We start from the raw sequence: 137,036 nt of genomic DNA, 5'->3' as shown, positions 1-137,036 counted from the left end.
AGTTAATCATGTTAGTACTATAGGTACAGAATTAAAAATATTTATATAATTTTATTTAATCATTACACAAAATTAAAAAAAAAAAACTAATTAGTATTGCACGTATCTCAAAGAATCACAATACAATAACTTAAGTTTACTATTTTTTCATTTTATATTTATATACGAAAAAAATTACAAATAAAAATATACTACTACTAGTATTTTAGTACTATAAGCATGAAACTAAAATATTTATATAATTTTATTTTACGTTACATAAAATAAAAAAATACTTATATAAATTAGTCTTACAATAATGTGAATAGATAATGAAAAAATGAAATATATTATTATATATATATATATGTATATTAATAGTTTATATTATAATTTGATAAGATTTTAAGAACTAGATATTTATAAGAATTTCTAAAAATTTTATATTTATAAGAACTAGATACCTTATATAGCTTAATTTCTATATTTCTACTACTCCTATTTGTCAATTTTTAATTAAAAGGATATACCATGTTATCATGCCATGTGGTATATCTAGACCACTGAATATTTTCTGGGCTTATGAAGGTGTGGTTTGTCTAATTCTGGTGTAAAAGCCGCCATGCAATTTGTACAATGATCTGTCAATCTGATCGATTAATAATAATATTACAAGTTGTAATATCAGCTTTTGCCCAAATATTGATGTTTATCTCAACTTGTTTCTGCTCTCTTTATTATATATATACTTGATCCTTTTTCTTGAATAACTTGAGCATCCTCTTTTGAATATAGTACTATCCTTAAGAAATTGGAAATTAGGCAGAATCTTCGTTTAATAGGCCTAGAGTAGTTTGCTGCGTTTGCAAGTGTGTGCAAATATGCATATAATATATAGAAGAGATCAAATGGGCACCATTTGTAACTATTTAAACATATATAAAGACTTAAATGGTCTTTCTTTAACATTTCCTAGTTCTTTCTTACAAGAGCTTTTACACTATATATATGTGTATATATATGTGTGTGTGTGTAAGTGTGAGATGATTCACCCATCACTAGCTAGCTAACTTGTATATGTTAAAAAAAAGGCAAAGAATGGCAGAAAAGAAACTATACGAAGCTGCAACAATTGGAGATGTAGCAACACTGAAACAACTCCTCCAAACAAATCAACACCTTCTTGATGTAGTCTCATTCACCTCATGTCTGAAAAACGTGTTACACATTGCAATAAAGAAGGGACACGAGAGCGTCGTGGCAGAGGTGCTGTAGATCATCCCGGAGCTCGCTCTCGAGCTCGACTCCAACAACTCGTCGTCTCTCCACCTCGCGGCCGCAAGAGGGAACGCGGGAATTGCGAAAAGATTAATGGAGATAGCCCCTGAGATGTGCTGGTGGCGAGACAGCCATGATATGAACCCGCTTCATGTTGCGGCCGCCAAAGGGAATGAGGCGGTGCTGGAGGAGATGCTAAGGCAGGATTCCTTTGCGGCCCTGGCGAGGCTGGATCGCGGACAGACTGTGCTGCACTTGTGCGTGAAACATCGTCAGCTTGGGACGTTGAAGGTTTTGCTGGAGGAACTGGGAGACGGAGGAGACCTAGTGAATGCCAAGGATGATGATGGAGAGACATTGTTGCATTTTGCTGTCAGGACTAATCAACTTGAGGTAATTTTATTAATTAATTAGAAAATTTACGAGGTTCAACTAAATTTTAGTATGTTCGGCAACTATAACCTGCACACCTGCATACACACACACCTATGACCTGCACACACACTTTTACACACACACATATATACACACCTGCACACACACAACACACATTGCATAATTTCTTTGAATTCAACTTCAGTCAATTATATCAGTTTACCGAACAAAGGATTTGGAATTGAATTATATTCGTTTAAATTCAATTCCTTATAAGTCTAATTCCAATTCAATTCCAATTTCGTATACTGAACGGACCCTAAGAATCATTTGTTTGCGATTATATCTTTCGGACAATTTTTGAAGTGAACTTGTATCTGATATAACAGCAGAGAAATCACTATCGATGAGTTAAATGATTTATAATAGTCTATTTATACAGAAAACAACGTTCGTTTGATTTGAAAACATTTTGCACGGACCATATATGACTAATGAAATGATCCTATTTCAGGTTTTAGATTACTTGAATGGAAGTGTGAGAGGACTGAGGCTGACAAAGAATTCCGGTGGCAAAACAGCACTGGATGTCTTGAACGACAGCTTTCGAAACGCAAGTACATACACCGAAATGAAAACAATCCTGAAAAGATTTAATAGTCGGCCAATAGCCGTAAGCCTGCCTCAGTTCGCGGAGATGACGATGGTGGCAGCGGTCCTGATAGCGACCATGGCGTTCCAGGCGGCCGTCAGCCCCCCTGGCGGCGTGTGGCAAGAAACCAAGACCAATTCAACGACGGGCGAAATAATACAGAAAGCCGGGCAGGCAGTAATGGCTACTGAAGAGCCCCGTAAATACATACAGTTCATTCAAGTTAACATCGTGTCATTCATGTCGTCTCTCGTCGCAATCTTGTTCCTTGCCACCACCGGCTCCTCGGACCAGTGGATTTTCCCCGTGCTCGCGACCTTTTCTATGTTGGTGTCGATGGCATCGATCGGAGTAACGTATGGATTGTCGTTGATCTTGACGAATCCTAACATGAAAGAATTTGGATGGAGAAACTCTGTCGTCATATCAGTGTGTGTGTTCGCAGGAGCCATGTTTTTTATCTTTGTTGTAAGCTCTTTCAGAAGTGGGACGGGAAGAGTGAAAAGATTTGTTAAGAAGGCTGCTGGCCCGGCCTCCTGCAACTTTGTGTAGCAATTCGCCTACAATAGTTTGGATTGGATTGTGTGTTGGTGTGTTTTCTTTCCCACATGTTTGTTTTGTAGAATGAAAACCATATTGTTAGGTATGTGATTTTTTTTATCAATTGTAATAAGAAAGTAGTATTTCTTTTTGTTGCTTAGTTCAAATAGTCCAAGTATTCTGCATTGTTAGTTTATGCACTTGTTTTATAAAAAAATTCATCCATTATTTTATCACTTACTTTACAATTTCTCCACTTTAACTATTTATTAGTATATTTTTATAAAATGAGTGCAGAAACGTAAGTGTAACTCTTAATGGAGTATATCGTACAGGTGTACCGTGTTTGCATGTTTACAAAATTGAAAACCACTAATCATATGCATTTATTGTTTGGTTTGCAGATTTGAGGTTCTCCCATTTTTGTTGGGTTTTTCAATTTTCGGATTCTTCGATTTTGTTGGATTCTTGATTATGTTAGGTATTTTGAAGATGAATTTCGATTTTAGAATTCTTGAATGAATGGAGAATTTGAAGTTCTGTAGATTAGAATTTTGATATGAATAAAAATAGATGAAAAAGATGAAAGATGAGAGGAAGGAAGAAGATAGAAATTGAAGCGAAACCCTCCAAATAAGAACCATAAACATATTATTTAATTGAAGTGAAACACTCCCTAAGCATATTATTTAATTCTAATTTTAAAAGAATATTTATAAAAATAATTAGGGATTAAACCCGTTGACCGTTAGTTTTTAACGGAAATATTGACGGAGAACCAAAATGATCAAATTTTCATATGTGCAGGACCAAAAAAAATCTAAAAGATAATGTTTATGACCAAAAACATCAAATGATCATATGTTCAGGACCAATTTTGGCCTTTACTCAAGAATAAAATAGAGGGAGAATAATTTAGAAGGAGTATTCCCTCCATTCCTTCATAGTTGAGTCATTTTTCCATTTCGGGAAATTTCCTCATAGTTGAGTCATTTCCATATATAGTACTCCCTCCGTTCCTTCATAGTTGAGTCATTTTTCCATTTTGGGAAGTTCCCTCATAGTTGAGTCATTTCCATTTATAGTACTCCCTCCGTCCCATAAAAGTTGAGTCGTATTCCTTTTTAGTCCGTCCCAAAAAGTTGAGTCATTTCCTTTTTTTAACTAAAGACAAAACATCTAATCACTCTTACTTTATTCCATCATTTACTTTACTCTCTCTTATTTTTCCTACTTTTTTCATCTCTCCTATTTATTTAATATAAATTTTTAATCTCCGTGTCCAAAAATTTTGTCTCAACTTTTATGGGACGGAGGGAATAACTTTTTCCTCTTTCTTACTTTACTCTCTCTTACTTTATTCTCTCTACTTTATTCACTTTTTACTTTATTCTCTCTACCTTTTTCTCTTTCTTACCTTTTTATCTATTTATTTAACACACTCAACATTCATTTCTTAAACTCCATGCCGAAAAGTTCCGCCTCAACTATGAGGGAACGGAGGGAGTAACTTTTTTCTCTTTCTTACTTTACTCTCTCTTACTTTATTCTCTCTACTTTATTCACTTTTTTACTTTATTCTCTCTACCTTTTTCTCTTTCTTACTTTTTTATCTATTTATTTAACAGACTCAACATTCATTTCTTAAACTCCGTGTCGAAAAGTTTCGCCTCAACTATGAGGGAACGGAAGGAGTATAATATATAGGTCCTGTTTGCAAGCATGTGCAAATATGCTTATATATATAGAAGAGATCAAATAGAATCTCTCTTCCTTATAACTATATAGATGTGTGATCAAATACTATTTAAGTTACATAGATGTGTGATCAAATACTATTTAAGTTACAGTAACAACTAATAACTAATATCAATTTTGTATGTTAAAAATATTAACACAAAGACATAAATTTATCAATCTTCTTGTGTTGATAAATTTATGTCTTTGTGTTGATATTTAAAATTTACATGTTGTATTGATATAATTATGTCTTTGTGTTGATAATTTTAATACACTAAATTGAAAGTTATTAGTTATTACTGTAAATTAGTTAGCACACTAGTGGAACCCATATATTTGAGAATTCCTATTCGATATAATTAGTGTATATTTCTGCTATACACATATGTGTTTGCATACTATTTGTAATGTTATGTTACACCTTAATTAAGAGCTAGGCGGGTCAGCTCATCGAGTTCTAAGTCCGTTCTATAATTGAATGTGGACAAACCGAGTTTGAATTTGATTCGGTAGAAATGTTTAACCCCTAATTCTAGAAAAAGGTTTCGAGCTTTTCCAACAAACTAGTTGAACTAAAAGGTAAGTATAAAAATTAGTATTATGGAAACGTAAATGTTGTAAATGGTTATCCAATCTCTCTACAAACAATTCTAGAGTGAATATTTTATTGTTTTCGTACTCCTGTGGTTTCCACCATTTGTAACTATTTATAAAATTTATAGATTCCATGGATCCTTGTTATGTTTGAGACTTAAAAACTTTTCTTCAATCAGTCTTAACATATAGACTTGAGTGGTCTTTCTTTAACATTTTCTAGTTCTTTATTAGATTCCATGGATCCTTGTTATGTTTGAGACTTAAAAACTTTTCTTCATTCAGTCTTAACATATTGACTTGAGTGGTCTTTCTTTAACATTTTCTAGTTCTTTATTAGAATTGAGTGGTCTTTCTTTAACATTTTCTAGTTCTTTATTAGAATTGAGTGGTCTTTCTTTAACATTTTCTAGTTCTTTATTAGACTTGAGTGGTCTTTCTTAAACATTTTCTAGTTCCTTATTACAAGAGAGAGAGAGCTTGTACACTGTATATATGTGTGTGTAAGTGTAAGATGAATTCACACATCACTAGCTAGCTAACTTGTATGCAAAAAAAAAAAAAGAATGGCAGAAAAGAAACTGTATGATGCTGCAAGAATTGGAGATGTAACAGCAATCCAACAACTCCTCCAAACAAATCAACATCTTCTTGATGTAGTCTCATTCCCATGTCTCAAAAATGTGTTGCACATTGCCATAAAGCATGGAAAAGAGAGCATTGTGGAAGAGGTGCTGAAGATCAACCCGGACCTCGCTCTCGAGCTCGACTCCAAGAACTCGTCTTCCCTCCACCTCGCAGCTGCAAGAGGAAACGTGGTGATCGCGAAGAGATTGCTCGTGATAGCCCCGGAGATGTGCTGGTGGCGAGACGGCCAAGATATGAACCCGCTTCATGTCGCGGCCGTGAAGGGGAATGAGGCGGTGTTGGAGGAGATGCTTCAGCTGGACACCCTTCCGGCCACGGTGAGGCTGCATCGCGGACAGACAGTGTTGCACCTGTGCGTGAAACATCATCAGCTTGGGACGTTGACGGTTTTGGTGGATAAGTTGAGAGACCTAGTGTGTGCAAAGGATGATGATGGAGAGACGTTGTTGCATTTTGCTGCGAGGGCTAATCAACTTGAGGTACTTAGTCGGAATAAATCATAAAATTTGGTCAAATTATGGCGCGTCCTATAATTTTGTTGAAATTGATACAAAAAATATGGAATACTATAATATAGTTGTCCCATGGGCTTTATTTTTAGTGATATCGCATCTGATGACACTCAAAACTTTGGTCAGATTTTTGCATATCCTGCAAATTTAAAACCGGTCAGAAAACATTGAAATTTAATTACTCCATATTGTTCGTATTAGACGTATCTGAAGTGAGTCAACACTTTAGCGGCGGATATAGCCTTGTCAATTTTTATTTTTTAATTTTGTTAAAAATCTATTTTAAATAGTACTTCCCCCGTCCCATTCAAGATGACCACCTTTCCTTTTTTATTTGTCCCAATCAAAATGACCACTTTCCAATTTTAGAAACAACCTCCTCTCTCATCTTCCCTCATTAAAATATTCAACTACTTTTTTTTCTCTCTACTTTATTCCACTTAACAACACTTCCTAAAATCTCGTGTCACTTAAGAATGTGGCCATCTTGAGTGGGACGAAGGGAGTATAAATCAGTAAGAAAAATTCTTCTTGTAATATTTTGAATACGAAATATAGATTATAGTACTTCTTTCACGCAAAACAAATTTTGCATTACAAAATAATAGTAGTACTAATGAAATTGACCAAATTTTGTGACTTTATTACCAATTTGTCTAACTAATGAAATTAGTCAAATTACCCTATTAAACTATTTCAGATTGTAGAATACTTGAAGAGAAGTTTCAGACTAGAAAAGCTGACAAAGAATTCCAATGGCAAAACAGCACTGGATATTGTTGAGGAGAACTATTGGGACCCAAGTGCATACAAAAAAATGAAAAATATCCTTGAAAATTTTTCCAATCTTTCCATATTCCAAAACTTTCAGAGGTACAGCGAGATGACGATGGTCGCGGCCGTCCTGATAGCAACCATGGCGTTCCAAGCGGCCGTCAGCCCCCCGGCGGCGTGTGGCAAGCTGACACAGTCGATGTAGAGACGGGAAGGCATGTCAAAGCTGGCTTTGCCGTCATGGCTACTAAACATCCCAAGACATACAAAAACTTCGTCATTGCCAACATTGTGTCGTTCATTGCGTCTACCATCGCCATCTTGTTGCTCTCCACAGCTGGCGGGTCGGACCATGCAAAATTCGTGAAGCTCGCGTTGCTTGCAGAGTGGGTGTCGATGGGGGCCATCGCGATTACTTATGGAGCTTCCTTTGTCATGACCAATCCTAATATGGTGGGATTTGGATTTAACAACGTTGTTTATATAACAATGGGCATATTCGTTCCGGCCATAGTGGCAATCTGTGTTTTCGGCTCTAAGGGAATGAAGAAAAGACTTGTCAAGAGGACCAAGGAGACCTTAGAATCACTCTAGATATTCGAGTTTATATATGCAGGGTCGAGTACTTGAATATTGGATTGTGTACGTGTTATTGCTGAGTAGTGGGTTTTCTTTTTTATTCTTCCCCGTAATGCTTTTGTCGTACTGATATGTTTGTAATGTGGTATGGTAAGAAAATGTGTTGTTACCAAAGATGCTAAAAGCAAGCATGCTTGTAATTTGTATTTCTAAAGTTTAATAAGAAATATTTTCGTCATGTTTTTTAAATTTATTTGAATATTGAGTCCAGGCATTCTACTAATGCCTATCGCGTCATTCATCAAACGACACGATCTAAATCTTTTGTTGATTGATATACCAGTGTGATATATATAGCACGACAACTATCAGTGTACTCCCTCCCTCCCATAATAGATGTCACACTTTTCTTTTAGTTTGTTCCACAAAAATATAACATTTCCTTTTTTAGAAAAAGTTCTCTATCACATTAGTTAATATAAATATACTATTTTTTCTCTATAACATCATTTAAAATCTCGTGTCAATCCCCAAGTATGTCATCTATTATGGAACAGAGGTAGTACTAAACTTCAAAATCTTAAGGCAATTAACCAAATAAATAAGGCCATGGAAAAGCATACATACTAGGTTCATATAAAATATGTAGCATAATATTTCTTTATATGTTTATGTAACGTATCCAAGAGATGGAACTTGTGGGGTCGGAGCACATACGTGAGGTAACATCAGCTCAAAAGATAAATTTAATGAATTTTATGGTACTTGCAGGCTGACGGTGGCGCCGCCCTAGCCCGCGCGACCCCACCTCGTCCGTCCCATAATATATATCTATTTTCCTTTAATATAAATTTAAGGGAAATTTCCAATTGGTTGTCTCTAAATATTATCTCATTCATTTTCACATTAATGTGCATTCGTAGAGAGTGAGTTAAGGGTTAAACATGGCGGCTCTGGTTTGTCTAATTCTGATGTGGAAAGACGCCATACAACTTGCACAATGATTTGATCGATCATTAATAATATTACAAGTTGTAATATCATCTTGCCCACATATACAGATAACAGATTATAATTTTGTTTATTTGGTTGTTTTGTTTTTTGTCCGTTTCTTGAATAAATTGAACATCCTCTTTTGAATAGTCTCCTAGGGTCCTATGGTCCTGTCGATCCTTGAGAAATTGGAAATTAGGCAGAATCTTCTTCTATATCTGCCATTAATAGAGTAGGTTTATGCATTTAAGTGTGTGCAAATATGCTTGTCATGAACTCCATCCGTTCCATTTTATTAGAGGTGTTTCTTTTCGGCAAAAATTTTAAAAAGTTGTATTTCGTGAGTTAAATAAAGTAAAATAAAATATTGTAAGACAAAGATGAGAAAATAAAGTAGATGCAATTAGTTGTTTTAATTTTTTGCCAAAAACAGAAATTAAATTATTCAAGTAATTTGAGACAATTCAAATTGGAATACAATTCAAATAACTTGGACTTGGACGTATAGAAGGTATCAAATAGAATCTTTCATCCTAATAACTTTTGTTTGATATTCCTTTTCAATATATAATACTCCGATTTGTGATGTAATAATTCTGCGGTATTATTACATCAGCTAGGCCTTGGAGCTAGTGATATTTGTGCGGTAATATTTCTTTACATATTTATTTGTGATTTAATATTAGGTATACTTGGAGCTAGGGATGTCGATTCCTTTTATATGGGGGCTGACTAATTGAATGTGGGCTTGATTGGGTTGAAATGTTGTAACACTTATTCTGAAAATTTATGTTTTGCCCAACGGGCTAATCAGACTAAAAGATAAATATTAAAATTAGTAGTATATGTATACTTTTTTAATATAACAATGAAAGATTTTAATCATATGATAAAACAAAAATTCAAATATGATTGAGTACTGCTATTATGAAACATAAAAAATGACAAATAATATAACATATAAGAGAGTAAGTTACGATGAATAATATCGTGTTAAAAACCTAATTTAAGATTTGAAAATTTAAATAAAATATAAGCATATTTCACTAAATTCTAAAGTAGTATATTTTAGAATTTTCAATTCATTTATCTATTATCTGTGTTATAACTTATATTAATAACAACTAACTGTAAGGAATTGATGGCTCAGCTGCATGATTAGAAGAAGCAGCTGATCACAGCTGATCTCTCAATCAGCTCTTTCAGCAACCGTCAGATTAGATTTTAAGTTTGGAGCTTTCAATCTGAACCGTTGGATGCACATATCAATTAGTTTTGTGATAGGTTTAAATACAAGTTTGTTTGGAGTTTATTGTAATCGTTTTTCTTCCGTTCTCAACAATCAGTAAATAGAATTACATTTTCAATCTTGCAATTCCAATCCCAGTCAATTCTCGTCGGTTTCAAGTTTGTTCTACAATCACTTCTACACTAACCAACACACAAAACCTTCTGGCCTGATTTCGAATCCATCATTTTTCTTGTGTTACATGGTTTGGAACCCTCATTGTACAATTTCTGCGTCCACCAGTCCAACTAATGAAATTATCCTATTTCAGGTTCTAGAATACTTGAAGGGAAGTGTCATAGTAGAGAGGCTGACAAAGAATTCTAGTGGCAAAACAGCACTCGATATCTTGAACGAAAGCCTTCGAAACGCTAGCACGTATCCAAGAATGAAAACAATCCTGAAAAGATTTTCTAGTCGGCCAATAGCCCTAGACTTGCCCATCTTCGCAGAGATGACGATGGTGGCGGCCGTCCTGATAGCGACCATGGCCTTCCAGGCGGCTGTCAGCCCCCCTGGCGGCGTATGGCAAGACGACAAGAAAGACGAAGCAACCGACCGAACAATATACAGAGCCGGCCAAGCAGTGATGGCATATAAAGATCCCGGTAGATACAAACAGTTTATTCAGTCTAACATTGTGTCATTCATTTCGTCTCTCGTGGCAATCTTGTTCCTCGCCACCACCGGCTCGTCGGACCAGTGGCTGTTCGCGCTGCTCGCCCTCATTTCGATGCTGGTGTCGATGGCGTCTATCGGAGTGACTTATGGATTTTCGTTGATCATGACCAACCCTAACATGGCAAACTTTGGATGGAGATACTCTGTTGCCATATCAGTCGGTGTGTTCGCTGGAGTCATGTGTTTTATCATTGTTGTTAGCTCTTGCAGAAGTGGGACCGGAAGAGTCAAACGATTTGTTAAGAAGGCTGCGGGGCCCAACTGCAACTTTGTGTAGTTATGGAGTCGCTGGGTTTTCTTTTCGGTTCTTTCCCCTGCCGTTGAAGAAATATAGAAATATTACAACTACGATAAAAAAAAATGTAGTACTACTGAATTACTTATCGTGAACAGTTGGAGAGTTTAAGCCTAAAATGTCTCCCAACTTTAGTGCGATAAACTAGTGTGATATGGTACTGAAAGAATATCGAGATAATTATTTTAATGCATATAACATGGAGCATATGTCATTATTAATTGTTACTTCCTCCGTCCAACTATTACATTACATTTTACTAATATTTTATTATAGTATACTATCATACAGTGTTAATTACGAGAAATTTCAGAAAAAAAAGATTAATTTCACCGACCTTTCGAAATATGAGACCGTGACTTGCTAATTTTTCAGAATAAGGGATTTATTTTTTAAAAAAATTATACTCTTTTCTTATTATTTTATTCACAATATTTTTAAACTGACCAAACTACCCTATAATATTTTCATCCCAATTTTGATACCTCAAATTAATCTGAAATTTCTCTAATTCTGAAAAAGGTCATTTTATTTAAAACAGTCAATTTCCATGATGGCTGTCTGTTTAACTCTCAAATTGCGAAGAAAAATCAGTCATATTTGACTAAACACATACCTCTATTTGATCATCTCCCATTCCCAAAATCACCATTTTAGTTTTACCTTCGAATTAATTCTAGTTTGTCACAATCTTAGTCCAATGCCCTCACCATTATATACAAGCAATCTCAATTAGGCTTCATTTCAACACGAAAAAATTAATAAAACAGAGCTTTATATTAACAAACATGGGATTATTCCTTGAGAAATTTCCGCCAAAGAGGAGCAGATGCCGACGGCTACCGTATTTCACGAAAGATCAGAGAACTGAGCACTACTGTTCCATATGCCAAAACCACATACGCGGCAGCAACGGCTACTGGAAGCTGCGTGAGTGCGGTGCATTGATTTATGGCTGCGATCGCACTCGGCATGCCCTCTTTCAGTGCTCAACTTTCCATTTCACTCGTCAAAACAATACGAGAGGAATGAAACCGAAGGTATTGGAGTTGGGGAGTAAAATATTATTGGGTAGTTTGGTCCATTTATAAATATTAAGAAGGAAATAATAAGAAAAAGGAATAAAAGAAGTGAAAAAACCAAAAATCCTTTGTTATGAAAAATTCGCATGCCTCGATCTCATATATCGAAAGGTCAGCGAATTGAATCTTAGATTTTGAAAGGTCAGTGAAATTAACCCATTTTTCGAAATCTCTCGTTAATTACAAGGCATGTTGAATACAAAATTGAAAACCATTAATCACATGCATTTATTGTTCAAATTACTCATTTTACTTGAGAAAGAGAGTGTCGGAGTTGATTCTTATATCTCGAATTGTTTATTCATCTTTCTTTTTTTGTGTTTGGGCTCTATTGCAATCTAGTAACACTGCCTTAAATAATGGGCCTTATGGGCCTTATGGGCCTAGGCCCCGTCGAGAAAAAGAATGGATCAATAACATATCCAGTAAAGTGATAGTGGGAAGATATTATTTTTTTTAACAATTCAATTTAATGGCTATAGCCTATATATGTGTGTAAACTAAATCTATATTTATTTCTATTTTATTTTATATATACTAGAATTAAATAAGTCTACACAAAAGGGAAAGGAAAGTGGGTTATATAAAGAATCAACCTTTGGAAAATGGTTTTGCATTGAGTAATACCATTAATTGAACATAATATCCGGAATGTATTTAAAAATGCCATATATATAATTTGAAATTATAATTTTTAACATAAATAAATCTCAGGCATTTTTCCTCAAACATTATCAACTCTATTATTGGGCCACACATAAGTTATTAGATTCCTTAGTTCCTCAGATATTCCAATTCTTTAACAATAAAAAATGTCCTTAACTTTTTCATTTTTTTTAATGTCAACATAATAGGGATGTATTCATATCCTTTTTATATTGTTCTTTTTCCTTCTCAATCTCAGCCCCACAATTTGAAGATCTAATGGCTAAAAATAGTGCCACTTGTGTTTAATTAAAATATTTTAAAAAATCGAAAAGGGTTTTGTTGGTATACACAAATCAATTAGTTATGGTAAGTTCCTTGATTATCTCCCTAGCAAATATCACGATTCTTTTTCTACAGATTACACGCTCTTCTTATGTTTTCTTCTCTCCCTCATCGTTTTTTCTTCTTTTTTATTCTCATCGTTTTTTCTTCTTTTTTCTTCTCCCCCTCATCGTTTTTTCTCCATTGAAGACTTCATCAAGAAATTGTTGTCGTCTTTTTTCAATTGAAGACGTCAGGTGTTTAGGGTTTTCGTCATAAAACAAAATTGTTGGAGTATTCATTCACGACGCCTGAAGAGAGGAGGATTGAGAGAGCGAGTAGAGTGGTGGAGAGATTCAATCACAACACCGATTTTCAATTCATCCAAAATTGCATTCCGATCTCTTCGCCCAACGGTTGAGATCTATGGTTTTTTGTATCAGTTTATGATTAGTTCGTTCTTGTATTAAGTTTTATTTTGCATCAATTGTCGTTTTATTTTCATGAAATCATCCATTGCTTATAGATTTTTCGTGTTTTCTTTTCATCAGTTACACCTTGTAAATTTTCGATAAGTAATGTATTATATTAAGTGTATAATGTAGAAAGTATTAATGTACGATTATAGTTGTATAATGTATATGCCAGCTTTGAATAATGTACATTGTAATGGGTTTAATATGTGACAGAAGTTAAATCCATTCTCCATTGGGTTTAGCAATCCATGGGGCTAGGTTGTAGCACCCACTCACAAACGGAACCATCACAAAGGGCAGAGAGTTTGAATCATCCCCCTTGGGTTTAGCAACCCATAGGGCGCTATAGCACCACCACATGAATTAAATTTTATTTTTTAATGCGTTTAAGATTTGGTACAGTAAATAATGTACCAATAGTCTCTAATAATGTGCACGGATCAGTGTATAATGTACAGATGGAATAGAATAATGTTGAAAGGATATTGAATTTATGCCCTTTGGGTTTAGCATTCCTCGGGCTAGGTTGTAGTACCCAATCACAAACGGAACCATCACAAATGGCAGAGAGTTTGAATCATTCCCCTTGGGTTTAGCAACCCATGGAGCTAGGTTATAGCACCACAACATGAATTAAATTTTATTTTAATGCGTTTAAGATCTGATACAATAAATAATGTACACATAGTATCTAATAATATGCACAGATCAGTGGATAATGTACAGATCGTCCATTACTACAGGACACAAATCGTCCATTATTGGGTAAATAAAATCCATTACACTGAAATATTTGTATATTATGTTTATCAATTAAAACTACTCATAAAATCACAATAAAAACGTCTCATAAACATATACACTACAAGACACAAATCATCCATTACTAAGTAAATAAAATCCATTAAATTGAAATATTTTCATATTATGTCTATAAGTTAAAACTACTCATAAAATCAGAGGAAAAACATCTCAGAAACATATACATTACAGGACACAAATCGTCCATTACTGAGTAAATAAAATCCATTACTCGGCTTCCTCTTCTCTGCATCTTCATGAGAGGTACTAGCCTCGTCCCTTTGATGTACAACCAATATCTCCCTGATTTTTTGCGCAATTGCAAGTGGAAGAACATCATCCACTGCTTCGTCAATATCTAACCTTGGCTTCTTCGCTGCTGTCCAAAAATCAGTAATATATCGCATTAATGCACAACACTAACTGTATAATGTGCAAAGTTGTTCAAATAATGCATTGATGAATATTACATTCTCTCAACCATTGACCTTTTTAAAATCAGAAGTATCTGTATTAAATCTAAAATCATAACGTACACCGCTCCCTACAATAATGTACATATAGCAGCAAATAATTCACAAATGAAAATTAAACTCCCAAAAAACTTTTGTACACCACTCCCTACTATAATGTACAAATGGCAACAAATAATGCACAAATGAATACAAAATTCACTCATTTATAGGCAAGATATCAAACAGATGAATGTAGCTTCCATCAAGAACATAATGCACAAAACATTTTAAAATAATGTATACATTCCGTCAAATGATGCACGAAATAATATAATAGTCACCCAACCAGAAACCAGAATGTATACGAATCCATAAATGTACAGATCAAATAATGCACAAATTTGTTAAAACATCCCCCTACAATACTGAACAAATAAATGCAAATAATGCACAAATGATAACAACGTTCACTCATTTACAGGCTTTTTATCCAACTGATTTATGTAGCTTCAAACAAAATAAAATGCACAACAATTCCTAAAATAATGTAAACATTGCATCAAACAATGCACGAATAGATACAACATTCACTCAATTACAGGCATATTAGGCTGTCAAAATTGCTCATCGGCAGTCTGGGTTGGCCGGTTGGCTTTTGAAAGGCCTGCCTCGTTTCGTCATCCTAGATCTGTGAGACAAACAAAAAATCAAATCGGATATAATTTTCTCTCCCAAATCGCCCAATACACAATTGTAAACCGGTCATTAACTACATACTTCAATAATGGACAGAACCCTAACAACAATGAATACGATTTTACGATTTACGAAAATCTCGACCGAAACAAGTACGAAAAACTTGATCTTGTTTGGGAGAAAACATTGAATCGACGATTAGGTTGTTAATCGGTGGTGATAATCACCGATTAAGAGTGGGTATTACGAAAAATTGAAGCATTTAAACCCTACCTTATTGTCGACTTGATGGTCGCGCGCGAAGGGAGTGAGGTTTCGACTGTGAAACACCGTGTGCGGTTGATTTATCGACGGAGAGAAACGAGTTTTCCGGCTGCTAGGGTTTTGAATGGGGTTGAAATTTGGGGAGAAGATTTTGATGGGAGACGTCTGGAGTGTGTGTGTGTGTGTGTGTGTGTGAGAGAGGGAGAGAGAGAGAGAGAGTGGGAATGGTATGTGAATCAGTTTCTCCAAAAATACCGCTTAATTAGCGGACCAGCAGTTCTGAAACGTGTGAAATTAGATGTGTGTTTACAGGTATACCCCTATAATGCACAACGGATATCAAATAATGCAACGCGGAACCAATCATCTCCTTTTAATCTTGTCCGTCCATTCCATCAATCTAATGGTTGATATTAAGAAGGAAATAGACACTAAGGGGGCAATAGGACCTTAATGCTCCCCCAACATAATATCCGTAATGTATTTGAGAATAAAATTATTTATTATATTTAACATAATAATAATAATAATAATAATTATTATTATTATTATTATTATTATTATTATTATTATTATTATTATTATTACATTAGGTGTATTTTATTGATGAGTACTTGGCCCATAACATTACCTTAGGGCCATGTTTGGTTGTCAAGATTCTGTCTGGGAAAGTAATCTGATTCCTTAAATTTTAAATTTCAGTGTTTGTTTCAGTTTTTAATCAAACTAGGAAAGTAATCAGAATTCGAGAACAAGAAAAGTTAGTACAATTTTCCAGGATTCTGAATCCTAGCTTTTCTTAGTTATTCTTTTTCCCAATTTTAGGATTCTTATATATATAATGCAATATAGTATAGTTTTTTTATTATTATTATTATTATTATTATTATTATTATTATTTAGAATATTTTAAAAATAATTTAAAAATAGAAATCATACTACTTAATTTTAGAAAATAAATAACTATGATTAAAATTATCATAATTATAACTTATTTTATAATAATTCATAATAATAATTAATAATTTATTAAATAATTTAAATATAATTATATAATATAAATCGTATGATAAATAATTTTTTTTTTTTATAAATTAATAATTAATCAATAAAGTTATAGTGTAATTTTCAGTTATTAAATTTATTCACTTATAACATCCTTAAATATTATAATTATAATACTAATAATAATAATTATTATTATTATTATTATTATTATTATTATTATTATTATTATTATTATAAATGAGTATAATATTTCAAACTATAATTATATGTATTATTTTATATTATGATAAATAATTCATATTTAAACTATCCATTGTAATACTCCCTCCGTCCCACTTTAGGAGTCTCGGTTGAGTTCGGCACGAGTTTTAAGAAATGTAAAGGAAAGTTGGTGAAAAAAGATAGTGGAATGTGAGTCCTACCTATTTATATTAGTTTTATAATAAAATGTGAGTGGGAAAAGGTTAGTGGAATGTGGGGCCTAATACCATTTATGGAATATTTCAACCGGGACTCCTAAAGTGGGACACCCCAAAATGGTAAACCGGGACTCCTAAAGTGGGACGGAGGGAGTAATAAATATAATAATATAATTATTATTATTTGTAATTAATAGTTTATTAAGAATTTTATATTATTATTCTTTTTTATAAATAAAAAATAATAATTATATTTTTAGTTTGGTGTTTAAATTAAATATAAATTTAAAATCTTGATATTTTCCAAACACAGGAAAGTAAAGTTACTAGGAATCATATTCCCGGGATTCATTTTCCCAGGAATCATTTTCCTTGCCAACTTTACATTCCCGTCAACCAAACATGGCCTAGGTGTATTTTATTTCTTTCAATGTGATATACATATTTCATATAATTTCTATACTTTGTTATTTTGAATTTCTTGGAAATTCTTTGTGTGTATTCATAGTGAGTTAAGCATGGCGGCTTGTGCAGATCTGGTTTGTCTAATTCTGGTGTGGAAAGCAGCCATGCAATTTGTACAATGATTTGATCGATTAATAATAATATTACAAGTTGTAATATCAGCTTTTACCCAAATATTGTAAGTTTATCTCAACTTGTTTCTGCAATCTTTATTGTATGTATATTTTGTTTATTTAGATTGGTTTTTTTGTCCTTTTCTTGAATAACTTGAGCATCCTCTTTTGAATATAGTCATATCCTTGCGAAATTGGAAATCAGGCAGAATCTTCTTTTGTATCTACGGTAATAGGTCCTGTTATAAACTTTGCCTAGAGTAGTTTGATGCACTTGCAAGTGTGTGCAAATATGCATATTATATATAGAAGAAATCAAATAGAATCTCTTCTCCTAATAACTTTATATTTTTGAGAATTCATTTTCAATATAATAATGTTTCTGCGATAATTAGTCTTTGCATACTATTTGTGATGTCATGTGATGCAGTTCCAACTTCCAACATTAGACGTCGGCGACAATGAAAAGTGTCAATAATGATCTGTATCAAAATGACTTGAAATTTGCATGGTGCTTGCAAATTGAGCATAGAAATTGACATCATTGCATCATTGTCGCAACGATGTACGATGGATTTTGGCCATCTGATATCATTTAGGGAGCGAAAAAGACAATTTACTGTTTTGGAATTTATTTTTAATTTCTTAGTTTTTTTTTTTAATTTCCTTTTTTAGCTTCTAGGGTTTTCGAAACGTTTATAACTAGCGGATATCTTTGTTTTGACTCCGATTTTGATTTTATAATAAGTATTGATTTTGTTTCAAGGAATTACGGTGTCTCTCATAGTTCAGTCATTCTTATCGCATCATTATGTTACTCTCTTTGTTCCATGTTATTAAAGTCATTTTTCTATTTTGGGAAGTTCCAAGATAATTGAGTCATTTCTATTTTTGGTAAAAAAGTAAAAAACTCTCTCTACTTTATTTTGTCTTACTTTATTCACTATCCATTTAATACACTATTCTTAAACTTCTTGCCGAAAAGAAATGTCTATATTAACAAGGAACGGAGGGAGTACATCTTAATACCTAGTCGTGTCAGCTCATAGAGTTCTGAGTATGATCTATTTAGGGCCCGGCTAATTGAATGTGGACTCACCAAGTTGAATTTGGTTCGGTAGAAATGTTTTAACCCTACTCGAGCTTATCCAACGGACTAATTGAATTAAAAGCAGTTTTTCCTTTGGGTATAGAGCAGCTTTAAATCCTTGTGTCGGCTGTTCCATCCATTTGGATGCCTACAAATCAACGCGAGTAATAGTCACTGGGCCCACCGATGGATATCGTCGGTAATTACCCAAAAAAAGGTAATTAAGTAATAAAATTAGTATTATTGTCACATAAAATGTTGTAATTAACTTAAATGGTTATCTAATATCTCTACGAACAATTCTATAGTGCATATCGCCTGCGGTTTCCCCCGTTGCTTCATGAACGTTGTCCTTGTGTGCACCATTTGTAACTATTTATAACATGTATAGATTCAATGGATCCTTGTCATGTTTTAGACTTAAAAAACTTTTCTTCAGTCAATCTTAACATATAGACTTTAATGGTCTTTCTTTAACATTTCCTAGTTCTATCTTACAAGAGTTTGTGCACTATATATATGTGTGTGTCAGTGTAATTAGATGAATTCACACCTCACTTAAACAACTCCTCAAGCTAACTTGTGTGGGAAAAAAAAGAGTGAATTGAAAAAAAAATGGCAGAAAAGGAAATGTACGATGCTGCAACAATTGGAGATGTAACAACACTGAAACAACTCCTCCAAACAAATCAACACCTTCTTGATGTAGTTTCATTAACCTCATGTCTGAAAAACGTGTTGCACATTGCAATAAATCAGGGGCAAGAAGGCATCGTGGAAGAGGTGCTGAAGATCAAGCCGGAGCTCGCTCTCGAGCTCGACTCCAAGGGCTCGTCGTCTCTCCACCTCGCGGCCGCAATAGGGATCGTGGGGATCGCAAAGAGGCTGCTAGCCATAGCCCCGGAGATGTGCTGGTGGCGAGACGGCCAAGATATGAACCCGCTTCATGTCGCGGCCGTGAAAGGGAATGTGGCGGTGTTGGAGGAGATGCTAAGGCAGGACTCCTTTGCGGCCGCGGAAAGGCTGCATCGCGGACAGACTGTGCTGCACTTGTGCGTGAAACATCGTCAGCTTGGGACGTTGATGGTTTTGGTGGATAAACTGGGAGACAAAGACCTAGTGAGTGCAGAGGATGATAATGGAGAGACATTGTTGCATTTTGCTGTCAGGACTAATCAACTTGAGGTAATTTAATTTATTAATTGTGCAACTTTAAGAATCCTTTGTTTGCAATTATCTTTTGGCATTTTTTTAGTGAAATTGTATCCAATATGAGGGCCGAGAAACCATACCTGACATCACTATCGATGAGTTAAACGATGTTGTCTGCTCATACAGAAAACATCTTTTAATTGAAAAATATCAACTGCTACATATTACACGTAAACTGCTAGTTTTTCATCGTGGGATATTTGTGATCAAATCCAAAATTTATTCTTTTCTAACTGATTTTTAAAGTTGCATAACGTACCAAAATTTTACCAAAACATACCTATTTTTCTGACAATTTTCCCTTAAAGTGATAAGGTCCAACTTATTAAGTAGGACAATTTATTGAAAAAATGATCCTATTAAACTATTTCAGGTTGTAGTATACTTGGATGAAAGTGGCAAACTAGGGAGGTTGACAAAGAATTCCGGTGGCAAAACCGCCCTCAATATCTTGAACGAGAGCTTTGAAGACACAAGTACATATTCCGAAATGAAATCAATCCTGAAAAAGTATTCTAATCGGTTAATAGCCCTAAACCTGCCTCGGTTCGCTGAGATGACGATGGTGGCAGCGGTCCTGATCGCGACCATGGCGTTCCAGGCGGCCGTCAGCCCCCCAGGCGGCGTATGGCAAGCAAACAAGCCCGAAGAAGAAGCCGGGGAAATGTACTTCGCCGGGCATGCAGTCATGGCTCTCAAAGAGAAAGATTTATACAAACAGTTCATTCAAGTCAACATCGTGGCATTCATTTCGTCTCTCGTGGCAATCTTGTTCCTTGCCACCACCGGCTCCTCGGACCAGTGGATCTTCGTGCTCTGTGCCACGATATCGATGCTGGTGTCGATGGCGTCTATTGGAGTGACTTATGGGATTTCCTTGATCATGACAAATCCCAACATGGATGGGTTTGGGTTGAGGTATGTTGTTGCCATATCAGGCTCTGTGTTCTTGGTATCCATTATATTTATCATAATCATTAGCTCCATGAGAGATGGGAAGAGAGTGAAAAGACTTGTCAAGAAGGTCGGGCCGCCCTGCAGCTTTGCGTAGCTGCCGGAGGTGATACGGACCAAACAGGAGAACTCATCTCAAAAGACTAGTCTGTTAGGAGAGAAAGCTCATTTAATCTATATACCCAACATCAGTTGTTCTCACAACCGATGTGGGAATTGAGTTCGTAAAATTAGGCTTGAATTATATGTTAAGGATTGTGTGTTAATTAGTGGGTTTTCTTTTCGGTTCTTTCCCATGATGTTTTTTGTTGAACCGACATGTTTGTTTTATTGTTTTCTTATTTCTTGAATAAAAGAGTCCAAGTATTTGTGTTATAGGTAAATGTACTAATCAGTGGCGGAATCAGATAATTAAATAAGCCGGCCTGATTTTTTCAAAAAATAATAATATTAAATATTTAATTTTACACGTAATGTGTCTACAATTTTTATTATACATCAGATGATAACTATTTTCGACGAATCACCATATCTGAAGATTATTCTCATTCAACTTTTTTTGTGAATCATTCGTTAGATTTTTTGAGTAAATATCGATGCATAGCTGATACTAAAAACAAGGTTCATTAGGCATCTTCAATCATTTACACCAAACTCAAACTCATTTTTTAGTATGTCACATCAAAAAATAATTTTACTCCAACCATTTATACCATTTTTGGAATTTTATTTCACAAAACTTTTGGAGTAACACTAAATATGGTGTTGTTTCGAAAAAAAAAAAAAAACCAAAAATGAGTTTGACTTTTGAGTTTAGTGTATGGCTGGAGAAGATTTCTACACCAAAACTCATATTTGGTTTATGGTTGGAGATGATTAGTATATACTCCTACACTAATACATTTATTAACTGCACAATACAAATAATTTTATAAGTAGTACTATAATATATGATCCAAATTGCAAGTTTGCTAAGAAAATAGTAATAAAATAATTTTATAATTAATTTCATTATTATCTTTTGTTTAATCTAAGACGAGAAAAGACTAAATTTCTAATTGTCAACCCTTAGGGCTCGTTTGATATCTTAGTAATGCTTAGAAATAGATATGTATTTCCATATTTCCATGTGTTTGAGGCCATCCGCAACGCTATCTCTTATCCGTCTCTTAACCGTCTCATCTCTTCACTATTCATAGGCCCCACTGTACTTTTCAGCTCATCTCTTAACTAAGAGACAGCACCTGCAACCCTCCATCTCTTAACCATCTCTTAACCATCTCTTAACTATTCATTCAATTTCATTTTTTATTTTTAATTCCAACAAATTCAATTAATAAAAAACACACTTCATTATAAATAAAATAAAATTACAATTTAAAATACATAAAAAAATAAAAAAGACATAATTAAAAAACTAGAAATTACAAATTGCACACTTAAACTCAAATAAAAAAAAAATGGAGGCAAAGAAGCAGAAGAAGGAGTTCTCTAGTGACGATCATCTAATGGTTGCCAAATTTTGCCCAAATGTGCTCCATTAGATCCTCCTGGAGTTGGGCGTGGGCAGTAGAATCACGTGTCCTTGCCCGAATAGACAACCGCTCTTGCAAAGACGGATGCACTCCCGTTCGAGGCGGACTACTTGCGGTTGAGCTTCCCGGGGTTTCAGGGTCGAACCAATTTCCCGCCTCAGGTCCTTCGTCGACGACAATCATGTTGTGCAAGATTATGCACGTATACATGATGTCGATCATATTCTCTATAAACCACTGTCGAGCCGGGGCTTTGATAATGTTCCATCGAGTTTGGAGAACCCCGAACGCTCTCTCCACATCCTTGCGAGCAGACTCTTGCTTCTGCGCAAAAAGAGACTGCTTTTCGTCCGTAGGCCTGTTGAACGTCTTCACGAAGGTTGGCCACTTCGGATAGATGCCGTCGGCAAGATAGTACCCCATTTTATACTGGCGATTGTTAGCGACGAAGATGATGGCCGGCGCTTTACCATTCAGAACTTCAGCGAAGAGGTCGGAGTTGTTGAGCACGTTGATGTCGTTGTTCGAGCCGGGGACCCCGAAATACGCATGCCAAATCCATAGTCGGTAGTCGGCGACGGCCTCGAGTATAACGGTGGGGTGGGTGCCTTTGTGGCCGCTCGTGTATGACCCCTTCAACGCCACAGGGCAATTCTTCCATTGCCAATGCATGCAATCGACACTCCCGAGCATCCCGGGGAATCCGTGCACTTGTTCGTGAAGACGGAGCAGAAACTGACAATCTGCGGTGGTTGGCTTCTTCAGAAATTCGGCGGTGAAGGCTGCCCGGACGCCTTTGCAGAAGTTCAACAAACAAAGTCGCCCAGTGGATTCTCCGACGTGCAGGTATTCGTCGAACGCATCCGCCGTTTGTCCAGTAGCAAGCTGACGGATCGCCGCAGTACATTTCTGGAGCGTCGTGTGGCTAGGACGGCCAACAGCGTCGAACCCTTCTCTGAAGAACTCTTCCCGTGCCGCCAATGTATTCGCGATATGCAAAAATAGCGGGCGTGACATACGGAAACGGCGACGGAAGTAGATATCTCCCCACACCGGGTTCGGACTGAAGTAATCACGTTCCAACCTTGCGGCGGCTTCCTCCCGGTTACGGTGGATGTATGTCCGGCGTTGCCTAGGAGGCGCGGCGGCTTCCTCCTCCCTACGTCGATCTGTTTCTAGCGATTCTTCCATTATTCGACGCATTTGCTCAAATGGATCCATAATTGATTAAATTTGGGAGAAGAAAAATATAAAGGAATGATTTTATAGAAGTGATTGGAGAGGAAAGAAAGAGAGATGAGAGGATAAATGTGTGTTTGTGTGTAAAATGGAGAATGGAGAAGAGTATATATAGAATATATAAAAAAAAATTAAAAAATTAAAAATATTACCGTTCAACGGTAATATTACCTTTTTTTTATTTTAATTTTTTTTTTTTTTGAAAAATCTGATTTAAAAAAAAAATTGAATTATGACGTCATAAATCCGACGCCCACTCACGGGTCGGCGAGTGGGCGTCACGCCACCAGCCCGCGCGCGCCACATGGCGTCGGGCGCGTGTCTCGCGACCTCGAGACTTGCCTCGCCGGGACGCGTTGGGCGTCGAGACATCTCGTCTCGTCGAGACGAGACGGGAACCGCAACGCTGTCTCGATGGCGTCTCGTCTCGTCGAGACGAGATCGAGTCCGCAACGAGGCAGCGTTGCGGATACTCTGATAACCTAGTTAGCCCATCACACCAACCCTTGTTTTTTGATATGGCCTATCTAGGCCCGCTGAAATAGGTTGGAAATATATGGTTTTGTATCTCACAATTTTTTGAGATAGTAATCCGGACCTGTATTGTGTTCCCAGAAATAGAAAATTATACCATTCGTACCCTTTGTCAATCCTTCTACCCATATGCGTCAACCTTCCTTCATCCCCCAACTCTTCTTCCATCCCCCAACTCTTCTCCAAGGGAATCAAACCAACAACTATGAAATTTCTTTAGTTGGTGCGGTCAATCAAGTGAAGGAGCTCGAGAGGCAGCTCGAAGAGATGAAGTGTTTCCTCCAAAATGCTGACAAAAGTCGACATAAAAGCAGAACAATCTCCAGTTGGATCTCAGAGATCAGAGATCTCATCTACAGATCCGAATCTGCCATTGAAAGACACGCAGCTAATCAGTCTCTTCAAGGAGAAGAGGCCTCACACAGTTCGTTCGCAAGTATTCCTGCATTTTGACAGATTGCAGCTCACTCCACCAATTAGGCTTCGAGATTTCACAAATTACATCCAATCTGGAGAGGAAACAGCATACAAAAAAGCATAATCATCAATCCAAATGGAGAGGGGGAAAGCTCGGCTGGAAAGAGGTTTCATACGAAGACTTTCCCCAATTTGGAGATGGGAGATTGGTTCCTTGGCAGGGAGGATGAGGTGAGCAGCTTGTTCATTACCTAAGGAAAGACACGGAGGATTGAATTATGGGGTACCAGTTGGGGGAATGGGAGGGTCAGACAAGACCACCATTGCCAAGAAGCTCTACAACGAGACGGCCGACTTTAATCTGTGGGCGTCCACAATGTGAAAGTCAGTTGGGGATGAATTAGAAGGATAAATATGAAAATATATATTATTATCTTGATATAAAAATTTTCTATCAAGTGGCTGACATAGAATTATTTAACTTATTTATCAAACACATGGAAGAAAAATCATTTTGTTACATAAGCAGGACATGAATCTACATCGGGCCCTATCTTGATAATATCCCACACTACTTATCAAACGAGTCATTAATGTATTCTAATTCTATCATACTATCCAGCGGTCCAATTTAAATTAAAAGGCATTTAGGGAACAAAATGTTGATAAAAAAAAACATTTATGCTAATTGCTTCAAGTACTTCACTAATTTATTATATCAAATAAAAGTAATCAAATAATTGGCCCAAAACTTGAAAGCCCTAAAGTCTTCTCCTCCCTTTTCCAATTTCCAATTCAGAGACTAGGCGGCGCTGGATAGGAGTGTACTAGTAATTGTCTTCAAAAAAAAAATATTTACAACCTAGATATAAAATGGACTTACTACACATACTCGTTTCTTCTATTTGGGCCTTATGGGCCTAGGCCCCTTCAAGAATTAGTAATGGGGCCATTACATTTCCAGTAGTAAGTCATGGTGTGAAGATATTATTTTAACAATTTAATTTAAGGATATAGCAGTAAACTAAATCACTATTTATTTCTATTTTTATTTTATACTACTACTAAATAAGGTCTGCACAGAGGGAAATAGAAAATGGGTTGCTTAAATAATCAACCTTTGGGAAAATGGTTTTGCATTGAGTAATTCTACCATTAAGCATAACATCCGTAGTGTATTTAAAAATGACATAATTTGAAATAATAGTCTTTTCTGTAATATTCACTCTCTTATTTTATTCTCCTACTCCACTTTAACTATTTATAAAAACTTCATCCATCCCACTCAAGATACCCACATTTTTGAGTAGCACAAAATTTTAGAAGAAGTTGTTAGGCAGAATAAGTTAAGAGCAAAAAAGACAATTGAATATTTTAATAAGAGCATCTCCAAGAAGGAAAGGTAAATGAAAGAAGTATATCATCTATTTATCTTCCCAAAAACTGAAATGTAAAGTAATACTACATTCCAAAGGGAAAAGATATATAGAAAGATAAATTCTTTTTGAAACATAATAATACTCCAAAATGCATTCAAAAAATATAAAGTGTAATACCTTCTTAAATACTCCCTCTTGGAGAATGGTTTTTTCATGAGAAGAAGGCAAAACGGTAGTTATAAGATTTTACCTCTCTACTAATAGAGAAGTAAAGATACATCTTCAAAATGAGAAAATGTATGATACCTTCTCAAATACCTCTCTCCTTTGAGAATAATTTTTCATGGAAAAAAGGTAAATATGGTAGTTATAGGAATTTACCTCTCTATTTACCTCATCCATTATAGATGCTCTGAGAAGAGAAAAGATAGGGATTTGTTTCCAAATATCAAAAGTGGATATCTTGAGTGAGACAAACTAAAAAGAAAAGGTGAGCATCTTGAATGTGACTGGGAGAGTATCCTAAAACGAGCGCATAAAATGAAATACTCTACTATTATGGAACGGTGAGTTACATTTAGCATACTTTGACTTTCAGATAAATAAAAATTTTATTAGGTAACTTTAACTATTGTTAACTAAATTTAGGAGTTCTTACATTTAAAATGTTGTTTTATTAAATTAAAATTTTAAAAGTTAAAAAAAAAAAAACTTGTGTTTTAATTGCTCTAATAATAATAGTTGACCATAAATGTGGTCCTCCTTTGAACAACTTAAGATGAAGGACTTAATTTCATTTATTTTTCAACTTGACCTATTTATTTACAGGAGGAGGGCACCAATTTGCATTGTTTGTCACCTTTTAGAGAATCCCACGTCACACATTTGCAAATGAGTGGGCGGAGCTAGGAATTTATACGAAGAGGGACAAATTTATCTATGAAGAAAATTTTAGAATTTGAGAAAGGGTATTTAGTGAAAAATTAAAAGAAATAAATTTTATCATAAGCAATATATATGTGGAGTAAAAAATTTGAAGTGGGGCAAATGCCCCTCTAATGTTCTTACTAGATTCGCCCATGGCTCATACCATTAATTTAGGTAGATTTTATTTCTATCAATGTGATGTACAGATTTCATAAGTATACTTTAAATTTCTTGGACATGGATAAGCAGAAGTGCTCAACAAATCACATAATGAAAATGTGGAGTAATTTCTCAAGTGACCCTTAAAATATCTAAGAAATAGTGACAAGATATACACAATTAATTGAATCCACATATCTAGTCATCCCACTTGCAGATACGCTTTGTCACTTCTAAAAACGTGAATTTAAATAAAATTAAATAATTTCAACCCCCCTCACCCCCCAACAAAATGATTGAAGTCATATTCTGGTGGATGCATAGTTATTAGAGGAGAATAAATTGAAGATTTTGTGGATAATAAAATGATTAAAAAAATGTCCTAGTGCATCTGTCCATAAAAAATAATTGTACGTCCTTAAAAAATAATTGTACGAAATGGGATTTAATAAAAATTAATAAGTTAAGAGAGAGATGAAAAATAATAATTAAAATATTATTAGTAATAAATAATACTCCACCAACATACAAAATTTATGATACAATATCTTCTGCGACCTACTCCACTACTCACTACATGGCTGTGGTTTGGGATTTCATGCTTAAGATAAAATGAGTTAATTATGCAATTTATTGGTTAGTTGACTTTAATATCATATACTGTATTAATACAACCTTTTGACGTGCTTTATTGATGTCTAGGTGTACATATTATCACATGTGTTTCAAATTTTCAATTCACTAATTTTCACGTTCAAATCGACTGTAGCATTATTAACATAATAATAATAATAATAATAATAATAAAATAGTATTTTCTACTATGTGTCTATACCACTAAATATTTTCTCCTAGTTTTGGGCAAGGAAAGGACAGCAGTCTTAAATTCTATTGAAATTCAGTTTTGCAACCCTTGTTTTATTACGATCTTTAATTAGTACTTTAAAAAAATTATATATAAATACGATGATATCTTTTGGAGTCTGGAGATGCTCGTTCTAACCAAAATTTATACTTTAAAAGATTATTATCTCTAAATTTAAAATTCAACACTAATATAAACGAAGTTGTTGCTCCGATTTATTGTTTAATTATATTGTATTCGGTAGTTGTTCATTGGGATATTAATTAATATTCTAATGAGAGAGCTCACACGAATTTTTATTCTAATTATAAAGTACGGTACGAGGCACACTCTAGATCCACTTAACATTCTAATTGCAATTATAAATTTTTTATGAAAATAAATAAATTTTCAGAACTAATTGTAATTGTATACTACTACTATACTACACGTGTCTAATGAATCCAATGTAAATCTAGTTGTTTCTTCCGACAAAACATAAATCTACCATCAAGCTACGTGGAGCAATATGATTTGCCCGACATTTACTGTGACAGCAATATAACATCTGCGGTTCCCACTGCATGACAGCGACAATAGGCAACATCGGACGGCCTAGATTCAGTCACACGAACTATGAATTTTTCACGTTTTATTAGGATTACTGTACTAATAACGTCGACTCAATCCTACATTTATTGCTTTTATAAATCACAGATTAAAAAGTACTACTCCTAAGTGAACTTTAGTAGGACAGAAAATAAATAAAATAGGATAACAACATATAATTTAAATTATTTTTTATCATTAACTTTATGTGTTATCTATAGTGGCGGAGCAAGAATTTTAATCTTATAAGCTCAAATTGTTGTTAAAAGTTGTTGTGTTGTTTAATTGTTTTGATGTCTACGGTACAGAAAGAATTTGACATGAATAGTAGAGTGGAATTAATTTTAAAGAATATTATATTATGACATTTTTTATGTTTATGGGATTAAAAAAATAATAAATTTTTCACTATGGAATCAGATCGTTGTTTTATACTACTTCCGTCCCCCAAAATTTGCTACACTTTGACCCGACACGGGTTTTAAGAAATGTAATGGAAAGTAAGTTGAAAAAGTTGGTGGGATTTGATACCTAGTCACAAAAATAATCTTAGATACTAATCATGTGATTTTTTTTTCTTCATTTCTTCTTTTTTTTTCCTTCTTCGTCTATTTCTTATTCTTTATCTTCCTTTCTTCTTTCTATTTCTATTTCTTCATCGTTCTATTTCCTATTTCTTCTTTCTTTTTTACTGTGATCTATAACGAGTTTGAAATAATGAGGTATGTTTTCCAAAGCTAAATATTGCATGAAAACGAAACTTTTTAATTTGTCTTTATTTCTCCCATTACTAAGATTTTTTTGGAAAAAAGAAATAAATGTCATGAAGAAGGATACACATAGCATGAAATGTTTGAATAATGGGATTTAGTATCACACAAGTTTTTCATATAAAAACCATGATCCACTATTATATCTACTAATGTTTAAAAAATAAATTATGGTGAGATAAAGTTTTCGGCCGGAGTAAAGATTTTGTAAGATTGTGTAAAAAGTAAAACTTTTGTAACATTGTTTGGTATATTAGAAATCTTATAGCTTGTGTTTAGATTGAAGTTGAAAAGACATAATTGCCCTTACATATAATTATTTATATGGAGTATAAGTTTGTGTTAAAATGACAACTCCTCTTAAAATGACACTGTAACACCACTTATACAACGATATTATAAACGCTACACAGCAATATTCAATACGATAGACAACAATCTATAGATTGCTGTCTAACGTGTTGGATATTGTTGTTCAAAAAAATTGTTGTATAAGGTATTAAATATTGTTGGCCGTCTTTTTTTATCCTTGAAATTATTTTTTTTGGCCACGTGGCAGCTTATTATTCGTCCACGTGTATAAATGATTGGCTAGGAATGGTGGTATGATGTTATTTTAAGGGATGGTAGGGATAGTGGCACCCTAACACTCCCCATGGGGTATATTTTAATTCATTTAACTACCGATGCTTGGGATGGGCTATTAGTGATCAATAAATTCTATTTATATTTTACTCCTAATTAGCTACATTATACACAATTTCAGTGTTGTAAATTTAGCTTAGTTGTGGATAATTAATAAGATACTATGGTATTGATCCTGAAAATGTGCAATATGTCAAGAAGGAGGTAGCCAAAACAAATTAAGCATGAGGCTAGCAAGAATAACTCAAGTCTAATATCCCTTTGTGGCGGTGCTTTTTCTCCTCTCCCGGGGCACACAATTAATTTGTGGAGGTATGAAAACACATGGAGTATGGAGTCCTGAAATACAGAGCAATTAATTTTTATTTTGACATGTGACAAATATATTGAATTTCTATCCATCTATGTTTGACCATAATAATGGTTAACTACTATAGAAAGGGCATTATAGTCGATGAAATATTAAAGCTTTGTTCAACCTCATAGTTATCCAAAAGCCATGTGTCCATGTCCAATTCGCCGCGTCAAATTTGTCTCGCATTGAAAAAACTCATCTAGAGTTAGGGATGACCGCATAAATTTGTTTTGCTAAGTCTTTATATTTTAAGTAATGATATTGAAATTTTGCAACATTATTTTTTTTTTCATGTTTCGTTGTGATGATATGATTATAAAAAAAAACTAGCTTGGTGCGATGCTTAATCCCCCTTTTGTTTATTCTTGATCACATATATACACATATTGTATATATGACTTTGACACTTATTATAGTAAGTATAATTGAGTGTATGGTTGCCAAAGAATTTAATGTGTTAGTATTTGTTTTATTTGTAACTATTTTTGAAGTTTTTGTGAAAAGAAATCCCCACGTGTACACACTTTAGCAAACACTAACTAAATCACATGTGACATTATTAGGAAACTTAGATTCATACTCATTCTCATTTATTTGTTAAAAAAAGTAATGTTGTGAGTAATATGATTATCTAAATGCGTATTATGTATTCTATATTTACAAATATTAATTAAATAAAAGATGTCATATTATAGCAAGATTTTTAAGTTAAATTATAAATTGAGAATATAATAATAATAATAATAATTATTATTATTATTATTATTATTATTATTATAATAATAGTATAAAATATGATTCATTACATAAAATTTTATATTAAGATTACTTAATAAGTTAAAGGCAAATAGTCCCTTAACATTGCATTTTGAACGCCAATAGTCCCCGGACTATTAAAATATAGGTAATCCATGGGCTAAGATGTTATCTCATTTGTAGTACTTTTTCACTATATACACTATTTTTCTACCGAAAATGCACTCTAATACATGGAGGACACTTTTGTCCATTCATAAAATTGGGGTACATGAGTACTGGGTATGATATTACTCTATCTTACTCTTTAGTACTGAATATGATATTTTCATATAGTTTGGGTACCTGCAACTATATGTTTCAAGTAACTATATGATTTAATTGAGAGTGAACTAAAAAAATAGTTTTTGGACTATGCGTTTATCTTGTCAATGAACCCTGGACTTTAAAAATATCCCCAGACAACCCTGGACTAAGCGTTTATCTCGAAAATGGTCCTTTTTCACTGTTTCGTGACGAAAATACCCTTTTGGGGGGTTTAGACAATTTAGTCTTTTTACATTTTAAATCAGATATTATTTCAGTTATGTACTAAATTTGATATTATTTCAAAATTATCATTCTTCTTCCCTTTTGTCATCCTTCACTTTGTTTCTTTATTTCAATATTATGTTTAATTTTATAAAATTCTATTTTTAAATATCAATAAATTTTTTTGTAGTTCACTCTTTAATTGAAACTTACTTATTTCCTTTTTAATATTTTTTTTAATTTTTATTCGTTAATAGATGTAGAGACTTTCTTCTTCTGATATTTGTATACGTCAATTTTTGAATCATTTTTTTTCTTTATTGAGACTTTATATTTACGTTCTTTATTATTTTTATATAAATTTTTTTTTATAGTTAAGGTCTGGTATATGTATTTTATTTGTAACAATCTCGTTTAGTTACAAGTCATTTAAATATTGAAATTTTTACTTTTTAATATTCCTTCCGTCCATGAAAAAATAGATAAGATTATGAATGATACAGGTTTTAAATTATAATTGGTAAAGTAAAAGAGAAGGAAGAAAAATAATATGCAAGTAAAAATAGGGAATAAGAATAATGGAAACATTACTATTGTTGTTTTCAATATGATCATGACTTTCTTGTTAGATAAAAGGTCAATTAACCACGAATATTTAAAGATATACTACTAGCATCGAAGTTACCATGGCTACTCCGAGTCCACAAATTCTCTTTGAAGAAGACACCAAATAACATTCCTCTCAGATTTTTTTTAAACAGCTCAACTTCTGAAATTAAAATATTCGTCTTATTAAATTAACAAAAACTCATTTATTCGTTGCATACCATTTTCACCAATGGATCTGTCCCCTCCAAAAGTATGTTATGGATTTGCCACTTACATAATTCAATTTTGTGCATGTGTTTCACCCATCTTTGTCCTTTCCCCCTTTCCATTTTTCTAGACTCTATATACATACTCCTACCGTCCCAGATAATTCGGAACACTTTGACCCAACACGGATTTTAAGAAATGTAATGGAAAGTGAGTTGAAAAAGTTGGTGGGATGTGGGTCCTACTTTTAAAGTATTAGTTTTATAATAAAATATGAGAATGAATGAGTTAGTGGAATATGAGATTCACTACCAGAAATAGTAAAAGTGAAGTGGGACAAATCATGTGGGATGATCCGAAATGGAATAATGGGTCGAATTATTTGGGACGAAGGGAATACAATACAACATGTTCCCTCTTTCACAAGGTCCACAATTTTCTTGAATACAGCTAGACCCTCCCACCCCACCCCCTACCCTACCCCACCACAACCAATTCCTTTCCACTTTATCTCCACTCAATTATCACGTGTTTAATGAACACAACCCACATTCTTTCTCCTCCATCACACAAATTCAAATAATATCAAAATTCAAGCACATGAAATTCGATATATTACTATTCCCGGTTGGTTGCCTAACTTCCCCTTTTCTTATTTACTCCCAATTTTCCATCATTCATTTCCCCCAACTTCTCAAACACGAGTAATTCATCAAACAAACGCAAACCACATAATTTCCAGCTCGAAAATACCTTCCTTTTTTCAGCTCGTCAATTCGTCGAACATGTGGACTGCGAGAGACACCTCTCACGGCCGGAGCAAAGGGAAGGCGCTCGAGACGTCGAATTTCGCCCAAACCTGCAATCTCCTCAGCCAGTACATGAAGCAGAAGGGCACCCTCAGAGACCTAAATCTCGAAATCGGAGGAAAAGTTGAAAGCATCGAAACTCTAGGTAACAAATTCTCACATAATCGATAGATCTGGCGAATTTAGCGATGAATTGAACTGATTTACACAGTTAATTCACCTTTTCAGCTGATAAATTTCCTTCCTTTGATTTCAGTGAAGCCTGGATCATCTCTTGCTGCGGCGAAACGTGCGAGCACGGACTCACCGGTGAAATCTGCGGTTACGGCGACGGAAATTCCGATTGTGGCGGTGGAAGAGGGCTCTGATAAAGATAGCACATGGTATTTGTCGTCTTCCTCAAACTACTTTACTGCTTCCATTTTTCACTGCACTGTTCACTCATTTAATACGCGATCACGTTGATAATGTTTTGCGGCATTTAATTAATTATTTGAGCCATTAAATAAATAATTGCGTGTGTGCATTAGTTAATTAGTATTAGTACTACTAGAAGCCATTGTTTAATGGATTGTGAAGCAATTTGCCTATGCAATTTGTGGATTAAAAAATCATGAGTTTGGTGAAATAAAGTATAAATAACATGTTTTTAAAGTTTTATAGTACTAGAGTACTATCTATCTATTTTACCTATTTTGTGTATTTGTCTACCTAGCTAGTCCATACTTTATACACTCTTATGCAATATTATTTTAAATTATGTTAGTCGGTAAGACGCTTCTTCTCAAATTAAGTGGTCGAGGATTCGAGTCCGTACAGATATAGGGGTATATAGATTATAGAGAATCACTATTATGTTTTTAATGTTAAATAGTAGTACTTGTTATACTCCATGTCTGTATAAATACTTTTTTAATTCTATTAAAGATTATCACTAAATAATCAACTATGATTAATTAATAGTCTAAGGGGGGCAGGAGGGGCTCCGTGCGACTAATTTCCTCTTCTCCGGACGTAAAATTACCATGTCCGCCCCCTCCGTCGCCCTGAAAATCGAAAAAATTTGTCATTTTCGCCCTAAACCAACCTACTAAAATATATTTCGCCCTCTCCATTTATGAATCCTGGATCCGCCAACTATAAGTAATTATGCAAATTTAACTTTTTTTCATTTCCAAGGTGACATAATATCACAATATCATTTTGAGGTGAGTTTCTTTCTTTATTGAAAAATGAGGTTTATATAACATTCTTAATGTTTTAATCCACAATCAAATATTAGTTGTGAAGAAAGTGGCGGAAGCAGAAAAAAATATTAGCATTACTGTTTTTATTTTTTATAATTGTGTAGGTAGCAATTCAATAAGAGCTAAACAATTCCTACAATTCTTGTTTCTCTTTCAGCAAAGATCCCAAGATTGCGCAGTTGACGATCTTTTACTCGGGAAAGGTGTTGGTTTTCGACGATTTTCCGGCGGATAAGGTTCGAGACGTCGTGCACTTGGCCAAAAAGAGCGGTTCGAAGATGTCTTACGGCATCACGGCCACGAGCATGGCCGCTCCAGAGCGGCCGAATCCCATGGCCGCGGCGTCTAGCCCGCGCGAGGGGCTGCCTCCGCGGCCGCATGCTGGGAAGCAGCACGTTGGCATTTCGTCGAACACCTGCAAGGCTGGAGTGAGCGAAGCCGGGCCGTCGAGATCGGGAGGGGAGGAAGAGCTCTCGACTAATTCTGAGGGTAGTGGATCAGGTAATTTGAGATGAAAATGGATGTTTTTATTGAATGATTTGTGGTTGTGTTTGTGTATTGATTTTTTATTTTTTTTGGTTGAAGATTTGCCAATTGCAAGGAGATCATCACTTCATAGGTTTCTTGAGAAGAGGAAAGATAGGTATGCATCTTTTATTCCTATTTCTCTATCCTGAATTTTAGTAATTTACAGTTTTATAGTTATGAATATTGAATTTAAAAATTTGTAGTTTGAAAATTTTGGAGGGAGAAACTTGGTTTCTAATAAGTTTTGTAGAAAATTTATGAGTAAATTTTAGTTGAAATATTTAGTTATCATGTGAAATATAAGTTGAATATGCCAACAACTAATATGATATGTTTAATGTTTCTGTATTTTTAATTTCAACATATAACTATCCTTTTTTCATTCTTTCAATAATATTAGTCATGTGCAAGCAATTGTTTTTCCATATTTTTATTGTTTGTAAATATTCGGTTTTGTCCAATCATTTGAACATTTTCAATGCAAGATGATTTTAAAAAAATGTTTGGACGAAATTATTGACCGGACATTTTGAAGCGAAAATTGAATAAAATTCATCAATTGCATACGATATGTTCTCCGATTGTGTGGTGAAATTTAATAAAATTTCATTATATACTATTGTAATTAATTCTAATGTAAACTTATCAATGTTTGCTTCTTGTTCAGAGCTGCTGTGAGAGGGCCATACCATAATCATCAAGAGAATGTTGCACACAATTTCAAGGGTGATGAACCAATTGACCTAAATAGCTTCCCTTATCAAAAAGATTAGTGTTTCATTTTTCCAAGTTGTACTTATAATTCTTTTATTATAGTAGTAACTTCTTGATTGGTAATGTCTTAGGCAGTTGATTTTCCACTCTCACTATCTATGATATCAAGACCTTAACATATTGTACACTTTTCTATGAAATTGAAGGAAGAAAAAAAAAATTCTCCGAAAACAAAATTATATGGATCATTTGTTGTTAACTATCGTTATTGCTTATGTTCTGTATGCTATGGTTGTTGTTAGAGTTTCTCTTCGGACTTAGAGCTAACGTGAAACCATTCTTCTCTAGTGAGGGGTTGATGGACAAAGTCGGGATTTGTTTGTGCGTTCATCCGGTGTTTTTTTTATAGTGGTTTTAATCAGCCTGTTTTTTTTTGTTTATATGTTGATTTTGTTATGAACTACTTCCATACTGTTACTTTACGTTCGTCATTTTTAGGGCTATAACGATTGTGCCATATAAAAGTACATAAAAAAGTTATGGACTTATGGCATGATATTTGAAAATAGAGTAAGTTACAAAAATAGTCAAAATATGGAAGAAAAAATTGTATTTGAAATTCTGACGTGGATATTTCTAAAAATTAAAAATAGTAATGGACTACTTATTCAATGGGGCCAAATATTATGGGTCTCTAATAAGGCCCAATTTAATTTACAAATTAGTCAGAATTATGGCCCAATTGCTTTTGCCTACACAACTTGATACTACTAGTAGTATATCTGAGAACCTTCATTTGGTTTCATTTTCATACTATAATATTGACTTTATCATTATTTATTTATTTTCAATTAATTATAATTATCTATGGTTTAACATCAACTATATATACTCTAAAATTAGTCAATTTTTAATTAGTACTAGTATCACCCACGTGTGTGATGCACGACTCATTCTCTTTTATTTAAACTTATTTTATACTGTAAAATGATTTTATAAATTCATAAAAATATCATTGTATGAAATTTGAAATCATAAATATATAAAATAAAAAATAATTATTAAAAAATATAAAATTAAACAAAGAAAATAAAATAACACATATATCGAATGAGAAACAATATTATTATTTCAAGTTCGAAACTCATATAACCAAAAAGTTTATAAACTAAAAATTGCATACAAATCACATATCATTTAAATCACTTTTAGATCTATACTACAAAAGATCAACCACGAACACATGTCAATAAAAATAATGTATAAATCTATATTAGAAGATAGCCAAATCGATCAAATCATCAACAAAAATAAAACAAAATAGCATGGAATATACAACCGATATGCATGCATTTAACCCGAAAAAAAAAAAAAAAAAAAACTGGTTGCATATCCTAATATTATTCCCGCATCGCCTACTTCCCGTGTAGCTGCTACCGCCCATACCACGTTCATGAAAGACAAATGAATAAGAGCTGCCACCAACCTAATATTCATATAGAGCGCTACATGAAAAAAATTATACATTCAACACTTCACAATAGTACACGAATAAAAGGAAAAAAGATCGCATAATTAAGCTCGACACGAAGAAAAGGAAAAAAGATCACATAATTAAGCTCGACACTTCAAAACATAAATCACTTCCACCATAAAGACATGCAAAGAGAACAATATAAACAACACGAAGAAGAATTTGAAAAGGTCGTGTTCATGCACGGCCGCAACAAAGAGGGCCACCCCGTCTGCTACAAAGTACAAAATTATTTGTTTTTTCTCTAGCATCTCTAGTACTCAAAACTATATTTGGGAGACATATTTAACAGTTAGAAAACCAATTAGATTTTATTTTCAAATCTTGCTTTTCTTTGGCTATATGTTATTGTGCAATATTACCACTAACTATACCACTAATCCACTACCTATGGAAATTAAATAACCAACTAACAAAAGTCATATTTCGGAGAGGCGGCTTATGTTTGTGGGGTAAGCATTAGTTCGGAGAGGATCACCTCATTCAAATGATACACCATTTCATCCTACACTAATAAAATAATGACATGTGGATATTCTATAAATTAACAAAATAAAAGACTAAAAATTTAATTACGATGATACATATCCTCATACACGTTTAATAATGCCATGTAATCCCCCACACAGCTGCCAAAAAAACTGCGATAAATTAATATCAAGGTTTCACCTAGGGGTGAGCAAAATAACCGAAACCGAACCAAACCGAAATTTTGAAATTCGGTTCGGTTTTTCGGTTCGGTTCGGTTTTAAAAATACAAAAATTCCGGTTTTTCGATTCGGTTAGGTTTGGGCGAAAAAAAAACCGAAAAACCGAAAACCGAATTATATTTCAAATATATTATTATATATTTTTATCCTATTAATTTAGTATTATATCATATATATAATATATATTCTTCTAATATATTTTTATATAATAAATATTATATATATTATATATATTTATATTCTATTAGTATATATAAAATAAAATAAATTAGATATATTAAAATATACTATTTTTTTCGGTTTTTCGGTTTTGTTTTGAAATTTCGGTTTTTTCGGTTTGGTTCGGTTTTTTAAGTTCGGTTTTCAGTTTTTCGATTTTCGATTTTTCGGTTTTTCGGTTCGATTCGGTTTCAATTTTAGCAGAAATTCAATTTTTCGGATTCGGTTCGGTTTGGGCGAAAAACCGAACCGAAACCCGAATGCACACCCCTAGTTTCACCATGCTAAACGTTTAACAAGTCTTACACTAAATAAAAGTTTCACCATGAAATTAACAACTCCTACACTAAATAAAGGTTTCACCATTCTAAAAACCACAAAATGTCAAAAGCTCTCCAGTCTCCATTATAAATTGGATGAACGAAACATTCAATTTATCAAGAATTTTCTTATAATTAAATTTTAACTTCTAGATAAAAAACTCTCATACTTATCATATTCTCATCCAATGTCATTTATTTTTAGTACTGCCTCATAAAAAGTTAAAACCAATTACATAAAATATTTTGACAGATATTTCGATCCTTTATTATATTTTTTATGCATTTAACTTAGAGAATTAGAAGGAAGAAGAAATACGTAATACCAATTAAGTTTGAAATAAGTCACGAAATCAAGTAATAGTACATAGTTGTAAACGTAAATTAATCAGAAGCTAACCTTCCTTGCAGACAACAAGGGGGGGGAGGTTAACAAAAAAGAAAAAAAAAGTGTGTGGGGGGGGGATTCAGTGTATGATTTTCAAAAAAGAAAGAAAAAGTGTTGGGGGGGGGGGGGGATTCAGTGTATGATTTTTAATGAGAATTAAATAAATGAAACCTCTAGGGTTTAAATTTTAGATTTTAGTTTGTTATTTCCTTTTGTAAAGAATATATATATGGCATTAAACTATTGGTGTATGAGGATATATATTATCATAATTAAACTTTTAGTCTTTTATTTTGTTAATTTAAAGAATATCCACGTGTTATTATTTTGTTAGTGTAGGATGAATAGTGTATCATTTGAATGAGTTGATCCTCTCCGGCATTCGTAATACAATTTCTTTTTAAGATGACAGTTACAAATATTATAATTAAGAATATTTAATGTTTCGAATTGATTACAAATTAAATCACGACAGTTTCATTTTATTGAAGGCATAACAAACTAATCCATATATTGGCTTTTCATATCTATACACGTCTATTCCTATAATTTGCAAAATATATATATTTTTAATTTATTTAATCTATTTTAAATGACTATTTTCCTAAATATCCCTAAAATTTCTCTTATTTACCTAAATATTCCAAAACTCTCCTTTCATATATTCCTTTCATATATTGTATAGATATCTAGTTTGGTAGATTAAGATTCATTTTCCAATTGAAATAATGTGTTTTTTTTTATACTCAGATCATATATATCAGTCTTTAAATATTCTTATTACTACTTAAAGTCGTCCTGCATTCCATTTCACGAAATGGATATATTATTTCATTTAATCTTCATGTATAGAGACTACCTTTTGCCATCCAAACAAAGAGACAATTTTAAAAAATATCCTAAAAAAATATAACCAATATTTTCACATAGTATAGTGCAAAATTGAATTGATTAATTTGAAAAAGCCGTTAAAAAGTACTTCTTCTCTTTATACGAATTTTAATATACAATTTAAAAATAAAAAAGACGTAAAAAGAAAATAATTAAAATAATATTAATTTTTATAAATAAAAAATTTCTAAAATTGGAAAATAACAAATTAAAAATGAAAGAATGTATACTCAATTTGACGAAGCCGAGTAGCAAAGAGTTCTACACAAGATTGCGTCTCTCTCTCTCTCTGAACAAACACACAGTCACACAGAGAAGAAAAAAGCAAATCAATTTCTGCAATCGTCTCTTCAATTCATGAATTGTATGCATTATTCAAGTTCTCGAGGTAGCGAATTCAGCTTGTAGAGATCCCTAAAGCTATGGGGATCTCGTTTAAGGTCTCCAAAACAGGTCGGCGATTTCGCCCCAAACCGCTGCCGTCAAATGCGGCCGTTCCACGCGCCGAAGATGACGAATTCATCGATTCCCAAATTGCTGCGTCGAAGCAGAAAACTGATGCCTCTGCTCGGAAGCTGGTGCGCTTGCTAATTTCCCCCTTTATGTTTTTCGAAATTTCGATTTGCGAATGTGTATATGCTGTGTGAATTGTAGAATTAGCTAATTGAACCTTATCGTGTGAGAAGAATTATCGATTTTGGTGAGTATTTGAGGCTTTTCAATTAGAACGAGCTCTACATGCGTTTCCTTTTCTTTTCCCCTAGATTTATGTGATTTGGGGTTTGTTGAATGAAATTGCATCGGGAGCTGGATAGAAATTGAGATGTTTGTTGTAAAGATAAAACATGATGAATTGTGTTTTGACTCAGTGAGGAAAAAAGGGAACTTTGAAGCTTTTATCTTTGCTTAGTTGCTAAATCCAGCTGCATTTCGTAACGATTTCGATCTTTATTGGACAGGGAGAGGCCAGAGAGAACAAGGGAATCACTAAAATTGGAGGTATGTAGATATCTTCTTAAATTATATACACAAGATTCTGATTTTGCTCTCATTTTCTTTGAATATTTGGCTTCATGGTATCGTATTAATTACTACTATTGTGCTTGACTGCTTTCTCTTATATCTTTGTTCGCTAGATAATGAAGTTTCATTCACTCTTAAACTTTTTCCGGATGGATATTCGATCGGGAAACCTGTTGAGGTCTGCCATTCATTATCCCTCTTAATTTTTGTATGAAAGAAATTAAGGGTCCCATGTTAAAAATGGAATTTTTTTTTTGTGTTATTTGTGTGTTGGTTGACTATGTTCACTATGAATCTTCAGAATGAATCTGCCAACCAGACATCCAACGATGTACCGAAGTTATTGCATCCATATGATAGAGCATCAGAGGCTCTTTTTTCGGTAGGCTTGCGATTTATATCTCCATTTTAGAGGAATTTTAGCTCGTTGCATGTTTTATTCCTTATCTACAGTTGCAGGTTGTATAGTGCTATAACTTGTGTTAATCTCAATGAAATGCCAAAAACTCTTTACCCTACTTAACAGTACCACTTATCACGGTTGATTAACTGTTGACTTTGCTGTATGTTGATTGGCAGGTTTTGTTAACCTTCATGTCATTTTGTTTTCCAAGTGTACATACTTTTAATGTTTGATATCAACATAAATATTTGGATCCCATTTTTTTATAGAATCTTTAGTCAAATTCCTCATATTAAAACCATCAAATTTTTCTGATTAATTATTTTGAAAATCTCACTTGCTTTTTTTGGTGGAAGGCAATTGAATCTGGTCGATTGCCGGGAGATATTCTGGATGACATACCATGCAAATATATTGATGGGACAATTATCTGTGAGGTAAGCTATCCAATGTCGAAAATAGAGTTGTTAGTGATAGTTTTTCTCAACTACAATTACCTTGAATGGATCCTTATCAAAATGCTTTTCAAGTGAAACATAAAATAAAACGAAGAAATATATGTTATGAGGAATAGATCAGATCCTAATTTAATGTAATTATTAACACAGGTGCGAGATTATCGCAAGTGCTTTGCTGAAGGAGTTAACGTGGCTTCTGGCGAAAGCTCACCTGCAATCAACAGAGTGTCTCTCAAAATGTCACTGGAAAATATAGTGAAGGATATTCCAGCTATTTCAGAAAATGGTTGGACATATGGTGATCTGATGGTAAGTGATCCTCCGCTGTAATTTGCGCAGTTGAAGGATAATTTCTTACTTGGAATTATTATGTTTTTGAGTAAAGGAAGTGGAGTCTAGAATTTTGAAAGCTATACAACCACAACTTTGTCTTGATCCATCCCCACAGCTAGACAAACTATCTGAAGATCCAATTCAAAATAAGGTTTGTCTAATCTTTTTTCCCTTTATGGTTTTTAAGTTTCATATTATAATTTTTGGTGTACCTCTGTGTTCAGTTAAATTTAGAACTACGCAGCATGCGAAGGAAAAGATTGAGGCAGATTTCTGAAGCTAATAACCATGGAAAGAAGGCAAGTCTTGATAGAGTTCCAGAAAGTTCTAGGTTGGGAGATGCAGGAACTTTAGTGCAGCAACCTGCCTATGAGAATACAAACAGTCAAAATAATGTTTCGAATGCTATGCTTCAACTAAGAAGCAATGGCTTTGGGTCGGATGGCTCTCTTCTGCCTTCACCTATGACATCCTACCAACCAAAATATACCGGAGGCGTAAGCCCAAGAATGAAGGATCAGCGGACAGGAGCACTTTTGAATGCCTCTGTAGGTTCTCCTGGTGGGCAGGACATGATGATCCCATTCGCTGATAACATTGCTGCTTCTCTTCATGGCAAGAGGGAGAATCAAGATGGACAATCATCTCCATTGACCAACAAGAAGGCTAGGCTTACACATGCAGGTCCTGAGGGAAATATACAGCATTTTGGTTCACAGATGGATCCATTACATGGGACTGAATCTCACTGGAAGAACACATTAATACAGCAGCAGTCAATTGGAAGAGTCATGCAGTATGCTAACAATGGCATGCAAAAGTTCCCTCAGCAGGCATTTGAAGGGAGTCTAAATCAGGAAGGAGGGCAGATGCCATTCAGTGTTGGACAGCAAGGAATAAGATACAACCTGAAGGAAGAACCTGTTGAGACAGATAGATTGGATAAACCCGATGGTCGTGTGGCCATGGGAGAGAATGAATTAGCAAATATCGACTCCCAGCAGTCACGGTTGCAGCAAAGGATGCCACATCAGATGATGAGATCTGGCTTCCCTCAATCTCCTTGGAACAATCTTGGACAGCCTCTTGATAATAATTCTAGAAAGGAAGACCCTTTCCAGAAGAGAAAATTGGTTCAGAGTCCTCATGTTTCTGGCAGTGGCTTGCCTCAATCTCCTTTGTCGTCAAGATCTGGAGAATTTTCTAGTGGTTCTATGGGGCAATTTGGAGCTGTTGTAACTAGTGGGCTCGTATCATCACAAAAGGATAAATCTGCGGTCACATCTGTTGGTGTTGGTGGCAACCCGTCTTTCACTTCAAGTGCTAATGAGTCTGTGCAGAGGCATCCTCATGCACAGGCAGCTGCAAAACGCAGATCTAATTCTCTTCCTAAGACCCCTGCAATGAGTGGAGTTGGCTCTCCAGCAAGTGTTGGCAATATGAGCTTACCAAGCCCTCCTGTTGGGAGTCAGACATTGGGTGATCAGACCACATTGGAAAGATTCTCGAAGATAGAAATGGTAGCTATGAGGTATCTCCATCAATCAATATCCTCAAATTTTTATGGTCATTCTGATTTTAGTTTTCATGCCACCAAATTATCAAGTAGATATCATATTTACATATTCTGTTGCACTCTGGGAAATGTAGTACTGTCCGGGTAAGATTCAGTGAATGACTTTTTGTGAGTGTTTGTCCTACTGAGCATGAACTTAAGTCACAGCAACCATTGAACTCGATTACAGAATCCACTGTAGGAAAACAAACTTCTAATATCTGATAGTATTTGATAATAGGTTGAATTATATTCTCGAATGATGTCTTGTCTATAATTATTTGTTTTATGTTAGATATAATGATTTTTTTGCTTTCAGGTTTCAACTTAATTGCAAAAAGGGTAAGGTGGAAGAGTACCCTATCAGGAAACCTAATGCATTTTCAGCTCAACAGCTGATGTCTCATTTCTCAAGTGATTCAAACAATGAGAATTTGAAAGATGAAACATGTCAAATGCCACTGTCAAAGTCCCTGGTTGGTGGTAGCATGAATGTTTGCAAGACCAGGATTTTGAACTTTATTCAGACAGAGCGCATTCTTCAAGGTGCATTAACATTCTTAATATTTCTACTATAATACCGGCAAACTGAATATGGCCGATCCTGACAATTTGATCTGTCAGGTAATACCTTCCAAATGGTCCAAAAGTCCAGAACTAGGATGATCATGTCGGAGAAACCATATGAGGGTGCTGTTGCAATTCATATAGGGGAGATAGAGGACGCAGATTACTTGGCTGCAGAGGATTACCTTCCAACATTGCCAAATACTGTAAGCTTTTCAAGCATCAATTTTCTTTGATAAACATGATGACATTTCTTGTTTCTGTAAATACTTACTCATTTTGCTTCTTCCTTGCAAAATGTGATGCCTATGCAGCACATGGCTGATCTACTTGCAGCGCAGTATTCTTTACTGGTATGTTAGCACTTTTTAGTTAAAAAATTCAGTGATTGTGATTTAGCTCAATTTGCTGCTGATAATATATACTCGAGCAGATGACACGGGAAGGTTATCACATGGAGGATCACGTCCAACCAAAACCTGTTCGGATGAATCCTAACTCAGGGACCCAGCCCAATCCTTCGGGAATATCTCCCACTAGCGCAGCACCTGAGATGCAGCAGTTTTCTGAAGGTGTTTCTCTGCAGCAATCGAGCGATGTCGCAAAACCGAGCAACAGTGGTAATTCAACCTCATCACAGAACCTACAAGGCATGAGGGTGCTGCCTCCAGGAGGTGCTCAGGCAATTCAAATGTCCCAAGGACTTCTACCTGGGGTTTCAGTGTCTTCAAGGCCTCAGCAACCCGAACAACTGCCGCCTATGCAACAGCAACCTCAACTGCCGCAGCAGCATCCCCAGTTCCAAAGGATGCTCCCAACGAACTCGATGCAGCATCTGAATAATATAGCTCAGAATGCTAACATGCAGTTGGGGCCTCATACGACAAACAAGAACACAGCTCTCCAGTTTCAGATGATGCAACAACAGCAACAATCGCAACTTCTTCAGCCGCAGCAGCAGCAGCAGTTAATGCAAAGAAAAATGATGCCTGGCCTTGGAAACGTCGGGATGGGAAATATTGGCAATAATATGATGGGGCTTGGAGTTGGAGGCTTGGGTAATGTCATGGGAATCGGTGGGGCTAGGGGTGTGAGTGGATCGGGCATTTCTGCACCGATGGGGTCTATGTCAAACATAGGAAATATGAATCAGAACCCCATGAATCTGACTTCTGCTGCAAGTCTTACTAATGCCATTAGATCCGGGACGCTTACACAGCAGCAAGCTTTCATGAAAATGAAGTTGGGAAACCAAAACAGAGCGAATTTGTTGGGAAACCCGCAGTCGAGTATTGGAGGCATACCTGGCGCTAGACAGATGCATCCAGGATCAAATCTTTCCATGCTCGGCCCTGCTGCTCTAAACCGGGCCAATATGAATCAGATGCAACGTACAGCTATGGGTCCACCGAAGGTACCGGGAATGAATCCTTACATGAACCAGCAGCAACATCAGCTTCAGCAGCAGCAGCTACACTTACAGCAACAACAACAGCAGCAGCAACTACAGATGCAGCAGCAGCAGCAGCAGCAACAACAACAACAACAACAGCAGCAGCAGCAGCAGATGCAGCAACAGCTGCAACAACAGCAACTACAGCAGCAGCCGCAGCCACAGCAGCAAGAAACAACGTCACCATTGCAAGCTGTTGTTTCGCCTCCACCAGTCGGATCGCCTTCAAGCGTGGGGATTCCCCACCAAATGACTCAGCAACAGCAACAGCAACAGCAACAGCAGGCCAGTCCCCAGCAAATGAGCCAGAGAACTCCGATGAGCCCACAGCTCAGTTCTGGGGCCATTCATCCGATGGGTGCTGGTAATCCAGAAGCCTGTCCCGCCAGTCCTCAGTTGAGCTCACAGACCATGGGCTCAGTCGGTAGCATCGCAAACTCTCCAATGGAGCTACAGGGTGTCAACAAAAGTAACTCTGTAAATAATGTATAGTGCTGACGAGGCTGTGACAACTGGGTAAGACGCATACCAAATGAGATGTCGAAACTGAACCCCGAGGAGCATTACTGATTGATTGTGTGGCTGTTCACCGAATAAAACGTAAAAGGAAGAAGACTATTTCAGTGGGGGAATACATAATTCCATTCCTCTTCAATGATGAATGTTGTAACTGATACATAGTAATAACATGTGTTGTAAAGCTAGGAGATGTCATATTGTCACATACTCACATGTTGGATTAAGCTTATTTTGTTTATTCGGTTTTGTCACTTTTATGTAATGTACTAGGATGATTTATGCATTGCTATTTATAGAAGATTCCTCAAAACATATATAAAGTGCAGTAACTGTTAGCCTTTATAAAATCAGAGCCAGGCCATGTTCTTGAATAGGCTGAAAACTTTGGTTGTTTATATTTTATTAAAAATTGAAAGTGGTGTTAATATTTGTAAGTAATACTCCCTCCGTCCTTAATAATTTGTCACCATTTGACTCGAAATGGATTTAAAAAAATGTAATAGAAAATGAGTTCAAAAAGTTTGGCGTTCTAATTTTATATATTAGTTTTATGAGTGATAATGAGTTAGTGAAATATGAGTTTCACTAAAAAAAAATAGTAAAAAGTGTTACAAATTTTTAGTGCCAGATGAAAATGAAATTAAATGACAAATTTTAGGAACGGAGGGAGTAACGAATAGAAACTAAAATCGGATCAATTGTGTATTTTTTAGCATTTAAACCTTCAAAAATTGACAGCTGAGAAAAACATAAGAAAAACAAAAGAAACTATTATAATATGCTGGTCTTCTTTGGTTAGGTCGAAATGGCAATAAACACAGAAATGGTAATAAATCACAATTAAAAGTTTCTTCTTTGAAATGAATAAATCATAATTAAATTATATATACATCTAATAAACTCGGAAAAATGAATAGTAAAAAAAAAGTTTCTCAATAAATCCTAATTCTGTTCCTCTCCACTATATAATACTGTCACTCAAAACATCTAACTTCCCTCATCACATTGAGCAATCCCCATTTTTAATTGTTGTTGGCTGCTGAAATCAGCTACTGGCCTCTGCAATTCGCTGTCCTAATTTGTGAAAGAGGTCAGCTGATTTTCATTTCTTCTTCTTTTTCTTGTGAAGTGTCTGCAACTGATATATGGCAATGCATGCGGAAATCAAAAATGTTGCTTGGATAGTAAAGACTGCTTCAAGATTAGTTTTTTATGGATGTTTCTTAGTTGTATATCAGTTTAGAGCTTCTAATTTCTAAGCAGGTGAAACTTGAGAGTGATGGAATGGAAATTAAGGTTTTTTTTGCTTTGTGATGCATTTTTTGAGTTTGCAGAAACCTAATTTAGCACCATTTCGGTTTTGATTTTACTCATTCTTGAACGATTACGATTACTTCCCTATGATGTGAAAAAGTTGATTTTATGTTTGGATGTTCTAATTTATGAAGAGATTCTATTTGTCTTAAGCAACTCTTGTTCTTGATTTTCTTGTTGCTGGTTAATTTCAGAAATTAAGGGGTTTCTTGGTTTCAAGTTGGGCAAATAGAGTTTAGATACCTTATGTTTTTGGAAGAGATTCACTTTGAGTATAGACTATAGATATGTTCTCGTTCTGTTTATGCAATTTGGAGTTCATATCAATGTGCATTTCTCCATTTATTCTTTAATACTTTTTGGGATTTTAGATTTGTATGCATCATGATTTTTCGTCTTGTCTTGGTCGTTTGCTCTTGGATTTGTGGATGGGGCGATGAGCTTATACGTTGCTAGTTTGAAGTCTTTAATAGGTTCGTTTTCGAAGCTGTTGAAGTAAGGATGTTAGCTGCCAATATCCGCCCGATTAGTTCCCCTTTACCAGCAGTTCTTGAAAAATCTAGTAGTTTTGCTCTTTCAAGGCAAAACGTAGCGCCTTTGGCCAAATTCAAGCCCAGCCGTATAAGCACAAGCCTCAGATCGTCTTTACAGTCGATTGTAGCTCCAGAAGTTGATCAAGACTTCACTTCTGCTCAAACTCGAGTGAAGATTCTATCCGAGGCATTGCCCTTTATCCAGAAATTCCGTGGCAAGACCATTGTTGTTAAGTATGGAGGAGCAGCGATGAAATCCGAGGCCCTGCAGGCGTCTGTGATTGCTGATGTCGTGCTTCTTTCCTGTGTTGGCCTCCGTATCGTATTTGTCCATGGAGGTGGGCCAGAGATCAACCAGTGGCTCGGCAAGCTAAACATCGAGCCAAATTTCCTCAACGGGCTCCGTGTCACCGATGCATCGACCATGGAGATTGTGTCGATGGTGTTAGTTGGTAAAGTGAACAAGCAGCTCGTCGCGCTGATCAACAAAGCTGGCGGGACCGCGGTCGGTTTATCGGGAATCGATGGCCGGCTCTTGACGGCTCGGCCCTCTCCGAACGCCTCGCAGCTCGGTTTCGTTGGCGACATCGCGAGTGTCGATCCCACGATAATCCGGCCGCTCATTGACAACAACCACCTCCCCGTGATCGCCTCGGTCGCTGCTGATGCAACCGGACAGGCCTACAACATCAACGCGGACACGGCAGCTGGTGAGCTGGCGGCGGCGCTGGGGGCGGAGAAGCTGATATTGCTGACGGACGTGGCCGGGATACTGGAGGATCGGAACAAGCCAGAGAGTCTGGTGAGGGAGATCGACATCAAGGGAGTGAAGAAGATGATTGAAGAGGGGACAATAGCTGGTGGGATGATCCCGAAGGTCAACTGCTGCGTGAGGTCACTGGCACAAGGTGTTCGGACGACGAGCATCATCGATGGGCGGCTGAAGCATTCGCTGCTCCTTGAGATTCTCACTGATGAAGGCGCTGGGACGATGATCACTGGATAAGTATTGCTGGTAAACTAATAGTAATGCTTTGTGGCTTATGTCAGTTTTTATTTCATATTTGGAAATGGAATTTGTGGGAGAATTTCTCATGGTTTTGCTTCGAGAACTTTTGCTTGCATGTGCGTAACTGTTTCAAAATTTCTATTTCAAAATAAGGATTGAAAGTGGGAAACTAAATTTCCACTGAACAAAAAGATATAATTGAATTACAGGTGACAAAAGGTGAACTTGAATTCTATCTTTAACTTGTTTGAAGCTAATTCATGAAAACTTGCATCAATCCCCAAAATTAGGATTCCCATTCGGTTTTATTACCTGAAATGGATCAGTGCTTGAGTTTTAGTATAAAAGTGAGCTTCTTGCTGCTGTCTTTGTCAGTTCGTCTACCTTTCTTCTCTCGACCATTTTCTTGCAGCCCTGCTAGATACAAGTGAAGCGAATCACAAACTGAGGACACTACAAAGAACTTGTTTTTTAAGGACACAATTACTTGCGTTGCGTTGGAAAATTTTAGAAAATAACAATAATTTAGGATGCAAAAGAAAGAATTAACTTCACCACTTGCTTTTTTCATAACACCAACAATAAGGATGATTTTTGAAGCGCTAGTGGTATATTTAGAAACACAAATTAGTGTCATGTGGGTACATGTTTTGGCATGAGAAAATTCCTTATAGAAGCTACTCTACATGAACAGAATCTGTGTTTAGTTTAACTAGAGAGGTCTACTTACCTTGACGAACCCCGTCTGCTTTATGCGCGCTAACGAGCAGCGCCACCTCTGGTGCGCTTTTCCGCCTTTCTCCTTCATCTTCTCATTTCTCTCCTTTACTCCATAGCACTTCGATCTGCTCCAATGTTTCGGACTCAATTCCCACATCGGTTGCGAGAACAACGGCTGTGGGGTATATAGACTAAATGAGCTATCTCTCCTAACATGCTATTCTTTTGGGATGAGTTCTCATATTTGGTCTGTATCAATTGGTGCTTTCATCGATAGCCCAAACGGTTCGGAGTGGTGGCCGGACAACGAACTCGCCGTGACCAACAAGTGCGTTTGGGTCCGGCTCGGAGTGGTGACCCACGGAGTGGTGGCCGGGCAAAGGAATCCGCCTTGACCATCGTGGCCGTGACCAACGAGAACTCGGAGTGGTGGCCTGACAAATTCCCACATCGGTTGTGTATGAATGAGCTCTCTCTCCTAATAGGCTAGTCTTTTGGGATGAGTTCTCCTATTTGGTCTGTATCATCCAACAACAAGGAAGGACATTATTTCACAAGATAGAGAGAAAGAGATCTAGAGAGATGCTATGCTATTATGCATTGCAAGAACTACAAGATAGAGCGAAAGAGATCTAGAGAGATGCTATGCTATTATGCATTGCAAGAACTACAATCGGAATACTAAAGCAAACCTTAATTAAATCATTTTCTGAATAAGTTCATAGCTAGTATTATCCTTCTCGTCAAGCTAATCTCCCTCTTCTTAGACATTTATTACCTCAACGCCACTGGAAAAACAAAACACATATCTTCATATACACACAAGTAGGCATGAAGATTGAAGCTAATAATGCTAAACAAACAATCATTTTCTCAGAGATAAGACAAATGCCGGATTAAATGTTGATAAAGTAGATGGAGTATGACAATTTCTATAGGGTAGGTAGGCACGTTAGATTTGCAAATTGATTATAAACTATTAATTACACATTCAACTTGACTGGACTTATAAATTAGATTCATAGCTAGTTGCATTAATATTTTAATAAGGTGCTATAAATTAAAAACTGTAGCATAAATTATTGCTGCACATGGCTTCTTCATCAATATGTGCTATAACATGTTTCCATTCTCAGTTGTGGAGTCATAATACAAGATCGGTTGTCTTCTAAATATTTTCCCATTTTCATTCACATTCTGCGTGTGCATTTGTAGATCGAGTTGAGCATGGCGGCCTATGGAGCTCTGATTTCTCTTATGCATTTAATAGATACCCTTGAGAAACATCCTTCTCCTCCCATTTATATCGACATAACACAAGTTGAATCTCTCACTCAAAATGTTACCTTCTTGCTCGAGTTTCTTGATGGTTATATTTCACCAGTTGTTCTTGATGGCCATGAAGCTGATCCATTGGAGCGTCGCATTGCTGATGCAGTTTATGCAGCTGAGGATGTTATTGAATCCCAGATTGTGGATCACATTCACAGAGGATCCAGAATCGTTGAAGGTCATGACTTCTTTCATGATCTACAAAAGGTGATAGAAGAAATGAACCTGATCAGAGGAGAGACGGAGAATATTGCAGTCAAAGCTCAGATGCAGCAAAAGCCCATTGTTGCCTTGACGTCTTCTTTAACTGTGAAGGAAAATGTGATGGTGGGCTTGGAGGAAGTGTTTCTTGAAGTTTTGGATAAGCTCACTGGGAATCAACTCAACCGCCAAATCATCCCCATTGTGGGAATGGGCGGCATTGGTAAGACCACCCTTGCCATAAATCTATTTGAGAATGCACTTGTTAAGGAACATTTTGATATTCGTGCTTGGACAACAATATCTCAAACTTATAATGTTAGAGAAACTCTTGGAGAAGTTCTTTTTCAAGTAAGTGGAAAGTCGAGTGATCTGAGTGAGGACCGATTAGGAGAAAAGTTATCCAAGCATTTGTCAGGTAGGAGGTATCTCATTATAATGGATGATATGTGGAGTATAGATGTGTGGAACAAGATCAAATTTTTCTATCCTAATGACAATAATGGGAGTCGAATTATTGTAACAACTAGGCTGTCAAACTTGTGTTTTCAGTTGAATGAGTCATATAGAGTTGGTGTAAAATTTCTAGATGAGACTAGTGGTTGGGATTTGTTTTGTAAGACTGTGTTTGGGAAAGAAAGTTGTCCTCTTGAATTGGAGAACATGGGAAAGAATATTGTAGCGAATTGTAAGGGGCTTCCTTTATCAATTACTACAATAGGAGGTCTTTTGTCAAAATCTGAGAGGACAAAAGAATATTGGGAGCGTATAGAGCAGAATTTAAATTCAATTGTTATTAACAATAATGATGAATTTTGCTTGAAAATATTGAGGATGAGCTATATCTATCTGCCAAACTATTTGAAACCATGTTTTTTGTACATGGGTGGTTTTGAGGAAGATCGTAGTATCCGTGTGTCAATGCTAGAGAAGTTATGGGTATCTGAAGGATTTTTAAAACCAAGGAGTGGGAAATGTTTGGAAACAATAGCACAAGAGTATTTTAAGGAGTTGGTTGATAGAAATCTCATTTTAGTTCATAAGTTAGGCTCTATTGGACATGTCAAGTTTTGTAAAATTCATGATTTGTTGAGAGATTTGTGTTTGAAAGAAGTTGAAAAGGAAAGGTTTTATCATGTCATAAGAGATGACACTTCATCCATTAATAGCAAACGCCGTTTTTTTTTCCCATTTAAAACTGCAAGATTGCTGTTAAGTGAAGCCTTTGAATCTTCGTCACATGCTCGCTCAATAATATGTGATTATGTCGACGTTGAAGAGGAGAGTGATGATGACGACGATGAAGAGGGGAGTGATGATGACGATGATGAAGAGGGGAGTGATGATGACGACGTTGAAGAGGGGAGTGATTATGGAGACGATGAAGAGGGGAGTGATTATGACGATGATGAAGAAGGTAGTGATTACTGCGATGATGAAGAGGGGCGTGATTATGACGAGGATGAAGAAGGGGATGGTGATGCTGGATTGCCTCATGATCTTAGATTGTTGAGGATATTCAAAGCATATGATGCTTCTTCTAGTATTGCTTCTTACAGGGGTGCTTATTTCTTAGATAATGTGTTTGAATTAGTGAACTCACGATACCTTGCTGTTAGAGTTAATAAAGGGTCCAAATTCCCTTCTTCGATTAATTTGCTTTGGAATTTACACACATTGATTATTTGTTGCAAGAACAATCTTATTGCTCCGACTGCAATTTGGAAACTACAACAGCTTCGGCATCTCGCATCTCATGGGGAAGGATTGATTCTCCAAGATCCACCAAGTGGCGACAATGACATTGTTATCCTGAATAATCTGCATACACTTAGAGGAGTGAAGAATTTTTATTTGAATGAGGAGGTGGTTAAAAGAATTCCCAATGTAAAGAAATTGCAGCTAATCTACCAGGTGAAACAAATGGAGGGAGCGAACAGTCTCAGCTATCTCGAATGTTTGAGTAAATTAGAAAACTTATGTTGCACTACCAAAAATTCACGTGGTGACTATTTACATTGGATTAGGTTCCCACATTCCCTCAAGAAGTTGGATGTGCACGTCTCTTTTACTCAGGAGTTAGAAGAAATAATGTCGATCATAGGTTCGCTGCCCCTTCTTGAGAAGTTTGCATTAGCTGGTGGTTTCTTCAAAACGGGCAAGTGGGAAACAATTGAAGGTCAATTCCCAGGCCTCAAGTTTCTATGCTTGTGGGCGTGTAAAAATCTAGACGATTGGATTGTGCCCGAAAACTCCCACTTTCCACTTCTCCAGAAGCTTCGCCTTTGTTTTTTAGGTCAACTAAAGGAGATCTCAACAGAAATTGGAGAAATAGCAACATTGAAATCAATTTCATTGGAATATTGCAGGAAATCAGCAGTTGTGTCCATTAAAAAGATAGTAGAGGAACAAGAGGATGTATATGGAGACCAACTAGACCTTCATGTTCAAGCGATAGTTTATGAGAAGCAAAAGGAGTTGAAGAGCTTGGCAAGTGCCAACTTTGAAGTTAAAGTGGAAGAATAGTGTTAGGCCTTACTTCCTCTTCCTCTTCCCAATCCAACTCATGCAGAAGACATGAAGGCCGAGCAAACGAGGAATGAACTAGAGTTTTTTTTTTTTTTTTTTACTTGTAATAAGGTACGAGCTTTTGTTGCTTGAATATTGTAAGCTCTTTTGTTGTTACTTTTGCTCTGCTGAATATCAGCAGAAGTTGAGGGTTTACAAGGAGAAGATCTTTCCTTTGATGTTGAGCTTGGCAGGTCGCTATTTTATAGTTGTTGGATCATTCTGTTTTTCTTCTTATTTCCTGTATCACCTTGGTCTTTGTCAATATTATCTCTTTTTCATTCACATCAAGCTGAATCTCTCACTGAAAAACTTGTCTTTTTGCATGGATTTCTTGAAAGCTATAATTTCCCGTTTGCGTACAGCGATGAAGCAGTTCCATTGGAGATGCAACTTACGCAGCTGGAGATGTGATAGTCTATATTAGTCGACACTATTCATCTTTCTGCAGCAACAGCTGATGATGATGGCCACTTACAAATCAGTTGCATCCACTTCTATCAAGATTTTCAAAAAGTGATACAAGATATAGATTTGATCAAGAAAGATGTGATGGTAATCATGAGGGAGAATAAACAGCAGCAGAGGTGGTAAAAGGTGAATTTGAATTCTATCAAGTATTGATGCAAGTGAATGAACTAGGTGAAAAATTATACTAGTACAAGTTTTTATATGGCCATAGGTAACTCATAATAATGGATGATATATGGAGTGTCGAGATGTGGGAAAAGATCAACTTTTTCTTTCCTGATAACATAAATGGGAGTCGAATAATCGTAACATCTAGGCTGTCAAACTTGAGTTCTGAGTTAAATGACTTATAGAGTGCACATGAAATTTCTTGATGACGCTATTAGTTGGAGATTGTTTTGTAATACTGTGTTGGGGAAAAGATCAAAATTTTCTTTGGAATCTCCAAACACTGATCATTTTCCATTCTACAATATTTATTGCATCAATTTTTGGATGATGCCTCAACTTAGGCATTTTGAATCCTATAAAGGAGCACTGTTTCTACCACGTCCTCCTAATGGAAACGTTGTCATCACGCACGGACTACAAACGCTCAAAGGAGTTGATATTTTTCATTACTGTGCGGATTTGAATTCGAGTATCCCCAGCATAAAGAAATTGGCAATAACTGGTGAAGAGCTTCCAAATCTGTCTATGAATAAACTAGAGTCCTATACTAGTTGGTGCAAGGTTAAAGGGAATATCTTCCCACACTCTCTTAAGAAGTTGAGCTTGGGATCACACCACTCCAATTGGGATGTGAATGAAGAGATGCTTAAAAACATAGGCGCATTACCTCTTCTTCAGAAGCTTAAATTGGAACGAGCTCGTTTCCAAAAAGGTTTGTGGGAAACGAGTGAAGAACAGTTCCCCAGCCTCAGATTCTTGGAACTCAAATGGTGTCCTTTGGTATCCTGGATAACAGAGAGCTCTCACTTTCCATGCCTTGAGAAACTTCGCCTTTACGCGTTAAAGGAATTGGAGGAGATCCCTTGTGAAATTGGTGAAATACCGACGATGCAATCAATTCACTTGGAATACTGCAGCGAATCAGTCGTGGAGTCTGCCAAGGCGATAGCAAAGGAGCAAGATGAATTACAAGTTCGAGCTGTGGTCTTCAACAACCAAGCACTTCGGAGCCTCACGGGGCCCAACTTCCGGGTCGAGATTGACAATTTCTAGTGTGAAACATTGAGGTAATGAAGCTGTTACAATGCATTTATTTAAAATGCAAAAGAGCTGCAAGGAACCAATTCCTTTTATTTTAAGCTTAGAATCATGAATATTTGATATTTGTAACAGCTTGCTTGCAATTGCTTTAGTACATATATATATTTGTCACATATAGTATGTTGGGTGTGGAATTCTGATTTTCTTTTTTTAATTTCAGGTGAACTCTGCATAGCGTAGAACGAAATGGTATTTACGGGCGTGCGTAGCTTGGGGCTCCCGGGATAAAGTAGGTCACCATGCCTAAGCCCGATCTTAAGCCGACAACAACAGGAAGCTTCACAAAACCTCCAGAAGGATCAAACAAGCACGAGTTTTCTGGCATTGCGATTTTAAGGTAACACATCTCCGGGACGCTGAGCAAGGCCGTATCAGCTGCGTTGAATGAAAATGAATAAACCCCCTCGAGATTTGTATGTGCGGTTTTGATCACCTTCTCTATAAACAGGACGCCACAGACGACATCCACCCGTGCATCCGGGACTAATGGATACGTCTTCACAGCCGCGATAGAAGCGTTGATGCAAGTGACAATGCCTGCTAGAGTGGCATTGCCGTTCAGTGCTTGAGAAGAAGCTTGCGAGAGTGCGAGCGAGAGGAGAGCGATGAGAAGAAACGACGAAGGAAAAGCCATCTTTGCTCGGTTTTTCGATTCAACATTTTGTCATGCAAACTTATAGGGAAAGAGGGTGAGAGTTTTGCAGTCTGTTTAGAGTTTGAAGTGTGTGATTTTCCCTTTGCCCTTTGCTTTACTTGCACAGTTTGCTAATCTGTAACATGCATCATAGGCTGTTGTAATTTTTTAATATAAAGATTATATTTTGCTCACTCTAGTCTATGCTAGAGGTGCCCACGGTTCCGGAACCGCCGGTTCTGGTTTTGGAAATTGCCGAACCGGAACCGAACCGCGAGGGTGTTTCATGGTTCCGGTTCCAAAACTACACGGTTTCGGTTTCGGTCTGAACCGAAGGTTTTTACGGTTTTTCACGGTTTCGAACCACTGCTTTCTTGCGGTTGCGGCTCGGTTTCACGGTTTTCCGATAGTTTTTCGCGGTTCCGACACGGTTTCGGTTCAAGAATTTTTGAACTTGAATCTAACCACGGTTCTAAAATCGACGGTTTCGGTTCGGGCATATTCTCACGGTTCCGAACCGTAACCGCCGGAACCATAAATCTTGGGCACCTATGCTTCTTAGCTAAGGACTACAAAAATATAAAAAAAAATGCACTAGCACCCATCTCATCTCCTAGCATTGCCTATGGCTAGCACAAGTTCAAGAAATTTAAATCTAAGTACAAAAACAGCAGTACCTATGTATACACTAATTAAAAATCTACATAACATAGATCAAAAATACACAATTAATTAGTAGTACATCAATAAAAATCATATTTCACCCCCTTTTGTATATAAATCTGCATGAACTTCAACTACACTGGATCCAAAAAAATGGCCTTTCTCTCTCCTCTTCTCATTGTTCTTCTCTCTCTAGGTTTCACACAATCTCCTGCCCAAACAGTGGAAGTAAATTTGGTTCTTGCAGGAGTCTTGACTTGCACAAACACCTCCATAGCCAGTGCAGGAACTTATGCAGTAATCCCACAAGCAAAAGTTGATTTTATTTGTGGGATTTTGATATTCGAAAGAGTGGTCAGATCAACCACTACAAGTAGTTTAGGAATCTACACCTTCACCTTCGGCGCCAGAGATATGTTGCTCAACAACCCTGAGTTTTGCCATCTTAGGGCGACGTTTGCTTCATCTTCGTGCAGCTTGGACCCCTCGGGGGGCGTGTTGAGGTTCCCGATTGTCGGGATCCGGTCGTCGTCGGGCACGTTGATTCAGTACGTTCCTGGGTCGCCGAGCTATCTTCCGGTGTGAAATACTGTCGTTGATCGGAGAATTATATGTAGTTCTTGTGTTGTGATGACGTTCTGAATAAAAGTTTTAGATCGTTTTAAATGTGCTTTTTTGGCTGGAATAGTGATGTATGACTGTGTTGCGTTGATATTGTGTCGTTTTTTTGGGTTGTAGGCAGCGTGAAATGAGATATATGGAGTATAAGATATGTTAATTGGTCAGCTCATTTTGTTTCGGGTAATCCCTACCCAGATTTTTAGCTAATCTGACTAGAATTTTATTGGATTAGAAATTTCGGTCATAACCCTAATCTTTCGGATTCAGGCTAGCCCAGTAGACTAATTGGGCTCAAAGCTAATGATAAAAATTAACATGTGTACTTCTTTCTTCTTAAGGAACCTATATTTTCAATAAATATATAAACTTATTCAAAAATTAAAGATATGTAAGTAAATCATACGAAGAGCAAAAAAAAGTTAATCTAAATTCAGAATAGTTGGTTAACATTATTTCGCACCGGATTAACTCGCAATCCAAATAACGTGACTCAAACCCGAGGAACTGGCCCTTGGTGCAACTATAAAGCAATGAGATAAGTTATTTGCATTTACAATTAGTCACTTCAAAATTGTAATGTGGTTCACCAAACTCACTCCATTTTCTTGAAAATAGATCTAATTTGATAAGCCAATTTAAACAACTATTTTGCACTTTTAATTGCTTGCATTACATTTACAGCACATAATATATGATTAGATCAATATAGTGGCAATGGGTGGCCAGCCTGTGATGGTACAGATCATTTTTTATCATCATTTTCTCTTCTTTTTTTGGCAGCCAAACTCCCAATACCCACTTTTTCAAGACATAAACCACTTTACAAATATACATAGAATAAAATAAATTTGATCGCACAATTTCTGGTGATCTTGGTGGAGTGTGTGGTATAAATATGCATATTTTTTATTCAAAAATTGCTAACTCAATAAAAAAGTATTTGCTTTTCAACATTCTATATGTATATATATATGATAAAATCATGTCACATTATTTCATAAGTCAATAATAGTAGTGAGACTAAGTTTTGATGATGCCTAGAAGAATTTCTTCATGGATGAATCTAAAAGAGCAGCAGGATATGAAATGTGGTTGAATGAAGATGGAGAAGCAGGGCACGTGCCCGATTTTCATGTCCTGTGAAAATCCAGCACGTGCTCTGGCCCTCCATCTTCTTCCCTCGTTCCGATGAATTCTTTAAAGCTGGAAAATGAAAAAAAATATAATTCATGAAGGTAAATTTTCTTTGCTGCATTTTTATCTCTACTCGATTATTGCATTGATTGCTTTATTCGAACAAGATGTTGCTTCAGCCCATTATCAAATTTTGCATGAGTGGTTTGAGATTTTAGTGAAACATGATTAAGTGTGAATGACTAAAGTTCCATTATTAAGGCAAGATATAAAGTCCAAATTTGTGATTATAGTATAAAAGAGGGTATTTACTTGGGCCTGATTGCAGCCCATATTGTAAGACTTGGCAATATATTGACTCTATTTCATTTGGGCCCATGAGCCATAGTGATTTTTTTTACAGAATTATTCTTTTTTAATAGTATTACTTTTATAATTTTATCATGAATACTTTGTTTAGTTCTCTTGTGTACTATAAAACTAGATGGTTATAGATTGTTAGTACAATGTGGAGTGATAAAAATAGAATTGTAAATTAATTTTAGAATGCTCCCTTCCTATGAAAGGCTTTACCAATAAAGTTATATGCTTGAGAAACTTGAACAAGTCAAAAAATACAGCACAAGCATTCAGATGATGGGCCATCTTTAAATTATAATGTAAGCTTTATTTTTATCTATTAAATGAAAAAATAAAAAAGTAGTGCTACTACATAATTTCATAATGTCAAATGCATGTGAAATATGGATTTTCCAAGATCTACTCATAATTCATGTGGTGAACAATGAATGGAGAGGGTGTGGGGCTAAGAAAGGTTTGGAAAATATGAACAAAAAAAGAAGATCAAGGCAAAGAAATCTTGATTGTCATTTTCCATGTGTATCACAAGAGTTGGTTTGGCTTGGAATAAGAAGGCAAAACAATTTGGATCATCCATTTGCTATTGTCACCTATCACCATGTTAGATTTTACCAATGGCAATCTAATTTGTGGAGTGCAATAAATAATTACTACGGCTTGAAGCTTCAAAATCAAAGCAATTGTTGGCAATAAGTAGGGAACGGTCGAAGTTTATTAATTATCGGTTTTCTTTACTCCTTTTCTTTTCTTTGCTCCACCTTAATTATATAAGTATATTTTTTTAGGTTTATGTTAAAATGACAATCCCTCTTAAAATGACACCGTGATACTACTTATACAGCAATATTATAAACACTACACAGAAATATTACAAACATTACACAGTAATCTATAGATTGCTGTATAGTGTGTCGGATATTGCTGGACAAGAAATATTGTTGTATAAAGACCAGTAAATTGCTGACCGTCTTTTTCAGTTTTTTTTTTTTTTGACACGTGGCAGCTTATTATTCGTCCACGTATACAAATAATTGGCTAGGAATGGTGGTATGATGTTATTTTAAAGGGTGGTGGCACCCTAACATGCCCCTATTTTTTTATTGTGTATATGTAATATATTTATAAACAATCATAATTATTTAATATTTATAGGAGTAGTGTGTTGCATCTTCATATATAAGCACATTCATGTCAAAACAATTCAGATACTATTAGCTTAAAAATAGAAATTAAATGCTAAAATATTTATATAGTATATTATAAGTATCATGATCGGTTAAAATTAATACTACTAATTTATGAAAAAAAATTAAGCTAACACTCGCAAAATTAATCAAATCATCCAAGTGAATTTTTGCAAAATATACTTATTTTATTTTTTATTGAATAGTGGTTTGCCATATGACAACTGTATTATTCTCTACACGTCTTTAACTTAATTCCATTTATTCACTCTCATGTTCTTCTAACCATGACAATAAATAGATATAATTGATTGAAATTAAACATTGCCTTATAAGCCTAACGATTACTAGTAATAATAAACGGTACTAATTAAAACCCCGCAAAAAATATTAATTGAGATTTAAACTTTTCAAATTTGAATACTCCATATAATACCAATTTCGTCTATTAAAGGAAATAAAGGAATAGGAAAAATAATTATTTTAATGAAATGACACCATTGCCAAAACTAAACGGCTATTTATTTATAAAAACTTGATGACAAATAATATAATTTTAAAAATTCTCAATCATCCCAAGATGATTTTCTTTCATACGATTCTAATGCTAAATTAGTGCACACGTATAAAATTTTAATAATATTTATAAAGAGTGACATTAATGTAACGATACAGTCAACAAAAAGACATTGTTTTAAACCAAAGAAACTATAAATATACAAAGAAAAATAAAGCATATTTGGTCAAATGAACAATTGAAATTTTTAAAAAATTCCTAATTTGTCATTTATTTTTAGAAAATACTACTCCATGACAAATCAAAATTTGAAAACTTTTTTTATATGTCAATTTTATGATTTTGGTCCTATATTTTATTTTTTGAATTTTTGCATCTTGAACATTTCAACTCGGATCACAATTAGTCCTACACTAACAATTCTGTCAATTTTTAAACGGTTTTAATCGATTTTTTTTTATCAATTTATAAACGGTTTTAACCTGAATGGGACTGTTAAAACCATCAAAATCGGGTTAAAACCGTTTTAAAATTGACAGAATTGTTAATGTAGGACCAATTGTGATCCGAGTTGAAATGTTCAAGATGCAAAAATTCAAAAGATAAAGTGTAGGACCAAAATCATAAAAGGGTTATATATTCAGTTTTGGCCCTTACTCTAAAATTAATCCAAAATGAAAACATCGAACTTAATATTTTTTTCTCTAACCCTTATAAAATGATCAGAATCTAATTAAATTTTACTCCCTCCGTCCCAGATTAAGAGTCACTTTTTGCCATAAAAGTCCGTCCCAGTTTAAGAGTCACTTTTAGAATTTTCTATATTTGGTCATACAATTTTACTCCATTCTTCATCAAAATTACATAAAAATGTCATTATCTACATTAAAATAAATCAAAACAAAAATAAAAAATCAAAAGGGACCCACTTCAACCAACTCCACCATCTCACTTCATTTATTACACACTTCAACTCTTTCTTAAAACCCGAGTCATAACAATAAGTGACTCCAAATGTAGGACGGACGGGGTATGATTTAAATAAATATTAATATAAAAAAAATCAATTAAGGAGGATAATTTTGTAATTTGAGGGCTAGAATAAGCAAGCTAAGAATATCACCACAATAGACTTTTTTGTCTTTTCATTAATCCTTCACTTAACGATTTCAAACATACAACAGACAAGTAAAGTGAAAACGAACCACACTCAAAAAGAGGAGAGAGAGAGAAAGAGGATTCATTATTTGTCTGAACGCACAAACAATCACAGCATCAAGGCACCACCACTCCTCCATCCTCCATCCTCCGCTCCCCCACCTTCTCTCTCCATACCTACACTTAGCTGTAACTACACACTTAATAATTCTATCCATCTTCACAGAGACAAGAGAAGAGAAGCTCAGGTAGCGCATTTTGTAGTGTAGCGGCAAATCCTACGAATTCGAGGTGAATTCGGGCATTTTGATTGGATTTCGTTGGAGATTTATAGTTGAATTGACTTGAATCCGACGATCGCGTTCCAGTGTTGAAGATCTTCGCGCTGGGTAAGTTTATGATTCCTCGATTGTTTTAGTTTGGATTGATAAAATTTGGTGTGTTGTTTAAGTTGTTGTTTGATTAGTGGTGAAATGTTTCTGCATTGGTTTGGATTGAGCTGAGAACTTAGCTGCTGCGATGATTCCGAGCTCAAGTTGATGTGTGGCGTTTGAATTTTGTTTGGGGGAAATCAGATCTGAGGCGTAATTTGATTTTTATGTTTAGTTTCTGATTGATTTTTAGCTCAATTTGAAGTGCATTGTGGCTGATTTTGTCGATTTTGTGCGATTGTGCAGTTTCAGTGATGGAATTTGGTTGGCATTTGTGCTTTACCTTTTCCTGCCCCTTTTATGGTGTTGGATATACTTGAATCTGATTTTGTGTGGTTGTGATTTTGGAATTTCTATTAATTTTGTATATGGAATGGGGAGAATTTTCATGTTCTGATGTTCATAGGTCTTAGGGGATGGAAGTGTACGTATACGGTGTAAGACGGTGAAGATAGTATCGTTTCCTAGTATGGAAAAGATAAAGCCGGACACGCCTCTAGATTACGCTGTATTCCAGCTTTCACCAAAGCACTCGCGGTGAGCTAGCATTTCTTTCTTTGTGATTGCCAGCAGAGTTTTACGTGGTAATGCTTGTTGTTGACTTGTGAGCCCGTTTTTATCCAGATGTGAATTGTTTGTTTCGAGTGGTGGGAGCACAGAGAAGCTTGCTTCAGGACTTCTCAAGCCATTCGTTACGCATTTAAAGGTTGCCGAGGCACAAGCTGCCTCTGCTTCACAGTCGATTAAGCTTGATCCTGGACGACATAAGAATGCCAAGGCGTGGTTCACAAAGGGCACACTTGACAGGTAGTGGCACCGTTTCAACCTTCAACCTGTGTTAATCTTTGAAGACTTGGAAATGTCTGATATTAGGTATCTATAAATTTCATTTTCCAGGTTTGTGCGATTTGTTAGCACCCCTGAAGTTCTTGAACTTGTCAATACCTTTGATGCGGAGATGTCACAGCTAGAAGCAGCACGGAGAATTTATTCACAGGTATGTATTGCCTGTTAGTATCTTGTTTTCCTTGTGAGAAGGAATCAATGCTAAATTACTTTGGTTGCCTGTTTCAGGGAATGGGCAATCAACTTTCTGGTACGAATCAGTTTCATAATTCCTTTTTTTATTTTAGTCACATGAAATGTTTGATTTATCTTGTATCGGATGCCTTGAAGCGTATGCTATTGTTATTTCTGTACATTTTTGTTGCTTTGAAGCATATACATTGCTATAGTATATTATACTTATTCATTTGCGTAACAATTGTTATTGAGCGTGTTTGGATTTTCTAGATATCCAAGTAATTTTATAGTCTGCAAGATTTTAAGGTCATTTACCACTTCTTGTGTATGTAGTATGGTTTTTACTCTAAGAAGGAACAATAATCTAATTATTTACGATTTACTCCAGGTGGAGGTGGATTTGGTTCGAGTGCTGCAGATGATGCCACAAAGTATTTCCCCCCTCTAACTTATGTATTAACTGCCATCATCTTTTTCACTTTCGGTCCGAGTTGTCTCTACTAACGAGCATCGGGATGTTACTCAGCTTTTATTATCCAAAAACGACTTTGAAGGCATGCAATACTTAATTCTTTTGGTTGTAATCTATACAGAAAGGAGCTTCTCAAAGCTATCGACTTAAGGCTTGTAGCCGCGCAGCAGGACCTAACTAATGCATGTGCTCGTGCTGCTGCTGCTGGTTTTGATGCTGACACTATTCCGGAACTTCAAATGTTTGCTGATATATTTGGTGCAGAGCGCCTTAAGTAAGGATTTTCATACATTCTTTGATTTAGTCAATTAAAACAATTATATGTGCATCTCCAACATAAAACAGCACTGTATGACTAAAGGCATTATTCTCGTGTGTGAGATCTCCCAGCACTAACCTGCTTTTGCTTGCTTCTGCTTTTGCAGTGAAGCTTGTGGCAAGTACATATCTCTATATGAGAGACGGCCACACCTCATCAACCAATTGAAGTCAGGGTCAGAAGACCGAGCTATTCGTTCCTCATGCACATCAGATATGTCCATCGACAATGATTTGCCCTCTCCGCCGCGTCCAGAACCAGCCACACATCAGAAGCCCCGTCACACTTTTAGTAGAGAATCCAGTGTAGAGAGGGATGGTGGAAATAAGCCAGGCAATGCCACTGGTGAAAATGATAAGAAAGATGAGACGTCAGCTCCTGACCAAACAGGTTCTATTCAAGCCAGTCAACCTGGAAGGCGACTCAGTGTTCAGGACAGGATAAACATGTTTGAGAACAAGCAGAAGGAGAATTCTGGGGGAAAGCCTCCTGTTGTAAAACCTGTTGAGCTGAGGAGGCTATCGTCCGATGTGTCAATGATGGGAGCAGCTGCGGAGAAGGGAGTCTTAAGGAGGTGGAGTGGGGTTGGTGATATGAGCATTGACTTGAGTGCAGAAAAGAAAGACTCTGAGAGCCCGTTATGCACTCCTTCCATGAAATTGCCTTCCCAGGAGGATAAAGTTTTGGATTCGGACAATGATACGACAAAGGGTTCTTCAATAATTAAGCCTCAGTCAAGTGTCATTCCTAGCGAGAGCCGGTCAGAGATTTCTGGGCTAAAGGATCGGGATTCATTACCGACACAAATTAGGGAAACAAGGGATAAATCCGCTGCGCAATCAAGTTTGACGTCCACTTGGAAGACTATGGAAGAGTCTTGGGCTTCTGAAGGTGTTTCCGATTCAAGATTGCAAGAGGCTTTTGATGCTCAGCATAAAGAGATTGAAGATGATTCTTCTTCTGCTCAGCAAGAGTTGAGGTCTTGTGGGGAAACTGAAGTAGTGGAAAATACGGAATCTATTGAAGATTCTGGACCTCAGAGGATGAAGTTCTATCGAAAGGTTTCAGGAGCTGACCTCAGTAAGAAGACAACAGTTCTGCCTGATGGAAGCAGCAGGATTCTATTTTCTGGTAAAATTGCAAAGGAGGCTCAAGAAGGGTTTGATTCTTTCGCTACACCTCCGGAACAACTTCAGAGGGGAAGGCAGACAAAGGCTAATCAGGACCGCAATGATGAGTTACAGATGAAAGCAAATGAGCTTGAAAAACTCTTTGCAGAACACAAACTGCGAGTCCCTGCAGATCTGTCCAACTCTTCCCGTAAAGGTAAATTAGACGACACACAACATTTGCCAGTGAGTAGTCTTCAGTATTCAAAACCAATACCAGATATCTCCCCTCAAGTTTCTGATAGTTATAACCCAAATGAGCCAACTGGAAATTTGAAGAACAAAACCAAGCTAAATGCTTCGTCCTCCATGAAAACTGTTGATAGTCAGAACAAAGGTGATGCTTTGAAGAAGAGTTTCTCCGAGCTTAGTGTTTCAGAGGGTTCTCGAGGGAAACAATACCAAAGGTATGTTCAAAAGAGGGATGAAAAACTGAAAGAAGATTGGAGTTCCAACAGAACACAGAAGGAAGCTCGATTGAAGTCAATGCAGGATAGCCTTGAGAGGAATAAGTCTGAGATGAAGGCCAAGTTATCTGGATCCGCAGACAGACAAAGTTCAGTATCCAGTGCTCGGCGCCGTGCTGAGAGACTCAGATCGTATAATAGCAGGTCAATGTTGAACAACGAACAGGTAAAATTTATATTATGCTCTAACTTGGCACTAATGAGTGGAATCATCATGCAATTTGTGCACGTGTGTGTTTTTCAAAGGATTCTTAACAATGTTTCACATTGACAGGAGCATTTAGATTTTGGAGATTGTGATTTTGATGATGATGCTTTGGATTTCCGAGAGAAGAAGCTCATGCCTAATAACAAAAAAATTTCATCAACGACTCCTCGCCCTTCGGCTACTCCAGTTTCAAGGCCTGCTTCAAAAGCTTCCACTGGTTCTGTAAAGCGAAGAATGCAACCTGAAAATCCTCTTGCCCAATCTGTCCCCAACTTCTCAGACCTGAGAAAGGAAAATACTAAGCCCTATTCTGGAGGTGGCAAAGCAATGCGTTCACAGGTGAGAAACCATACTCGTAGCAAAAGCATAACTGAAGAAATGGGTATTGTCAAGGAGGACAAATCACGCCGGTCGCAGGCATTGCGGAAAGGCTCAGCGAATCCAAGTGAGTTCAAGGATGTATCTTCTCTGGACTCAGATGGTGTTGTTTTAACCCAGATTAAATTTGATGAGGACATTCAGAAAAATGTTGGTACCAAGCCTTTTCTTAGAAAAGGTAGTCGTGCTGCTCGGACAAGTATTGCGAGGCAGAGGGTCTCTGCGGGATCCGAACGCGTAAATGATATGGATGAAAATGATGGAATTGCCTCTGAACCTGATGAATGCATAAATACTGTTCAAGATGAAGGAGAGGAGGAACTCAAGAGCTTGAATACCGAAGAGGACAATATTTTAGAAGCTAGGGAACCTGAACTAGATACATTTGTGAACTCTGAATCCGAAAATGGTGACGACACTCTCACCTTTTCGGCAGTAGACCAGGCTTTGGGCTCAAAATTTCCAAGAGAAATTCCTTCATGCTTCCTCCCTGCTGACTCTGTGCAAGATTGGCATAACGGAAGTCAAATGTCGTGGAATTCTCGCACTCAACATCCCTTTTCATATCCCCATGAGACCTTTGATGCTGACACCTCTGTGGATTCCCCAATTGGAAGTCCTTCTTGGAATTCACATTCGTTAAATGTGATGGAGGCTGATGCTGCTAGGATGAGGAAGAAATGGGGAGCAGCTGAGAAGCCTATGGTAGCCGCCAATTCATCCCGTAAGGATATGACTAGAGGATTTAAAAGGTTACTGAAATTCGGAAGGAAGAATCGTGGCTCAGAGACAATGGCTGACTGGGTCTCTGCTACCACATCAGAAGGAGATGATGACACCGAAGATGGACGAGATCTGGCCAATCGTTCCTCAGAAGATCTCAGGAAGTCGAGAATGGGATTTTCTCTAGCTCAACCTTCTGATGATGGCTTCAATGAAAACGAGCTTTTCAACGACTCAGGTGGTTATAGTATCTCATTATGTTTTCTCTTTCCTTTTATGCTTAATCATCAATTCAGGCGGTGGTTAAGAACTTCCGATGCCTCTTTACTGATGCATTTATCTCCTTTGTCCACACAGAACAATCCTCGCAAAGTTCTATCCCAGCACCTCCAGCCAACTTCAGACTAAGAGAGGATCATGTTTCTGGAACCTCAATCAAAGGTGAAGTATGCAATGTCGTGTTTTTCGTTCCAAATACTTAAACTCCAAGAGAAAATGCATACAGAAATCAACATCATCTGCGAATGATACTTAGAAACATCTTTACCTATATATTCTTATGCAACCCAAATTATTTCCTTAACCTCATCATCTACACACACGAGCACTAACACACACAATGTTCGTATGTTCATATACTTACTAGTGAGGATGTTCCTTCTTGGGCTGCTCAAATCATGTATCTTGTCATTATGAAAGTGTATCAGTTCATTTGGTTGCTTACACTATGCTATGTTTTTCACAGCTCCGAGATCATTTTTCTCACTATCGACGTTTAGGAGCAAGGGAAATGAGTCCAAGCCCAGGTAATGTTTTTTCAGTAGACTGTAAATTTGCTCGGATTGGCTTCAACGGCGCTAGCATGACTGATATGAGTGGTAAATGAGTGAGTATGATGCTTTATATGCTCATGGATTCTAATGGCATCTATGGAGACTTAGTTATCATCTAGTTTCAAAATATTCTATTTTTGTATATTATAACAACTAAACAGTTCCAATTTGTGGAACATTAATGTGATTTTGGTAGCTAAAAAAGCATTCTTTCTTAAAACCAGTGCTTGCCTTGGAATTTTGATGCTTTACTAAAATATAATGAACCAAACTCTACCATTGTATCTCAGTTACTCTCTCATTCTGGTTTATTTCGTATTGTATTTCACTATTACCTTGTCTAATGAATCGAACTCTACCATCGTATCTTACTATTATCTTGTCTGAAACCGAAAGTCATCTTTAGAGCACTCCCAATGGAGGTGGCGAATTCTCGGCGATAAATCGCCGATTATCGCCGAATTATCGCCGGCCATTGTGGCGAAGTCGGCGATAATTCGGCGATAATGTTACCGTTGCTTCGCCGAGTGGCGATTTATCGCCGGATTATCGCCGAGCGATCGCCGGCCACTGTGGGCGACGCTCGGCGATAATCGGCGATTTTTAAAATTTTTTTTTTTTTTTTTGGCCGAACGGCTATTTTATCCCACCCCTATAAATATTTCATCCTCTTCCTCCATTCATCACCCACAAACTTCATTCACACAAATTTTCAATCTTTTTTCTCTCCATCTTTATTAAATGAGTTCTGATTCATCGTCTCGTGCTCAGTCCGACGAGGAAATATCACATTCTTCTTCCGAAGAAGAGGTACCTCCCGCTCCCACCGGATGGGATGTAGCGGGTTTCGCCAACAACCCAATCAACAACTATATCTCCCGCTGCATACAAAGCGAGATCGCTCGAATGCAGCAGCCACCCCCCCAACGGCCAATCCGCCGGCGGCGCCGATACATCCCTCGCAACCACACTGGTGCGCACGATCGGCTGTTCGCCGATTATTTCGCGGAGGAACCACGTTATCCGGCAGATGTATTTCGTCGCCGGTTCAGAATGCGCCGCTCCCTCTTCCTGCGCATTGTTAATGCGTTGTCCGCGCGTTACCCCGAGTTCCGGCTCCAGCGAGACGCAGCAGGGAAGCCCGGACTATCGCCCCTACAGAAATGCACTGTTGCCATCCGGCAGTTGGCATATGGAGGGTCCGCCGACATGTTCGATGAGTATCTGCAATGCGGCGAGACGACTGGCAACGAGTGCCTGAAGAATTTCTGTCAGGGCGTGCGAGAGATATTTGGGGAGCACTACCTTCGCTCGCCGGACGCAGCTGACTGCCAGTTCCTACTGGATTGGCACTGGAGGACCCACGGCTTTCCGGGGATGCTCGGCAGCATCGACTGTATGCACTGGCAGTGGAAGAACTGCCCAACCGCGTGGCGAGGCCAGTTTACTACCGGCTACAAAGGTACGCATCCCACCATCATTCTTGAAGCCGTTGCCGACCAACGGCTTTGGATTTGGCATGCTTATTTTGGTATAGCCGGGTCGAACAACGACCTAAATGTTCTCAATTCCTCGCCCCTTTTCAACGAGCGGATCAACGGATTAGGCCCCTCCATCGAATTCACGGCCAATGGCAATGTGCATAACATGGGGTACTACCTGGCTGACGGCATCTATCCGCAATGGCCCGTGTTTCTGAAGACGATCAGATGCCCACTCGGAGATAGAAGAAGGTATTTTGCCCGAGCGCAAGAGTCTGCGCGCAAGGATGTGGAGAGGGCATTTGGGGTGCTCCAATCGCGATTTGCACTGGTAAAGGGTCCGACGCGCTTTTTCTACCAGGGGGATATTGCCGATATCATGTATGCGTGCATCATCATGCATAACATGATCATCGAAGATGAACACGAAGGCGTCCTCGACGTCACCAACGACCCAAGTGTTGCATCATCGAGTCACGGTGTCTCAACCGAGTCCGCCCGCCAGGGTGTACCGCACAACGAACATGAACGGTTCCAGGCGTTCATGGACATACACCAGAAGGAGGCCCATCAAGCACTACAACACGATATCATCGAAGAATTGTGGGCAAATAGAAACCGCGCCCACCGCCCTTGAATTTTTTTTTCTTTGAATTTTTTTTTTGATTTTTTATTTCCATTCGTGTACTTTTTTTTTTTTTAATTTTCTTCGTTGTAATGTGTACCCGTGTTTAATACAACGAACTTTATTACTATTTATTTGATTTATCTTTATAAATTAAATAAGCTAGCTTTATTATATATAAAAATAAAACAATTAAATTAGTGATGATGTAAAAATGAAATGTTGAGTTAGGGAGAAATAAGGGAGAAATAAGGGAGAAACCATTGTAGGGGTTGGCTAAAAACTGGGGATAAAATGTGATGCTGATGTGGCGCTGATGTGGCAGGAGTTAGGGAGAAATAAGGGAGAAATAAGGGAACTCCATTGGGAGTGCTCTTAGGAACAAGATATGGGGATTCATTATTTGCATGAGTAGTTAAAGTTATTTTAAATTGAACTAGTAAATCCAACATACATAGCTAACAATAATAACATTGTAAAATTTCTATGGCCAATTATTAAAGAGACAAACAGGTATACTGCTTCATGAGAGAGGTCCAAATACAAAAAATCACATATTTACAACCCAAAAAAAAAAAAACCTTATGTACATGAATCAAATCCCCCCCAAACAATAGTATATAAAAGAAACTCCCTAATTGTCAATTAAAATGACAAAATAAATCCAAAAGAAAAAAAAAATCCCCATAAATGAGGAATAAAATAGTTACTTGACTTTCCCTCTCTCTACTCTTCTCAGAAGCATTACTTAGAGATCCTAAACAGATGATTTTTTTCTTTCCTTTACATTTTCTCCATCATCTGGTTTAATTTTTACATGCAAAACTTACCCAAAAAGGTTAACTTATTTACATACATACATATATATAATTTTTTTGAACAAATTCATCACTTCCTCTTTGAAATAAACTCAGCGATCCAAAGAATTTACGATCAGAATCCTGTTAAGAAAGAAGATGAATCTTAGATTAGTTATATGACTTGTAAAAAGTGTGATAATCAAATCTTGAAGAAGTAATTAATGATGCAATTAAAGGAGGGCTACAAACCAATCATGAAAATTCTTACTCTCATGGTCGGAATTGTGCAACCCTCCTCCACCCGTTGTCGGTTTCTTCCTCAACCATTTCTTAAAATTCCCTCCTGGAGAATTTGCTAAAAGCACCCCAAAATATATCAATATTAGAATTTCTCCCCAAAAAGTTTCAAATTGTTGCTTTGGTAAAGTTTAGAAATATATATTTAATATTGTCTTAGTCCTGCTATAATAAAGTCACTTCTTTCGGCTATTATTAGAGGTGTCCAATTTTTATGGAGATTCATAAATTTTCTATATCACTTCTTTTTTATTACTGCATATAATACAATAAATAACAAAACTAATTTTTAATTAAATTCAATTAAATTTTAAAATTTAATAATATTATGTACACGTAGAATTTATGTACATTTATCTTTTCTCTAAGAAAAAAATAGGTTGGGGTCTTACGTGAGAACGGAGAGCTAGGGGTGGAGCTGGTGGCGGAGGAAGGTGTCGACGGTGATCCGACGTCGACATTTAGGTTTAGGTTACGTAGAGCATCACGTCGCACGACGGTGATGCTCCGGGTGATCCGGGCCTGGTTGGCGTCGAATTGGGGCAGGGCGGTGGTGGATCTCGAGGCGGAGAAAGAGTTATATTTGCGCAGCTTGCCGAGGCCGGCGTCCGGAGGCGGTCCGGCCAGTGTTTCGTCCCAAAGTTTATGGAGAAACCCCATAATTACGAGAAAAAAAATGAAAAAATAGAATTTTCTAAAATGCCGATTTAATTGTGTGTGAATTTTCTTTTGTAACAACCGAAAATATGTAGGTGATGAGATGGAAATAATTTTCTTGGGACGGAACACCACCAAACACACGACTGTTACAAAGAAGATGGAATAAAATAAATAAATTAAACGGACCTATTTATTTACGATATAACAAAATTAGTGAAAATGGAAAAAACTAAGGTTTTTATAGAGATATTAGCAAGAAAATCCTAAAAATAGATTTTGAGTAATTTGTGGCGAAGCATTGAGTGTTTATTGGATCAAAACCAGTCAATTTTTGTGTGGAGAAATTTGATCACTAACGTCATAATCCCTAATTGGTAAAATATTATAATGACAAAAAATGAGTCCAAAAATATAGTACTACTAGTATCTATCTAATTTGTTGGACTCAATTTTATTTAGTCCAAAACTATTGAGTCTGGGTTCTACTTTGTTGGCTATTTAATTATTAGACGTGAATGGTCTGCAATTAATGATATTATTCTGTCAATATCAATGTTATTATAGAATTTAAATTGCCATTATAAATAGTTGAAATATAAAGGGGACGACCTTATGATCACACTGGCTACAATTTATTTACATTGCCGTACTTATATAAATATTCTCAATTAGTATCATATGTATCCGGATGCTATACAGTATTTGCTGATACGATATAAGTATGTACGAAATCAATGTGTAAATGTCAAAGTTTATCGTGTTCGTGTTCGTGTTCGTGTTCGTATTCATAGCAGCTTAACTTGATATGAACATGATAATTTCGGGTTGGGTTAGGGTCCAATTTGAGTAACCCGTTAATAATTAATACTATTATTATTAGGGCTGGGAAAAAATACTGAAATACCGGCCTTATCGTAACGAAAAAATACCGAAAATACCGAATTTTCGGTATACCGTGACTTTCGGTATGGTATGATACCTTACCGAAAGATTCCAGTAAGGTAACAGTATGAATTTTCAAATACCACGGTATACCGCTGCATACGAAATTCGGTATATACCGTAAATTAAGGTATATACCGTAAACTAAGGTATATACCACAAAAATACAAACACAATTATATACAAAATATATTTTATATATTTTTAAATTATAAAATCTATTGTGAAATATAAATATAATTATGAATAAATTATATTTAATTTCTTTTTAAAATTATAAAATATAAATAATATTCTAAAACTCTAATTTTCTATTTTAATTGATGTTGAAAGTTAGGTATACCGCTAAACTAAGGTATACCGAACTTCGATATGGTATACCGAAAATGAGGTACGGTATTGGTATTGAAATTCGTCATACCGAAAATAAGATATACCAAAGTTCGGTATACCGAAATCTTTGGTAAGGTAAAGGTATGACTTTTTCGCATACCGTATTTATGGTAAGATATACGGTATGGTGGTTTCGGTAAGGTATACCATACCTACCCATCCCTAATTATTATTTTAATTAGTTCTTTTTTATTTATGTTAGTACTATTACTTTCTCACTTTTCATATGATATCTTAGGTTAGCGTGTCAATGTGAATCGAATCGAAACATTAACATGTTCGTGTCGTATGCAGGTCATGTTTGAATTTGAAGCATTTGAGTTTAAAGATTTTTTAATACGTTGTGTTCGGGTTTGATCTTAAGATTAAAAATTTGAATCAATTCGCACAATTTGGCAACCCCTAATATTTAATTAGGTGTATCAAGTTGAGAGAATAATATTAAGTCTCCTCATTATTAAAGTTTAGTTGATTTTATTAAAAATTAGGTGGATGAAGATTTGATTTCCACAAGTTGAGAGTGGAATTACTAAAAGCATTGTAAAAGTACAAGCACAAGTTGAAGAAGTAGGGTGATAAGATAAGAAAATAGACAAGTGGGGTTGGAAATGTCGGGGCAACAGTCTTAAATGGGCTGAATCTCGACCACTCATGAAGTTGGGGGGCCCTCCAGCAATTAAACCAAAAAGAGAAGGGACCTCACGATAAAATTAATAAATAAATAGTTGACGGCGGTGGATGGCGTCAGCAGCTTAAAAAGCAGAGAAATGTTTTTTTGCAGAGTTAGTCCTTGTTGAAAAGTACAATCAAGCTGAGTGGATCCCACGTGGACATTTGCCCACGTGATGTAGGACCCACATTATTTTAATCACAATTTTCATAACTGACATATTATATCATAAATTTAACTTTTCCCTAAATTAATTTATGACAAAGTTTGTGGAGTGGCCTACATTCCTGAATTTAATGACGTGGATGGAATGTATATGTGTTAAATTAAAACTTTGTGGAGTACTATCATTTATTAAATACTCCATCCATCTTTCATTAATTTGTCCACTTTGGTTCAGAAATGAATTTAAAAAAAAAAAAAAAAATTAAAAAGTGAGTGGAATATGAGTATCATTTTTATCTATTGATTTTATAATAAAATGTAAGTATAATAAGTTAATGGAATGTAAGACTTATTTACCATTTATGGTAAAAATGAAAGTGGACAATTAATAGAGAACGGACAAAAATGACAATAGTGAACAATTAATAAGAGACGGAGGGAATATTTTATATATGAGAATTGACAAAATTATGATATAATCATCATTTATATAAATTGTGTAACTGAAAAAACTTAATACTACTAGTTTTAAATGCAATTTTTTAATCGCTGTGAATCAGTAGCACCTAATTTTTCACAAATATTATTGCTACTTCTATCAATTATATCAATACACGTATATTCTCTTCGTCTCAAGTTACTTGAGTCGTATTCCATTTTGAATTGTTTCAACTTTATTTGAGTCATTTCTATTTTTAGCTAAAAATAAAACATCTAATCATACATACTTTAATCTTTCTTTTACTTTGCTATCTCTTCTATCTTTTTCTTTACTATATTTAACTTATTAAACACAACTTTCTTAAATCTCGTGCCGAAAAGAAATGCCTCAAGTAACGTAGGACGGAGGGAGTATTTATTTATGAAAAAAAGCATTTATATATAGAATAAAGCAACTGTTGTTTTAAATTTTGTTGAATACTCCCTCCATCCCGCAATAGGAGTCTTATTTGGTTATGGCATAAGTTTCAAGAAATATAAAGAAAATTGAGTTGAATAAATCAGTGGAATATAAGTCTCACTTATATATATTAGTTTTATAATAAAATGTGAGTATAATAAGTTGGTGAAATGAAGAATCTACTTATCATTTATGAATAAATGATAAAAGTGAAATATGATTTTTATTGTGAGACTAACCAAAATAACAAAATATATCTTTTATTATGGGACCGAGCGAATAACTCGAATGGAATAGAATAGAAAAGGTTGATATTAATTGACGGCTGGTCTCCATTTCCCAACTTGGCTTATGTTCTGTATATTGATACATAAAGTGGATTTTCAAGTTGATGTGCACCTTTTGGCACACCATAATAGACTAGAAGTTGTTGTCACTATTTTATTTTGATATAGTGACATACAATAAAATATTATAATCGCCACATTTTTTACTTTTATGCATATTAACAACTACACATCTCATAATTATGCATATAAATGATGTGTGGATACCACAAGATCATGATAAACACATACTACCATCTCCATCGCCATCCTATTATTTTATTGAGAATTTGAGATATTTCTTTTTAGGCCATAACTTTAAAAAGGTAAATTTAAAGAGTGAAGAATAAAAATTAAAATAAAGTAAATACAATTATACAGTGGAAGTGCTGGAGGTGTATCAGACAAAATTACAAAATTATAATTCAAAATTATGCAATAAAAAATAACAAAAAATGGACATTGCATAGATATAGAAACTTGAGGTTACAACTTACAAGAAATAAAACAACTAACTAGAAAAAACAATTTGTTACAAGGGAGATTAAATTCCACAAGAAGGAAGTTAAGTACTACTAATAAAAATAAAATCATAGGCCTCAAACTACCTCCGGCCAATCTTTGCATTTTTTTTCCGGCTACTCTCTCCGACCGTCCCCGGCCTCATCTCGTTCGAGCTCCTTTTGTTGGAGACGCCATAGGCCTCGTTTCCTGAGGCCGAGGACGATGAGGAGGAGCGTGTTGGGGGTTTGTCTGACCGGGATGAGCTAACGAAGGCTTTGATGTCGCTCTCGAAGAGATCGTCAAATAGTTCTTGAAGTTCTTCCAATGTCTCATTCCCACCTTCCTATCATATACAAAAACATTGCTTTAATATCAAAACACACTACTTAGCCATGGATCATTATTAGGTCATAATTGTTCCTACAATAAAATTAAAACTAGGCCCTTTTTGGGCAACAATTTTCATGTTCTAATGTCAAATTTAAGATTAAAAAAACATAAAAAATATTGTAGGATAAAAGAACTCACACTGGATTTGGTTTGGTTCATCATTGTAGCCATCTCATTCAAGAACTCACCCATTCCCTACATAAAATCAAAGAACAAAAAGAATTGAACACCAATTCAAATATATGCTATATAAAATTAAACTCACGTGGTTGACTAGTTGTATTAAACGACGTTATTTAACTAACCTCACGTTTTGTTCACATAGTATTTTCTGTCTATCACATCATACATAATTTCTATCGAATTCAAGATTATGGACCAATTGAGGAAAAATGGCAAAATTATGATATAATTATGTAAGTCACGAGATTAATAGTTAGTTTTTTTACAATTTTCCTTGAATAAAATAGACATAATCTAAAGGCCATTATCATCCTCTAATAATTTAATTAGAGACCCTATCCATGTTGGTTCATTAAAGAATTCCAACTATGAGATATTGGGACCACATTCTCATCATCTCAATAGCCACCAAACTAAAATAACACACTAGAAACATTGATTTGTATCTATTCAAACAACTTGATCCCACCATTAGTCATATGTGAATCAACTACACTAGAGAAAAGGTGATAAAGTTAATATGCCAAAGATCTCATGTTTGAGTACCGTAGCGCAGTCTTTAAATTTAATGTTGCAATTAAACGATTACGCAACTTACATCGTTGTCGTCGTCATCGTTGCAGTCGTACACTCCGACATCGTACAGAAACCTCTTGTTGGTGTCTGAAAGCACTGTTTTTGCAACAGCATGACATGATAAGTAAGTCCACTTGAAGAAAGTTCAAGAATTCAAAATTTTTGACAAAATAAGAAAGTACACTTGCAAGTTGCAATATAATTGATCAAGTTGTGTTTGTGGATAAAAAAAAATGACTAGAAACTACTCACCAACACATTAACACAAAAGAGAATCCACAAAAAATGAGTGGTGATCTAAAAAATTTGTGTTCCTAATGCAACCAGAATCAAGGCCAAAGAATTCAAACATCTGCATTAAAAATCACATATCTCAATCAATTCTGATCAAGATGGCCCACCAACCACCTCTGTTTACCATGAACTAACAAGATTTTTGTGTTCTAATTGACAGCTTTTAATCATGATCATTTAAATAATTATAAAGTAAAATGAACATAATGATGTAATCATTTTTTTACCTGAATATGCTTGCTGAATAGCTTGAAATTTCTTCTTTGCCTCATCTAAATACTTAGAATTCCCTGAAGCAGAGAACCGATCCGGATGCCATTTCTGTCACAAAAACATCAAATTAACTCTTTTCCAGATCAAAAGCTATGATTTTTAACAGAAAAACCATTTCAAACTAGATATTCTCTCTAGTATATGTGTGTCTGTGAGAGAGATAGTCATCAATAAAGATCACAGTTATATCATCAAACAGAGGAAATATCACATTTTTATCAGCAAACTGAGGAAAGATCACATTTTTATCTCAACATCGAGAAAACTGCAAAAGCCCAGTTCAAAACCACTCCTAACAAGGTTAATCACAACATATTTGCAATGTTTTTCAAGTTTTTCAGTGTGTGTGTGTGTGATTCTGAGTAAAGATCACATTTTTATCTCAGAATAAAAAAAAAACCAGTTTAAAACCAATCACAGCAATCATGCACAAGAAATTTAAGATGTTTTCAAGTTTATCACTGTGTCTGTGTGTGATTTTGATCTTCATGAACAGCACTTCCAATGCTACTACAATTCTCAGTGAAGTAAAGATCACATTTTTATCTCAGGAAAAAAGAACCAGTTCAAAGCAACTCACAACAACCTTACTCACACAAAAATTCACAATCATTTCCAGTTTGATTTCCTTATAAACAAACACAACAAACAATCATATGTCAAATGCTGTAATTCTAACCAGAGCAAGTTTCTTGTAGGCATGCCTCAGCTCTGCTGATGTGCATTCCTTCTTCAACTCCAAAACAGCATAATAATCACAGCTCTTATCTTCTTCACCAGCCATAGCCTCAAAACTCCACAATCACTCTACAAAAAAAATAATAAAAATCCGATCTTTTTCTTGTCCCAACACACCCTTTTTTCAGCAAATGCGTGTGTTGCATATGTAGTAGAAAGTGTACATGTACACATACTAAAATAATACTACTCCGTATTTGTTACTTCTCAATAAATGCTAAAAGATCACTACAAGACGTAACCATTTGCAAGTGTTGAAGAGAGAGAAACAACTCTCTCTCTCGAATAGTTTCCAGAAAGCATATTAATGTGCAGGGTGTTTTTATACTGAATAATTCCAAGAAAATAAAATGCTTTAAAAAAGGGGCAAGTTTTGAAGAATTTTGTGGGGTGGTTGGTTTGTTAGATAAGGGAGTGTGAGGTTGAAAGGTTTAACGGCTGGGATTGAATGTTGGGTTAGATATTTTTTTCAGTTTCTGTCTCCAGAAGCTTCTCCATTTACTGTTTTTGGTTCTCTTGCTTTTTTAATCCTTTTTTTAAAGTTTTCTTGGATTGATGCATGTTTTTGTGATTTTCATTGGCGTAGACAACAGGGAATTCTTGGCCACTTAGCTTGTTTTTGACTTTGTGGGTAGGAAAGGAAATTAATTTGGTTTGGGGATGCTCAAGCTCCCATGAGTTCAACTTCTTGCTTTATCCATAGGGGCTGTTGCCTTTCTTTGGGGAATTGAAAGAGGGCCTTGAAAAGCATGATCAAATCAAGATAGAAAGGATAAAAAGTAGTGACATAGATAGAATAATATAGCTATGATATCAAGAATTGGAGATAGATCATGCAAGATATTTAGGAGCCTTTTATTATTTAGTTACTTTTATCTTATGAATCATGTTTATCTTTAATAAGTAGGATCAAGAGTCTTTGTACATTCTCTATGCATACTTCCTCGAGGATTGAAGATAGATATCCGTGGGATAAAATAGCGATCATTCAATGCGTTTTTCACGCCTCTCGTGATCAGCTTGTCTGTCCCAGCACCTTCGGCTTTCGCCCTTCACTTCATGGGCAATCATTTACATTGCGACACGGGCACCCTCTTGGTGTGCGCATCTTCTCCTACCATCCCCCCTCCTCTTTGAGCTCGTTGTGCTCGCATCCTCAAACATAACACTTATTTGAAAACGATAAGAGTACAAAATCTTGTACTATTAGGCTCATGGAAATTGCCTCTCAACTACATGATGGTGATATTCAACAAAGAGGTGGGCTCACAGAAGATCATCCGCAGTGTGCGGGCATATCTAACATTATCACATTTTTCTCTTGTATAATTGTCAATATCTTTGATATCAAGTTAGAAGATAGAAGAATAGATATCACTTTTATATGTTTGCACCACAACCTCAACTTTTGCAATTGGTATCAACAAAAATCTATGATGTATGGCTTCAAGTCTTCAACTTTGTGTTTATGACTGAAATTAGAAGGTAGAGTGGTCCATATTCCAATTATGGGATCACGTGACCAACAGGTGCAAACTTGCTGCAAATCACGTGCCTCATAATACAAAAATTAGATACTTTTTCTTGTTTGGTTTCAGTTAAAGACAGTAGAAGGAAATATCAAACTGAATCACAAGATTGTGAGGGGAATTGTGTCCACGTCAACAAAGAACAAATCCCACCGTCCTCTTTTCTTCAAATCAATTAAATTTGACAGCAATAGTTAAAGAACTGTGTAGAAACACAAGCCTGAAACAGATCAGCACCATATTTATTGAGGTTTCATCACATATAGTATGTGCTTTTCGTGCAACGACGCGGGTATAATGACATCATCAATATACACGTAGTAGACCGTCGAGGTTCAAAATATGTCGAACAAAATTGAATTTGTGTCTATACTCTATAGCAACGAGGATCAACTAACTCAATGTTCTAAGAGCTTTGATCCAGTCTATCTCGACTCGAAAATCACCTGGACCAGAGATGGCGCCTGGGATTCCCCCTTCTGCATTCAGCGAGAGAGACATTCCAACAACGCGAGATGGGTTCATCTCGAGCTCTGCGTCTATCACATTGCCTCGCCATGTTGGCAGGTATCGAGCAAGGGGGATCTGGCAGATAGAAAAACATAGTTCTTGATTAGTAAGAGAGTTCAGTTTTTGCTCGTGCGCAAGAATGGAAATGTTTCTCTTTCGTGTCTTCAATACTGAAAATTGAAAAAGACAATGGCCCCCCTTTTAATCATCTGTATAGTAGGCACTCGTATGACTGCCATGGCCACATTGTAAGTGTGTACGCGCAAGAGAGAGAGAGAGAGAGGCTTGCCTTGGCAATGTACCAGTTGTCCTTAGGCACATAAACAAACGCTTGCCACGAGTTATCTTCTTGTTGTCCCGGAGAATTCACCCAATTCTCTGTATAAATCTGCATCGAAGTTAGATTTATCCTCGATTAGCTTGTTCCCAGTTATATAAGCATCGTTAAAACTGCATACGATTGCACTCAACTCGCTTAAAGCATCAAAAAAGAAAATCTTCTTCGATGTGTCCAAAGTTCATAACAGGGTCAAATTACTCACAGTAGATATGTAGCATCGCCCGTCTCCTCTAACTTTTAGAGCCAATGTGTCATACCCATCCAGATCAATGAAGCCATCAAACTGCAAAACAAGTGAATGAAGCTAGTGGTATAGAAAACTTTATCCGCTCAAAGGACAATTCTATGGACAGCTTATTCATTCAAACTTCTGCACTATAACAATCATTGGTGAAAACGTAGATACAGCCAGAATACTTACCATTCCAATCCCTCGAAGAGTGAAACTTGTTAAAGGAACCATTTTAGAAAAGGAGAATATGAAGACATGCTATTGATCTCTATTTCTCGAGTATAGTTTACCATTACCTTCTTAGATCTCATTCCGCAGAATCCACTTCTACTTATATTCCACTTAGTACCTTCACTGACATCCAAGGAAAGGTTTCCAGAAAATACACCTGTGAGGTTTTAGTACCAACAAAGTGACTTTTGTGAAGGCAATCGTAAGTAGCTTTCATTAGTAGACAGTAAATAACACTATTTCTGTGACAATTATGATGAGCCGATCACATGAGAAAAGGGTTATGTTACTAACCAGTACCACTTGATCCATTTGTAGATTCTTTTATCTGCAACGATGCTGATGACAAACCTGAAAAAGTAATGTTTGTCGTTTATACAATGATATCTGCGATTTTCCTTCTTCATATTCTATCCTTTTCAATTTTCATCAAAATTCTTTTCATAAACAGTGCTTGCTTGGAACATTTATGATCGGACAGAGCCAACAAAACTATCATTTTTAATAGAGTATTCTGGAGAAACTGGTATCGCCTCACAACATGTACGCTAAAGTTACACAAAGCCAAGTAGAACACAAGGAAGAATTTATCAACTTTTTATATGAACATTGAAATTTCTCATACTGATACCATTGAATTCAGAATCTGCGTACAAATGCCATCGCTTTAGCTCCTCTTTTGAGTCAAACTTAAATATGTATCGTTCACTTGGAGGAAGCAAGTCCTCAGGTTTCCATAAAAGAGCTGCACGATTAAGGCAAACACAAAAGGGGGAAGGGGTTAGCGATTAAAATTAATTCTTCGTATACTAACAAATATTACGAGTACGAGCAACATATCACCTAAACATAATTCTCAACTTTTTTCTATCCTATTTCTCCTTAAAAACCCCATAATCAACCAAAGATTGTGTTTTCTAGATTTCTCTTTTCAAAGTATTAACAGTAATCATAGTTCCTCACAACAACTTAACATAAAACAAAAAAATTGATCCAAGCATATGTTTTTCATTAATACTCAAAGCTGCATAATTTGACATCCTCCTCAAAGCAACAAGAATTCACATGCCAAGTTCACATTAGATTCATCATGTTCCTAAATCAGCTTAGCAAACAGCTTTACAATGCTAATAATTAGGCAAAAAGAGGAGCTTCACCTAAACCACACCTCAAAGAAAAGGGAAATGCCTAACGCGGTTGCTGATGAAGAAGAGAAGGCAAGTGAAAATTTTACCTCTTTTAGTTGCATTAACGGAAGCTTGCCACAATCCACGAAACCTAGACATCTTCTCGATTAATTTATGGTGAACTCTGAAATCGAACATCAATTTAGTTTCACATAGTTTACGCATAACATATATTTGAGTGATCTGAGCTGCGAAAACCGAAGAAAAAAAGAATTGCCTGTAATCGAACTCGTAGGCAAGAAGAAGTTTTGATGATTTCTTCACACATTTTCAAAGCGTAGTTTCTAGCTTGACTGAGGAAATGAAATGGTGGAGAGGATCGGATAAAACGGCGCCGTTTACTGTGAACTTCATTAAAACACGTTTCTTTTATAAATTTTTGCGAATTTTATTGTTTAGACATCAAAAAGAGTAAACTTCATTCAAATTTACAAACTTTTGTACGCTTTGATTTTGTATACCAACTGCCAAAAAATTATATAAGTGAACTACATAGTAACTGATTTTTCACTTTCGCACGTAAATAGTACCTGATTTTTATTTTATATTATTTTTGATACTTATAAATCACATTTTTTTTATCTGATGCAATTTTCTTCCCAAAATACCCTTTAAACAAATATATTTTCCATTTATGTCATAGAAGGTATTTTGAACATACATAATATTAGTACCAAAAGTGATATTATAATATCTATTCTCATTATCCTCACTCTTTATAATACTATTATTATTAATCAATATTAATATTATTATTTTAATGTTATAAATTAATAATTAATTCATTCTTAATATCATTCAAATATATTTAAATATAATTATTGTTATAATTATATTTAATTATTATAATGATGTTATTGTTATTCTTATAATACTAAAAATTGATAGTAATGAATAAATAATTGTACTATAATTATATAAATTATGAATCACAAAATATTATATAATAATAATAATATTAATAATAATAATATTATTATTATTATACATTAAATTAGTAACTAATCAATATAGCCTTCATAAAAATTTATGTTGTGAATTGTATTCATAATGATATAAAATGTTGAATGTTTTTAATTATGTGTTTCAACCTTAAACTGAGTATAAAATAATTTAATAAAAAATATCTAATTAATTTAATCACTTTAAATAATTAATTTAATAAGGTATTTTATTTATATTATGAATGCAATTAGATGTTGTATAAAACACTAAAAAGAAAGAAAAAAAAGAAGAGAATAGAAAAAAGAAGGAAGAAAAAACATAAACTTAGGGAGAAAAAAAAGAAAGGAAGATAAAATATTAAAAAAATGAAGAAAAAAGAAAGATGAAGAAACTAAAGAAGAAAAAGAGAAATAAGAAAATGGAAAAAATAATCACATATTTTGCACTATTTAATTGAAATTTCTAAAAATATCCTCTATTAAAAAAATCACATGTTTGAAATTTCTAAAAATATCCTCTATTAAAAAAATCACATGTTTGTTACTCAGAGTCATATTTATCACAGAGTACTAAAAATGATATAATATAAACTAAATAGCAGGTACTACTTTTGTGTGAAAGTGAAAGATCAGGTACGATACATGCTATTTACGTAGTTCACTCAAATTATAAATACACAAATTTATATGTATCGCAATTGTTCATGGTTTAATAATACAGAAAAATCAAGAGTTTATAACTAAATACACAAATTTATATTTATCGCAATTGTCATGGTTTAATAATACAGAAAAATCAAGAGTTTATAACTAAATTCGTGGATAAATACTGTAAGAAAACGTGCTTACATTCCAACAGGTGTCGCATTTCCAGGCGTTTCTAGACTTTTCTTCAACAATTCTGGAAATTTCAATCTTCCAGCTTAAAATCTCACTCACTTCAGCTGCAGCAATCATCACCCCAATTTCGTTCAGGCATTACATCGAACACATCCAAATCTTCATAAAATCTTCGTTGAGCATACCGAATGAGCTCCGTCGTTGAAGCCATGACCGACCTGCTGAATTTCCCGGAGACACTCGAGAAGCTACTGCACTCCGCCTCGCGCCACGACGGCGGCGGCGGCCGCGGCGGCGTAGCCAATTTCCCGGCCGACATTCTCGACACGCCGAAGGAGTACGTCTTCTACTTGGACGTCCCCGGGCTATCGAAGTCGGACATTCAGGTACGAAATTCACCAGAAATTCAGCTCAATTGCTCGATTGAAACCAAAAATAATTAGGCATTTGTGAAATTGATGCGAATTAGGTCGCTTGAGCCGAAGTAATTTATGAAATCGGTGCGGAATTCATGAAATTCACCAGAAATTCAGCTCAATTGGTCGATTGAAACGAAAAAAAAAATTAGGCATTTATGAAATTGATGCGAAATTTATGAAATTGGTGCGGAATTGGTGCAGGTGACGGTGGAGGAGGAGAACACGCTGGTGATAAAGAGCAACGGGAAGAGGAAGAGGGAGGAAGGGGAGGAGGAGGGTTGCAAGTATATACGGCTGGAGAGGAGGCCGCCGCAGAAGCTTACGAGGAAATTCCGGCTGCCGGATAACTGCAACGTGTCGGCGATCAGTGCGAAGTGCGAGAACGGAGTGCTGACGGTGGTGGTGGAGAAGCTGCCGCCGCCGCCGAAATCGAAGTCGATCGAGGTCGCCATCTCTTGAGATGGCGTTGTAGCTTTTGTGTGTGGGTTTTATGGTTTTAAGTGTGGGTTTATGGTTAAAATGTAGAATGTGATTTTGTATTTTGTGTGTGATTATGGGAATTTACGGTTTTAGGCTTCGGGATTAAGTAGTAAATCCACCGTTAAATGTGAATTGTAGTTCTGTTTTTTTATTTCTAGTTTGTTGCTCATTCCGATTTTATGATTATTCGATTTCTCTTTATATATTGGATTTTAACGTTTTTGGAGAAATATACAAACAAAAAATTTCAATTTATGAGAAAATTATGTATTCAATTTTCCAATACTTATTACTATATAAATTAAAATAAAAAGTGATAAGTACTCCTTACTCATTTTATTTGTATAATAGTATAAAATTTTAATGTTCACAATAATTTATAAAATTAAGGGTTTTTTTGCCAAAACCTTTCTCCGAATTCCGGTTTTTCCCATGAACTATGAGATTTGTTTTTAAAACCACGAACTTTCATTTCGTTAGGATTTTCCTCCGGCGGGTCAACGACGAAACCCGGGTTGTCTACATGTCAATTTTAATCCTATTTGTCACTAAATTGATTAATTGGATCTTATTTGGCACAATAATACATACAGTCACAATTATTATATAACAACTGACAACTTTTGAATAAACAAAACACAATTTTAACATTTTGAATTATGCTATTCAGGTTGAAAATATGCTATTCTGGTCGGTTGGGAAAATCCTAACGAAACGAAAGTTCGTGGTTTTAAAAACAAATCTCATAGTTCATGGAAAAAACCAGAATTCGGGGAAAAGTTTTGATTTAAAAAGCCAAAAACCCTAAAATTAATTATGTCAATAATCATTTTGAAGTTATCAAAATGTATTATATGTATTAAATAATATTGATAGCAAAATAAAATAAATATTCAAATCATGTAGTAACTGATTTAAAGTAGCATTTCTAAATCAAATTATAATCCGTCCAAAAAAATGTGGCCGAACTAACAAAAATTTTGGCACATAAAAAGATTGATCTTCATAAATTGGGGAGAAGCATAGAGTCCCAACAAAATTCCCCTAAAACAAGATTTATAGGTTTATAACTAAAACAACAGGAATGAGCACATTTTCCGAAGTTATGACAAAATTTACTAACCATCTCTCAAATAGGCAGAAGAAGCTTCTGCTTCTGTATGCACGGCCGCACCGTGCATCCTTCCGGAACACATCGGAGAATCGCCGTCGCCGGAGTTCTGCATTAACTTGCACAAGCAGAGCTGCGACTAAGATAGTTTTCTCTTCTTTTTATCCTTCTTCGACTTGTGCTTCTTCTCTTTGGGTGCATTCGGTTCAAGACTTTCTTCCTCCATCAAATGTTCATACTCTTCAAGGCTGGCGAAAGGGGAAGCTCCAGGACCTTTACTCGATTTCCGCTTCTTCGTCTTCGTCTTCGTCTTCATCTTCTTCCCTTGTTCGAAGCCCTCGTCAAGGTCGCTGTCGTCGCCAAAACCGCCTTCGCCAAGCGCTGCCTCATCTTCGTCGAAGTCGCTGCCGTCTTCTGCTTGTCCTTCCATGATATCATCATCATCACTGTCCTCGTCCAAACTGGCTCCGCCTTCGTCGGATACTTCGTCGTCTGTGGGGATGTCGATTTCTCCGTCGCTACCCTCGGCTATCAAGTCTTCATCGTCTTCATTGTCGAGATCGTCATAGTCATGATCGCTGTCTGCCTCTGAGCGGTTGGAAGCGTCCAACACGTTTTCGATCTCTTCGTTGTCGCTTTCGTCCTCGTCACCGGCAACGGCGTAGATCTCCTCAGCAGCCTCGTCCTCAGCTGTCTTCTTCTTTTTCATCTTCTTCTTGAGTTTCTTGGAGGAGTCCTTTTTGTTCATGTAAAACTTGTGGAAAACTACATCCTCAGGTGGCACGTCGGCCTCGGCCAACGACAGGATCTCTGGCCCTATCAGCTGATGGTTCATGTCAATCTGCAAGAAGATGGACGGAAGTTGAAGATCACTCACGGCTAAGTGAGATTGAGCAAAATCGGGAACATGTGGATGCGAACAAACCTTCTTGGCAGGTTCAATGTCGGAGGCGCCATGCCACGTGTTCTGCTTAGGCTTCTTCTCCATGAACTTGTCCAGGAATGCGCCAAGGGAGAGGTCACTGATGGGGTTACCATTGTACACAATGTTCACTCCAGAGAGAAGAGTTTTGGCCATTGCAGCAACGGAAGGGTGCCCGTGTGAAGCAAAAACTGTCAGCTCCCGCCAGGCGGCCCGATCTGCATTGCTGTTGGCGACGAGAGTTAGCAAGCATCAAAACAAGAACGGATTATACGTCGGAATATGCTGATAAAACATTTACAAGAGCCAGAATTACCAATAAGCAGGTTCTCTGTGCCGCGGGTCGTAACCTCCGGGTGGTGGGGTGGGAGCTTGATTACTGCACACTTCAAGGTCACCAGTCGACTTCAACTTCGATTTCACAGCTTTTTTGAAACCACCTCCCCCGAATAAATCATCTGCTTCATTTTGGCCATCCTCATCGGAATCAGAGGTTGCACCTTCAAGAAGTGATTCCTCGCTATCATCATCAGATGCGTGACTGGTTTCAGCTACTTGGCCCTTCTTGTTGCTATTATCAGGAATTGCCTGATCGCCGTCATTTTCAGTAATATCTTCGAAATGCTCGAGATCATCATCAGCATCAACAACCTCATTCTGGAGCACCATATTCCTAAAGATAAAATAAGTTACAGTTTCAACCTTCAACAGTCTGTACACCTTTACTATAACGAAGGTTATTTTGTAGAAGAAAACGATGTACCATAGAGGAGGACGGGCTTTCAGAACTTCAGAAAGCAAAAATAGACATCCACAAGCATACTGAGGCGGCAGCTGTAGGGCAACCTGTTACAGAGAAGCTGTTAATAAAGCATAACATATTTTGTTGTCCCCAAGTACTAGAGTTTCAGTATCTGACAAATAAAATCTGACTGCAGACGTTCCTAAGCAGCAATAATATAATAATATCATATTTTAATGCTGGCAAGCATCGATTTAATACAAACCTGCAACAGACGCTTTGAGAATGCACATACACGCTTTATATTAACATCATTCTTCATTGCCCTCAATAGAAGTGCAATAAACATTTCTTCCTGCCATTGTAGAATAAAACACGATTAAACATCTCATTAAATGGAAGAAAAAATAGTCTTTTACCAAATCAGAAGAAGCACTAAATAATGCAATCATTCAAATAGTAGATAATATTATTTTATTGACCTTGGAAGAATTCATTGCAGCTGGAAGCAGCAATTTTGAGTACAAGGCACGATAAAACCGGTCACTGACAATTTGATTTTTGGATGAGATTTTGTCAAGAAGCATGAGTGCTTGGACACCCACATTGAAATTCTTAGAATGAACCTGGTCAGAGAGCACATACTTCCCGGTGTAAGATATCTTCGATATAGACCATATATCAATAACTACAGGGAATTCTTGGCATTAAAAGACCTACCAGCTGGAACAACAGTGGCGTCTGGACCTCTATAACATCATCAGCTTCATCAGTTGACACAAATGGGAAAGCTCGATTAACACCCTGCATCAGAAGAAAGGGTAGCTTTCAAATCAGCTATTTGTGAAGTCTTTATCATACTGGATATAACAAGATTAAGTAGTTTTGGTTGAGTATGAATAGCAGCATTGCAAAAAAAGGGTATCAGATATTTCCCGTTTATGATGTTACTAGAAAAGAAAAGAAAAGGAGAGACCATTTTTACTGACCGTTAATAGAGCCGATAATAACCGTGAATCCATTTCAATATGTGACTCTGATAAGGCTTTTGATTTGCCCTCTTTCGAAGAACTTGAATTTTTTTTGTCCTTCTCCTCTGATTGTGCTGTTGAAGCCTCTGATATCAAAAGCTAAAGAAGTAAAAGATGTAATTAAACTCCTTCACAGGATCAAAGAGAGCATACAAATTGGACTGTATAGAAGGGTAAGTATTAAAACTCCAGATCCCACCTTGAAAAGGGCAAAATATATATCAATCAACCGCTTTGCTGCTTTAGGCCCATCCCCTTTGTGACTCAAACGAATTTGAGTCAAGAAGTTCACCTGTTCATCCACAGAAGAATGAGGTTCAATATACTCTTAACCAGATAAAAAAAAATCAGTTGAGTTTAAAACAGGAAAATAATGAGGAAATCTAACTAAAACCATACAGCATGGTACTTGGAGCGTAATCCAAGACGAGGTCGAAAAAGGAAAGTGTCCACTTCATCTATTACCACTGCCTGTAAAAACAAATTTTGATTTCTTCAATTTCTTCTTGCATAAGTATGATGGGGAAGGCATGAACCATGTAATCCAAAATATTAGCATAAGGTGCAAATATGAAAAACCACCTTCATATTTGGATGCTCAGATAAAAGATTCGCCAAGTGATAATCAGCATTTGACGCAACTTTGTTTTCAGGATCTCCAAGCTGCCAGGGAATCAAGAATTAGAATAACATAGTCGTTGATTGTTAATTTGTCCACCATACTATTTACAAAAATTGATTCTAGAAGTACCTTATTGACCAGTGCAGATAGCAATTTGCGCTCTTGTTCTGATTTGTTCTTCAGCAACGTATATATAATCTGAAACATTGGATCAAACATGAATACAAGTGCTTCTGTTTCTTTCTTATATGAACCAGTTACACCACATAATCCACTGGCTCTGTTTCATATTGTAAAATTACCAGTCATTAACTGATTTGCAAGAAAAAGGATAGACTGCGCCACACAAGCAAAGGTGATCCACTTACCTTTAGTGCCATGCTTTTGAGCCTAACTATCACATCCAGGGAAGCTTCCTGAAGAGCGGAAACAAATTGTTCATACCTGCAAATTAAACAATATCCATCATGTTCGATGGACAGTGATTCTATACTCAATCTTATCATATTGCACGAAACTATCATATTTAAAAAGTGACAAAATCAGCTAGAATCTAAAAATGAGAAAAAATGTAACAAGAGATACCTCTCCTTCAAAGATTGCTCCCAATACCAAAAGAGTAACAGAGAATAACCATCTTTGGTATCGGAGAGGTGATTTAGAGGCTTCTGAGAGAGTGTTTTCAGTTTCCGATCAGGTAACAGACTGAAAAAGGAATTTAACCAAGATCAGTTTCCCTTCAAAACTGGAATGCAGCCATAACCAATCAACACTGACAAACTCACTTGTTATGTTAAGTCACAAAATAAGTTAGTTTAGCATATATAGAAGACAGCATACAAGTAAGGAAACTGGAAGAGGCTAGTTTTTGCACAACTATTTATTGTGATTTTCAGCAACATCCACTTGACCAGAAATAAACTGGAAAATTTATTCTGTCGAACAAGTAAGGGGAACAAAGAAACTAGGAGAACTCACATAAGAAACATTTCTTTCAGTGCTTCAAAGGCTGTGAATGCATGTCGTTTCCCAACTTTTGAAGTCACCATTCCTGCATATTACAATTCTCACAATGTTAGCTTATAAAGCAGCTAGAGACTCTAAATAGATAAAATTTCAATTTAGGCTATCAATACTTTCACTTCACAACACATCTACTCTCTAGCATTCCCCAACATAGCTGAAGTCAACTAATCCCAGATTGCTACGACAACTTGTCTTTCTCGCGCTAGCATCACTCTTGGAGCTATTCAGCTCAAATTGGCCAAGATGAAGCCGTGATCGATGTGACTTATATAGCTTGACAACCCAAAACATAAATCATCAAAGAACACAAAAACCATCTTGAGTCCAAACATAGCAATATCCCAAGAACTAAAACCAGATCAACCAATGTGCATAAGTAAGATGTGTGTAGGTTGTAACTCAGAAGAAAAAAAGCTAAAAATAATTCACTAATAAGCTCATTACCCAAAAGAGTGTCAACTGCCCTCAGATTGGCAACTGCATTATCCCCAATCAAAACAGACAGCGCGGAAACCTTATCAGCGGCCGTCCCTGACCTCTGTGTTGCAAAAAGCATCTTAATATCTCCATGTTGTCCTCGCGACGTCATATATTCCTGGGCGTACTGAGCCAATAATCGCTCCCCCAATTCCCTCTTCTTCTCCACCAATCCCTTCCACTCCTCCGCATCCTTGAACTCGATTTTCTTATCATTCCCGATCAATTTCTCCTCCAGCTCCGCCAAGTCGCTGTGCCACACTCCCGCCAAGCTCGATTTCACCAGCGGAAGCTTCGGGAGATTCTTAAACTTACTATCAACAGCATTCTCCTCCGGCAAATTACTGCTCATGAAATCGACCTTCTCGTTTTGAACTGGTCTAGGATTGTTGAACCTACCACCGGCATGATTTCCCTGTGAATTATTGCTCCTGAAATCGCGCTTCTGGTTCTGAGCTGGTTTGGGATATTGCTTGGGGTTCGGTTTAGGATTGCCGAACTTACTGTTAACATGTTTTTCCTGCGAATTGCTGTTCCTGAAATCGCGCTTCTGGTTTTGAGCTGGCTTAGGATGCTGCTTGGGGTTCGCTTTAGGGCTTTTGGCTGCGGATTTTGGCGATTGAGAGGCGGCTTTGAAGGAGCCGGTTTTGCGGAAATCAGAGTCGTTGAAGCCGGAGGAGGGGGCGGAGGAGGAAAATCCGAGGGTGGAGGCGAAGGCGGCTACGTCGGAGTTGAGGTCGACGGCGGCGTCCCTTGGGGGTTTGTTCTTTTTCACGGCGACCATTTTCGGGTGGATTGGAGTAGTGAAGCTGCAGCGAAGAAGAAGAGGGTTTTAAGGCCCAAGGGTTTTGGACCTTTTTACGACGTCGTTTAGGGAAGGCTGATTTGTAGTTGTAGAAATTTGAATGGACCGATTGAAGAAGCCCACGTTCCATTTTATGTGTTGGTTTACTCATAAATCGAAATTAATCTTAATCACTTCAAATCAAATAATATTAAATCGATTTAATCTTGAGTCAATTCAATTTCAAATAATCTCGAATTCAACTTTAGAACAATTAATTTCAAAAATACATCGACAAAAATTCAATCTTGGATCATTGGATCAATTCCATTTAAAACCATGCATCAATCAAAATTTAACACTAATAAATTATACAAACAAAACAAAAAACAAAAAGGGTGCATACAATGATGAAATAAATTGATAACAACGTATGTACACAGAAGATAAAATACAGAATTCCCAACGACAGATGAAAAGTAAACTTACTATTTACAAATCCAAGGCTAAAAAAAGAGAGAAAAGAAAAAAGGATTGTAGTGTTCAAACTATCTGTACTTTCTCCTCAAGAAATGAATAATTTACTACACCAGTAAAATTAGTTGGTTGCAAATGTACAATTTTCAGAATATATCTCTGTACCAAAATTTCTCCATCCATTTTTATTGCTAAGTTTTTTTCCACCATTTATTTCTCTATTCACATCCTTTGGATGGATTCATCAAGTCAAATTATGGCGCCAATGTTACTGCCTGTTTTTGGGGATGAACGAATGTCTTAAGGAAAGAGCACGTTGCCGTTGATGACCCAATGCACGAAACTGTCAGAGAATCCGGTGAGGTCGACTGAGCTGCTGGCAGAGCCACATTCGAGGTTTCCGCTGACCAGTTCCTTTCCCTGTAAGCACATAGATGAGGTGACTGAACTTCGTGTTTAAGACACAACTATATCCGAATTTAGGCTGTAGATTGAAAAGTGTGTTGAAAGTAAACTGACCTTCAAGCTTGATCCAGATTGATGGCATGGGGTTGATTCCATTTTAATTTCACCCGAAGACATTCCAACGTTTGGGGAAGCAATTAGCAATGATCTGTAATGAGGAAGGTACAGTTAGCAACGAACAAGCAATTTGCACAATCCATGTTGAAGAAGAAGATCGTCAACATGAACCTCAGATTTCTGGTTTCTGGGAAATAATGGTTTACCTTTCATAAGTTTCCTCTTCACAGGAGTTCCCGGATGAAGATAGGCAATCCACATCAAGAAAGTTTGAACAGTTGATTAGATCTCTGCGGTCAACAAAGTATGTACTCTCGTTTTCAAGAGCCTGCTCTTGTTGCGCATCAAGGAACAGCTGTTTACGTGACATCGAGGGAGTATACCTAAAAATTGAAGCCAATGATGTCAAGACATCGTGCAACCAATACAAGATTTAACTTGGACCTAGAAAAGGTTTTATGTGTGCAATGCGCCATTTACTTCTGCAAATGTAAAAACTCATACCGGGAATAAGTTATAGCAGTTTCACAAGTTGAAAATTCTGGAGTCGATTCTGAAAGACACACGCCACAGTCTTGAACCTCCATAGCTAATGGCCTTTGAGAACTATTCATCTGAAGGACTTTCTCCTCAACATTGGCTGAGTTGTCACAGAGAATGTTCCCATCAGAAAACGATCTTTTGATCATTGACCTGCAAACTCATTTGGCATTAGCAACGCAACGCAAAGCACAACAGCAAAATACTTGCAGTGTTCCCAATTACAAACAGATTTCTAGCGACAAGTATTCAGGGCTAAAAAAGTTTTGTTTGCTTTTTAAATAAACCCATAATCATAGTATGAACAAAATGTATAATTCGCATATTGTGTATCTGACATGAGTGGTAACATGGTAGGTGCAGGTATGTTTTGTAAATACCTAGCATTTTCTGCTGCAAATTCAGAGCCACGCTTTCCAATACTGTAATGTTGATCAGAATCAAGCTCCCAAAGAGCCGGTTTACCCTGCTGTGGCTGAAAATGACCTAAGAACCTGCTCAAAAAAAAATTAAGCGTGTATAATAAAATATTAATCACATCGGAACCTAAAATGATATGCTTAAGGCAGGACCAATTGGCTTACACATTTATGGCGTCTTGTTTCTCAGCATCCATGTACGCATTACTGTAAAAACGCTGAAGAGTTCTCAAAAACTCTTGGGACTGTGTTGCTGCTTTCCACTGACCTCTTCTCTCCGAGAAGATCTGTTCATTGTAGCACATATTAGGTCATCAAGAAGAAGAAAGAAGAGCGGATTATTGAAGTTTACGATGTTTATCTCAGCAAGAAAAAACAAGATGAGAATTGGGTTTAAGGTGTTGCAGAGTAACGAAATTTATAAAACCTCTCATGGTCAAAATATACCTTATTGTGTGCTGCAGATCCACCATACTGTAGAGCAAGAGTGTCGCCCATAGCTTCATAAATCTTCATTAAATCATCTGCCAAAGAGGAGTCTAAACCAATACTAGGACTATTGATATACCCTAATGCATGCAACTGATGACCAAGAGCAACAAGCCCATACACGTATTGGGCAACATTTGTCCGGTCCAAACAATCTATGCAATTTGTTCTTAATACCCCTTTCTGAAACAAGGGCGACTTTACAACATGACAATCATTCACATCAGAGCCAATTCCATCTTCAGCATTCATATCATGCCCATCTTCATTCATAAGGAAAAGGTCTTCATCGGGGCAATCATCATTGCAATCACTACTGCAGGGGAGTTGGCTGCAGAAGAGTCGATCGGTTATCATATCGTGTAACAGAAAGAAGGATTATAATCATAACTAACTTACAACAGAAGTAATATTAGTACACAACAAACATAGTGACCCAGAAATTTAGGTAAAACTAACTATCTATCTAGTAAAATGCATTTAACAGTTGGCTTGCCACAATATCAGTAATTAATCAAATCCCTCACCTTGATACTGGAGGTAATTCACAATAGAAGAAGCCAGTTAAGTCCAACGCGTTAGCTGCTACTTTGACTAAATATGCCAGCACACATGCCGCTTTGCTGTAGAGCAGACAGAGAGATCTTAAGGTTACAATATTCAAGAGTGAAAGTAAACAGGAAAAAAAAAAGCAAAGGGAAGGGAAGGAAAGAAATTTGAATATATACTTTCTAGAGTGTTTACTCAAATCCCAATGAAGGAACTTCAAGCGATTTTCATGCGCGAGATCTTTATTGATGACTTCGATAGCATGAGCAAACTCTGCACGCAGAATAGACTCCCGTGGCTTCTTCTCACGAGTCTGGGAATTGAAAAATGGAGTTTTAAAGAAATGTGACACAGTAACTATCTGGAGAATGTAGATGGTGATTCTGCCACTTTAGCAGTATTGGCCCAACAGCCAATGCTAAAGTTTACCTTAATCAAGTTTAGAATAATGATAGGATTGCCATATCTCTTAGCTAGATTCTCAAAATGAAGCTTAGTGGCTTGATATGCATCATCCTTCTTCGATACTGCACAAAGGTATGGTTAGAATAGTGTCTAAAAAGCACTGAAGTGTGGATAAATTATTTTAAATAATCGCCATACATATGATGTCTGGTTTAATATTCAATCTAGAAGTTTCTTGTGACCAAAAGAGTGGTATTGAACCCCGATTTTGCACAACAGAAGATATTTGTCTTGGTCTTCCAACCACATCCTCAAGCACTATTTGTTCGGTCTCAACATCATTTGCTACACGACCCTTTTCATTAACCCCACGTTTTAAGTATCTGCATCAGAGACACAAGGACTGGATTTTATTACAAAATATTCACGTAGTTGAATACAGACCTAATTCACAATGCATTATGGAAAAATCAAACTTGTATTATAGAAAAATGGATTGAGATCATGGACATAGCAAAAGAAATAATTTTTATTAACAATCATAGAAGAAACAAAAACTAATTAATGAGGCTAGAATTTTAAGGACCTGGTGCCAGCATAGTGACGCGATCGTCTAGCAATAAGAATTAAACTGAAATCGTGGCCAGATACTGAGAGCTTAACCTGTTAAAGATTCAAAGTTAAAAATCAAGTCATGATAATAAAATATGAAGATACTCAAATATAAGAGATAGTGAGTATTCAATAAAACATGAATTTCACAAAACATAAACTGCTTATATCATAGAGATCAGAACAACTAAATCATAAGAGCAGCATCCCTATAACAAATGAGGACAACAGAAACGATGGGCTGACTTCTTATGAATATAATTACCTGTTTAAAGAATCCATAAACCAATGCTACTGTCCAAACAGAATTCCTCAGCTGATTTCGAATACCACGAGTTAAGAATTCATTCCAGACGAACATTGTCTCATAGAGGGATAATCCTGTTTCATGCTTGCTTAGATTCCTTTGAAGACTAAGCATAACATGGTAGGAGTAGCTAAAAAAGAAGTCCTTGGTGAGATCCACATTGCGTAAGAGCTTCTTGTATCTATTTATCAACAAAAGAGAAGGCACGACAAAACAAGTCAATAGAAGTCCATTTCAAAAGTAAGATATAAGAGAACAATTCTTAAAAACATAAAAAACTAAAGGCAAGAAATGTCCCCCTGAACTCTGATGATACCTTCGTCATTCAACAAGTTAAATTAATACCACAACACCAATGTGGATTGTCCTGCACATTAACTGGGAAAAACTGGCAACGGGCACTAAGAACAATTTAACTACGGCAGATACACTAAGAACTGTGCTTAAGATGATCTCTAAAAGGACTATCAATTATAGAAAAAAAATAACACCCAAATGCTATACTGCCGTAAACAATTAGCATCGTACGACAGCCTGTAGAGAAGGGTGCATTGATGATATATTAATGAGATCGCCTCGAAAATGTAGATCCGGCAGAAGACACTTCAATATAATATAATATAATAATATAATAAAGGTAAAGCATTAAATAGCTTAACAACAACTACATTAACAATTAACAATAAATAACAAGCGACATAAACATAACACGCATATTCAATCTTATAGTTTTGTCCTCTCGAAACATAGCAACTTTTTACATATGAATTGGCAAAAGACCTGTTCTCGCTTTTAGAATAAGCCATATTTGAGTTGGCAGAACAATAAGGTACTGGGATCATCTCGCTCTTGGCAACGGAATATACTGCATGACCACAAATTGTGCCAATCTTCTTTCTTTTAGTGATAATGATCATGTAATAAGGTCCCAAAAATTTTATGAATCCTGTAACCACGAGAAGAACCACAAGAAAGTCAGATGAAAAATATATCCTTTTTTAACCGATTCACACAACCAACTTGTTGAGTGGTAATAACAAAGATAACATACCAACAATTCCATAGCATGTGGTGACAAATTTTAGCCCGCCCGTAGACTTGTTTCCATCAGCAATTCTTTGCAGAAGCTCGGATTGTTCATCCTGAGAGTACAGTGTCGAATCTTCAACAACAGTAAGCTCGGTTTGATCTGATCTGCTTATCTTCAAGACTTTCCAGTACTTTTTCCTTCTCTCAAATCCAAACATATAGAAGTTCTAGAGCAGCAAGAGAAAATGAGTTAGCTGATTGTGTAAGCAGAGGACAAACATAGACTCATGTCATCAATTCAGTCATATATGTTCATACAACCAACTCCAAAACAGAAAGAATGTAAATGCCTTTACTATAGAACTCCGAAAGTGAATACGATTTACAATGATGCATAAAAAGAGCAAAATATAAAATCAAGCCAAATTAATAGCAAGCTCTAGCAGCTTACAGGAATCACGATCACGTTTCAATGGATTGAAATCAGATGCCAACGTCAATAACAGTTCTGTCCCTTACGATTAAAGCAAATACACAATCCACAAACTTAACGCACCAATCAAAACACAGCAACTTACTCCCCAAATTCAAACCACATATAGCAGAAGATATCATCACAACAACAATAATTCACTTCCAAACAAGCAAACAGCAACGAGATCAGATATTTATACCGAGCGAGTTTCATAGAGCATGAATTTCTGAAACTTGCCACCGCCGCCGCCGCTAACGTCATCAAACCTCGCCTCCACATTCAAAGGAGCCTTCGCTTCATTCTCCAAAGTCATGCTTCCAATTCCCCGAGCCTCGAGCTCGGGCTTCGCAAATCCAACTATCGCATACAAATTCCCCAAGCAAAAGCTGCAAGTCAACTCCGCTCCACAAACCCTACCTTCATCAAACAACTCAGCTTACAAAAACACGCATCCGAAATCCAAATTACAACTCTATTACTCACCAGCAACTATCAAACTACAATGAGACTCGATTTTCAGCTAAAATTTTTCAAAAAAATCGGAAACAACAGAGAATACGCGAGCGAGGCTGCAGATTGAGAAGGCTGGGGTTGAAATAAGGCGCAGATCGAGAGAGAAGATTTAGAAGCAAAGCTCCGGCGACTGCGTCCACAAAAAATTGGCGTGAAGAGAGAATAAGGAATATACTACTAATAATTTTCTATTTTTATGCATTTAATCTGTAGCTGTGTAATTATTGGCTGTCTTCGTTTTCAAAATATAATTATCCAGCTTATTTCATGAAGCATTTTGTCAATTTAATTATTCACATCCTATCTATATTGATTAAATAAACATATGACTCAAACACATACTATTTGACTTATTAAATGGAAATAAAACGTTTGACAAAAAATTGTTAACGTTTCTGAATTTTAGGTAAATTTTGGTTCTAAAAATCATAAAATTCAATATTGTTCACGCTGCTGCGGCTGAAAATAAATTTGATCAAATTTTAGTTCGTAGCCATGAAGTTTGATTAAAAAAACCACAAATTTATACATGTCGAGCTGATTTTTTGTCGTGTAATAATTATGAATATTGTCGATATTTTTCAAACAAAACTTTTAATTGCGGAACAATACAAAATTTGATCCAATTACATTATTTTCCCATCAGTTCATTAGGATAAAAAGGAGTATTTCTATTAATATTGAGACATTATTATTATAGTATGTGAAATTTTTTATTCATTGAAAAAGGATTTAAATGTCCCAAGCATATTCTTTTGATTTAAAAATGAAGAAAAACATAAAATTGAGTGTCGTTTTAGAATTTGAGTGTTGTTTATTTATTTTAAGACGATATTATGAAAAATCATTTTTAGACTTGTGATCGTCTTTACTTACACGCATAATGTTCATTGACTATATATATGTTATGCTTTGTGTAACTCTTCTAAGTTTCGCCAAAAGTTTTTTTAATTATTAGTGATTTTTCATATTTCAAAAACTGCACTTAATTAATAGTAAATTGGAATAACTATAAATCACGTGATATTAAAGTAACTAAATTCATTAATTTTTTTGGTAAAGAAATTCATTGATTTTAATGGTTCTTGATTGGCTAACCGAATTCGTTTGTTAGACTAATGATTATTATTATCGTGATATGTTTCTCTTTAATTTTGGTCAAATTAAGTAACCTCACTTCATAATTTTCTATTTTTTGTTTAAAATTTTGATAATAATTTCAACAACATTTAGGAGAAAAAAGATGCAAATTTTAACTACATTATGCTACTAGTACTATTTTTATTACATTTCATTTTCGTGGAATATTATGCATACAATATTTATTCGTTATTATAATAATGGTTAAGAACGACTTTTAATATAAAATACTACACAAATAAAATGATGTGGTAATATTCCAGCTGTTTACAGCATATGCTGAAATATTCGGTGGCTTTATATTATTTTTATTTTCTGGCATTTTCCTATAACCGCTTCAATTTTACCATAAATTTATGAAGTTATATTTGCATCATATTTTGCTACATAATCCTTTATTCCTTTAGATGGATATTACCGAAGCCCAGGTGATATATTATCATAACAAACCGTAATTTCTAAAATGTTCTATTTAATTAAAAATATTATTAATGTTATTAGTTTTAATATACTTATTAATTATGTCAAAATTTATAATAACATTAACTTTGCTCATCCCTAATCATATCCCCTGAAAAAAGCATTAAAGCAATTTCAACGAAATCATGAAATGTTATATATTATAAGTATTGAGTATTAACTGTGTCAAAATTTATGATAACTTGGCCCATCATTATTTCACTTCCCTAAAAAAGCATTTAAGCAAATATTCAACGAAATGAAGAAACGTCACGTTGATTCTTAATTAAATGTACCTAATTCTCAGAGAAATGGAAAATTGACCAATAATATATAGTATTGTGGGCCTATCGATATATATTCATCAATTTCATAGTAGTATAGCATAAAATATTAAAAAAAATATATTCTCCGGTTCTTATCAATATTCCTTCTTATCAACAAATTTCTTATACTTATCAAACTCTACGCCGACAAAGAAAATGAATACTATAACTCAAAAATTATAATGATCCAATTAGTCAAATACGAGTAATTAAATGAAGTGTCGTACTATCCACAAATATTTTCCTAGTATATGTAGAGTCCACACATTTACTTGAAATTATAATTCTCATTTCCCACATAAAGTACATGTTATATAATGACCAAAATACTAATTTAATTGAAATTCAATTATAGACTACCTTTTGGCTATTTATGGAAGCATACCTCATAAATTACAATCCAATTAAATGTATTTTTTGTCTCTATATTACTACTCATTCTTTTGGCTATTTATGTAAAAATTATTTCAAACCTCTAAACATTATCATTTCGATAAAATCATCACAGTATTGATAATAAAAATATTTGGTACTCCTACTCAAACATTTACATTAAAATATTTGTATAATTCATTAAAATTATTAATTTTTATAAAAATTTATAGAGATGACAGCTTTGCCACGTGTTTGATACGTGCTCTCACGCTCAATCATCGGCCGCAAAATTTTAAACCTTATCATTATTATTCTACGTTTTAACAAATTGGCCCCTCAATTATATATATTCTTCGCAAACTCCCCTTATCTTTCAAAAATAGGTAACATTTATTGTTTGAACAATTTTAGTTTTGTGACAGTAAACATGGGAAAATATTATTTCTCGTTTATTTGAATTCAGGTTGGATGGATTTAATCTTTAAATTCATGTTATATTTCACAATATCCATGAACTGCATGGGAAATAATATTAATATTAAAAAATGACAAAAATTGCCAAGTATTTGTTGCATTCGAAAAAAATATAGGAGTATAAACTAAAAAATTGTAATGTGTGTATATAGTTACATATATTTATCAAAATATTAAACCTATGTTATTGATAAAACGACAAAGTTAAGGTTAGGTAAAGCTTAATAAGTAGATGACCACAAATATGAACTTTGTGCAAGGTCATTAAGATAATCTCAAGCATATGCTTGTTGTCACTTTAATAGCAATAATTTGATAGCAACCCCTCTTAATATTATAAGTATATAAATGATGTGGCCTTAAAAAAATGTACACGTAAATCATGTGGTTGCTATTGCTTTTTCATGCTTGACCTTTTTTTAATACACGTCGATCCATTTGAGAAGAAAATATATCAAATGTTTGATTTTAGGTCATATTTGAGAAATTATATTGGATGAAAATATTATATATACTATATGATTTTACATGTTAATATTATTGAGGCGAGACTAGAATATGTAATCGCCGAGGCAAACAAATTTGTCACTAACTTCGAACGTGTATACTTGTAATATTTAAAAAAGTAAGTAGTGATTAATTTATAGACTTTATACCCTTTTTCGAAAAAATTGAAAACTTATTTCATCCACAAATTATGTGTAAACTTTTCGAAAGGTTATGGATTCCTTGTGTGTATCAAAGTACAGAACCATATTGGAAAAATAAATCACTAAATATGGATTGCATATTGTTAAACATACATTTAATTATATGTGTATGTTTATAACTACTTATATCTTTTAATATATTTCTTGTTGTCATTAAATAACTTTATTAATATTGACAAATTAAAATCACTATAGTTTTTTTTATCATACTATAAACAATTACACGGGATAGTTTCATGAAAGAGATTAAGAGAATACATCAATTGCCAAAATCAAAATGTAATTTTCAGTGGCTTTAAATATATGAATATGGCCTTTGTGAAATTAAAAGTGTGGTTGTGGTTTTATAGCCCGTGAAAATCATGGGTTTGCTTAGGTTGGCCATTGATGACTATTAGGGTCGTAATCGGGTCGGTATATGATAACGATGAGACGGGAAAATGGAATGGGACTCGTAGAGATACGGCCAACACAAACACAATTAATACAGGCGTATACACGATACAAATGCTTAATATATAATTATTTTTTAAAATTAAGATTTTTCACAGTTTAGTATCTCAAAATTAACAAAGGAAGAACTTAAGAAAGCTTTCCTAATCTATTTATTATAATCTCTTCCAAGTTCAAAGTGAAAAAAAATCGATATAGTCAATAATAGTATATTACTTGTTAGAATAAAAATAGCTAAAAAAATTGTTTTTATGTATTATTCCTATTTCATTTGGGCAAACTTTGCTTTCAAGTGTGTTAGTATAAATATTGGAAAATTTTGTTGGGCCTTAAAATGGGCTTTTTTCATATTAGTCCATTAACTTAACCGGATCTGGTATCCGGACTTTGGACCCGACCCATTTACCGGCATATCTACCTCTGCATTTCTTCTCCAAACAATTGTGCAATGCCCGCGATCTACTGTAATCACTCGACTCACTGAGTTGCATCTACCGAGTTCACTCATGCCATGTACACTAGGAGAGCTGCACTCGTCACGCTCACTTCTTTGAGACGCGCAATCAAGGTATGTCAGAGAAATCTCTCCCAGTTTTACTGCTCCGTAGAAATCCCTAATTTTGTCCGGTGTGTCGGAGCTGCAGCTGAACCAGCTGATATTTACAGCAATTATGGTGGATATAGAGCTAACAATCAATCTGGTTACGTCAATTAAGATCGAAATGATCAGTTTCATGGCTGGAGTTTAGGTGGAGTTGAGCAGAACCAAAACCTTAGAAGGGATTATGGGAAAATTGGGGATGATAGATTGAATTTATCCAATACCGTTGGTAATGGTAACGGTAGTGTTCAGAATCTATCAGATTCTTTCTACAGTCGGAATTATCGCCGGAATATTGTCGGCGGTGAGGTGGATCGGATTCCGAACTGGCAGAATTTTGGCGGGAAAATGGAAATTGGCACTTTCCAGCAGAATGTGGGCTATAAAGGTGGAAATTTGGATGCGAGGCAGCATAATCATGGAGGAGTGTGTTTACAAGAGAAGGGAAACTGGATGATTTTGATCGGTTTACAAGAGAAGGGAAACTTAAGGAAGCGGTGGAGCTGCTGGAACTGATAGAGAAGGAGATGATCCGAGTTGATCTGCCTCGGTTTATGGCACTGGTTAAATCATGTGGTGAGAATGAGGCTTTGGCTGAAGCTAAATCTGTGCACTAGTCAGAATGTGTGATCAGATAATTGAGATGCATTGTAAAGGTGGTTCTATGGAAGATGTTTGATCATATGCCTGAACGCAATCTAACGTCTTGGGATATTATGATATCTTGGCTTGCTCAGAATGGCCATGGAGAAGAGTCCCTTGAACTGTTTGCAGAATTCAAACAATCCGGGATAAGACCCGATGGACAGATGTTTCTTGGGGTTTTCTCTGCGTGTGGAGTTAATAAGTGATGTTGTGGAAGGAATGCTGTATTTCGAGTCCATGATGAACGATTACAGCGTTGTTCCTGCTATGGAGCACTATGCTAGCATGGTTGGTATGCTGGAAAATGCAGGGTGCTTAGATGAAGCCTTGGAGTTCATTCACAAGATGGTTAGTGTTAGGGCGTAGCTTTGCCCTATCGTGTTGGAAGAACGAAATTAACAAAAATATGAAAGAACACAAACCCTAGTTGAGGTTTTATAGAATTCTAGTATTTATAGAATTCCGACCCTGTGTGATTCGACTCTTTTAATACTGTCAGGGAAAGAATCACCAAGAAAACCCGAGAAGATGCAACAAATCAAATCCTAACTAGAAAGCTATAAAAGGCTACAAATTATAAAAGTCATCGTCCACTTGTCCTATCACGTTAACTTTAAAGTTGGCGCTTTCCAAGTCCTTCAGTGCACTCTGTTTTTCCCAAACAAAAACATTAACACGAAGCTCCACATTGTCATAGAATTCCTCTTGCATCTCCAAGATTTCTTTAGCTGAATTCGCTGCCGATTCACTGCAATATGCCAGATGAATTTTTTTGAGTGTGGCTATTTCTCCTACTTCTCGCGGGATCTCCTTCAGCTGGCTTAAAAGACAAAAACGAAGCTTCTGCAGAACTGGAAAGTGGGACTTGTCGAACACAATCCAATCTTTTAGACCAACGCAGCTCGTCATTTCTAGATACTTGAGGCTCCGGAATTGGCCTTCCGCTGTCTCCCATATGCCTGTTTTGAAGAAACCATCATCCAACACGAACTTCTCAAGATGGGGCAACGAACCGATTTTCTCCAACATGCCTTCCAACTCCTGATCATTGGAGACATCAACCCGCAACTTCTTGAGGGAGTGTGGGAAGCTAATACTCTGCCAACACCTCTGCCAATACTTTTGAAATCCATAGGAGGTGGAGCAGTGGAAATTTTCCAATTTGCTCAAATCCTGAAGATAGCTGAGACAATGTTCTTCCCCCTTTTGTTTCACCTTGTTGTACTCTACACTCAGTTTCTTCACATTTGAGATTCTGCCAACAACCTCCTTGTTCAAATACAAATTATTCACTCCTTTTAGTGTTTGCAGATTCTTCATGCTACAACTGCCGCTAGGAGTATCCAGGAGAGTCAATCCGCAGTTAAACTTGAGATGCCGAACAAAATTGAGATGCCGAAGTTGATGCAGTTTCCAAATTTCGGCAGGGTCACTGAGAAAACCCCTGCCATGAATAATCAAAGTGTGTACATTCCAAAGGAGATCAACCGAAGAAGGGAATTTGGACTTGTCGTGAACTCTAACAGCAAGGTACCGCGAGTTCACCAATTCAAACACATTATCTAGAAAATAAGCACCACTCACTGCATCTGCATCATATGCTTTTAATGTCCTCAACAATCTAAGATTGTGAGGCAGCCGGACTTCTGCAACCCCTTCTCCATCGTCGTCATGATCACTCCCTTCTTCATTGTCAGCTTCTCCACTCGCCTCTTCATCGTCGTCTCCTTCTCCTTCTCCTTCTTCATCGTTGTCAAAATCACCCCCTTCTTCATCATCGTCTCCTCTTTCTCCTTCTTCATCATTGTCAAAATCACCCCCTTCTTCGTCATCGTTTCCTCCTCCCTCTTCATCTTCTCCACTATCATCTTCATCGTCGTGATAACCACATATTATGGAACGAGCACGTGACAAAGATCCAAAAACGCCACTTATTGACAACGGTGAAGTATTGGATGGAAAAACAACCTGGCGTCCAGTATTGGTGGCCGGAGCATCATCTCTTATGACATGATAAAGCCTTTCCTTTGCAACTTCTATCAAACACATCTCCCTCAACAAATCATGAATTTTACAGTATTTGACATTTCCACTAAACCCAAACTTATCAACTAAAATGAGATTTCTACCAACCAACTCCCTAACATACTCTTGCGCAGTTGTTTTCAAATATTTTTCACTCGGTTTTATAAACCCTTCGGAAAACCATAGCTTCTCGAGCATTGACACGCGGATGCTACGATCTTCCTCAAAAACACCCATATACAGAAAACATGGCTTCAAATAGTTTGGTAGATTGATATAGCTTAATCTCAATAGTTTCAAGCAAAAAGTATCAGCACTTTCAATTAAATATGAATTTAATTTTTACTCTATATCCCCCCAAAATTTTAATGTGGGCTCAGATTTTGATAAAAGACCTCCTATCGTAACAATTGATAAAGGAAGGCCTTTACAATTTTTTACGATAGTCTTTGCACTATTCTCCAAATCAGTAGGACAACTTTCTTTCCCAAACACAGTGTTGCAAAACAAATCCCAACTATTAGCACCATCTAGCAATTTCATATAAACACAATCACACTTGCTCAACTCACACGTACTCAACTCAGAACTCAAGTTTGACATCCTAGTTGTTACTATTATTCGACTACCATTTTTGTTTATTGGAAAGAAACTATGTATTTTCTTCCACACATCTATATTCCACATGTCATCCATCCAATATAATGAGATATCTTTGCATCCATAAAGAACTCCTTAACTCCTTTCCCAAGTCGCTTTCACTCAAACCAATAGACACCGTCGTACCAGTTACTCGAGAGAGAACTTGTCTGAGTATTTCTCTAACATTATAAGTTTGAGAAATAGTAGTCCAAGCATGAATACGAAAATGACCCTTAACAAGTTTATTGTCAAATAGATTTTTGGCAAGAGTGGTCTTACCAATGCCAGGCATCCCTATGATGGAGATGACTTGGAGGTCGGGTTCACCTTTAGTGAGTTTACCCAAAACATCATGTAACACCTCGTCTAAGCCCACCATCATGTTTTCCTTCACAGTGGAAGAAGAGATTGCTGCCGTCAAGGCAGCAATGCCTTCTGACACTTTCTCATCTTTGATATTGTCCGCTTTGGCCCTGATGAGATTCATTTCTTCTATCAATTTTTGTAGATTATGATAGAAGTCAAGATGATCGACCGGTGTGGTTCTCCTGTCAATTTGAACCACAATATGGGATTCGATAACATCCTCGACTGCATAAACTGCATTAGCAATGTCAAGCTCCAGTGGATCAGCTTCTTCGCCATCGGCAACAACTGGGGAATTATAGCGATCAAGAAAATTCATCAAGGAGGTGACATTTTCAGTGAGAGATTGAAGGTGTGTTTCGTGGATAGAAATGGGAGGAAAAGGATGTTTCTTAAGGGTGTCTATGATATTTAAAAGAGAAACTAGAGCTGCATAAGCCGCCATGATTATGAATGCATATATTTAGATTATGATTCCACATGTTATTGAAACATATATAGATGAACAAGTGAAGCATTATGGTGCAGTTGTTGGATACAGACTTTTTTAGTCGCCTCAATTAGTAAAAAGAAAAAGATAACTAAATGTGGGTAGCTTTTTATCATTGGCAGACATCTAAGATGATTGGTCCTAACTCCTAAGCTTTAGTTGTTACAGTTACTTTATAAACTAATCAGTAATTACTGATATGGAAAGGATAAAGAATGAAATATGATTTGAATTTGTTTTAAACCTAACCTTAGACCACATTTTTTTAACTGTTTTTAAGTACTCCTTTTATATGTTATGTATCCTAAAATTCTTATTTTTTGATAAGCTATACTATTGCACTTTCTTATGTGTACTAAAATTAACATAATTTTTTTTTATGAGATCTAACGTTCACTACTTTACAGAGATTAGTGGAGTAATTAGTTGAGATAGGGCACCACGGAAATTAAGATTGTTTAAGAGACGCTAATAAAGATGAATCAAAGAGCTGCAATAGTCATCCATTTCTACCTTTTAAAATAAAAAAGTAGTACAAGAATTAAACTAATAATGCTGTACAATTTTCATAAAAGAATGAAAAGATACATATATTTAACATTGTTTAAGAGACAATAATAATTACACCGCGTACAATTAATTCCTTAAGCGCCACCCTCCTCAACTTTCTTCCAATCCATAAATAATAAAAATAAAAAATAATTAACCTTATCATTACTTCCACCTTTAAGAAAAGTACAGGAATTTTCCTAAATTAGTTACATATGAAAACAACTTTATCGCTTTTTTTTTTTTTTTGTAATTTTTCATGTTTTTGAATTAATGAAATTGATTTAGTTTTCACTTTTCAAATTTGCATCGACTCCAAAATAAGCAAAAATTTTTGTAATTGTTTTAGCTTTATTGAAATTTATATTTTAAAAATTGTTTGCACATTAATTTAATTAAGATATACTCGTATAAATAAATAATCACAACAATACAATAATGAAATAAGAAGGAATTGAAAAAATAGGAGATAAAAGATACTCCCTCCGTCCACGAAAATTGTCCTAGTTTTCCATTTCCGTCCGTCCCCCAAAATTTGTCTCATTTCACTTTTACCATTTTTGGTAGTGGACCCCATATTCCACTAACTCATTCCTACTCACATTTTATTATAAAACTAATACTTTAAAAGTAGGACCCACAATCCACTAACTTTTTCAACTCACTTTCCATTACATTTCTTAAAACCCGTACTCGGTCAAACCGGGACGAATTTTCATGGACGGAGGGAGTAAATAGCATATGGATCCTATATAAATATGCAGCCCATGAAACTTTTTAAGTGGCTAAGATTTGGAGAATGTTTGTAACAACCAAATCAATTTCAAACTTGCACAAAGTCCATACTGGGTCCTATTTAATTCTATTTTATTTTTCTACTCCATATTGATAATTACTTAGTATTTTATTTAAAGTGGAATATGACAACATATAGATTTCACACTACCTTTTTATCACAAATTAAAATCCATGCCTGCATTAGGAGGCCACCGCCTTCGCCGCAGTTGCATCGTCGCCTGCTTGTTTCAAAATGAATAATACCAAGAAGTTGTAATAAAAATAATAGAGTACTATCCCAAGTATAACATAGCATTTCTCAATTCTCATATATATTGTGCAACCAACTCATTAGTGCATAACTAAGAACAATTATCATTCTCTAGATGAAGAGTTTGATGGTTGGGATCGAGTTTCAATTTTCATTGCATAAGCCAAGAAATTTCTTAAAAGTACAAAAATGGAAAATGTTTTCACCATCGTTCAATAAATTAATTAGGAACAAGCGAGCTAGTAACTGAACATAAACTGTACTCCTTCCGTCCCATACTAGTCGCATTTTACATTTTAGGCCGTAAATTTGAGATTATTTTTTTAGTGTGACTAAATTAGTATTTTAAATATAATGAGTGATCACTAAATAAAGGAACACTTAACTACATATACTCCCTTCGTCCACGAATAGGAGTCTCATTTCTATCCGGCACGAGTTTTAAGAAATGTTAAGAAAAGTGGGTGGAAGAAAGTTAGTGTAATAGGGTCCCACTTGTATTTATTAGTTTTAAATGATGTGTAAGAGGATTGAGTTAGTGGAATGTGGGGTTTCTTTAACATTTATGGAAAGTATGAATCAGGACTCCAATTCGTGGACGGACCAAAATGGAAAAACGGGACTCCTATTCGTGGACGGATGGAGTATTATATATTAATTAAATACTCTAATTCTTACTTAAAATAGAAATAATGTAAGTAGTTAGGTACGAGCCAATAAATGCGAATAACATGGAACTGAGACACATTTTAGATTGAAAATCAATTTAAAAATATGAATTAACTTAAAATAATCGTTAGTGGTGAGGCGAATGCATATTGATAAGCAAAAATGTGGAATAATCAAGTAAAATCTGGATAGAGAAATTGTGAATTGTGTGTGAAGAAATGGCGGATGCAGCGGTGGAGTTCCTGCTGGAAACTCTGAAGCAGCTGGTGCTTCACCGCGCAAAGCTAGTAAAAAACTTCAAGAGCGAGCTGGAGCAGCTGGAGAGGGACGTCGGATACTTCAAATCGTTCCTCAAGAAGGTGTCGAGCTCCAGCAAGAAGCTGCGCAAGGAAGAATCTCTGAGGGCCGTGTTGCGCGACATCCGCGGCGTCATCTACGAGGCCGAAGACATCATCGACGCCATGGTCTCGCAGGCCGCCGAGGCCAAGACCGCCAGATACTTCTCCTTCTCCACCGCCTTCAACGCCGCGCGCTTCATCGACATGGCCAACAGCGTCACCCGCATCTGCACCCGGATCACGGACATCCAAGCCTCCGACTCTTTCAAACAACTCTCCTCCGACAATGCCCCCAGCAAACACGATCTCAAGGTCATCACTACTTTTTCCATTCCAATTCCTATTTGAGAATACAGAAATTAAATTTTACGTATGAATTGATCTTTCAAACAGCCTACGTCGTTGAGAAGAGAAAACGTGGTGGGACTGAAGGACGAGGCTGAAAAAATACTCGGGTATCTCAACGAGAAAACTCCTTATCTGGATGTGATCTCCATCGTTGGCATGCCCGGCCTAGGCAAGACGACGTTCACCGGGAAGATCTTTCATGACTCTGGCATCGACTACAAGTTCCACAAGCGTATATGGGTTGATGTATCCCAGGAGTTTGCAGCGAAGGAGGTGTTTCGCTCCATTTTGAGGAAGCTCGGGACGAGGCTCAAGGACGACGAGTACAGCGAAAGGAGCGCTGGAGAGCTGGCTGAAGAGGTATCAGGTCTTCTAGAGGAGGCGGGCGAGTTCTTGCTAGTCATGGACGATGTGTGGGAGCCCAAGGACTGGGATGAACTCAAGGTGTGTTTGCCTAGGCGTAACACGAGGGGGAAAGTCATGATCACCAGTCGCCAGGAGGCCGTGGGGAAGTACTCCAACCGCTTCAGGGATCCGCACCATCTGCGCAAGCTGGATTTGGATGAGAGTTGTGAGCTTCTGCAGTGGGAGGTTTTCAGCAAGCCGGTGTTTCCTCCTGAATTTGAGCGTGTCGGGAGAGAGATTGCAGAAAAGTGTGACGGCCTGCCCCTGGCTATCGTGGTGATTGGAGGAGTTCTTACCACCAAGATTTCGAGATCTGTTACCGCCTGGGAGAAAGTATCGAAAAGTATCTCGACCTTCCTGGAACTGGAATATGACCCGGAAAATCGCATGAACAACATCATAGCATTGAGTTATGATAAGTTGCCTTACTACTTGAAGGAATGTTTCCTTTATGTGGGGATGTTTCCGGAAGATTTTGTGATACCCGCATGGAAATTGATCCGGATGTGGATTGCGGAAGGACTAATACTGCCTAAGGCCGGTCTTAGCATGGAGGAGGTCGCTGAACACAATCTCGATGATCTCATCAACAGGAATCTGGTTCGAGTTGAGAAATTGAAGGCCGATGGGAGAGTCAAGTCCTTCCGGATTCATGACATGTTACGCGCCTTCTGCATAAATGAAGGAGGGAAAGACAGGGAGGATTTCTTCCAAGAAATCAAAAGGTCCAGTGACGGAGGGCTTCAGCCCTCCGTCACTGAGAGGGAAAAGCATCGCCGCCTCTGCATCCACTCACAAGTCATGGAATTCCTCAGTGGAAAGCCAAAAGGCCTTTGCGTACGCTCGTTTGTTACGTTCTCGTCCGAGGATATAGAGGTGCCAAAGGACAAAATCTCGGCCATTTCTGATGCTTTCAAGCTTCTGAGAGTTTCAGAGACAAAGCCCCTCAAATTCAGCAAAATACCAATTGATTTCTACACGTTGTTTCATTTGAGGTATCTTGCACTGTCGATGAAGCGGGAGCCGAACTCAAACCCTTCGACTCTCCCCAAGGCCTTGACAAAGCTTTGGCAAATACAGACTCTTATAGTCGATACAGACTCTGCTGCTCTCGACATCAAAGCAGATGTCATGAGTATGACTCAGCTAAGGAATTTGAAGACGAACGTGTGCACCACTCTAGCCAAGCCAGGCAAAGACAGCAGAGAAGGCGACAAGCTTCAGAGGCTCGGGATAGTGTCACCAGAGAGCTGCACGCAGGCACTCTTAGGCAGGGCTCGCAATCTAAAGAAGCTCGGAGTTTGTGGCGAACTATCCTCATTTCTTTGATGACAGGACTGGAACATTTGGTTGTTTAACCAACTTGAGCAATCTCGAGAAACTGAAGCTTTTGAACGATGTCTTCCCTAAGGCGGCTATAGATGGGAAGCTCGATGGCCTCCCTCCGGCCTGTAAATTCCCGGTGGAACTAAGGAGCCTGACTCTGCTGAACACGTTTCTGGACTGGACTCACATGTCTACTTTAGAATCATTGGAGAAGTTGCAGGTGCTGAAGCTCAAGGAATACGCGTTTGTAGGGCCGATCTGGAAGGTGGAGAGTGCCTTCGAAGCTCTTGAGTTTCTGCACATTGAGAGGACCGATTTGTCGACCTGGAAGGTGTCTGCGCGCCATTTCCCCCGCCTTAAACGGCTTGAATTGCTAAACTGTGAGGAGCTTGAAGAAGTTCCCATAGTGCTTGCTGATATTCCGAATCTGGAGTTCTTGGATTTGGAGTGCTGTAAGAAGGCAGCTGCCTCTGTCAGGAAGATTGCTGCGGCCAAGAAAGATGTCGCTACCTTCGCGGTCTCCATTAGTCCTCCAGATGCATGAAACTACGCGGTGAGTAAATGAGTTTTGAATCCACAAAAAAACAGAACAAGTGAATTTAGTAGTACTAATTAAAATGCATCAATATGTGTTGAATGTGCAGGCGCTTCACGTGTGTGCAAGTGAATGGAGTAGGAGATTATGCCTGTCTGCTTATTTGTGTCAACTTTGTTTCTTTTTAAACAGTCATGTTGTTGTAACTGAATTACCATATCCTGTCCTGTTTGTGTGAAATTTGTTTCTTTTTAAACTATCATGTTGTAACTGAATCATCATATTTATGTTTCTATCCTATATTTGTATGTTTCGATTATTTATACTCTTGTGAATTTCCTATCATCATATATTGATATATTGCAATTGACATTGTGGGAATCAAACGCTTAAAGTTTCCTTCCACGAAATCGACACTAAGGATCATATTCTCTGCCTCTAAAATAACTAATTAATGTTCATTAACAAAATTCAGAATGTATAATCAGAATTGAAATTCAGAGATGTTCTTGACCTCTCCAGCTCGCGGCTCAATACGTATAATAAAGAACCTTCGTGTATGCAGCGATTGCCACAATGTGTTTGAGATCATCTCAGAGATAGTTGAAAGGGAAATTGTTGCACAAAATAGCAAGAGTTTTCATCATTTTAGAGATGGATCGTGTAGTTGTAATGACTTTTGGTGATGAAGACTGCTTAATTTAGGTTCTTCAGGATTTGTACACAATTACTCTCTGGTGTTTGATTGATTTTGTCGTGCTACTACGTTTACTCACTTTTGCTGCCAGGTTGAAACGTGACACATGGCTCAACGATGAAAGACATCGTAGTTGGTAAGATACTTCCCCTTCGACCAATAAATCGCAGGTTCGAGCCACTTGGGGGTAAATGGGTCAACAATTATTGATCATTTTTAAATTAAAAAATCACATGGGTCTTGTTTATGCATTGGGTTGAATTACTGATTTATGTTATATTTCTCAAACTGCATGTTCAGTAATGATTTAAATATCTAAATATCTAAGTACAAGCTGAATATTGTATAAGGAAGAGAAATCTGTTATTTAAGTAGAAAGGGTACACTAGAAAGAGCTCACAGAAGCAATAAATGCTCAAACTTTACAAGATCCAACACTATTCTTCTGTGCATCATTATATCCAAGTCAAATAATCAACCAATATTTGACTTGAATGTTGGCACCTCTGCCAAACGTCCTATTTTCCCTAAGAATTAAACTTCCAATGTTTAAACACAATGCATGATAAGAAGACAACTACATGAAATAATACAATGAACCCTAAGCTCTAAAAACCTCCCACTTGAACTTCAAATTTGGCACTTGACAAGGTCTTCAATGCTTCTTCTTCTTCATTTTCAACTACAGCTAGAACATGAAGGTCTAGTTGGTCGCCATATAAATCCTCTTGTTCTTCTACTATCTTTTTAGCTGACACCACCGCTGATTCTGTGCAATATCTTAAATATATTGATTTGAGCGTTGCTATTTCTCCAACTTCTTATGGGATCTCCTCCAGTTGATCTAAATAATATAGATGAAGTGTTTGCAGAAGTGGAAAATGGAGGTGATCTGCCACAATCCAATCTTCTAGACCGCGACATGAGTTTAATCGTAGAAACTTGAGACTCTGGTACTGCCCTTCAATTGTTTCCCACTTGCCTGTTTTGAAAGAACCACCTTCTATTACAAACTTCTCAAGAAGGGGCAGGGAACCGATTTTCAGCATTATGCCTTCCAACTCTAGCTTAGAAGGGGCAATAATAGAGGCAATAATAGACAACTTCTTGAGGGAGTGCGGGAATCTAATCCGCTGCCAACACTCATCACTTGCTAATGCTGTGGAGCAGCGGAAGATTTCCAGTTTACTCAAACAATGAAGATAGCCGAGGCAGTTTGCTCGCTCCATCTGCTTCACTTGGTAGCTTAGATTCAAATTCTTCACATTGGGGATCCTTTTAACCACATCTTCATTCAAAAACAAATTCTTCACTCCTTTGAGTGTTTGCAGATTTTCCATGATAACAATGTCTTTGTCGCCTTTGGGTGGATCCGGAAGAATCACCTCGCCTTCCTCAAACACAAGATGCTGAAGTTGATGCAGTTTCCAAATTTGAATTGGTGCAATAAGACCCTTCGAAGAACAATGAATAATCAATGTGTGTAGATTCCAAAGCAGTTCAATCGAAGGAGGGAATTTGGAGTCGTCGCAAACTCTAACAGCAAGGTACCGCGAGTTCACAAATTCAAACACATTAGCTAGGAGGTAATCACCATTCCAGGAATCAGATGCTCTAAATGTCCTCAACAACCTAAGATTGTGAGGCAGTCGAACTTCTCCATCACTCTCTTCATAGCCATTATAATCACATATTATGGAACGAGTGCATGACAAATGTCTCAAGACTTCACTTATGAACAATGCTGAAGTTTTAAGAACAACTCGTCGTTCGCTATTATTTGCCTGATGATAATCTCTTACGACATAATAAAACCTCTCCTTTTCAACTTCTTTCAAACACAAATCTCTCATCAAATCATGAATTTTACAATACTTAACATTACCAGTAGACCCCAACTCGTCAACTAAAATTAGATTTCTGTCAACCAACTCCTTGAAGTAGTCTTGCACAATTATTTCTAAACATTTCCCACTCCTTAGTTTTATAAATCCTTCAGAAATCCATAGCTCATGGAGCATTGACACACGTATACTACGATCTTCCTCAAAAACACCCATATACAAAAAACATGGCTTCAAATAATTTGGCAAATAGATATAGCTCATCCTTAATATTTTCAAACAAAATTCATCATTGCTGTTCATAACAATTGAAGTTAAATTTTGCTCGATATGCTCCCAATATTCTCTTGTGCGCTCAGAGTTTGCCAAAAGACCCCCTATTGTTGTAATTGATAAAGGAAGCCCTTTACAGTTTGCTACAATATTCTTTCCAATATTCTCCAACTCAAGATAACAACTTTCTTTCCCAAACACAGTCTTACAAAACAAATTCCAACTACTAGCCTCATCTAGAAATTTCATACCAACTCTATAAGACTTGTTCAACTGAAAACTCAAGTTTGACAACCTAGTTGTTACGATTATTCGACTCTCATTTTGGCGATCAGGAAAAAAAAATTTGATCTTGTCCCACACCTCTATACTCCACATATCATCCATTATTACCAAATACCTCTTACCCCATAAATACTTGTATACTTTCTCTCCCAACTCATTTTCACTAAGATCACTACTCGAATCGCTACTTCCTTTGAAAAGAATTTCTAGAAGTGTTTCTCTAACGTTAAAAGTTTGAGAAATTGTAGTCCAAGCACGAATATCAAAATGCTCCTTGACAAGTATATTCTCAAATAAATTTCTAGCGAGAGTGGTCTTACCAATTCCGCCCATCCCCACAATGGGGATGATTTGGCGGTTGAGTTGATCTCCGGTAAGCTTATCCAAAACTTCAAGAAACACTTGGTCAAAGCCCACCATCACGTTTTCGTTCACAGTGGAAGAAGACATCGATGAACCAGCAGCATGAGTCGAGAAGACCTTTCTCCGCAGCTGAGCAATGGCTGCAGTCTCAGTCACTTCTTTCTTGACCAGATTCATTTCTTCCATCACTTTCTGTAGATCATGATAGAGGTCATGATCTTCAACGGCTGTGGATCCTCTGTCAATTTGAGCCACAATATGGGATTCAATAACATCCTCCGCTGCATGAACTGCATCAGCAAAGCGGCGCTCCAATGGATCAGCTTCGTGGCTATCGAAAACAGGGGAAATATAACCATCAAGAAACTCTTGCAAGAAGGTAACAGTTTGAGTGAGAGATTCAACTTGTTTTTCGTCGATAGAAATGGGAGGAGAAGGATGTTTTTCAAGAGTATCTAAGATATGCATAAGAGAAACCAGAGCTCCATAAGCAGCCATGATTAACTCTCTCTATGAATGAATGCACACAATGAAAATGAGATACTAATATTTAACAACCAATGTTGTATTATCACTCCAAGTTGAGATGAAACATGCAGCATTATTGAGATGTACTCCCTCCGTCCCATTGTAGATGACCCACTTTCCTTTTTGGTTTGTCCCAATTAAGATGACCCATTGCTTAAAATGGAAACCCATTTATCTCTACTTTATTCTCTCTCTCTTACTTTACTCTCTCCACTTAACACACAAAATAAAGTTGCATAAAATCCCGTGCCGTCCAAGAAATGGGTCATCTTTCTTGGGACGGAGGGAGTATAAAATATGGTTGAGTCGTTAGGAACAGACTTTTTTAGTCACCCCAATTAGTATATTCCACTTTATTGCCAAACAGCTAAGAAAGTTGGTCCATGCTTTAGCATAAACTAGTATTTTCTTTACATAGAGGGAGCTTCCGCTCATCTATAGCTATATAATTATATTGATTTTTGAAACTAATGTGTCTAACATATAACTATAAAGTTACTTACCTTAATTATATATGTACATTTTGGACTAATATGGTGGTTGGGGAAATAGTTTTTGGGATATTTAATTGAGAACCAGCTACCTTTCTTCACATTTTAAAATAAATTTTAAACTTTAGGGTATTTCAAGATTATAACTCAAGAAACGAAATCAAATTTCATTAATTAAAGGCTTACAAAATTCAAACTCTACATTATATTGATGGAGATATGTGGAAGTTTCCCATCCAATTTGATTACAGGGATACCTCCTCTAAATGGTGCAGTTATCTCCAGGTTAATAGTAGTATGATTTAATTTCATTCAAGGCTGAAGGTTAATTTAAATTTTAAACCAAGTTGGCAGAAATGATTTAATCATCAAATTATGTAAAAAAAGGAACAATAGAAAGAGCATGCATTAATGAAGCAACAGATGTTCACACAGATTACAAAGACTATATATATGTCACTCCAACTCCAAATGCTAAAACTTTTTTACAAGGTTAGGTTAGTTCTTTAATAACCTACCACACTTCAACTTCAAAGTTGGCACTTGCCAAGCTCTTCAGTGATTCATCTTTCTTCCAAACCTTGACTCGAACGCAAAGGTCTAGTTGGTCTCCATATAAATCTTCGTGTTCCTCTACAATCTTTTTAGCTGACACCACCACCGATTCACTGCAATATTCCACATCAATCGATATCAAGGTTGCTATTTCTCCGACTTCGGCTGGGATCCCCTCCAGTTGAACTAAACTACAAAGACGAAGCTTCTGCAGAAGTGGAAAGTGAGACCTGTCTGACACAATCCAATCTTCTAGACTATTACAAAGATCCAAATGTAGAAACTTGAGGCTCGAGAACTGGCCTTTAACTGTTTCCCACTTGCCTGTTCTGAAGAAACCATATTTCAATACAAACTTCTCAAGAAGAGGCAATGAACCAATCTTTGGCATTATGTCCTCCACTTCCATATCATAAGAGGCAACAATACACAACTTCTTAATGGAGTGTGGGAACCTTATCCACTGCCAATACTCATCACATCCATTTCTGGTGAAGCAACAAAAGTTTTCCAATTTACTCAAACACTGAAGATAGCTGAGACAATTTTCTCCCTTCATTTGTTTCACATTATACATTAGAAGCAATTTCCTTACATTAGGAATTCTTCTAACCACATCCTCATTCAAAAACAAATTCAGAACTCCTTTGAGTGTCTGCAAATTCTCCATGAAAACAATGTCATTGTTGCCACTAGGAGGATCCGGGAGCATCAATTTGCGGCGCCTAAACTCGAGATGCTGAAGTTGATGCAGTTTCCAAATTTCAATCGGTGCGATAAGATCATCCAAGCAATGAATAATCAATGTATGAAGATTCCAAAGCAGATCAATCGAAGCGGGGAATTTCGACTTTTCATGAACTCTAACAGCAAGGTACCGTGAGTTCACCAATTCAAACACATTATCTAGGAAATAAGCACCACTGAAAGTGTCTACATAATATGCTTTGAATGTCCTCAGCAACCTAAGATTGCGAGGCAATCGAACTTCTCCATCCCCCTTCCCGTAATCACGTAGTATGGAACGAGCATGTGATAAAGATCCCAAAACTTCATTTATTGACAACCCTGGAGTCTTAAATGGAAAAACAACCCGACGTTCGCTGTTATTTGTTGTAGGATCATCTCTTACGACACGATAAAACCTTTCCTTTTCAACTTCTTTCAAACACATATCTCTCATCAAGTCATGAATTTTACAATATTTAACATTTCCAGTAGACCCTAACTTATCAACTAAAATGAGATTTCTACCAACCAACTCTTTCAAGTACTCTTGCGCAGTTGTTTCCATACATTTTCCACTCATTGGTTTTAAAAATCCTTCAGCAACCCATAACTTCTTGAGCATTGAGACGCGGATCCTACGATCTTCCTCAAAAACACCCATATACAAAAAGCATGGCTTCAAATAGTTTGGCACATAGATATAGCTCATCCTCAATATTTTATAGCAAAATTCATCATTATCATTAATAACAATAGAATTTAAATTTTGCTCTATAAGTTCCCAATTTTCTCTTGTATGCTTAGATTTTGCCAAAAGACCTCCAATCGTAGCAATTGATAGAGGAAGCCCTTTACAATTTGCTACAATATTCTTTCCAATATTCTCTAACTCACGAGGACAACTTTCTTTTCCAAACACTGTCTTACAAAACAATTCCCAACTGCTAGCCTCATCTAGAAATTTCATACCAACTCTATAAGACTCATTCAACTGTGAACCCAAGTTTGTTAGTCTAGTTGTTATGATTATTCGACTCCTATTTTCGCCATAAGGGTTCGGAAAGAAAGCTTTGATCTTGTCCCACACCTCTATACTCCACATATCGTCAAGTATAACAAGATACCTCCTACCATATAAAAACTTGTACAATTTTCCCCCCAATTCTTCCTCACTCAAATCACTACTTGAATCACCACTTGCTTGAAAAAGAACTCCTCTAAGTGTCTCTCTAACACTATAAGTTTGAGAAATTGTAGTCCAAGCACGAATATCAAAATGCTCCTTAACAAGTGCATTCTCAAATAGATTTCGGACAAGAGTGGTCTTACCAATTCCGCCCATCCCCGTGATTGGGATGATTTGGCAGTTTAGTTGATCTCCGGTGAGCTTATCCAAAACTTCAAGAAAAACATCGTCAAAGCCCACCATCACGTTTTCCTTCGCGGTGGAGGAAGATATCAACGAACTAGCACGAGGAACCTCTCTCTGCAGCCGAGTGACAACTACAGTCTCCATGGCTTCTTTCTTTATCCGACTCAACTCTTCTATCACTTGTTGAAGCTCATGAAAGAAGTCATCTTCAATAGTTGCAGTTGCAGTTGCGGTTGCAGTTGTGGTTGGGCTTGTGCATTTACACACACCTCGAAACAAGCTGTTCATCTTCCCACGTATCGTGGATCGTCTACCATTTTGAGCCACGATTTGGGATTTATTGATGATGTCTTCATGCATTGTGGAAGATGTGTGAATATTTAGCACAATATGGGATTCGATAACATCCTCAGCTGCATAAACTGCATCAGCAATGCGACGCTCCAATGGATCAGCTTCACGGCCATCAGCAACAACAGGGGAAATATATCCATCAAGAGATTCTTGCAAGAAGGTAACAATTTGAGTGAGAGATTCAACTTGTTTTTTGTCAATAGAAATTGGAGGGGAAGGATGTTTGTGAAGAGTATCTATGATATGCATAAGAGAAACCAGAGCTGCATAAGCAGCCATGCTTAACTCAATCTATGAATGCACACAATGAAAATGAGAAGACAATAATATAGCATTATGACTCCACACTTTAGAATTGCAATATGATATAAGTAGAAGACAAAGATGAACAATTCAAATAAGAAAAGGTGAGGTTATTATTCACCTCAGTCACTAAGGCTAAGTGGCTAGCTTTTTTCTCGCTTCCACATTATAGCTAAGATAGTTGGGACCTATGTTTTATTGGCTGTACTAGTAATCATGAAGGTGTGAACACAAAATCACTATCTTTATTCACACACATTTTAGTTCTAAGTCAAAGTTCGAAGTCGTTGGATGCAGACTTTTTATGCATCTTAAAATAAATACTATTCCCTCCATCCCACTGTCCTAGAATCTTATTTCTTTTTTCAGTTGTTGGATTTTTTTATTTTTATTTTTTGCAAAAAACTACTTTGAGTTTCTCCTACTTAATGCTTCATTTATATTCTTTATTCTCTTTCCAGCTAATTAACGGCGTATATAAAATTTTCTCAAACTACAGTTGGATCTGGTTTGACATATTTTCGATGTTTATTCGCTTGATCACTATCTTCGATGATGATGGTAATTCACAAGTGCTATTTAACTTTTAAATGTGCATTCAGTATGATTAGTTCTTGATTTATAGGTTATAGGAGTGGTAAATATTTATTGATCCATTTTAAATGGAGTATAAATATTTGTTATAGTAATAAGTAGTACTCCCTCCGTCCCAGATAATTCGACCCGGTATTTCATTTCGGGCCGTCCCACATAATTTGTCCCACTTCACTTCTACCATTTTTGGTAGTGGATCTTATATTCCACAAACTCATTCCTACTCACATTTTATTATAAAACTAATATTTTAAAAGTATGACTCACATCCCACCAACTTTTTCAACTCACTTTCCATTAGATTTCTTAAAACTTGTGCAGGGTCAAAGTGTCCCAAATTATCTGGGACGGAGGGAGTACTATTGTATTGGATCAAATCTGGTATATTTTCTTTAAGTTGGCAGAACTTAGCAGCAATAGAAGATTTAATTTTCTTATTATGTATTAAGAAATTTGAGCAGAAAATTGTATTAGGAAGATAAAGCCCTTATTTATTTGAGTAGAATGAAATGAAAGACAGAAAGAGCTTTACAGTAATGAAGCAACAAAATGCTCAAACTTTTTACAAGAGGTTACAAAAAAATCTCACGTTCTATTTTCATAAGCAATTTCCATCATCTTCTCCTGTGTAAATGGGAGGAGGATATTTTATGAACTGATACACATGAACTTCAAAGTTGACACTTGCAAAGCACCTCAGTGATTCATCAGTAGTCGAAACACGAACATGAAGGTCTGTCTCTCCATATAATTCCTCTTGTTCCTCTACTATGAGTTTAGTTGACATCACTGCTGATTCACTGCAACTGTCCAATGAAATAGACTTCAGAGTTGCTATCTCTCCAATTTCTGCTGGGATCTCCTTCAATTGACGAAAACCATGAAGAACAAGGTTTTGGAGGAGTGGAAAGTGAGAGCTGTGTGACACAATCCAATCTTCTAGACCTTTACAATGCTCCAACCGTAGAAACTTGAGACTTGTGAATTGACCTTCAATTGTTTCCCACTTACCTGTTTTGAAGAAACCATGGCGTAATACAAATTTCTTAAGAAGGGGCAATGAACCGATTTTTGGCATTATGTCTTCCAACTCCAGAGGAAAAGAGGCATCAATAGACAATTTCTTGAGAGAGTGAGGGAGCCTTATCCCTTGCAAATACTCATGACTTCCAAATCCATCGCAGAAGAAACTTTCCAATTTGCTAAAACAGTGAAGATAGCTGACACAATTTTCTCCCTCTATTTGCTTCACCTCATTGTATTTTAGATGCAATTTCTTCACATTGGGAATTCTTTTGACCACCTCCTCATTCAAAACCCAATTCTTCACTCCTTTGAGGGTATGCAGATTCTCCATAACAACAATGTCATTGTCACCACTAGGAGGATCCGGGAGATTCAAGTTCCTTGAGGCAAACTCGAGATGCTGAAGTTGATGCAGTTTCCAAATTCCAATTGGTACAACAATATCTCTACAACAAATGATCAATGTGTGCAAATTCCAAAGCAAATCAACTGAAGTAGGGAATTTTGACTCGACATGAACGCTTACAGCAAGGTATCGTGAATTCACCAATTCAAACACATTATCTAGGAAATAAGAACCATTCAAAAAGAATGAGTACATCAAAGAACGATAATCACTATCATCATATGCTTTGAAAGTTCTCAACAATCTAAGATTGTGAGGCAGTCGAACTTCACTCTGGCTGTTTTCATCATAATCACATATTATAGAACGAGCATGTGATAAAGATCCCAAGACTTTATTTATTAACAACACTTCTGTTTTCAGAACAACCCGGCGTTCACAAGTTATGTGTAGAGGATCGTCTCTTATGACATGATAAAATCTTTCCTTTTCAACTTCTTTCAAACACAAATCTCTCAACAAATCATGAATTTTACAATACTTAATATTTCCAGTAAACCCCAACCTATCAATTAAAATGAGATTTCTATCAACCAACTCCTTAAAATACTCTTGTGCAATTATTTCCAAACTTTTCCCATTCCTTGGTTTTAGAAACCCTTCACAAACCCATAACATCTTGAGCATTGACACACGTATCCTACGATCTTCTTCAAAAAAACCCATATACAAAAAACACGGCTTCAAATAGTTTGGCAGATAGATATAGCTCATCCTTAAGATTTTCAAGCAAAATTCATCATTCTTGTTGATAACAATTGAATTTAAATTTTGCTCTACATGCTTCCAATATTCTATCGCGCGCTTAGATTTTGCCAAAAGACCTCCTATTGTAACAATTGATAAAGGAAGCCCCTTACATTGTACTACAATATTCTTTCCAATATTCTCCAACTCAGGAGGACAACTTTCTTTCTCAAACACAATCTTACAAAACAATCTCCAACTACTTCCCTTATCAAGAAATTGCATATTAACCCTATAAGACTCATTCAACGAAGAACTCAAGTTTGACAATCTAGTGGTTACGATTATCCGACTACCATTTTCGTTATTAGGAAAGAAAAATTTTATCTTCTCCCACACCTCTACACTCCACATATCATCCATTATTACGAGATACCTCCTACCAAATAAAAACTTGTATAATTTTTTTCCCAATTCTTCCTCACTCATATCACTACTTGAATCACCACTTGCTTGGAAAAGAACTTCTCTAAGTGTTTCTCTAACATTAAAAGTTTGAGAAATTGTAGTCCAAGCACGAATTTTAAAATGCTCCTTAACAAGAGCATTCTCAAATAAACTTCGGGCAAGAGTGGTCTTACCAATTCCACCCATCCCCGTGATAGGGATGATTTCGCAGCTGCGTTGATATCCAGTGAGCTTATCCAAAGCTTCACGAAACACTTCCTCAAAGCCCACCATCACGTTTTCCTTCACAGAGGATGAAGACGTTAACGCAGCAACGGGCTTTTGCTGCAGGTGAGCTTCCACTGCAATCTTCTCCACCTCATTCTTGATCAAATTCATTTCTTCTATCACTGTCTGCAGATCTTGATAGAAGTCATGACCCTCAACGATTGGGGATCGTTTGTCGATTTGAAGCACAATTTGTGATTCGATAACATCCTCGGCTGCATAAACTGCATCAGCAATACGACGCTCCAATGGATCAGCTTCATGGCTACCGGCAACAGGGGATATATAAGCATCAAGAAACTCCTGCAAGATGGTAACATTTTGAGTGAGAATTCAACTTGTTTTTTGTCAATACGAATTGGAGGGGAAGGATGTTTGCGAAGGGTATCTATAATATGTGTTGGAAGTGATGGGAGCAATTGAACAACTTACTAAGTTGAGGGACTGGTTTGCAATTAAGGAAGAGAAAGAGGGGTTTAAGGTGTTGAAGAAGAATCAGCTCACTTGATCAAATTGGGGCTGAAACCGTAAGCCATGGAGAGTATATATACATCTCTGATTCAATTCCTTAAGGTTGTTAATCAGTTAGAGTCGATTTTACGCTTTCTTTGTGAGATTATCATATTCTTCAAGATCATCCAAGAGAATAGAGAGTTCTTGAGAGATTGTGATAGTTTGAGTGTGAATTGATTGTAATCTTCCTCTGTAAATTCCATCTTGAGAGTCAGTGGATAAAGAGGGCTCATCTTCTCCGTGGATGTAGGCTTTTTGCAGCCGAACCACGTAATCCTTTGTGCGTTGTGTTTTCTGCTCTTAGTTTTCGTTCACCCGATTTGAATTTGAACCTGCATCGCAATTACAAATTGGCGTCGTCTGTGGGAAGTTGATTGCGATGTCGACCGCGAAATTCGAGATGGAGAAGTTCACCGGAAGCAACGATTTCGGGCTGTGGAAATTGAAGATGAAGGCAGTTATGATGCAGCAAGGGCTGTGGGGGATCTTGAAAAGGGGAAACGATGCCGAGGCCGAGGCCGAGGAGACGGATGAAAGGGCAATCGTGAAGAAACAAGAGCTCCAAGATAAAGCCTACAGCACTCTGATCTTGAGCTTAAGTGACAGAGTGTTGAGGGAAGTCTCCAAGGAGGAGACGGCAGCTGATGTTTGGGCAAAACTTGAGTCGTTGTACATGACCAAGTCACTGGCGAATCGCCTCCATTTGAAGCAGAAACTTTTTACTTTCAAGATCTTGGAGAGTAAGAGTGTTCTTGAGCAATTGGAGGAGTTTGGGAAGTGTGTGGATGATCTAGAGATGATAGATGAGAAGATCAAGGATGAAGACAAGGCTCTAATGCTATTGAATTCACTCCCCAATTGCTATGAGCAGTTTAAAGATGCGATTCTCTTGGGCAGGGATTCAAAGATAACATATGAGGAGGTGTATTCTGCCTTGAAACTCAAGGAGGTCCAGAAATCTAGCTCTAAATCTGTTGATGTTGCAGCAGAAAGTCTGAATATCAAGCATGATACCAAGAAGTCTGGGAAGAAAAAGTCTCAGAAGAAATCTTGGAAGGATAAGGGGGCTGATGGAAAGGAGACTAGATCGTGTCACCATTGCAAGAAGCCTGGGCATCTCAAGAAGGACTGCTATGCACTTAAAAGGAAACTAGCAGAGGAAAAGAAGGCCCCAGACACTGCAGATGTTGCTGAACAGATTGAGATGGCACAAGTCATGAATGTCACTGATAGGAGAATGTCAAATTCATGGGTGATGGACTCTGGATGTAGTTTTCACATGACTTCACACAGAGATTGGATCATGGATATTGAAGATTCTGATGGTACTGTTCTACTAGGCAATGATCATGTCTGCAGGGTAAAAGGAAAAGGAAAGGTGAAGTTCATCATGGAAGATGGAACATTCAAGATCCTCACTGATGTGAGGTACATACCAGAAATCAAGAGGAACCTGATCTCCTTGGGTCTTCTTGAGAATAAGGGGTTTGAATTTGCTTCAAGAGGTGGAGTGATGCAGGTCAGAAAGGATGGAAAGATCATGATGGAAGCTCACAGATACAACAACCTTTATTACCTGCAGGCCAAAGCCATCTGCAATGAAGTAAATTTTACAGAGAAAATAGATCTTCAAATCTGGCATAAGAGATTAGGCCATGTGGGCTTCACTGGACTAAAAGAATTGGTCAAGTCTGGGGTTATAGATGCAAGCTCAGAAGATTGTGAGGAAGAAATTGCTAAGTGTGAGCAGTGTATATTGGGAAAAAGCAAGAAGCTCAGTTATCAAAAGGGGAAGCACACCTCAGAGTCTCCACTAGACTATGCACACAGTGATATATGGGGACCTGCTCAGACCCAAAGTATTGGAGGAGGCAGGTATTTTCTCACCATTATAGATGATTTTTCTAGAAAAATATGGTTGTATGTGATGAAGGAAAAATCTGATGCTTTTACAAAGTTTAAGGAATGGTGCCAGGAGGTAGAGACTGAGAAGAGGGTTTCACTTAGATGCCTTAGAACTGATAACGGGTTGGAATTTTTATCTACACATTTTGATGAGTTTTGTAAGTCAAAGGGGATTAAGAGGCATAGGACCGTGCCAAATAATCCCCAGCAGAATGGTGTGGCTGAAAGGGCAAATAGAACCATCCTTGAGAGGGTGAGATGTATGCTTCTCCAGTCAGGCTTGCCAAAGTATTTCTGGGGAGAGGCAGCAGCTACAGCTGCTGTGTTGATTAATAAATGCCCATCATCAGCCATTGGTTTCGGATAACAAATGGTATGGCTCTGTTGGTGATTACAGCAAGCTCAGGATTTTTGGCTCAAGAGCTTTTGCTCATAATAGGCAGGGAAAGTTGGAGGCAAGGGCAATCAGATGTGTTATGTTGGGTTACCAAAAGGGAGTGAAAGGCTACAGGTTATGGTGCACTGAACCAGGAAAGGGGAAGGTAGTGATCAGCAGGGATGTGATATTCAAGGAGGATGAAATGCCATTTCTGAACAAAAGGTCTGATGTTGCTCATGTTGAGGTGGAGTTGCCTCATGTTGGAGGTGCTGAGAGTGAGTCACCTGGTAGTGAAAGTCAGAGACCAGATTTCAGTGAGGGAAATGAAGCAGAATCTTCAAGAGTTCCAACTCCAATAGCTCCAACACAGAGAGAGGGCAGACCAAGAAGACAGAATAAGCTTCCTGCTAGGTTTGCAGACTATGACATGGTATATTATGCATTGTCTGTTGCAGAAAGCATTGACTATCACGAGCCATCTACCTTCAAAGATGCAATGAGAACTCCAGAGAAAGATAGATGGATGAAAGCGATGCAAGAGGAGATAGATTCCTTGTACAAGAACAAAACCTGGGTTCTGGTTCTCAGACCAAAGAATCAGAAAACTATTGGATCAAAGTGGGTATTCAAGAAGAAGATAGAGGCCTTCCAGAATGACAATGTGAGGTTTAAGGCTCGTTTGGTAGCAAAGGGATACACACAGAAAGAGGGGATAGATTATAATGAGGTTTTCTCTCCGGTTGTAAAACACAGCTCCATTAGAATCCTACTTGACATTGTGGTGCAGAGAAACTGGGAATTGCATCAATTGGATGTCAAAACAGCGTTCCTACACGGTGATCTCATTAAAACCATATACATGGAGCAGCCTGAGGGTTTCATCAAGAGAGGAGATGAGGGAAAGGTCTGTCAGCTGAAAAAGAGTTTGTATGGCCTTAAACAAAGCTCTAGGCAGTGGTATCTCAAATTTGATGAATATATGCAGAGTATAGGATTTGTAAAATCCAAGTATGATGATTGTGTCTATATCAGGAAGAAAGCAGATGAGGTCTCATCATATTTACTTCTCTATGTTGATGATATGCTTGTAGCAGCACCAAACATTGCAGAGGTTCAAAGAGTGAAGAAACAGTTGCAAGAAAGGTTTGAGATGAAAGACCTTGGCAATGCCAAGAGGATCCTTGGCATGGATATTATCAGAGAAAGAAGTAAAGGAGAGTTGAGGTTAACTCAAGGAGACTACTTGAACAAGGTTCTCAAAAGGTTCCAGATGGCTGACTCAAAATCAGTAACACTGCCATTAGCACAACATTTTAAGCTGAGCAAGGAGCAATGCCCCACTACTGATGATGAGAGAAGGGAAATGGATAAGATACCATATGCTAGCATCATTGGGAGTATCATGTACACTATGGTTTGCACAAGACCAGATCTCAGTCATGCTATAAGTGTGGTGAGCAGATTTATGGCTAATCAGGTATTGAACATTGGCAGGCATTGAAGTGGATTTTGAGGTACTTGAAGGGGACTACAGAATATGGGATATTGTTCAAGAGAAATCAGGGTGGAGGTGGAGAACAATTGATAGGATTCTCTGACTCAGATTATGCAGTGAGCTATGACACAAGAAAGTCACAGTCAGGATATGTGTTTACTATGAATGGAGCTGCAGTAAGTTGGAAATCTTGCTTGCAATCTGTGGTAGCTCTTTCTACTACAGAGGCAGAATATATAGCACTTGCTGAAGCAGTAAAGGAATCATTTTGGCTTAAAGGGATTCTGGGGGATTTCGGAATTAATCAAGAATCAGTGGAGATCAAATGTGACAGTGCTAGTGCGATTTGCTTGACTAAGCACCAAACCTTCCATGAAAGGAGTAAACATGTGGATGTAAGACTTCATTTTATCAGAGATGAAGTTAACAAAGGATCTGTGAGAGTAACTAAGGTGTCTACAGATGATAATGCATCAGATATACTCACTAAAGTCATTCCTAGCACCAAGTTGAAGTATTGCTTGGAGCTGATTGGCTTGAAGCAGAAATAAGAGAATGGAGAAGGAAGAGAAGATGGTCCAAGATTTGTTCACTTGTCCCAAGGTGGAGATTTGTTGGAAGTGATGGGAGCAATTGAACAACTTACTAAGTTGAGGGACTGGTTTGCAATTAAGGAAGAGAAAGAGGGGTTTAAGGTGTTGAAGAAGAATCAGCTCACTTGATCAAATTGGGGCTGAAACCGTAAGCCATGGAGAGTATATATACATCTCTGATTCAATTCCTTAAGGTTGTTAATCAGTTAGAGTCGATTTTACGCTTTCTTTGTGAGATTATCATATTCTTCAAGATCATCCAAGAGAATAGAGAGTTCTTGAGAGATTGTGATAGTTTGAGTGTGAATTGATTGTAATCTTCCTCTGTAAATTCCATCTTGAGAGTCAGTGAATAAAGAGGGCTCATCTTCTCCGTGGATGTAGGCTTTTTGCAGCCGAACCACGTAATCCTTTGTGCGTTGTGTTTTCTGCTCTTAGTTTTCGTTCACCCGATTTGAATTTGAACCTGCATCGCAATTACAATATGCATAAGAGAAACCAGAGCTCCATAAGCTGCCATGCTTATTAACTCTTTGAATCAAAGAAGATAACCAATATGATATTCAGAGATGAAAGAAGACAGAAATTGGTGCTGAAAGATATGAAAGAAGACAGTCTTTAGAAAGACAATTAACCATTTTCGTATTGTTATGATTCCACAATTGAGAATGGTACCTTTTTATAGAAGATAGAGATCAAAATAACCAATCTTTTATTCAAAGGCGGAATAAGACAATTAACCACTCTGATTTCAAATTTGAGAGTTGCATCTTTATTTATAGATAAAGACTTGGCTTCTCCATATTAAATAAAGGTCAATATTTTTGTATGGTACGAAATATATTAATTAAGCCAATAGCGGTAGCTTTATTTATATAAGTTATATAAAACTTGATATAGTCTTTAGTACTCTCTCCTCTCATTCAAGATGACAATCTTTCCTTTTTTATTTGTCCCAATTAAGATGGTTATTTTCCAATTTTGGAAATAACCTCTCTCCTCTCTTCTCATGAAAATATTCTAAGTACTTTTTTCTCTCTACTTTATTCTACCTAACAACATTTACTAAAATCCCGTGTTACTCAAGAATGTGATCATCTTGAGTGTGACATAGAGTAGTATATAGTCTAAAATTAGTTATTAACATTTGTTCAAAAAAACCTTTTTCGTACCATACATGAAATGTGTTAGCTTTTGTTATTAAACAATTTGTTTTTGTTCATATTTAATAGTTTCGTAAAAGATTAATGAGCAAAGGTGTTTTAAAGTCCAAATTTGGTTAGTACATTTGCACAAAAAATCTATTTAGTCCTATACATTTTAGTGTGTTACTTTTTGGTCATAGACAATACATTGTTAGGGAGATATAAAACAGAGAAATAAAAATCGGATATCTGAAAGTCGTGTTTATCATTTTCAGATCAAATCAATTTCGGGGTTCAACCAAAAATGTTTGATCGGATAAAATTCAGAGTATTAGAAGATCATATTGTTTGTATTTTCGATGATATTGAACCAGAAAATGATCAGTAGAAGAAGAAGATGAAACAGTGCAATGAAGCATTGCAACTGTTGGGAGATGAAACCGAAAATAACCGAATTTCAAAGGTTTCCAAAATTGCAATTTAGTCCTTCGACTTTCGGAAATTATATTTTCGGATGAATATCCGATACAGTAACTTTGTCGGAAATAAAAAATTTCTCTGCCCCTTGGACCCCCGCCAGGGGCTGCCGCCCCTTGGACCCCCGTTCATCTATCTAGGAGCTTCGCTCCTAATATTATAACGAATTCAAATAAGCGTGCACTCCGTACCTCCATACTTAAATGATGTATCATTATAACAATAACCGATCATTCAAGTTAATCCAATTACACTAAAATATCTAACATATACATGTTGTCTATATTTAACTTATTGGTTAGGTCAAAATATGGTTCACTGTTACTTTTTAACAAAACCTTAAATATAGATCAAAATACATTATTTATGACCAAAAGGTAATACACTTGAACTTTAGTTTTAAAATAATAGGTACTGTATTCCTTCTGTCATAATGTAATTGGGTCATCCCACAATAATTAAGTTATTTTCTTTTATGACAAAGAAAATCTACTTAATCTCTCTTACTACTTTATTCTCTATTTATTTTTTTTCTCCCACTTTATTTTCAATTCACTTGACTAACAAAACACTAGTTTCTTCATTTTCGTCCCCAAATAAAAACGCCTCTATTAGGAACTAAAGGAATATTTTTCTTATGATGTGATGTTTACTTGACCTTTTCAATGATGACGCAAACGCGCAATTGTTATTCAAGTGTGGGCTAGGTTGCTATCGTGAATTAATCTTCAAACAATAGGTGAATTATAAGATTATATCTTGATTTATAAGTTAATAGGCTGGTAAGATTTTTGAGTGTTTACTTGAACTTTTCAATGAAGAGGCTAACTCGCAATTGTTATTCAAGTGTAGGTTAGGTAGTATTTTGCTATCGTGAATTTATCTTCAAACAATTGGAAAATTGTATATCTTGATTTATAGGTTTTTTTTTTTTTTTTTCTTGATTTATAGGTTAAAAGGGCGGTATTTAAGATTCTTTGATCATTTTACATAGAGTATTTGCTATATAAATAATTGCCGGCCAAAGAAAAGTAATACAGTAATAGTTGAACAGTTGATGGTTCAATATATTTAAGCAGAATATTGCTAAAAAAGAGAAAGGAGCTTATAGTAATGAAGTAACAAACGCTCATTAGTTCTTTATTTTGATGAGTGATTCTTGTCTCCTCCTTCAATTGGAAAATAATGACAAAGTTTAATAATCTAGCACAATTCAACTTCAAAGTTGGCACTTGCCAAGCTCTTCAATGCTTCATCATTCTTCCAAACTTTGACTCGAAAACGAAGGTCTAGTTGGTTTCCATATAAATCATCTTGTTCCTCTACTATCTTTTTAGCTGACTCCACCACTGATTCACTACAACGTTCCAATTCAATTGATGTGACTGTTGGTATTTCTCCAATTTCTGATGGGATCTCATTCAGTTGATGTAAGTAATGAAGATGAAGCTTCTGGAGGATTGGAAAATGAGAATTATGCGACACAATCCAATCTTTTAGACCAAGATGCTCTAGTTGTAGAAACTTGAGCCTTGGGAATTGACCTTCAATTGTTTCCCACTTGCCTGTTTTGAAGCGACCATCTTTTAATCAAACTTCTCAAGAAGAAGCAACGAACCGATTTTTGGCATTATGTCTTCCAACTCCATATCAGTAACTTCTTACGAACCGTCACAACAAGGTACCTTGAGTTCACGAATTCAAAGACATTATCAAGGAAGAAAGCACCACATTTCCAAAGAGCTATAGAGTGATGATATGCTTTGAATGTCCTCAACAATCGAAGATGAGGCAGTCGAACTTCTCCCTTCTTGTCACACATATTATAGAACGAGCATGTGACAAAGATCCCAAGACTTCACTTATTAACAACCCTGGAGTTTTTATTGGAATAACAACCCGACGTTTGCTACAATTGGTCGGAGGATCATCGCTTATGATAGAATAAAACCCTTCCCTTTTAACTTCCGTCAAGCACATATATCTCAACAAATCATGAATCTAACAGTACTTTACATTTCCAATCGACCCCAACTCATCAACTAAAATGAGATTTCTATCAACCAACTCCCTAAAGTACTCTTGCGCGATTCTTTCCAAACATTTCCCACTCCTTAGTTTTAAAAATCCTTCAGAAATCCATAGCTTCTCAAGCATTGATACACGGATCCTACGATATTCCTCAAAAACCCTTGGCGATCAATGGGCTGAGTTTGTTGTTGCACGAGATAGCAAGAGGTTCATCGTTTTGGAGATGGATCATGTGGTTGTAAATTTGTAATGACTATTGGCGATGGAGTATTTTTTTTTTTTGTTGGACTGAATCATTATCTTTTTCTTAGTAAAATTCAACACTCTAAATTTACTAGTAGTTTATTCATTCTCTTACTTAACCCTTTTTTTTAGACGTTGACTTTTGGTATTTTATGTTTTTATTCAAATTCCAGCATTCATAAATTAAAAAAAAAAATGATTACAAATTCGGAAATTAACCTTACTAGAGTTGGGTCATATTCTAATGCTTATAGCACCCTAATCCAAAATCAAGACTAATCTCCACCATTGGATTTTAAAATGAGTGGATGAGATTAAAGCTCACAAATCTCAATAAATAGTAGACAAAATATCAGCAAAAGGGTAATATCGTCATTATGTTATCATATGATAATTTTCGTGAGTGTTTTTTTATATCAACATTGTGTATTACAAATATCAACAATATGATATTAGAATATCAACACAAGGACAAGAAAATATCAACACATTTTTATTGAGATTGGACATGCATAATATTGAGATTTTGCCTACAATATATTGAGATTTTTTGTTGCATTTGTTGATAAAAGCTGCTTATCAACATGTACGAAAATTGAAATATAATTTATCAAATTTCATCACCCGGACGTCGTCGGAACATATGCAATTGAGATCTCGTTGGAATCCTTATTAAATTATCTTTAGTTTGATATATTTTTTGCGAAAAAATAATTTAAATTGAGAGAATTACGTAAATATAAAGATTTGAGATGATTTTGAGGAGAGAGAAAGTAGTTAGTTATAATTACTACATATATGATTTGACATTAATACCCTTTTAATTTAATTAATAATTATTTAAATTTAAAATATATTACCCTTGACATTATATTAACCACAAGATCTTATAATCTAATGATTGAAAATTGGTCACAATTTGGGATTGATAATTAATTAACAATTGATTACATCCATGTGATTGTATTATTAATTTTAAGTTGGAAGTTATGTTATTCTACTTTTATATTGTGATTGTATTATTGCATTTTTAAATTTAATGTAATGCCGATTACAATTTTTTGTGTATATTTATGCAATTATGTATGCACTTTCCATAAGATAACACTATTACTAACAACAGGAAGAGAATAAAAGGAAAAATAGAAAGAGCTTACATTAATGAAGCAACAAAAGCTCAAACTTTTATGGAGTACATATAAGATTACAAATAAAACCCCTGCTAAGTGAGGCCCAACATCTTCAACTTCTTCAAATTCCAATTCCAATTCCAGGCGGACTTATAGTTTCAACTTCAAAGTTGGCACTTTCCAAGCTCTTCAGCGCTTCTCCTATACGCACAACTACAACCCGCACCAAAAACTTTTGGTCTCCGAATAATTTCTCTCGTTCTTCTTCGATCTTTTTAGCAGACACTACCGCTGATTCACTGCAATGTTCCACATGTATATACTCCAGCGTTGATATATCTGCAATTTGCAATGGGATCTCCTTCAGTCCACTCATATAGCAAAGATGTAGCTCCTTGAGAAGTGGAAAGTTGGAGTTGCCAAACACAATCCAATCTTCTAGATCATCACAATCAGACATTCGCATGAACTTGAGGCTTGGGAACTGGCCTTCAAATGTTTCCCACTTGCGCGTTTTGAAGAAACCCCCATGCACTGCTAACTTCTCAAGAAGGGGTAATGAACCAATTTTTGACATTATGCCTTCCAGCTCGAGACGTGAGGCATGAATAAACAACCTCTTGAGGGAGTTTGGAAACCTAATCTTATGCAAATACTCATGACAATCTTCATCTTCGCAGAAGAAGCTTTCCAGTTTACTCAAACACTGAAGATAGCTCAGACTATTTTCACCCCCAATTTGTTTCTCATCATACTTCAGATACAACTTCTTGACATTCGGAATTCTTTTAACCACATGCTCATTCAAAAACAAATTCTTCACTCCTTTGAGCTACGAAGATTCTCCATAATAACAATGTCATTCTCGCTACTAGGAGGATTTGGGAGAATCAATCCGTTATCTGGATTATCAAATACTAGATGTCGAAGTTGATGCAATTTCCAAATTTCAATTGGTGCCATAAGATCACCCAAATGAAAAATAATCAATGTGCGCAAATTCCAAAGCAAATGAATTGAACTAAGGAATGTGGACTTATCATGAACTCCAATTGAAAGGTACCGCAAGTTCACCAATTCAAAAGCAATATCTAGGAAATTAGCACCACACGAAGCACCAAGATAATGATCATATGCTTTAAGTGTCCTCAACAATCTAAAATTTTGAAGCATTTGAATTTCACCTTCGTAGTCATTAAATATTATGGAACGAACATGTGAGAAAGACCCCAAGACTATATGTGAAGGCACCTTTTTGTCGAAAGGAAAAACAACCCGGCGTTCACTAATATTGGCTGGAGGATTATTTCTTATGACACGATAAAACCTTTCTTTTTCAACTTCTTTCAAGCACAAATCTCTCACCAAATAACGAAGTTTACAGTACTTAACATTTCCATTAGACCCTAACTTATCAACTAAAATGAGATTTCTATCAACCAACTCCTTGAAGTACTCTTGTGCAATTGTGTCCAAACATTTCCCACTCATTGGTTTTAAAAGTCCTTCAGAAACCCATAGATTCAGGAGCGTTGACACACAAATCTCACTATCTTCTTCAAAAACACCCATATACAAAAAACATGGCTTTAAATAGTTTGGTAAGTAGATATAACTCATCCTTAATATTTTCAGGAAAAAATCATCGTTACTGTTACTAACAATTGAACTTAAATTTTGCTCTATATTCTCCCAATATACTCTTTTGCACTCAGATTTTGCCAAAAGACCTCCTATTGTAGCAATTGATAAAGGAAGCCCTTTACAATTTGCTACAATATTCTTTCCAATATTCTCCAACTCAAGAGGACAACTTTCATTCCCAAACACAGTCTTAGAAAAAAAATCCCAACTATTAGCCTCATCTAGAAATTCCATACTGACTCCATATGACTCATCCAACTCAGAACACAAGTTTGACAGCCTAGTTGTCATGATTATTCGACTCTTATTTTGGAAATTAGGAAAGTATCTTTTGATCCTGTACCATACCTCTATACTCCACATATCATCCATTATTATGAGATACTTCCTACCACTTAAATACCGGTATAATGTAAGTCCTATATTGGCCTCACTAAGATCACTCGAATCCCCACTTGCTTGGAGAAGAACTTCTTTGAGTATTTCTCTAACATTGTAAGTTTGAGAAATTGTAGTCCAAGCACGAATATCAAAATGCTCTTTAACAAGTGCATTCTCAAATAGATGTCTAGCGAGAGTGGTCTTACCAATTCCGCCCATCCCCGTGATGGAGATGATCATTTGGCAGTTGCGATGATGATCTCTGGTGAGCTTATCCAAAACTTCAGCATACACTTCTTCAAAGCCCACCATCATGTTTTCCCTCACAGTGGAAGAAGACGCCAGCGCAGCAATGGGCTTTTGTTGCAGCTGAGCTTTGACTGCAATCTTCTTCACCTCTTCTTGGACCAGATTCATTTCAGCTATCACTTGTTGTAGATTGTGATAGAACTCCTCTTTAATTGTTGATTTTCCATGTCGTCTGAATCGTCTGATTTTTTTGGATTGCCTGTGAATTTGATCCACAATGTGGGATTCGAAAACATCCTCAGCTGCATAGACCGCATCAGCAATGCGGCGCTCCAATGGATCAGCTTCATGGCCATCAGCAACAACTGGTGAAATATAAGCATCAAGAAACTCTTGGAAGAAGGTAACAATTTGAGTGAGGGATTCAACTTGTTGTTTGTGGATAGAAATGGGAGGGGAAGGGTGTTTTTCAAGTGTTTCTATGATATTCATAAGAGAAACCAGAGCTCCATAAGCTGCCATGCTTATTAACTCTTTGATGAAGGAAGAAACAACCAATATGAAATATTCAGAGATGAACAAAGGAAACTAAGTTGGTACTCAAATACTCCCTCCGTTCCATAGTAATGGAGGCAAAACTTTTCGGCACGGAGATTAAGAAAAATTGTGTTAGGTGAGTTAAGTAAAGAGAGAATAAAGTGGAAAATGAAAAAGGTAGAGAGATGAAGAGAGAAAAAAGTAAGAGAGAGTAAAGTAGGTGTGGAAAAATGTGTTGACTTTTACTAAAAAAGGAAATGACTCTATTACTATGGAACAGACGGAAATGGAAAAACGCTCCTATTACTATGGAACGGAGGGAGTATGAAAGAAGGCAACCCAATATGATATTCAAAGATGAAAAAAACAACCAATTTGTACTCAGGGTTGAAACAAGACAAACAATTTGATGCTCAAAGCTGAATGAAGAGAGATATCAAAGCTGAAAGAAGGCAAAACAATTTGATCATCAAAGCTGAAAGAAGACTAACAATTTGATGTTCAAAGATGAAAGAAGAGAACCACTCTTTAAGAAGGCAATTAACCAATCTGGTATTTGATTCCACAATTGATGCAACATTTTATAGCAGATAGAGATGAACAAGTCATTATACATGACTTTCCTATGCGCCTTTTTAAAATATTAGTGCAACCACTATTAAGAAAATGACGAAACTAGTTTATGAGAATAATGACGAAGTTTAATTGGATACAGACTGTTTGATGCATTAGGTATGGAGTTAATTCAACTTATACCACAACGTGTAAACACGACGCTCGTAAATTATCACCACTACGATGAATTTAATTAAATTAAGTGTTTGTATGATGACGATTGATGTAGTTGACTTTTGAGTGCATATATAGAAGGATAGGCATGGGAAAACGGTTCTCGGTTCTTGGTTAACCGAGAACCGAATCTTATTTTTTTGGTGTTCGGTTAACCGAAAACTGAAAAAATAAGGTTAAGATTCGGTTCCGGTTATTAAGTTTAAGTTAATCTCGGTTCCGGTTCTAACCGAGAACCGAAAGGTTAGAACCGAATCCGTTATTTTCTAAATATCTAATTTTTATATATATTTTTTAATTTTACTATTTTGGTTTTACAAAAGTAAAAATTAGTTTGATAAATGATATTGGTTTATATTGGTTTTGGACTTAGTTTTGTAGACTTTGTTTGGAATTTTGGTTTTTGATGATGGAATAGAATCATGGTTTTTGTCCTTTTGATTTCATGACTTATTACTTAATGTATTATATTACACTTGAGTTCGATTCCTTCGGTGGAACCAAAGACCGAACCAATTGGTTCCTGACTCAACTTATTTTTAAC

At 36.3% G+C, this 137,036-nt stretch overlaps 17 protein-coding genes and 4 pseudogenes across 25 annotated transcripts; 11 read left to right on the top strand and 10 right to left on the bottom strand.

The window, feature by feature from the left end:
* The first annotated feature begins 1,044 nt into the window (after positions 1–1,044).
* LOC125205087 (uncharacterized) lies at positions 1,045–11,149 on the top strand (annotated as a pseudogene). The gene is made up of 2 exons (XR_016132424.1): positions 1,045–1,650; positions 10,224–11,149. The product of XR_016132424.1 is annotated as an uncharacterized LOC125205087 (transcript).
* Positions 5,725–7,920, top strand: LOC125208107 (uncharacterized). Its single transcript, XM_048107664.2, has 2 exons — positions 5,725–6,285; positions 7,019–7,920. Exons 1-2 carry the CDS (start codon positions 5,725–5,727, stop codon positions 7,295–7,297), a joined length of 840 nt encoding a protein of 279 aa, XP_047963621.1. The 3' UTR covers positions 7,298–7,920.
* An 8,180-nt stretch (positions 11,150–19,329) lies between the features above and the next one.
* On the top strand, positions 19,330–21,307 carry LOC125208434 (uncharacterized). The gene is made up of 2 exons (XM_048108041.1): positions 19,330–19,951; positions 20,352–21,307. Exons 1-2 carry the CDS (start codon positions 19,382–19,384, stop codon positions 21,027–21,029), a joined length of 1,248 nt encoding a protein of 415 aa, XP_047963998.1. The 5' UTR covers positions 19,330–19,381; the 3' UTR covers positions 21,030–21,307.
* Positions 21,308–33,042: 11,735 nt separating this feature from the next.
* Positions 33,043–35,994, top strand: LOC125203905 (jasmonate ZIM domain-containing protein 1-like). Its single transcript, XM_048102416.2, has 5 exons — positions 33,043–33,402; positions 33,514–33,640; positions 34,662–35,005; positions 35,090–35,147; positions 35,700–35,994. Exons 1-5 carry the CDS (start codon positions 33,234–33,236, stop codon positions 35,803–35,805), a joined length of 804 nt encoding a protein of 267 aa, XP_047958373.1. The 5' UTR covers positions 33,043–33,233; the 3' UTR covers positions 35,806–35,994.
* A 4,056-nt stretch (positions 35,995–40,050) lies between these two features.
* LOC125208137 (nuclear receptor coactivator) lies at positions 40,051–46,357 on the top strand. Its single transcript, XM_048107711.2, has 12 exons — positions 40,051–40,386; positions 40,768–40,807; positions 40,945–41,009; positions 41,133–41,213; positions 41,591–41,671; positions 41,843–42,001; positions 42,078–42,176; positions 42,250–43,556; positions 43,900–44,126; positions 44,205–44,353; positions 44,462–44,500; positions 44,581–46,357. Exons 1-12 carry the CDS (start codon positions 40,231–40,233, stop codon positions 46,090–46,092), a joined length of 3,915 nt encoding a protein of 1,304 aa, XP_047963668.1. The 5' UTR covers positions 40,051–40,230; the 3' UTR covers positions 46,093–46,357.
* A 699-nt stretch (positions 46,358–47,056) lies between these two features.
* LOC125208138 (uncharacterized) lies at positions 47,057–49,061 on the top strand. Of its 3 annotated transcripts, none has more exons than XM_048107714.2 (2): positions 47,057–47,209; positions 47,907–49,061. In XM_048107714.2, exon 2 carries the CDS (start codon positions 47,935–47,937, stop codon positions 48,970–48,972), a length of 1,038 nt encoding a protein of 345 aa, XP_047963671.1. In that variant the 5' UTR covers positions 47,057–47,209; positions 47,907–47,934; the 3' UTR covers positions 48,973–49,061. The 3 variants fall into 3 exon arrangements, with proteins under 3 accessions (XP_047963671.1, XP_047963669.1, XP_047963670.1); XM_048107712.2 differs by having other exon boundaries at positions 47,062–47,209; positions 47,897–49,061; XM_048107713.2 differs by having other exon boundaries at positions 47,071–47,209; positions 47,890–49,061.
* A 137-nt stretch (positions 49,062–49,198) lies between these two features.
* On the top strand, positions 49,199–56,347 carry LOC148922975 (putative late blight resistance protein homolog R1A-3). Its single transcript, XM_089060803.1, has 5 exons — positions 49,199–53,742; positions 53,936–53,990; positions 54,248–54,351; positions 54,619–55,505; positions 55,700–56,347. The coding sequence occupies exons 1-4, from the start codon at positions 50,923–50,925 to the stop codon at positions 55,489–55,491; spliced, it is 3,852 nt and encodes a 1,283-aa protein (XP_088916929.1). The 5' UTR covers positions 49,199–50,922; the 3' UTR covers positions 55,492–55,505; positions 55,700–56,347.
* A 5,498-nt stretch (positions 56,348–61,845) lies between these two features.
* On the top strand, positions 61,846–68,053 carry LOC125205583 (uncharacterized). 2 transcript variants are annotated; one of them, XM_048104617.2, is made up of 11 exons: positions 61,846–62,199; positions 62,655–62,778; positions 62,866–63,048; positions 63,139–63,238; positions 63,316–63,337; positions 63,653–63,695; positions 63,858–64,010; positions 64,162–65,857; positions 65,966–67,238; positions 67,358–67,441; positions 67,746–68,053. In XM_048104617.2, the coding sequence occupies exons 2-11, from the start codon at positions 62,711–62,713 to the stop codon at positions 67,808–67,810; spliced, it is 3,687 nt and encodes a 1,228-aa protein (XP_047960574.1). In that variant the 5' UTR covers positions 61,846–62,199; positions 62,655–62,710; the 3' UTR covers positions 67,811–68,053. The 2 variants fall into 2 exon arrangements, with proteins under 2 accessions (XP_047960574.1, XP_047960573.1); XM_048104616.2 differs by having other exon boundaries at positions 62,648–62,778.
* A 2,345-nt stretch (positions 68,054–70,398) lies between these two features.
* On the bottom strand, positions 70,399–71,886 carry LOC125205584 (dormancy-associated protein homolog 4-like). The gene is made up of 3 exons (XM_048104618.2): positions 71,429–71,886; positions 71,008–71,094; positions 70,399–70,880 (listed from the first exon to the last, which is right to left on the bottom strand). Exons 1-3 carry the CDS (start codon positions 71,694–71,696, stop codon positions 70,873–70,875), a joined length of 363 nt encoding a protein of 120 aa, XP_047960575.1. The 5' UTR covers positions 71,697–71,886; the 3' UTR covers positions 70,399–70,872.
* Positions 71,887–75,539: 3,653 nt separating this feature from the next.
* LOC125203949 (uncharacterized) lies at positions 75,540–78,370 on the bottom strand. Its single transcript, XM_048102476.2, has 5 exons — positions 77,993–78,370; positions 77,268–77,361; positions 76,769–76,842; positions 76,126–76,182; positions 75,540–75,940 (listed from the first exon to the last, which is right to left on the bottom strand). Exons 1-5 carry the CDS (start codon positions 78,095–78,097, stop codon positions 75,698–75,700), a joined length of 573 nt encoding a protein of 190 aa, XP_047958433.1. The 5' UTR covers positions 78,098–78,370; the 3' UTR covers positions 75,540–75,697.
* A 1,431-nt stretch (positions 78,371–79,801) lies between these two features.
* LOC125207138 (putative complex I intermediate-associated protein 30) lies at positions 79,802–82,443 on the bottom strand. Its single transcript, XM_048106356.2, has 8 exons — positions 82,298–82,443; positions 82,128–82,204; positions 81,525–81,638; positions 81,188–81,244; positions 80,959–81,050; positions 80,633–80,713; positions 80,380–80,478; positions 79,802–80,165 (listed from the first exon to the last, which is right to left on the bottom strand). The coding sequence occupies exons 2-8, from the start codon at positions 82,177–82,179 to the stop codon at positions 79,974–79,976; spliced, it is 687 nt and encodes a 228-aa protein (XP_047962313.1). The 5' UTR covers positions 82,180–82,204; positions 82,298–82,443; the 3' UTR covers positions 79,802–79,973.
* A 1,478-nt stretch (positions 82,444–83,921) lies between these two features.
* Positions 83,922–84,964, top strand: LOC125207139 (HSP20-like chaperones superfamily protein). Its single transcript, XM_048106359.2, has 2 exons — positions 83,922–84,250; positions 84,485–84,964. Exons 1-2 carry the CDS (start codon positions 84,053–84,055, stop codon positions 84,740–84,742), a joined length of 456 nt encoding a protein of 151 aa, XP_047962316.1. The 5' UTR covers positions 83,922–84,052; the 3' UTR covers positions 84,743–84,964.
* A 687-nt stretch (positions 84,965–85,651) lies between these two features.
* Positions 85,652–91,542, bottom strand: EDA25 (CCAAT-binding factor). Its single transcript, XM_048105053.2, has 16 exons — positions 90,662–91,542; positions 90,170–90,242; positions 89,777–89,896; positions 89,560–89,635; positions 89,321–89,389; positions 89,152–89,232; positions 88,969–89,040; positions 88,769–88,861; positions 88,528–88,668; positions 88,259–88,342; positions 88,021–88,164; positions 87,804–87,893; positions 87,560–87,642; positions 87,113–87,469; positions 86,800–87,022; positions 85,652–86,715 (listed from the first exon to the last, which is right to left on the bottom strand). The coding sequence occupies exons 1-16, from the start codon at positions 91,476–91,478 to the stop codon at positions 86,014–86,016; spliced, it is 3,225 nt and encodes a 1,074-aa protein (XP_047961010.1). The 5' UTR covers positions 91,479–91,542; the 3' UTR covers positions 85,652–86,013.
* Positions 91,543–91,863: 321 nt separating this feature from the next.
* Positions 91,864–97,997, bottom strand: LOC125205299 (phosphoinositide phosphatase SAC2-like). Of its 3 annotated transcripts, none has more exons than XM_048104139.2 (17): positions 97,786–97,997; positions 97,502–97,719; positions 96,850–97,054; positions 96,579–96,744; positions 95,757–95,979; positions 95,466–95,542; positions 95,078–95,262; positions 94,904–95,001; positions 94,654–94,787; positions 94,453–94,548; positions 93,884–94,256; positions 93,602–93,723; positions 93,398–93,511; positions 92,982–93,170; positions 92,684–92,860; positions 92,475–92,568; positions 91,864–92,375 (listed from the first exon to the last, which is right to left on the bottom strand). In XM_048104139.2, exons 2-17 carry the CDS (start codon positions 97,613–97,615, stop codon positions 92,256–92,258), a joined length of 2,487 nt encoding a protein of 828 aa, XP_047960096.1. In that variant the 5' UTR covers positions 97,616–97,719; positions 97,786–97,997; the 3' UTR covers positions 91,864–92,255. The 3 variants fall into 3 exon arrangements, with proteins under 3 accessions (XP_047960096.1, XP_047960097.1, XP_047960095.1); XM_048104140.2 differs by having other exon boundaries at positions 97,502–97,715; XM_048104138.2 differs by having other exon boundaries at positions 97,502–97,997.
* A 4,266-nt stretch (positions 97,998–102,263) lies between these two features.
* On the top strand, positions 102,264–106,567 carry LOC125205080 (pentatricopeptide repeat-containing protein At4g32450, mitochondrial-like; annotated as a pseudogene). Its single transcript, XR_016132704.1, has 4 exons — positions 102,264–102,453; positions 102,502–102,728; positions 102,770–104,528; positions 106,174–106,567. The product of XR_016132704.1 is annotated as a pentatricopeptide repeat-containing protein At4g32450, mitochondrial-like (transcript).
* On the bottom strand, positions 103,566–105,260 carry LOC148922974 (late blight resistance protein R1-A-like). Its single transcript, XM_089060802.1, has one exon. It carries the CDS (start codon positions 105,258–105,260, stop codon positions 103,566–103,568), a length of 1,695 nt encoding a protein of 564 aa, XP_088916928.1.
* Positions 106,568–108,982: 2,415 nt separating the features above from the next.
* Positions 108,983–112,058, top strand: LOC125203188 (putative late blight resistance protein homolog R1A-10; annotated as a pseudogene). Its single transcript, XR_016132852.1, has 3 exons — positions 108,983–109,437; positions 109,519–111,757; positions 111,849–112,058. The product of XR_016132852.1 is annotated as a putative late blight resistance protein homolog R1A-10 (transcript).
* Positions 112,059–112,777: 719 nt separating this feature from the next.
* On the bottom strand, positions 112,778–115,705 carry LOC125205079 (putative late blight resistance protein homolog R1A-10; annotated as a pseudogene).
* An 888-nt stretch (positions 115,706–116,593) lies between these two features.
* LOC125205078 (putative late blight resistance protein homolog R1A-3) lies at positions 116,594–119,541 on the bottom strand. The gene has a single exon (XM_048103892.2). It carries the CDS (start codon positions 119,507–119,509, stop codon positions 116,735–116,737), a length of 2,775 nt encoding a protein of 924 aa, XP_047959849.2. The 5' UTR covers positions 119,510–119,541; the 3' UTR covers positions 116,594–116,734.
* A 1,113-nt stretch (positions 119,542–120,654) lies between these two features.
* On the bottom strand, positions 120,655–123,121 carry LOC125189956 (putative late blight resistance protein homolog R1A-10). The gene has a single exon (XM_048087169.2). It carries the CDS (start codon positions 123,090–123,092, stop codon positions 120,726–120,728), a length of 2,367 nt encoding a protein of 788 aa, XP_047943126.2. The 5' UTR covers positions 123,093–123,121; the 3' UTR covers positions 120,655–120,725.
* Positions 123,122–132,950: 9,829 nt separating this feature from the next.
* LOC125205073 (putative late blight resistance protein homolog R1B-16) lies at positions 132,951–136,173 on the bottom strand. Its single transcript, XM_089059843.1, has one exon. It carries the CDS (start codon positions 135,686–135,688, stop codon positions 133,712–133,714), a length of 1,977 nt encoding a protein of 658 aa, XP_088915969.1. The 5' UTR covers positions 135,689–136,173; the 3' UTR covers positions 132,951–133,711.
* Between the last annotated feature and the right edge of the window lie 863 nt (positions 136,174–137,036).

The sequence above is a fragment of the Salvia hispanica genome, chromosome 6, assembly GCF_029641045.1.
Source record: "Salvia hispanica isolate PSC_SH4W2 chromosome 6, Shi_PSC_v1, whole genome shotgun sequence".
Lineage (NCBI taxonomy): Eukaryota > Viridiplantae > Streptophyta > Magnoliopsida > Lamiales > Lamiaceae > Salvia > Salvia hispanica.
This window is presented reverse-complemented; position numbering and strand designations above follow the sequence as displayed.

What these genes read in the sequence shown, in the direction of transcription:
- LOC125208138 (XM_048107714.2), top strand. Translation starts at nt 47,935, where the DNA reads ATGTTAGCTGCCAATATCCGCCCGATTAGTTCCCCTTTACCAGCAGTT.
- LOC125208137 (XM_048107711.2), top strand. Translation starts at nt 40,231, where the DNA reads ATGGGGATCTCGTTTAAGGTCTCCAAAACAGGTCGGCGATTTCGCCCC. An exon ending in GGACATATGGTGATCTGATG is followed by an intron (nt 42,002 to 42,077) that starts GTAAGTGATCCT and finishes TTTTGAGTAAAG; the next exon opens with GAAGTGGAGTCTAGAATTTT. An exon ending in CAGCGCAGTATTCTTTACTG is followed by an intron (nt 44,501 to 44,580) that starts GTATGTTAGCAC and finishes ATACTCGAGCAG; the next exon opens with ATGACACGGGAAGGTTATCA.
- LOC125205078 (XM_048103892.2), bottom strand. Translation starts at nt 119,509, where the DNA reads ATGGCTGCTTATGCAGCTCTGGTTTCTCTTATGCATATCATAGATACT.
- LOC125205073 (XM_089059843.1), bottom strand. Translation starts at nt 135,688, where the DNA reads ATGGCAGCTTATGGAGCTCTGGTTTCTCTTATGAATATCATAGAAACA.
- EDA25 (XM_048105053.2), bottom strand. Translation starts at nt 91,478, where the DNA reads ATGGTCGCCGTGAAAAAGAACAAACCCCCAAGGGACGCCGCCGTCGAC. An exon ending in CTGAGCATCCAAATATGAAG is followed by an intron (nt 89,041 to 89,151) that starts GTGGTTTTTCAT and finishes TTGTTTTTACAG; the next exon opens with GCAGTGGTAATAGATGAAGT. An exon ending in CACAGAGAACCTGCTTATTG is followed by an intron (nt 87,023 to 87,112) that starts GTAATTCTGGCT and finishes CGTCGCCAACAG; the next exon opens with CAATGCAGATCGGGCCGCCT.
- LOC125203949 (XM_048102476.2), bottom strand. Translation starts at nt 78,097, where the DNA reads ATGGCTGGTGAAGAAGATAAGAGCTGTGATTATTATGCTGTTTTGGAG. An exon ending in ACGATGACGACGACAACGAT is followed by an intron (nt 76,183 to 76,768) that starts GTAAGTTGCGTA and finishes GATTTTATGTAG; the next exon opens with GGAATGGGTGAGTTCTTGAA. An exon ending in TGAACCAAACCAAATCCAGT is followed by an intron (nt 75,941 to 76,125) that starts GTGAGTTCTTTT and finishes TGTATATGATAG; the next exon opens with GAAGGTGGGAATGAGACATT.
- LOC125205583 (XM_048104617.2), top strand. Translation starts at nt 62,711, where the DNA reads ATGGAAAAGATAAAGCCGGACACGCCTCTAGATTACGCTGTATTCCAG. An exon ending in AATGGGCAATCAACTTTCTG is followed by an intron (nt 63,338 to 63,652) that starts GTACGAATCAGT and finishes GATTTACTCCAG; the next exon opens with GTGGAGGTGGATTTGGTTCG. An exon ending in TTTGGTGCAGAGCGCCTTAA is followed by an intron (nt 64,011 to 64,161) that starts GTAAGGATTTTC and finishes CTGCTTTTGCAG; the next exon opens with TGAAGCTTGTGGCAAGTACA.
- LOC125205584 (XM_048104618.2), bottom strand. Translation starts at nt 71,696, where the DNA reads ATGGGGTTTCTCCATAAACTTTGGGACGAAACACTGGCCGGACCGCCT. An exon ending in CCCTAGCTCTCCGTTCTCAC is followed by an intron (nt 71,095 to 71,428) that starts GTAAGACCCCAA and finishes GGGTGCTTTTAG; the next exon opens with CAAATTCTCCAGGAGGGAAT.
- LOC125208107 (XM_048107664.2), top strand. Translation starts at nt 5,725, where the DNA reads ATGGCAGAAAAGAAACTGTATGATGCTGCAAGAATTGGAGATGTAACA. An exon ending in CGAGGGCTAATCAACTTGAG is followed by an intron (nt 6,286 to 7,018) that starts GTACTTAGTCGG and finishes AAACTATTTCAG; the next exon opens with ATTGTAGAATACTTGAAGAG.
- LOC125207139 (XM_048106359.2), top strand. Translation starts at nt 84,053, where the DNA reads ATGAGCTCCGTCGTTGAAGCCATGACCGACCTGCTGAATTTCCCGGAG. An exon ending in TATCGAAGTCGGACATTCAG is followed by an intron (nt 84,251 to 84,484) that starts GTACGAAATTCA and finishes GAATTGGTGCAG; the next exon opens with GTGACGGTGGAGGAGGAGAA.
- LOC148922974 (XM_089060802.1), bottom strand. Translation starts at nt 105,260, where the DNA reads ATGGGTGTTTTTGAGGAAGATCGTAGCATCCGCGTGTCAATGCTCGAG.
- LOC125208434 (XM_048108041.1), top strand. Translation starts at nt 19,382, where the DNA reads ATGGCAGAAAAGGAAATGTACGATGCTGCAACAATTGGAGATGTAACA. An exon ending in TCAGGACTAATCAACTTGAG is followed by an intron (nt 19,952 to 20,351) that starts GTAATTTAATTT and finishes AAACTATTTCAG; the next exon opens with GTTGTAGTATACTTGGATGA.
- LOC125205299 (XM_048104138.2), bottom strand. Translation starts at nt 97,615, where the DNA reads ATGACTTTGGAGAATGAAGCGAAGGCTCCTTTGAATGTGGAGGCGAGG. An exon ending in GAATTACCTCCAGTATCAAG is followed by an intron (nt 94,257 to 94,452) that starts GTGAGGGATTTG and finishes ACTCTTCTGCAG; the next exon opens with CCAACTCCCCTGCAGTAGTG. An exon ending in GAAGAGGAAACTTATGAAAG is followed by an intron (nt 92,569 to 92,683) that starts GTAAACCATTAT and finishes TCCTCATTACAG; the next exon opens with ATCATTGCTAATTGCTTCCC.
- LOC125203905 (XM_048102416.2), top strand. Translation starts at nt 33,234, where the DNA reads ATGTGGACTGCGAGAGACACCTCTCACGGCCGGAGCAAAGGGAAGGCG. An exon ending in TGAAAGCATCGAAACTCTAG is followed by an intron (nt 33,403 to 33,513) that starts GTAACAAATTCT and finishes CTTTGATTTCAG; the next exon opens with TGAAGCCTGGATCATCTCTT. An exon ending in TCTGATAAAGATAGCACATG is followed by an intron (nt 33,641 to 34,661) that starts GTATTTGTCGTC and finishes TTTCTCTTTCAG; the next exon opens with CAAAGATCCCAAGATTGCGC.
- LOC125189956 (XM_048087169.2), bottom strand. Translation starts at nt 123,092, where the DNA reads ATGAATTTGATCAAGAATGAGGTGGAGAAGATTGCAGTGGAAGCTCAC.
- LOC148922975 (XM_089060803.1), top strand. Translation starts at nt 50,923, where the DNA reads ATGGCGGCCTATGGAGCTCTGATTTCTCTTATGCATTTAATAGATACC. An exon ending in GTGCCAACTTTGAAGTTAAA is followed by an intron (nt 53,743 to 53,935) that starts GTGGAAGAATAG and finishes GCTGAATATCAG; the next exon opens with CAGAAGTTGAGGGTTTACAA. An exon ending in TGATCAAGAAAGATGTGATG is followed by an intron (nt 54,352 to 54,618) that starts GTAATCATGAGG and finishes TAAATGACTTAT; the next exon opens with AGAGTGCACATGAAATTTCT.
- LOC125207138 (XM_048106356.2), bottom strand. Translation starts at nt 82,179, where the DNA reads ATGTCTAGGTTTCGTGGATTGTGGCAAGCTTCCGTTAATGCAACTAAA. An exon ending in CGTTAATGCAACTAAAAGAG is followed by an intron (nt 81,639 to 82,127) that starts GTAAAATTTTCA and finishes TTAATCGTGCAG; the next exon opens with CTCTTTTATGGAAACCTGAG. An exon ending in AAATGGATCAAGTGGTACTG is followed by an intron (nt 81,051 to 81,187) that starts GTTAGTAACATA and finishes AAAACCTCACAG; the next exon opens with GTGTATTTTCTGGAAACCTT.